Source organism: Bos indicus x Bos taurus, chromosome 9, assembly GCF_003369695.1.
Source record: "Bos indicus x Bos taurus breed Angus x Brahman F1 hybrid chromosome 9, Bos_hybrid_MaternalHap_v2.0, whole genome shotgun sequence".
In the NCBI taxonomy this organism is placed as follows: Eukaryota; Metazoa; Chordata; class Mammalia; order Artiodactyla; family Bovidae; genus Bos; species Bos indicus x Bos taurus.
This window is the reverse complement of record NC_040084.1, coordinates 63,451,821-63,595,999: the sequence shown is the minus strand read 5'-3', so window position 1 is coordinate 63,595,999 and position 144,179 is coordinate 63,451,821.

Below are 144,179 nucleotides of genomic sequence, written 5' to 3'. Positions count from 1 at the left end.
GGAAGGAAAAAAGGAATGAATTAAGTGGTAGAAAAAAGTTTTAGTGCGGAAAAGATCACCCCTCTTTTATTTTATTTTTTTACCCCAGGAACAGTTCTGGAGAACAATGTAGGATAGGCAGACAGCAGCCCAATGGAACTAGGTCCCAATATTTAGAAAGACCTGTAATTTCCCAGTGGCTGGAAATATTTTAATTGGGAGACAGATTCAATGCAAGTGGGCTGCAGCACCCAGCTGTGCCTGAATGGTTTTGATAGATGCTTGTGTTGTTAGTTAATGCTCTGCTGTATGTGCAAGGAATTAGCTTTATTCATTATTTCTTTTAATGGCTAAAATTGCTGGAAATTGTTGTGTTCTACTGTTTTGTTGTTATTGTTCTTAATCATATTTTGATTTAGGTTGGTAATGAAAACCAAGGAAATGTGCTATTATGCAATTTTTGATTCAGATTTAATATGTCCATATTATTTGGCCCATTATGTTTTTGTTTGTAGACCATGGGGTAGGCTCTTCAAATGATTAACATTTCCACCAGAAATCCAAGACATTTTTCATCTGGAAAACATGCTAATGAGTGCAGGAAATAATTGGAAATATCCATCGTTGTTGTCAGAAGAGAAATAAGCAGCAATTGACGCTTTTACCATGAAGTTAATGTAGGATTAATTATACTCCCATCAGGAATACAGGTGTTTCCAAAAGCAAATGGCTTCTTTGATTCAATCTACTTTGCTGATTCTCTTAAATGGAAGCAGAAGGAGCAGTAGCTGTGTAGATAGAGCAGAGCAAGCAGAATGGTTACGTACACTCACTCCCAGGCAGACTGCCTCAGTTTTAGTCCCAGCTCTGGACTGCATAGTACACACTAACTGCAATCCTGAGAAAGCTGTTTAATCCTGCAGCTCTCAGTTTTCTTATCTGTAAAATGAGTAACGAAAGTAATACCGCATAGGTGATTAGAACACTTAGTTACATGCTGTGCTCTTAAAGGGTACCCAGCATTTTACATGCACACAGTAGCTTTCAGGCATATAACAGTAATACAAAAGTGGAATACAGGAACTAGATTCTTGTATGTACCACAAAATCAGTGTAACTCCAGGTGAATGGCTACATAAGAAAATAGAGTAATACATTTAAAATAAAAATAATAATAATAAATGATAAATTTAATAGTAAATTTAACTTCTTTTATTGTGATAACACATAATACAGGTCTTTCTAAATATTACAGTTTTTTTTCTGAATATTGAGACCTGGTTCCAGTAGGCTGCTCTCTGCCTACGCTACATTATTCTCCAGGACTCTTCCTAGAGTTTAAAAAAAAAAAAAAAAGAGGGGTTGATCTTTTCAGCGCTAAAACCTGTTAGATAGATAAACAGATAAATCTAACTGTTTATATATATAACAGATCAATGTTTAGTTAACTTTCTGTTATCTGCAAAACGTTCAGCTACCTGGATTATACTCAGCAAATGCTCAATTAGCAAGTGACTTTGAATTCCTGTTCATTCCTTCTCTAGGCCACTGCTAAAACCAATTACAAAGTGTAGTAAAAAAATCTCTTTAAAAGGATCATAAATATATTGGTTCTCATTCCTGGCTATGCATTGAAGTTACTGGATAGTATTAAAAATTAGCCTCAGAGAATATGATTTAATTGGCACAGAGTGCTTGTAAATTACGTCCAGGGTTGGGAATCAGTGATACAATGCATCAGAAAGACAAATCTGTAAGTCCAGGTTATCTCCAATGTCTGCTCATAGGTGAAAACAGCTGACGGCTTTATCTCAAGGGCTCTTTTTAACCTATATTTTCGGGCATTTCTTCTTCAAGTTGGCATTGCCGCCGCCGCCGCCGCCGCCGCTGCTGCTAAGTCGCTTCAGTCGTGTCCAACTCTGTGTGACCCCATAGACGGCAGCCCACCAGGCTTCCCCGTCCCTGGGATTCTCCAGGCAAGAACACTGGAGTGGGTTGCCATTTCCTTCTCCAATGCATGAAAGTGAAAAGTCAAAGTGGAGTCACTCAGTCGTGTCTGACTCTTAGCGACCCCATGGGCTGCAGCCTACCAGGCTCCTCCGTCCATGGGATTTTCCAGGCAAAAGTACTGGAGTGGGGTGCCATTGCCTTCTCCGGAAGTTGGCATAGGCATTGCTATTACTATATGGATAAAGGTTTTTAGTTTTCATATTTTGAAGGCTTTTCTTTTTTGGTGTGTATTGAAAACATACCACTAGTTTTCAGACATATGGATGGACACTATTGCTTAGAAGCTGACTTAATGAGTTGATTTAAAGAAAGTATTAAGTGATTAATGACATGGGAGGTTGTACTGTGTAGGATATTGTTTCCCTCCTCCTCCTCCTAATTGATGTCCTTTCCAGAATCTCAGAAAGTGATCTCATTTGGAAATAAGGTCTTTGCATATATAACAAGTTGGGCTTCCTCAGTGGTTCAGGGGTAAAGAATCTGCCTGCAAAGCAGGAGACACAGGAGGCATGGGTTTGATCCTTGGGTCTGGAAGTTCTCCTGGAGGAGGGCATGGCAACTGACTCTGGTATTCTTGCCTGAACAATCCCATAGACAGAGGAGTCTGGCAGGCTACAATCCATAGGGTTGCAAAGAGTCAGACATGACTTAAGTGACTGAGAATGCATTCATGCATATATAATATTAAGATGAGGTCTTACTAGAGTAGGGTGAGTCTTTAGCTCAAGAAGGGTTTAATCCAATATTTTCTTATAAGAAGAAAAGACACAGAAACAGATACACAGAGAGAATGCCATGTAATAATGGAGGCAGAGACTGGAATGCTTTGTCTATAAGCCAAGGTTCACCAAAGATTATTAACCACCAAAACCTAAGAGGCAAGGTAGTATTCTTCCTAGAGTCTTCAGAGGGACCATCACCCTGCTGATAGCTTTCTGACTTCTAGCCTTCAGAACTATAAGAAAATAAATTTCTATTGTTTTAAGCCACCAAGTTGTGGATCTTTGTTAAGGGAACCCTAGGAACCTAATACAGGGACAGGGCAAAATAATGAATTCAGCAGGTAAGTGAATGAAATTGTGGAACTGTGCCTTAGGATGAAATTCAAAGTTTTCTGTGTGGCTTTAAAGTGTCTTTAGCATTTGCTCCTGATGTCTTTACTAGTTACCTTTCTTGCCTTTTGTAAGTTATGCTTCAACTGTATGGAGATTTTCTCAGTTTCTGAGTTTCTCTTATTTCAGGTAGATGGCAGGTAGCATACCCTCTTGCTTTTTTACTGACCAGCTCTTTTCATCTCATATCTATTTTGGTCACCACCAGTTCTTCAATAACAAATACAATATCTCATATATAGGAGATACAAATATGTCATACAAGTATTTAAAATTTCATATAAATCCTGGGAAAGAAATATTTTCCATTCCCTTCATTGTATATAATTCATCTATATGTATTTTATATACAACCAGATCTGAAATGGAAATGCTATTGCCACACTTAAAAATTAATTTGTTTTAACTGGAAGATAATTACTTTACAATATTGTGATGGTTTTTGCCATATATTGACACAAATCAGCCACATTGCCACACTTTTTACTACTTTTTATGTCTTTAGGTATCCCTCTCAGTCACGTCCAACTCTTTGTGACCTCATGGACAGCAGCCCACCAGGCTCCTTTGTCTATGGGATTCTCCAGGCAAGAATACTGGAGTGGGTTGCCAGTTCCTTCTCCAGGGGATCTTCCCAACCCAGGGACTGAACCCAGGTTTCCCACATTGCAGGCAGATTCTTTACTATCTGAGCCACCAGGGAAGCCCCAGTAGATATCCTTGGGGGAGATAAAAAGAGGACTAGACTGAAAGTCAGACAATATGATTTCTCTTCTTGGTTCTACCATTAATTAACTGTGACATCAAGCAAAATAACATCATCTCTGGTTCACAGTTAACAAAAAGAGATGGACTGGTGATTATTAAAATCCTTTCTATATCTAAGACCACATTTGAAAGTGAGACCCTAGATAGACCTTAGAATACTAATGACTGTTTCAACCAGCATAGCACCATTGTGGATTTTGAAAACTGGCACTTAATAACCATTTCATCCTCGCTCTTGTGTGCCTCCTGACCTGCAGAGGCTGGAAAGCCAGAAGATACATTATACAGACTCCCTTGCAGCTACTGTAATGAATGTGATTTGGATTTGGCTGATTAGATGAGATTTGGACAGCAGAAGTGAGGTTGAGGCTCTACCTCTGATGCTTCTAGAGTGTTTCTACTGCCAAGCTCAGCTGTGAAGAATTTTGTTTTTCTGAGGTGGCGTCCCGTCACCAGCTGTGTGGGTGTCATAATGCAGGACATGACAGCTTTTCTGCATCCATGGATCACAGTGGGCACAGTTGATTCAGGAATAGGCAGCATTTGCAGTGTATCTTTTGATGATAATGATTTTGTGATCATCAAAGCCAGAGTGTGGTTTTGAAGCCAGAGGTTTCTTGATTACAGAAGAGGCAGCAGCTCTTTGGTGGACCTGTTTTGTGGTGTGGTTTTGAGTGTGACTTTTCAATCTAAAATCTGTTTCTTCAGCCTTCCCACAGATGCCACAGATGTGTAAGCAATTTAGTGCTCAATTCTGAACTCCTTCCTGCTTAAACTGTTACTTAAGTGGGTTTTGTTTTCTGCAACTGAATCTTGACTGATTTAAAGGTGGACATTTATAGAGAACTTAGTCGAGAACAAAGTAATTTCAATAAGGCTTTATAATTTAATAAGGTTATTTTCCATTTCACTCTGATTCCAGCATTAAGTTCAGGATAGAGACTTTGTCTGTAAATGGTTCATGTTAAGAGTCATTATGAATTCCAAGTATCTAGCTTCCTAAGATTGCTTCGCCTTATTACTATGGCACTGATCCTCTCAGACAAAATGGTCTCATCCTTTTTGTTCTGTTTATATTATAGCTCATTTGACAGATTCCAATATGAATAAACCAAGGTCTGTTACCTGTGCTGAGAGAAACATTGGAGAATTCTATTCTTATGCATTGTAAAGTAAGCAAAAAGTCATTTTTAATATTCTTCCTGGACTGAGGAAGTCAAGGTTATCAACCCCATTCCAAAGAATCTCAGTCAACAACACACACTGTCACTAGGTAGTTACTTGCCCGAAAACATTGAGTAGCTCAGGCGGAGGGTTTGATACACTCATAAGGGTACAAATCTTACATTTGTGTCAACCCTGGGTGATTTTTTTCAAGGTAAATAAGGCAACTGTTAAGAGGTTCAGAGGGTCAGGAGAAAAGCTCTTCAAAAATACAGAGAACAGTTTATTCTTCTCATTGACAGTGAATTTCTGGTCAGAAATTGCATTTTATGAACGCCTTTCTGACCCAGTTAATATCTCACATGGGTGTGTTTTTGTTTTTTGCTTTCTCAGGACAAGTGTCTGGCTCTAGAGGAAAAATCTCATTAAACTAAGAGTCAAGTTTTTATCTAATATGAGATCAAATCACTGGGTTTTGAAACTACTGTGTTTACCTAGCCCTGTGCATTTCCTAACAAAGATAGGGACTGGGGCTGGGGAGAAACTTTGTTTAAAATATTTGCAAATCATACATCTCATAAGGTGCTGCTGCTGTCACTTCAGTCGTGTCCGACTCTGTGCGACCCCATAGACGGCAGCCTACCAGGCTCCCCCATCCCTGGGATTCTCCAGGCAAGAACACTGGAGTGGGTTGCCATTTCTTTCTCCAGTGCATGAAAGTAAAAAGTGAAAGTAAAGTCACTCAGTCATGTCTGACTCTTAGCAACCCCACAGACTGTAGCCCACCAGGCTCCTCCATCCATGGGATTTTCCAGGCAAAGTGGGGTGCCATTGCCTTCTCCGCATAAGGTGCTAATATCTGAAATTAATAATAAAAAATGTATACAACTCAAAACAAAACAACAAAAACCAGTCTGATAAAAGAATAGTGAGATCTAAGTAGATATATGTTCCATAGAAGACATAGAGATGGCCAAAAGAAACACAGAAGGATATTCTACCTTATTAATCAGCAGAGAGGTGCAAATCAAAACCACAGTGAACTATCACCTCACACCTGTTACAATGGTTATTATCAAAAAGACAAGAAATAACAAGTGTTCACAAGAATGTGGAGTAAAGAGAACCTTTATGCCCTGTTGGTGGGAATGTAAATTGGTGTAGCCACTTTAGAAGATCCTTCAAAAAATGAAAAATAGAACTATCATATAATCTAGCAATTCCACTCCTAGATATTAATTGGAAGAAAAGGAAAACATATGCACCCTCATGTTATTGCAGCAGTATTTACAATAGCTGATATGGAAACAACCTAAGTATCCATTGATGGACACATCGATAGAGAAATTGTGTAATATATACAGTGGAATACTATTCAGTCATATAGAAGTAGGAAATATTGCCGTTTGCCACAGCATGTGTAGACTCAAGGGTATCATGCTAAGTGAAGTTAAGTCAGACTGAGAAAGACAAATGATGGTTCCAATATGTGGAATATAAACTAAGTTCACGGATACAGAGAACAGATTGGTGGTTGCTAGATGTGATGGTGGTGGTGTGGGTGGGAGAAATGGGTGAAATTTTTTAAAAAGTTGAAATAAGTTGAGTAAAAAGTCATTTTTATGGTGCCTAGTTGAAGAGATGGGCTTCCCTGGTGGCTCAGTGGCAAAGAATCTACCTGCTATGCAAGAGACATGGGTTCAATCCCTGGGTCAGGAAGATCCCCTGGAGAAGGAAATGGAATCCACTCCAGTATTCCTGCCTGGAGAATGCCATGGACAGAGGAACCTGGTGGGCTACAGACCATGGGGGTGGCAAGAGTTGAACATGACTTAGTGACTAAACCACCACCAGGTGAAGAGACAAACTATAATGTCTTTTTTTGTTTTGTACCGCTTGAGAAATGATTGGATTATCTAAGGTCTAGCTACCATGGTATATACGTTGATATTGCATTTTGGCCAGTGACCTGGATGGTATGATTTTCCTACTGTACTGATGAGAGAGGTGAAGTAATGAGATGCTAACAGAAGTTGCTGATGTCACATCACTGAGGAGCAGATCTTCTGACTTTGACCTAGGGCTCTTTCTGCTGCTGCCTGTGATTGTTACACTGTATTCCACAGGGATGCCTCAGGCAGTCATGAGAGGCTGTGTGTTGTGTGGTGACAGGGAAAAGAAAAGGGAGTGTTTGAAGTGGGGGTTGAGAAGATGAGTTCCCCACCACTTTCAGATCAGAGCAATACTGCCTTGATTCATTTTAGGTACCAGGATTCTGCCAGGATTTCATTTGAAAAGATTTCAGATCTAAAAATGTCTGGGCTATAAATGCTTTCTCAATATTTCCTGTCTATCCTTCCTCACTATCTCTCTCCTCTTGCCTTAAATTTTCTTATTTCTTTTCTCTTTTTGGAGAGAAAGAGTGGCAAAGGAATCATGGTGGTATGTGAATGGCCCCAGGCATGTGAGTTCCATTCCATTCAGTTCAATAAACATCTTTGGATTGCTTATTCCTTCAGCATTCTTCTATTCAGCAGATCTTCTTTGAGCTGGGGATACAAATGGCATGTGGTGTCTGCCATTACCAATGAATGTCTGACTTTGGAGTGGAAGTGAGGAAGAAAACTTGAGACCAAGGAAACACAGATATTTAGAAATAAGAATGTTTGCTAACCCCACAGTGATGTGTGTGTGTGCTCAGTCATGTCTGACTCTTTGTGATCTGATGGACTATAGCCAGCCAGGCTCCTCTGTCCATGGGATCTCCCAGGTGAGACTACTGGAGTGGGTTGCCATTTCCTCCTCCAAAGGATCTTCCTGACCCAGGGATTGAACTCGCATCTCCTGAATTGGCAGATAATTATTACCCACTGGACCACCAGGGACAAGAACTAGGTCAAGTCTGGCTGCTGACTCTCCAGTCCTGCGTCTGTGTCTTCACTTCTGACACAGGGGAGGCTGAAGGACATCCTCTTAGGACAGGTCTGAACAGAAAAACCAGAAAATCCAAGAGGGTTGTAGTGCCCTCCTGTTCTCACTCGAGTGTTGCCAAGAGAACGCAGTTGAAGCTACAAGTTGGTTGTAAGATTCCAATCTTATGTATTTTTAGTCACACTACACCTCTTTCACAAGCTGGATTGTATCATACATTTTTTTTTTTTTAAGGCTAGTAAACTATCAACAACCAATCTGGATTCAATTTGATTGATAAATGGTCCATCATATTCTGATAGTCTCAGGAGATGTCACAGAACCACTGAAAAAACCCACAGAATTCATGAAACATTCATACAGTAAAATCATATACTTTCCTTTAAGATGCTATTGTCATAGCATTACAAGACAGTTTCCTGAATTTTAGAGACAACTTGACTGACAACCATTAACAAATGCGCATTTTATGTTCTAAAGTTAATTAAATTTATCCTGCAATGTCACTGTTAGAGATATTTATGCTCATTCCTCAGGATATAAGGACAGTTTTAGCTGGGCTTCTAGTGACATAGTAGAGACCTTCCTTGAAATTACTTAGACAGTTCTGCAATTACTGGTAGCAATCCTGTTAGTATGAGTAGAGAACTTTTCATTAGCATAATGGACCCTACTTACAAGTCAAGTCTTTGACTCAGGATTTGACCTGCCTATAGGGTTTAGGCTTGCTAATGGCTAAGCCATAAACCTCCAACTACTTGTTATCAGGTCTATCTTATAATGTGTTTTTTAGTTTGCCAGGGTTTACATAACAATGTACCATAGACTGGGTGACTTAAATAACAGAAGTTAATTTTCTCATAGTTCTGGAACCTGGAAGCCCAAGATCAAGACATTGGCAGGTTCATCCAGGAAATTGTTAAATGAATGCTGCTGTGTACTCTTCTTTCCTGTTTTCTGACATGTAGGTAAGTGGTCAAGGGTCTTTAGGCTGGTGTGTAGAGCCAGTCTGAGGCCTGAGGTAGAGATGAGTGGCTGGTCCTTCAAGCAGTTTCTTATAAACTTCCAAGAGGAGAGCTAGGGCAGGCAAGATTTGGAGCTCATCTGGATGGGAGGCTGCCAGGCTAGGAAGTCAGGACAAGACGTGGATCATGAAGCCAAAGGAGCATTCAGAAACCAGAGAGCAGGTTCATGTAGATTATAGTGCTTGTGAGCATAAGCTTCTGAGCAGGAATTGAATCCAGCACCACCTGGACTGTGTGAACTTGGCCAAGTCACTTAGTGTGCCTAAGGAGGCTTGGGTTTGCGTACCTGTCAAATAAGGTTAATAACAGCACCCACAAAGTCTTATTGTGAAGACTTAGGAAATGAAATCTTGCACATGGAACATACGATGAATGTTCTATTTTTTTAAAATAGAATTTTAAAGGTTACTTTCCATTGACAGTTATTATGAAATATTGGTTATTCCCCATCTTTGAGTTCATCTTATAACCAAGAGTTTGTCCTTCCCACCCCCTAACCCTTATATCACCACTCTCTCCTGCCCACTGATAACACTAGTTTGTTCTTTATATTTGTGAGTGTGCTTCTCTTTTGCACTACTCACTAGTTTGTTGTGTGTTTCAGATTCCACATATATAAGCGATAGCATACAGTATTTGTCTTTCCCTTTCTGACTAATTTCACTTAGCCTAATGCCTTCCAAGTCCCATGTTTCTGCAAACGGCAAAAACGTGAACATTCTGTAACACCGTATACAAAAATAAACTCAAAATGGATTAAAGACCTAAATGTAAAATAGGATACTATAGAACTCCTAGAGGAGTTTTAGGCAGAATGCTCTTTGACATAAATCACAGCAATTTTTTTTTTTTTTGATGATCTCCCAAAGTAAAGGTAATAAAAGCAAAAATAAACAAATGTTAGTTCTTATTCATAAGCCAGCTGTGTGTGCTCAGTCACTTCAGTCATGTCTGACTCTTTGTGATCTCATGGATGATAGCCTGCCAGGCTCCTCTGTCCATGACAAGAATTCCAGACAAGAATACTGGAGTGGGCTGCCATTTCCTCCTCCAGGGGATCTTCCTAATACGGGGATCTAACCCAAGACTCTTATGTCTACTGCCTTGGCAGGCACGTTCTTTACCACTAGCACCACCCGGGAAGCCAGTGGGTCAGAAAGGCAGGGTAGAACTAGTTGGAGAAGCAAGCCTTGTGATTTGTGCACTCACAGAATGAATCTAATGAGCAGTTAGATCTCTGCTTGTTCATAGTGGAGAACCTTCAATTTCACCCTTGATCTAGGGCTCAAACCAGAAGTGGCAGAAGCCACAGAATCTTGTAGCTGTGAGAGCTCAGGAGAAGCCAGGGAGTCCCACACAAGCAGGACAGGCTCAAAATGCTGGATAACTGACAGGTCCAGAAGCACAGAAGAAGAACTAGGAGACAGCCCTGTGCTGAGACCCCTTTAAGCAGAGGGAGGGAAAAGGAAGCCTTACATTTCTGACTCCAGGAGTGAGCCCAGCAGTCAGCTTATCCCAGATCAGAAGGCTCTCCTCTCCATGACAGTCTCCTGTGCTGACCCTCCAGCTACATGCTCCTCTGGACTTGATGGATGAGGCCGGTGCTACTCTGACGAGCTCTAGGTTTGCGTATGTGGGTCTGTGACAAGCACAGCCTTTTAAGTCTGCTCTTTGACAATTTTATTTAAGAGTCCATTTAAGTAAATATCAGCTTCTCTTTTTTCTATAGCCAGAGAAAACCTATCCTGTTAAATTTAATGGCAACACTTCAAATTAATGAGCCATCATTCCTCTGATGTGAACTCACTGTAATATGCCACTGGACCTTCCTAGGAGCTTGCACTCAGAACTGCAGAACCAATCTCTCCTCACTAAAATATATGCAGGTTCTGCACTGGGGAACGAAGGCAGTGGAATGGATTAAGCGGTATCTGAAGGCTGCTGGAGATTTAGAGAGCAAACACAACATGTGTCCTGGTGTCCCTTTTCTTCAGGTAAAGTTGCAAGCTTGTCTGAAAAATTGAAATTGCTTCTGTAGGTTACATAATTAAAAGTAAGCTGGGGATAACAAAGTTTGCCTTGAAAGAGCTAGAAAAACCCATAGAATAAAAGGCTGGTAACTGATAGGAAGTATGAAATCACCCCGAGAGTCCAACTAATGAAAAGGAAAGAGGTTTTTTAGATTGGAGCCAGGTTCTAAAACTTGGATTCAAAGCCACTATTCAACTGAAATGTGGCCATCTAACTGTGGACCAACCATTTCTCCCTCCAGCGTCTTATTCTGGAAAATTGGGAAGGGCCAGGTTTGATCTTCCCTGGGTCGGGAAGATCCCCTGGAGAAGGGATGGCTATCCACTCCAGTATTCTTTCCTGGAGAACTCTGTGGACAGAGGCTACAGTCCATGGAGTCGCAAAAAGTTGGATAAGACTGAGTGAATAACATACATTTTAAGGACTAGAACAGATGATTGCCAAGATCCCCTTCAATGCCAACACTCTGGAAAATGACCTCTTTTAGTATGTGCATGAGTGTGTGTGTGTGTAAATGAGTGCACACACACATATGATACACACACACACACACCCTATAATGAACTGGTCCTAGGCTTCTATCTTAAATGATGGACTAGATGCTGAGATGGGGAGGGCTGCCATGAGGAATATCATGCTTTTATTTATTTATACTAATTTTTATTGCAGTATAGTTGCTTTACAATGTTGTTAGTTTCTACTGTACAACAAAGTGAATCAGCCATACTTATACATATATTCCCTCTTTTTTGGGTTTCCTTCCTATTTAGGTCATCACAGAACACTGAGTAGGGTTCTCTGACCTATACAGTTCCTCTCATTAGTTGTCTATTTTATACATAGTATCAATAGTGTATGTATGTTAATCCCAATCTCTCAATTCATTCCACCTCTCCACCTTCCCCCAATGGTGTCTATATGTGTATTTTCTATGTCTGTGTCTCTATTTCTGTTTTGCAAATAAGATCATCTATACCATTTTTCATACTGCTCATACTGTTCATGGGGTTCTCAAGGCAAGAATACTGAAGTGGTTTGCCATTCCCTTCTCCAGTGGACCACATTCTGTTAGACCTCTCCACCATGACCGTCTGTCTTGGGTGGCCCCACAAGGCAGGGTTTAGTTTCATTGAGTTAGACAAGGCAGAGGAACCAGAGACCAATTTGCCAACATCTGCTAGATCATCAAAAAAGCAAGAGAGTTCCAGAAAAAAACAGCTATTTCTGCTTTATTGACTATGCCAAAGCCTTTGACTGTGTGGATCACAATAAATTGTGGAAAACTCTGAAAGACATGGGAATACCAGACCACCTGACCTGCCTCCTGAGAAATCTGTATTCAGGTCAGGAAACAACAGTTAGAACTGGACATGGAACAACAAACTGGTTCCAAATAGGAAAAGGAGTACATCAAGGCTGTATATTGTCACCCTACTTATTTAACTTATATGCAGAGTACATCATGGGAAACGCTGGGCTGGAAGAAGCACAAGTTGGAATCAAGATTGCCAGGAGAAATATCAATAACCTCAGATATGCAGATGACACAACCCATATGGCAGAAAGTGAAGAATTAAAGAGCTTCATGATGAAAGTGAAAGAGGAGAGTGAAAAAGTTGGCTTAAAGCTCAACATTCAGAAAATGAAGATCATGGCATCTGGTCCCATCAGTTCATGGCAAATAGATGGGGAAATAGTGGAAACAGTGGCTGACTTTATTTTTCTGGGCTCCAAAATCACTGCAGATGGTGATTGCATCCATGAAATTAAAAGATGCTTGCTCCTTGGAAGGAAAGTTATGACCAACCTAGATAGCATATTAAAAAAGCAGAGACATTACTTTGCCAACAAAGGTCCATCTAGTCAAGGCTATGGTTTTTCCAGTGGTCATGTATGGATGTGAAAGTTGGACTGTGAAGAAAGCTGAGTGCTGAAGAATTGATGCTTTTGAACTGTGGTGTTGGAGAAGACTTTTGAGAGTCCCTTGGACTGCAAGGAGATCCAACCAGTCCATCCTAAAGGAGATCAGTCCTGGGTGTTCATTGGAAGGAATGATGTTGAAGCTGAAACTCCAATGCTTTGGCCACCTGATGGGAAGAGACTCATTGCAAAAGACCCTGATGCTGGGAAGGATAGAGTGCAGGTGGAGAAGGGGATGACAGAGGATGAGATGTTGGGTGGCATCACCGACTCAATGGACATCAGTTTGGGTGGACTCCGGGAGTTGGTGATGGACAGGGAGGCCTGGCGTGCTGCGGTTCATGGGGTCGCAAAGAGTCAAACACAACTGAGTGACTGAACTGAACTGGTACCATTTTTCTAGGTTCCATGTATATATGTTAATATATAGTATTTGTTTTTCTCTTTCTGTGTTACTTCACCCTGCCTGACACTCTCTAGATTCATCCAAGTCTCTACAAATGACCCAGTTTCCTTCCTCTTTATGGCTGAGCAATATTCCATTGTATATATGTACTACATTGTCTTTATCCATTCATCTGTTGATGGACATTTAGGTTGTTTCTACATCCTGGTTTTTGTAAATAGTGCTGCATTGAACATAACAAACATATATACACTATTGATACTATGTATAAAGTAGATAACTGATGAGAACCTATTATATGACTCAGGGAACCCTACTCAGTGCTCTGTGGTGACCTAACTAGGAAGGGAATGAAAATGTGTCTTTGTTAAGTTTGAGATGCCTGAAAGTAGGTGCCTACCATATAGGTAAATTGAACACAAATCTAGAACTCAGAAGTGAATTTGAGATAGAAATTTTGCTAGTCAGCAGTATATCAGTTCAGTTCAGTTCAGTCGCTTAGTCTTGTCTGACTCTTTGCGTCCCCATGAATTGCAACACGCCAGGCCTCCCTGTCCATCACCATCTCCTGGAGTTCACCCAAACTCACATCCATCGAGTCGGTGATGCCATCCAGCCATCTCACCCTCTGTCGTCCCCTTCTCCTCCTGCCCCCAATCCCTCCCTGCATCAGAGTGTTTTCCAATGAGTCAGGTCTTTGCATGAGGTGGCCAAAGTACTGGAGTTTCAGCTTTAGCATCATTCCTTCCAAAGAAATCCCAGGGCTGATCTCCTTCAGAATCGACTGGTTGGATCTCCTTGCAGTCCAAGGGACTCTCAAGAGTCTTCTCCAGCACCACAGTTCAAAAGCATCAGTTCTTTGGCACTCAGCCTTCTTCACAGTCCAACTCTCACATCCATACATGACCACTGGAAAAACCATAGCCTTAACTAGACAGACCTTTGTTGGCAAAGTAATGTCTCTGCTTTTCAATATGCTATCTAGGTTGGTCATAACTTTCCTTCCAAGGAGTAAGCGTCTTTTAATTTCATGGCTGCAGTCACCATCTGCAGTGATCTTGGAGCCCAAAAAAATAAAGTTAGCCACTGTTTCCACCGTTTCCCCATCTGTTTGCCATGAACTGATGGGACTGGATGCCATGATCTTCGTTTTCTGAATGTTGAGCTTTAAGCCAACTTTTGCGCTCTCCTCTTTCACCTTCATCAAGAGGCTTTTTAGTTCCTCTTCATTTTCTGCCATAAGGGTAGTGTCATCTGCATATCTGAGGTTATTGATATTTCTCCCAGAAATCTTGATTCCAGCTTGTGTTTCTTCCAGTCCAGCATTTCTCATGATGTACTCTGCATATAAGTTAAAGCAGAGGGACAATATACGGCCTTGATGGACTCCTTTTCCTATTTGGAACCAGTCTGTTGTTCCGTGTCCAGTTCTAACTGTTGCTTCCTGACCTGCATACAAATTTCTCAAGAGGTAGGTCAGGTGGTCTGGTATTCCCATCTCTTTCAGAATTTTCCACAGTTTATTGTGATCCACACATCAAAGGCTTTGGCATAGTCAATAAAGCAGAAATAGATGTTTTTCTGGAACTCTCTTGCTTTTTCGATGATCCAGCAGATGTTGGCAATTTGATCTCTGGTTCCTCTGCCTTTTCTAAAACCAGCTTGAACATCAGGAAGTTCACGGTTCATGTATTACTGAAGCCTGGCTTGGAGAATTTTAAACATTACTTTACTAGCATGTGAGATGAGTGCAATTGTGTGGTAGTTTGAGCATTCTTTGGCATTGCCTTTCTTTGGGATTGGAATGAAAACTGACCTTTTCCAGTCCTGTGGCCACTGATGAGTTTTCCAAATTTGCTGGCATATTGAGTGCAGCACTTTCACAGCATCATCTTTCAGGATTTGAAAGAGCTCAACTGGAATTCCATCACCTCCACTAGCTTTGTTCGTAGTGATGCTTTCTAAGGCCCACTTGACTTCACATTCTAGGATGTCTGGGTCTAGATGAGTGATCACACCATCGTGATTATCTGGGTCATGAAGATCTTTCTTGTACAGTTCTTCTGTGTATTCTTGCCACCTCTTCTTAATATCTTCTGCTTCTGTTAGGTCTATACCATTTCTGTCCTTTATCGAGCCCATCTTTGCATGAAATGTTCCCTTGGTGTTTCTAATTTTCTTGAAGAGATCTTTAGTCTTTCCCATTCTGTTGTTTTCCTCTATTTCTTTGCATTGATCACTGAGGAAGGCTTTCTTATCTCTTCTTGCTATTCTTCGGAACTCTGCATTCAGATGCTTATATCTTTCCTTTTAAATCTCAGAGCATAGCAGGGAAAAAGAGTAGAGGTCCCTGGATAAAGCAAGCCCTGAAGTGCCCCTTGTGTCTAGACTTGAACTGGTAGCCAGTACATTTCCCTTTAGTCTAAGCAACTTTATATTGGAATTTTGGTATTTGTGGCTGAAAGTAGCCTTTATGACACACAGTCTTGCTAAATTCTAATTTGGTTATAGGTAGAAACCTGCAAATTGCCAAATGTTTGGCTCAATATATCTTGTCTCCAGACATTTTTATTCTTATTCTTTTTTTTTTTTTGAATTTTAAATAAAGGTTGGAGTCACTGCAGAAGTGAAAAAAGAAAGAACCTGTCTTTTCAAGGGTCTTATATTAAAAATGCTCACTTTCATATTTAGCTCTCACTAGCAGCCTTCTTTGATGGCTGAGATTCAGGTTCCAGAATCAGGTCCTCAGTGCCCTTTGATCTTACTGTGAATGCTAACTCTGCCCTAGGATCACAAGTCCTGAGCGGAGGTGTTAGGAGTGAGAAGGTGAGAGTGAGAATGAGGAATAGGGATCAAGGGTCGACAACCTGTGAAACAAATCTTGTGAAGTTTGCTCAGGATGTCAGAAATGAGAGAGGTTAATAGTTCTAATCTTCCTTATCAATGAAAGTGAAAGTGAAAGTGAAAATGAAGCCGCTCAGTCATGTCCGACTCTTAGCGACCCCATGGACTGCAGCCTACCAGGCTCCTCTGTCCATGGGATTTTCCAGGCAAGAGTACTGGAGTGGGGTGCCATTGCCTTCTCCCAATGAAAGTGAAGTGGAAGTGTTAGTCGCTGAGTCATGTCTGATTCTTTGTGATCTCTTGGACTGTAGTCTACCAGGCTCCTCTGTCCAAGGAATTCTCCAGGCAAGAATACTGGAGTGGGTTGCCATTCCCTTCTTCAGGGGAACTTCTTAACCCAGAGAGCAAACCTGCATTTAATCCTCCTGCATTGCAGGGGGATTCTTTAATATCTGAGCCACCAGGGAGGCCTCAATAACAGTTGCAAAAAAGAGAAAAGGAAACCAAGATGTATTAAGTAGCTACAATTTTAGTGACATTCTGCTAGGAGCTAGGATCCTTTGTGCCTGTGGAGTGGTAGAGACAGGACATAAGGTTTATGTCTTTCCTTGGTTGCGTGTTGGGAGGCATAATATTGTATTTACTTCTCAAGTTATTTGCAGTGTTATTATTGCTGTTTATAGAAAGAACAATAATAACAGAGGCACAGAGAAGCGGAGTAACTTCTGGTTTAAATTCACACAGAGAATTGAATCAAATCAGATTTCTTTCAATTCAAAGCCACTCTTTTCACTATGTTATTCACACTTCCTCCATCATTCCCATTCTCACCCTGATGGCTCTCTTGGGTAGTGTCTCAAGTCAGTTTGTCTTATTTTATTATTTTATTGGCTGCACCAGGTCTTAGTTGTGGCACTTGGGATCCTAGAATTTGTTGCAGTTTATGAACCCTTAGGAACCACATGTGGGATCTAGTTCCCTGACGAGGGATCGAACCCAGGCCCACTGCAAAAAGTGCAGAGGCTTAGCCACTGGACCATCAGGGAAGTCCAAAGTCAGCTGTCTTAGAATAGGGACAAGGAGTAGCTCTGGGTGATACTTTGCCAGCCACAGTGACAGGCACCAAATCTAGAGAGAGAGTGGTTTATAAATAATCATTTCTTCTGGATTCCTTTGCCCAGCTTCACCCATGGTCTTGCTGGGCAGTTCATTTCTGGGCAGAAGTTTGTAATGTTTGTTTCCTGCTAGTCCTGCTCTTAGTTTTTCTGTTTCCTAGATACAGTTTTTCAATAGACTCCTTACACCGAAACATATTTTATCAGTTCATCAGTTTAGTGAGGATAAAACGTAGGGAGGATCAAGAACAATTTTTCAAGAACAATTACTACTTGCAAAATATACTTTTAGTATGCTACATAGCTTTTCTATCTTCTTCCCACCTGTGATTTTCACACATATTGCTTCCTGAGGAGAGAATCTACTTTCTCAACCTTTTGTTTGATTTGCCTTTCCTGGCATAGTGGTCTACAGATAAGAAGTGCTTGGTAGATACTTGTTAATTTTCAGTGTGATTATAGTAGATGAGTCTCAGTGATGATGACTGAGAGGTAATGCAATTAGGGAAGAAAAACAAAGCTTTATGTTGTGGGTGCAAAAATGACAAACAAGAAATGTCACATTTCTAATTCTTAATCTCAACATCATTTTGACTCAGTCTACATCTTAGTTATTATTGTGTCTTTCTTCCATTTTGCATATTGCACAAGAATTCTTGCTCTTAGTGAACCTTAAACTTCTCTGCTACCCTTTATATATGGATGCACATGTATGTATATCTATGTGACTGTGTATATGTCAAATTACTATATGTATATCACTGTATATAAAATTAGTATGCATAATATTAGTCCACAAAAAGAATGAAGAGTTGAATTTTTCTACTTTGTAATTTTTCTAGAAACGACTAGTTAGAGAAATTTTTGGTTGCCTTGTAAGAAGAGGAATGGTGCAAATGTTTAAAGATTATTCTAAGAGTTTTCTTGGAAAAGATGGGTTGATGAACTCTAAATGCTATGAGAACAGAGATTCTTGGCTCCTTTCAAAACCATTAATGGCATGTCCCTATATCTCCTCTGGCAATTGTTAATATATATATTTTCTTCTCCTTTGGGCCATAATAGATTAAATAAACAGTTGAAAAGCAGAGACTTGAATCAAACATTACACTGGAATGAACTATCCTCACTTGCCAAATCTTGAACTGAACCTTAACATTACTTTTGTATTCAGTCAGAAATGCTTGAGTTTTATTCCAAGGAAGTGAACTGGTTTGAACCAGAACTGAGCCTGTATATATATATTTCCCCCAAATAATTGAACTGGAAGAAAGCTGAACTGTCAGAATGTCCTCTGAACAAAATTTGAGCCAAACTCTTTCATTTGATTCGAATCTCTGATGAAAAGGGAATTGTCTCTCTATGTGTTTATTTTCATCTCTGGTTTTCCTTTATGTTTTTGGTGCAGAAAGCATGAGAATGTCTTGTTATTTTCTAGCTTTGACAACCATAATACTGAAAATGTTGTACAGAGTTCCAAGTAATATTATCAAAAAGACTCACTGTTATATGGGCACATATAGGACTGACAAGGGGACAACTGGAGGCCTCCCTGCCATCAGGGCACTAGGAAAAAGTAGTCATAATGCTGATTGGCCTTTCATCATTTTTTTTTTTAAAAGAACAATCCATTCATCTTGACTTCCTGCTGGTGTTCCCATTGTATTGAGGCTCTTTACCATAGGCCTTGAAGATCATTTTGAGTTGGTGTTACTGACTTTGTCTCTGAAATTAAATAGAAAGCCTGACTTAGGAGGCACAGTTGAGAAGGTGTTTCTACAGAGTACCAGCATGACCAGAACCAGCAGTTCTGCAGAAGGCTGGGTCTTATCCAGACAGATATCAGAGTCCTGCCTGCTTCTGGGTTGGATGGGGTTTTGGACTAGAGGTAGGAATAGGGGTGCCTATCAGAGTTACCTTGATAAGGAAACTTTGTCAGTATTGGGTTTCTTCTGAATCAACTCTTCTAAGTCAGACTCTAGATGGAATCCATCTTTCTACTCTATAAATTATGCTTTGCTGTAAAATCTACAGTTGAAGGTGAAGACCTTTAAAAGCATGCATTCTGTCCTTCTGATGGTGAAGGCTAGTTGTTTATAATACTTTCTTTGGGATTTTGTACCAACCTTTGAAAATAAGAAACCCAAACTACACTTGCATATAGAACAGCCATCCCCAGCCTTTCTGGCACCAGGGACTGATGCCTGATGTTTTCATGGAAGACAGTTTTTCCATGGCCTGGAGGCGGTGGGGGTGGTTTCGGGATGATATGATTCAAGCACATTACATTTATTGTACACTTTGTTTCTAATCTAATGCACTGTTGACCTGACAGAAGGTACCAGGCTGTGGCCTGGAGGCTGGGGGACCCCTGATGTAGAGTAGTTCTCAAGAGGGACCATTTTCTCATTGACTTCCCAATCAAACAAGCTTCTTGATTAAGTTTAAATTTCTTCATCAACTTTTCTTGATTCCATCCATTATTGTGCATTTTTGCCAGGTTATTACCACCTTCTTTGAAGTCGCTCAGTCGTCTTTGTGACCCCCATGGAGTGTAGCCTATCAGGCTCCTCAGTCCTTGGATATTTTCCAGGCAAAAGTACTGGAGTGGGTTGCCATTTCCTCCTCCAGGGAATCCTCCCGACCCAGGGATCGAACCCGGGTCTTGTGCATTGCAGGCAGACGCTTTACCATCTGAGCCACCAGGGAAACCCAACTTTTACCCATTTGTAGTCAAATATATCTTTCCTCAGTCCTGTTATTCATTTTACCAAGATTTCTTTCTTAAATATTTCTCCCGTGTCAGTTCACTGCACTTTAATTAGCTGTGATGTATTTAAAAAAAATTATGATAGCTGACTACATTTTGTATTTTGCAAATGCCTTTCTAAAAGTGTGTTTTGTATTTCTAACTCCTGATGATAGTGTTGCCCTTGTAATTGCGTAAGTAGAGAAAGCATTGGAATTGAATTTAGGAACATTTCATAGCAAACAGCAATTATGGAAACAGAGTAACAATTAATGTAGCAAATTACCTAGGTTCATGTGTGCTCTCTGAGGAGCACAGACTACAATAGATTTTAATGGAGATGTAAAGACAAAAGCAGAAGATTTATTACTGATCATTTGAAGATGATGACATTCTCTTTGTTATTGATTTTCAGCTTGCAAATCTCTTTTTTATACATAACCTCATTTTACCCTGATCAAAACCCCAGAACCAGGCCAAAAACGAACTGGTATTTGTAAACTTGCAGAGGATAGTTACTTAGTCCAAGGACAAGAGCTCAGAGTGGAAGAGTGCAACTGCTTCTTGATTCTCTCAACAATTAGCTTATCACCCCCTGCTGCTTCCTTAAGTTTTTGCAACACTTCTCTATTTCATTTTTTGCTTAGGTTTACAAAACAATAGTTTTTCTTGACTTTAATCTGGATGATCCTCTAGGTCCAAACAGTTTGAAAAATTCTGAGAAGCAATATTCAGACCAAATTTATCTTATCTTTGGAGTAAAAAAAGAAAAATCTCTTTTAGAACCTGATTCCCACTGAAATTCTCACTAAGCAACTTCATTTGTGTTCTAAGATGCTATTTAATTTCTTATGTCTACTAAGAATTACATGTAAAAGAAGTTTCAAAACTCCCGCTTTTGTTCATTAACCTACATTAAGTTTATGATATTGGAATAGTTAAGACAGGAAAGCATATTGTAGATAGCCCTGACTCGAGTGGGAGACCAGTGCCCTAGTCCAATACCTATCACTGCTTCCTTACGCCCATCTGAGCACCATTTTATCAATATATAATGTGAGAGAGTTAGACTTACTGATCTCTGCAGTAATCACTGCTAAATCTAAGATTCCAAGGTTCCTGAATGGAAAATTGTTGCTTTCTGAATAGGCTGGATTGTCCAGCCTGTCTTCTAGCATAGTGAGATCTATACTCTTCTAATTATATGATGGGAGCAACATTAGAGTTGTTGATGACAGAGACTGCCATGTGTCTGCCAAAACCCATTTCCTCTAGCTCCTGGTACACAGTAGGTGGCTAAGTTCTGACCTCTGGAATGTGAGTACTTCTAAGTCTTATTGCAAGACTCAGCCATCTTTCTCTACCTCTCACCTCTGACCAGAAGCTTGGGACTTTGCTGGTTTCAGGTGAAGGGTAGAGATACAAGATAAAGGAAACCTGAGTCCTTGAATCTCTGCAGGGAAGGATTCTGGTTCAACACATGATTAAGAATACATGTGAGTGAGAAATAAACTTCTGTGAGTACACTGAAATTTTCTTTTACAGGAGCTAGGACCAGAGTTGGATACTGACATAATACAAGCCATTAAAATATGTATCATTGGTTTGATGGTCAGGTGGTGGTATAATCACCTCGGAAGGCTGGAGAGGTCTATGGTGCTGTGGCAAAATGTTTGGTAAAAATATCACCTGTGACAATTCGGAAGGCATGGAGTTGTGTGACAACTCCTACGGGCCTAGCACCCTGTGACTCTGGCATAAATGAAAGTCATTGGCTGTCATTGGCTGTTTTGAGAAAAATATTATAATAAAGAGATGCAAGATTTGGCTAGTTCTCAAGCAAAGAATTAAGTGAATGAAGAAATTCTAAATATTTAGGTGTTTACAGGTTGCAAAAGGCAACTCCTTCTGGACTTTGAATAGTAAGCTTTAAGAGGAAATGGGCTTTACTGAAAAAGATCAGTAAGACTTTTCAGTTCAACAAAATAACTCAGATCAACAGTATTATATTCCCAGTAAATTGAATTATTTCAGATAGTGTCAATGTAATCATCATCAAATTAAGAGAGAGAGACAGGCAGATAGACATGGGTTCAGGGGAAGCTAAGAAACAAGACAGTGTTGAGAATTATGAGAAAGAATTTGGGGTGTGATGTTGATACTTAAAACTGACTGGAAGCAGCTCACGGCCTACAAAAATTTTTGAGGGAATCTACTCGAACTGTAGTGTTGGAGAAAACTCTTAAGAGTCCCTTGGACTGCAAGGAGATCCAACCAGTCCATTCTGAAGGAGAACAGCCCTGGGATTTCTTTGGAAGGAATGATGCTGAGGCTGAAACTCCAGTACTTTGGCCACCTCATGTGAAGAGTTGACTCATTGGAAAAGACTCTGATGCTGGGAGGGATTGGGGGCAGGAGGAGAAGAGGACGCCAGAGGATGAGATGGCTGGATGGCATCACTGACTCAATGGACATGAGTCTGAGTGAACCCCGGGGGTTGGTGATGGACAGGGAGGCCTGGCGTGCTGTGATTCATGGGGTCGCAAACAGTCGGACACGACTGAGCGACTGAACTGAACTGAACTGCCAAAAAAGCACAAACTTGTTCTAAGTTTGGGACTGATTAGGGTTCAGTCCCTGGGTTGGGAAGATCCCCTGGAGAAGTGAATGAATACCCACTCCAGTATTCTGACCTGGAGAATTCCATGGACAGAGGAGCCTGGTGGGCTACAGTCCATGGAGTTGCAAAGAGTCGGTCATGACTGAACGACTAACAGTTTCATTTTTCAATTCAGAGACCTTAAAACAACCTTGGGCAGAAAGAAGGCTGTGAAAGATTCAGAGCCTACAAATGTCCATTTCAGATGTGGCCTTGGAGGTTAATGAACAAAGAAAAATCTCAGAGGCTAGTGTCTGTGGCCACAGAAACTGATGGACAGAAGAGTACCTTCCAAGAGCAAAATCAGTGTGTAAATGATTTTTACACACTCCCAGAGTTGAGGGCTTTCACTATGGCAGCCCAGCAGGATTTATTCTTTTTTCATTGACCAGGAAATGCTATGTACTTTACATTCTTATCTATTTTGAATGGGACATTTTATTACAATTATCCTGTCCTCACTTGACCATTGGATGTAGGATGTTGGTGCAGGAGTGAACAGGCAACTTGGTATTTAGTTCTTAAGTCACTGTTTTCTTTTTAAAGAAAAATGCTTAACTTTATTTACAAAATATCCTAAATATTTTAAATGATAAAATATTATCAAATAGTCTAAGAAACACAAAATGTCATAAAAGAAAGTATAAGTTGAATATCAAACCAATTAAAATATGACCAGATTTTGAATAATTGATGGCATACAGATGAAGACTCTGCATACAGGAACTGAACTCTTCAAGTGGCAAAGGATTAACAATATAAAACTGTACCCCCTTTCCCAGAGGTCCAATCACAATTTATGGCTCAGAAGTCACTAATTATTTTTTAATTTAATTTTATTTAAATTTACAATATTGTATTGGTTTTGCCATATATCAAAATGAATCTGCCACAGGTATACATGTGTTCCCCATCCTGAACCCTCCTCCCTCCCCATACCATCCCTCTGGGTTGTCCCAGTGCACCAGCCCCAAGCATCCAGTATCGTGCATCGAACCTGGAACTGGCGACTCGTTTCATATATGATATTATACATATTTCAATGCCACTCTCCCAAATCATCCCACCCTCTCCCTCTCCCACAGAGTCCAAAAGACTGATCTATACATCAGTGTCTCTTTTGCTGTCTCGTATACAGGGTTATTGGAGAAGGCAGTGGTACCCCACTCCAGTACTCTTGCCTGGAAGGTCCCATGGGCAGAGGAGCCTGGTGGGCTGCAGTCCATGGGGTCACTAAGAATTGGACGCGGCTGGGCGACTTCACTTTCACTTTTCACTTTCATGCATTGGAGAAGGAAATGGCAACCCACTCCAGTGTTCTTGCCTGGAGAATCCCAGGGACAGAGGAGCCTGGTGGGCTGCCGTCTCTGGGGTCACACAGAGTCGGACATGACTGAAGCGACTTAGCAGCAGCAGCAGCAGCAGCAGCATACAGGGTTATTGTTACCATCTTTCTAAATTCCATATATATGCGTTAGTATACTGTATTGGTGTTTTTCTTTCTGGCTTCACTCTGTATAATAGGCTCCAGTTTCATCCACCTCGTTAGAACTGATTCAAATATATTCTTTTTAATGGCTGAGTAATACTCCATTGTGTATATGTACCACAGCTTTCTTATCCTTTCATCTGTTGATGGACATCTAGGTTGCTTCCATGTGCTGGCTATTGTAAACAGTGCTGCGATAAACATTCGGGTACACGTGTCTTTTTCAATTCTGGTTTCCTCAGGGTGTATGCCCAGCAGTGGGATTGCTGGATCATAAGGCAGTTCTATTTCCAGTTTTTAAAGGAATCTCCACACTGTTCTCCATAGTGGCTGTACTAGTTTGCATTCCCACCAACAGTGTAAGAGGGTTCCCTTTTCTCCACACCCTCTCCAGCATTTATTGCTTGTAGACTTTTGGATCTCAGCCATTCTGACTGGCGTGAAATGGTACCTCATAGTGGTTTTGATTTGCATTTCTCTGATAATGAGTAATGTTGAGCATCTTTTCATGTGTTTGTTAGCCATCTGTATGTCTTATTTGGAGAAATGTCTATTTAATTCTTTGGCCCATTTTTTGATTGGGTCATTTATTTTTCTGGAATTGAGCTGTAGGAGTTGCTTGTATATTTTTGAGATTAGTTGTTTGTCTGTTGCTTCATTTGCTATTATTTTGTCCCATTCTGAAGGCTGTCTTTTCACCTTGCTTATAGTTTCCTTTGTTGTGCAGAAGATTTTAAGTTTAATTAGGTCCCATTTGTTTATTTTTGCTTTTATTTCCAATATTCTGGGAGGTGGGTCATAGAGGATCCTGCTGTGATGTATGCCGGAGAGTGTTTTGCCTATGTTTTCCTCTAGGAGTTTTATAGTTTCTGGTCTTATGTTGAGATCTTTAATCCATTTTGAGTTTATTTTTCTGTATGGTGTTAGAAAGTGCTCTAGTTTCATTCTTTTACAAGTGGTTGACCAGTTTTCCCAGCACCACTTGTTAAAGAGATTGTCTTTAATCCACTGTATATTCTTGCCTCCTTTGTCAAAGATAAGGTGTCCATAGGTGTGTGGATTTATCTCTGGGCTTCCTATTTTGTTCCATTGATCAATATTTCTGTCTTTGTGCCAGTACCATACTGTCTTGATGACTGTGGCTTTGTAGTAGAGCCTGAGGTCAGGCAGGTTGATTCCTCCAGTTCCATTCTTCTTTCTCAAGATTGCTTTGGCTATTCGAGGTTTTTTGTATTTCCATACAAATTGTGAAATTATTTGTTCTAGCTCTGTGAAGAATACCGTTGGTAGCTTGATAGGGATTGCATTGAATCTATAAATTGCTTTGGGTAGTATACTCATTTTCACTGTATTGATTCTTCCAATGCATGAACATGGTATATTTCTCCATCTATTAGTGTCCTCTTTGATTTCTTTCACCAGTGTTTTATAGTTTTCTATATATAGGTCTTTAGTTTCTTTAGGTAGATATATTCCTAAGTATTTTATTCTTTCCTTTGCAATGGTGAATGGAATTGTTTCCTTAATTTCTCTTTCTATTTTCTCATTATTAGTGTATAGGAATGCAAGGGATTTCTGTGTGTTGGTTTTATATCCTGCAACTTTACTATATTCATTGATTAGTTCTAGTAATTTTCTGGTGGAGTCTTTAGGGTTTTCTATGTAGAGGATCATGTCATCTGTAAACAGTGAGAGTTTTACTTCTTCTTTTCCAATTTGGATTCCTTTTATTTCTTTTTCTGCTCTGATTGCTGTGGCCAAAACTTCCAAAACTATGTTGAATAGTAGTGTTGAAAGTGGGCACCCTTGTCTTGTTCCTGACTTTAGAGGAAATGCTTTCAGTTTTTCACCATTGAGGATAATGTTTGCTGTGGGTTTGTCATATATAGCTTTTATTATGTTGAGAAACTCCAGAACTTTGGCCACCTCATGCGAAGAGTTGACTCATTGGAAAAGACTCTGATGCTGGGAGGGATTGGGGGCAGGAGGAGAAGGGGACGACAGAGGATAAGATGGCTGGATGTCATCACTGACTCGATGGATGTGAGTCTCAGTGAACTCTGGGAGTTGGTGATGGACAGGGAGGCCTGGCGTGCTGTGATTCATGGGGTCGCAAAGAGTCGGACACGACTGAGCGACTGATCTGATCGGATCTGATGTTCCTTCTATTCCTGCTTTCTGGAGAGTTTTTATCATAAATGGATGTTGAATTTTGTCGAAGGCTTTCTCTGCATCTATTGAGATAACCATATGGTTTTTACTTTTGAATTTGTTAATGTGATGTATTACATTGATTGATTTGCGGATATTGAAGAATCCTTGCATCCCTGGGATAAAGCCCACTTGGTCATGGTGTACGATCTTTTTAACGTGTTGTTGGATTCTGATTGCTAGAATTTTGTTAAGGATTTTTGCATCTATGTTCATCAGTGATATTGGCCTGTAGTTTTCTTTTTTTGTGGCATCTTTCAGGTTTTGGTGTTAGGGTGATGGTGGCCTCATAGAATGAGTTTGGAAGTTTACCTTCCTCTGCAATTTTCTGGAAGAGTTTGAGTAGGATCGGTGTTAGCTCTTCTCTAAATTTTTGGTAGAATTCACCTGTGAAGCCGTCTGGACCTGGGCTTTTGTTTGCTGGAAGATTTCTGATTACAGTTTCAATTTCCGTGCTTGTGATGGGTCTGTTAAGATTTTCTATTTCTTCCTGGTCCAGTTTGGGAAAGTTGTACTTTTCTAAGAATTTTTCCATTTTCTTTCACGTTGTCCATTTTGTTGCCATATAATTGCTGATAGTAGTCTCTTATGATCCTTTGTATTTCTGTGTTGTCTGTTGTGATCTCTCCATTTTCATTTCTAATTTTATTGATTTGATTTTTCTCCCTTTGTTTCTTGATGAGTCTGGCTAATGGTTTGCCAATTTTATTTATCCTTTCAAGGAACTAGCTTTTGGCTTTGATGATTTTTGCTATGGTCTCTTTTGTTTCTTTTGCATTTATTTCTGCCCTAATTTTTAAGATTTCTTTCCTTCTCCTAACCCTGGCGTTCTTCATTTCTTCCTTTTCTAGTTGCTTTAGGTGTAGAGTTAGGTTATTTATTTGACTTTTTCCTTGTTTCTTGAGGTATGCCTGTATTGCTACGAACTTTCCCCTTAGGACTGCTTTTACAGTGTCCACAGGTTTTGGGTTGTTGTGTTTTCATTTTCATTTGTTTCTATGCAAATTTTGATTTCTTTTTTGATTTCTTCTGTGATTTGTTGGTTATTCAGCAGAGTGTTGTTCAGCCTCCATATGTTGGAATTTTTAATAGTTTTTCTCCTTAATTGAGATCTAATCTTACTGCATTGTGGTCAGAAAAGACACTTGGAATGATTTCAATTTTTCTGAATTTACCAAGGCTAGATTTATGGCCCAGGATGTGATCTATCCTGGAGAAGGTTCTGTGTGTGCTTGAGAAAAAGGTGAAATTCATTGTTTTGGGATGAAATGTCCTATAGATATTAATTAGGTATAACTGGTCTATTGTATCGTTTAAAGTTTGTTTCCTTGTTAATTTTCTGTTTAGTTGATCTATCCATAGGTGTGAGTGGGGTATTATAGTCTCCCACTATTATTGTGTTATTGTAAATTTCTCAATTTCATACTTGTTAGTATTTGTCTTACATATTGCAGTGCTCCTATGTTGGGTGCATATATATTTATAATTGTTATATCTTCTTGGATTGATCCTTTGATCATTATGTAGTGTCCTTCTTTGTCTCTTTTCACAGCCTTTGTTTTAAAGTCTATTTTATCTGATATGAGTATTGCTACTCCTGCTTTCTTTTGGTCCCTATTTGCATGGAAAATCTTTTTCCAGCCCTTCACTTTCAGTCTGTATGTGTCCCCTGTTTTGAGGTGGGTCTCTTGTAGACAACATATGTAGGGGTCTTGTTTTTATATCCATTCAGCCAGTCTTTGTCTTTGGGTTGGGGCATTCAACCCATTTACGTTTAAGGTAATTATTGATAAGTATGATCCCATTGCCATTTACTTTATTGTTTTGGGTTTGAGTTTATACACTGTTTTTGTGTCTCCTGTCTAGAGAATATCCTTTAGTATTTGTCGGAGAGCTGGTTTGGTGGTGCTGAATTCTCTCAGCTTTTGCTTGTCTGTAAAGCTTTTGATTTCTCCTTCATATTTGAATGAGATCCTTGCTGGGTACAATAATCTGGGCTGTAGGTTATTTCTTTCATCACTTTAAGTATGTCTTGCCATTCCCTCCTGGCCTGAAGAGTTTCTATTGAAAGATCAGCTGTTATCTTTATGGTAATTCCCTTGTGTGTTATTTGTTGTTTTTCCCTTGCTGCTTTTAATATTTGTTCTTTGTGTTTGATCTTTGTTAATTTGATTAATATGTGTCTTGGGGTGTTTCTCCTTGGGTTTATCCTGTTTGGGACTCTCTGGGTTTCTTGGACTTGGGTGATTATTTCCTTCCCCATTTTAGGGAAGTTTTCAACTATTATCTCCTCAAGTATTTTCTCGTGGTCTTTCTTTTTGTCTTCTTCTTCTGGGACCCCTATGATTCGAATGCTGTAGCGTTTAATATTGTCCTGGAGGTCTCTGAGATTGTCTTCATTTCTTTTAATTCGTTTTTCTTTTTTCCTCTCTGATTCATTTATTTCTACCATTCTATCTTCTAATTCACTAATCCTATCTTCTGCCTCTGTTATTCTACTATTTGTTGCCTCCAGAGTGTTTTTGATCTCATTTATTGCATTATTCATTATATATTGACTCTTTTTTATTTCTTCTAGGTCCTTGTTAAACCTTTCTTGCACCTTCTCAATCCTTGTCTCCAGGCTATTTATCTGTGATTCCATTTTAATTTCAAGATTTTGGATCAATTTCACTATCATTATTTGGAATTCTTTATCAAGTAGATTCCCTATCTCTTCCCCTTTTTTCTTGGTTTTGTGGGCATTTATCCTGTTCCTTTACCTGCTGGGTATTCCTCTGTCTCTTCATCTTGTTTAAATTGCTGAGTTTGGGGTGTCCTTTCTGTTTTCTGGCAGTTTGTGGAGTTCTCTTTATTTTGGCATTTCCTCACTGTGTGTGGGTTTGTACAGGTGGCTTGTCAAGGTTTCTTGGTTAGGGAAGCTTGTGTCAGTGTTCTGGTGGATGGAGCTGGATTTCTTCTCTCTGGAGTGCAATGAAGTATCCAGTAATGTATTGTGAGATGTCTATGGCTTTGGGGTGACTTTGGACAGCCTGTATATTGGAGCTCAGGGCTGTGTTCCTGTGTTGCTGGAGAATTTGCTTGGTATGGCTTGCCCTGGAACTTGTTGGTCCTTGTGTGGTGCTTGGTTTCAGTGTAGGTATGGAGGCATTTGATGAGCTCCTGTCAATTAATGTTCCCTGGAGTCAGGGTTTGGACTTAAGCCTCCTGCTTCCAATTATCTGTCTTATTTTTACAGTAGTCTCAAAACTTCTCCTTCTATACAGCACCACTGATAAAACATCACCTTTCAAAGACAATGGGCTGCTTTTCTGGGTGCCTGATATCCTCTGCCGGCATTCAGAAGTTGTTTTGTGGAATTTACTCAGCGTTTAAATGTTCTTTTGATGAATTTATAGGGCAGAAAGTGTTCTCCCTGTCCTATTCCTCTGCCATCTTAGCTCCTCCCCTCAGAAGTCACTAATTTTTATAAAATCACAACAGAAGTTACTAATTTTTATAAAATCACAATATTGTTATAGAAATAGTACCTTTGAATGCCTAACAAGCACCAATGGTGTCATAAGCATCACTTTTGTGTTGTCATTCTTTTTTTTAATGTCATAGCTGCTAGGCTACAAGGAGTCACCAGATAGAACTGAAGGATCAAGGGGAGAGTCTGTCATTTTCTTTCTTGGAGTGTAGTTGCATTTTTTGTGCCAGTTATATATAATGAAATTTTACTCAGCCATAAAAAGAATGAAATACTGCCCTTTGCAGCAGTGTAGATGGACCTAGAGAATATTATGCTTAGTGAAATAAGTCTGACAGAGAAAGACAAGTACCATGTGATAGACGTGGAATCTGAAAAATGCCCACAAGTGAATATATATGCAAAACAGAAATAGACTCACAGACATAGAAAACAAACTTGTGTTTACCAAAGGGGAGAAGGACAGGGGGAAGGACAAATTTGGAGTGTGGAGAAGGAAACGGCAACTCACTCCAGTATTATTGCCTGGAGAATCCTATGGACAGAGGAGCCTGGCAGGCTACAGTCCATGGGGTCACAAATAGTAGGTCATGACTGAAGCGACTTAGCATTAACAGATATAAATGACTATATATAAAATAGATAAGCAACAAGGATACACTGCACAGCACAAGGAATTATACTCATTATCTTGTATATATAATGGATATAGAACTATAATAGAATGTAGTCTATAAAAAATAAAATAACCTATTGTTATTATTATGATATAATCATTATACTATTCATTTTTATTTGATAGCCTTTCACTTCTATGTGTGTTTTCCAACAGTTTGATATTATATACACAGTCTTAAGCCTTGTTTTCTATATATAAAATTCATTTATAAATTCAATCTCTTCACTGAAAAAATTAGAAAACACCTATTCCACACCTTACTTATATTAGTGATTACTACCTACATTGGGATGCTAGAATTTCATGATCATGCCCAGTATTGTATTCTTCCTTAAAACATGTAATGGGGAATTTGAAGAGTGATTTTGCTATAGAGGTCTGCTGAATGTTAGTCTGACTCAGAGTAAAGCCCTGTTCTATTCTCCTCCTGAAGCAGGAGTGGAATTCTTGACAGCCATTTTTCATGCTTGAATGGAGAGGCAAACAGTAAGAGGTGATTATTCCTAAACACAGCAAAGAAATTTTCCATTTATTTTTCTCTCTCACAATAACCTATCTCTGACAAATCCCAGGATTCCTTTCCCTGGCCAGTGCATGACCAGGCAGGCTCTGAATTAATTACAATGGGTGTATTTTGCAGGTAGCCATGGCCAAGACTCTGGGTGACTTTTGTAGCTTGATCAGCATCTTCCTTGGCAGTGTGAGTGATCAGAGGTTACTGTCAAGGATCACTGTCTCCTTCATACTCATTTGAAAAGCTTTTCATCAGCATAAGACCCCTCAAACCTTGAGCTTGACCCAAAATGAATTTTTCAGGGATTCCAATGCCAGCTTTACACTGTCCTAATGTGTATAGACGTTGGAAATATACAAAGAAGATTTGTGAGTATGCATTATCAGAAAGTGAAGTTGGCTGAACTTTGGATCAACTTTCAATGTAACTGAAGGCACAATCTTATAGTTACAGAGGCCTTGAACATTGAGGAATTGGTTAACTTCAATTCCAGAGAAGATGCTAGGAAAAACCACTCAGAGTAGATCTGCAATCATTTGGAGCAGCTGTAATTGGCGTTGCTCAGATTATGCTTAGAGAACTGTGTTCAGCTTTGATTTTAACACTTGAAAATAATGTGGAATAGGGCCAGAGAAGAAAATCCTGACATTTTCTGGCATTTTTAAGTTGTTACTTTTACTATTTTAGTTAAAATAAATTCCCCCCAAATCAACTCAGCAACAAAGAGCATGAATTTTTGGTCTGACAGACTGCAGTTTGGATATAGGCAATGTCTCTTTTAGCTGTGTGAAATTAGAAATTAAAAAAAAATAATATGAATTATATTAAAATATTTATAGTTAACATATATGATGGCATGAAACAGCAATAAAATGAACATTTTTAGTTCTGCTATAGGAAGGGTTGTATGCAGACAGAATATCTGTCTGCTGTCCTATCAGAAATGGAAATTGGGTCATTAAAAGCACTTCCCCAAGTCTTTTTTTTTAATGCATAAAACAGGGATAATGATCTCTGATTTACAGAACTTCTGTAATGATGAGAAGAGTTGACTGTGTGAAAAGGAGAGCAAGGTGGTCCCACCCACTACTGTCTCTATTCCCGCAGCCCATTCACATCTCCAGTCATCACACCCTGGCCTCTGCCTAGCTCACCTCTGAACCAAAGGTCATCAAGAGTAGCAACAGAGCCTCTTGGGCAGTCGCTGATTTCAGGGAAGTCTTTGTCTCTTTTCTCCACTCGCTCTTCATTTTTTAAAAAAATCCATTTTACTATTTATTTGGCTGCAGCAGTTCTTAGTTGTAGAATGCAGGATTGTCAACATTTGTTGTGCCATGAGAGACTGTGGCATGTGACCTCTTAGTTGTGGCATATGGGTTCTAGTTCCCTCCTGGGATTGAACCCGGGACTTGACTTGTAATAGGGAGGTAGGAGTCTTAGCCACTGGACCACAAGGGAAGTCCCTCTACTTGCCCATCTTGAAGACTCATCCACTGTTTGTGCAATGCTACTTGCTCTCCATTTTCCTTCTACTGTTCTGATTAGTCTTGCCCATTCTCCTTCTCAGGCTCCTCTTTTCTTGTTTATCCCTTAAATGCCAGTGTCTCTCCAGGCATCTATCCTTAGCCTCCTTTTTTCTATACATAGTCTTCTTGAGTGATTTATTGGCTCAGTTTTTAAACTACTGTGTGAGGCTGGTAATACATATCTCTATTGCCAGCCAAGTATTTCTTTCTGAGCTTCAAATGTATCAGTCAATTTCCTATTGGTCTCCTGCTCTTAGATAATCTGGCCTCCCAGATGGAGAAGTGGTAAAGAATCTGCCTGCCAATGCAGGAGACACAAGAGATGTGAGTTGAACCCTGGATTGGGAAGATCCCCTGGAATAGGAAATAACAATCCACTCCAGTATTCTTGACTGGAGAATTTCATGGGCAGAGAAGCCTGGCAGGCTACAGTCCATGGGGTCGCAAAGAGTCGAACATGACTGAGCACTTAAATGATCCACAGCATCTCCCAAATGAAAGCTGCCATTGTGCATCTATGCTATATATATATATATATATATGCTTGCTTGTTTATTTTTGTTTCATATATATTGATTGGATGCCTGAGATGTGCCAAGCCTTGTCTATTTCTTCAGCCTCACGTTCAGTCTATTCCTCAGCTGGCACCCTGCCTTATAGTCAAATAGCACTACAGACTGCCCCAAATCCATCATGCTCCTTATGTCTCCAAGCATAGAAAGAAGGAAACAGGCCACCTGAACTTGAACCTTATTGAATCTTTATTGCCAAATTCAGATTAAGTTGAAGAAAGTGGGGAAAACCACTAGACCATTCAGGTATGACCTAAATCAAATCCCTTATGACTATACAGTGAAAGTGAGAAATAGATTTAAGGGACTAGATCTGATAGACAGAGTGCCTGATGAACTATGGACTGAAGTTCATGACATTGTACAGGAGACAGGGATCAAGACCATCCCCATGGAAAAGAAATGAAAAAAGCAAAATGGCTGTCTGAGGAGGCCTTACAAATAGCTGTGAAAAGAAGAGAAGTGAAAAGCAAAGGAGAAAAGGAAAGATATACCCATTTGAATGCAGAGTTTCAAAGAATAGCAAGGAGAGATAAGAAAGCCTTCCTCAGCGATCAATGCAAAGAAATAGAGGAAAACAACAGAATGGGAAAGACTAGAGGTCTCTTCAAGAAAATTAGAGATACCAAGGGAACATTTCATGCAAAGATGGGCTCAATAAAGGACAGAAATAGTATGGACCTAACAGAAACAGAAGATATTAAGAAGAGGTGGTAAGAATACACAGAAGAACTGTACAAAAAAGATCTTCACGACCCAGATAATCACGAAGGTGTGATCACTCACACTCACCTAGAGCCAGACATCCTGGAATGTGAAGTCAAGTGGGCCTTAGGAAGCATCACTACAAACAAACCTAGTGGAGGTGATGGAATTCCGGTTGAGCTATTTCAAATCCTAAAAGATGATGCTGTGAAAGTGTTGCACTCAATATGCCAGCAAATTTGGAAAACTCAGCAGTGGCCACAGGACTGGAAAAGGTCAGTTTTCATTCTAATCCCAGAGAAAGGAAATGTCAAAAAATGCTCAAACTACCACACAATTGCACTCATCTCACATACTAGCACAGTAATGCTCAAAATTCTCCAAGCCAGGCTTCAACAATATGTGAACCATGAACTTCCAGATATTCAAGCTGGTTTTAGAAAAGGCAGAGGAACCAGAGATCAAATTGCCAACATCTGCTGGATCATGGAAAAAGCAAGAGAGTTCCAGAAAAACACCTACTTCTGCTTTATTGACTATGCCAAAGCCTTTGACTGTGTGGATCACAACAAGCTGTGGAAAATTCTGAAAGAGATGGGCATACCAGGCCTCTTGAGAAACCTGTATGCAGGTCAGGAAGCAACAGTTAGAACTGGACATGAAACAACGACCGGTTCCAAATAGGAAAAGGAGTATGTCAAGGTTGTATATTGTCACCCTGCTTATTTAACTTATATGCATAGTACATCATGAGAAATGCTGGGCTGGAAGAAGCCCAAGCTGGAATCAAGATTGCCGGGAGAAATATCAATAACCTCAGATATGCAGATGATACCACCCTTATGGCAGAAAGCTAAGAAGAACTAAAGAGCCTCTTGATGAAAGTGAGAGGAGAGTGAAAAAGTTGGCTTAAAGCTTAACATTCAGAAAACAAAGATCATGGCATCTGGTCCCATCACTTCATGGCAAATAGATGGGGAAACAGTGGAAACAGTGTCAGACTTTATTATTTTTTTTTTTTTTTTGGCTCCAAAATCACTGCAGATGGTGATTGCAGCCATGAAGTTAAAAGACGCTTACTCCTTGGAAGGAAAGTTATGATCAACCTAGATAGCATATTCAAAAGCAGAGACATTACTTTGCCAACAAAGGTCCATCTAGTCAAGGCTATGGTTTTTCCAGTGGTCATGTATGGATGTGAAAGTTGGACTGTGAAGAAAGCTGAGCACTGAAGAATTGATGCTTCTGAACTGTGGTGTTGGAGAAGACTCTTGAGAGTCCCTTGGACTGCAAGGAGATCCAACCAGTCTATCTGAAAGGAGATCAGTCCTGGGTGTTCACTGAAACTCCAATACTTTGGCCACCTGATGAGAAGAGCTGACTCACTTGAAAAGAGACTGATTCTGGGAAAGATTGAGGGCAGGAGAATAAGGGGACGACAGAGGATGCGATGGTTGGATGGCATCACCGACTCAATGGACATGGGTTTGGGTAGACTCTGGCAGTTGGTGATGGACTGGGAGGCCTGTCATGCTGCAGTTCATGGGGTCACAAAGAGTGGGACACGACTGAGCGACTGAACTGAACTGAACTTGAACCAACATATAAAATTTCTTGAGATCTTGATTTTCCATATTTCTGATTCCAGTCCTCATGAGACCCATCTTTGTCCTACTGCTTCTTGACTTTTGTGAGATAAATCTACCTGTTATTCCTCCAATAAAATTTCCTTTCAGGTTGGGTTAATTTGAATGAACTTATTCTTTAAGATCAAGGAGATCTGAGCTAAATGATTTTTTCATGGAGGGAGCTTTGGAGGTGTTGTTTTTCCCATGAGCTAATCTGCTCCCTTAAAAAATGAAACCAAGAGTTCATACAGATTGGCAAGGTTGCAGATTGCTTTCCTTCAGGGTAATTTATTTTCTAAGTATGACTTATCTCTGTTTCATTTCCCTCCTAACACCAGCCTCATGCAAAACAGAGCGTTTGCACTCACCATAAAAAAAATTTAGCAATGGTGATTTCCTAGGGGATAGTAGGGGAGGTACATGGCTATATTTCAGTTGAACATCTTTATGGGATAATCTCCTCTCCCAAGTTTCTCTTTCAGGGGCCATCTTCCAAGTCTCACTTGTCTCCACATCTTTCCTTCATCTCTCACATCTCCCTGTGTGTCTTTTAACCTTCTTGTTCCTTTCTTAGGTGGAGGACTGTACTTGCTTTATCCAAAGTGTGGAAAGATGTGTTGGCACTAACCAATGAGATTTTTTTCCTGGTGATTTCTCTTCCTTATCCCCACCATTTACAGGAAGCTCGGGCTTTGGCACACTTTCCTCAGGGTAGGATTTGTGTAATGGGTGTCCAAGAAGAAAAGGAATTCAGACTTTGGAGTTTCTAAATAGACTTTTGAACAAACCAAGCCATTAAGTAGAAGGAAAATCCTTTTAAGCTGCAAAAATCAAAGTTTATGTTTTAAACAATGTATTTGGGAAGATGTATGAAGATTCCCAAGTCAGTTTCTTGCTCTAAGAGTCACAGGCTAATGAGAAGAGAGAAAGAAAGAGGAGATCAAGAAGAATAAAGTGCTAGTGACTATCCTGTGCCCTCCCTCTCCACGTCCAACCCTGGGCAATCCAACGTGAATTTAGTGATCTGAAGCTAGTGGACCAGAGCTTGATTTCTAGGTAAAGACCTAAAAACAAACAAGGCCCAGAGACCCCTGCACAGTATCAGCAGTATGAGATGCCCCCTGGAATGTCTAGACACAGAAGGTTGGAGGCAGCCCGCAGTCTGCCATAGCTCCCAAGTAACTGGAAAGCATCTAAGGGGACACGGAAGAGCATGAACAAGATCTGGCAAAACTAGAGGGACTTGGCAGTCCAGGTTAGAGGACCTGGATGACAAGGAATGATGACCCAGACTAAGATCATCAGTGTTGAAGGGGGGATGGTGGTTAAGAACTGCGTGCTCCTCTTGATGCCACGTGATGACACAAGGGAGGCAGGAGAAGGGAGGGGAGGAAGGGATGGGGTAGTGAGAGGCTGTACCCTGAGGGCGGCCCCTCAAGTAGCAGTTATGGGATACTTTTTTGTTGTTCTCATCTAAGCCAAAATCAGCACTGAGATTGTGTCTTAGGTTGCAAATGGAGAAAATGAAGACTGAGTTGTATTGGGGAGGGGAGATTAAAAAACATATATATAAGGGGCTATTTGGAGAAGGCTGAGCAGTGAGTGGAGGAGCTGGCAGAGGAGCAGGACGAGCAATCTGGAGCCAAATGCCTGACGGGGTGCAAAGAGACTTGGGGAAAGTGCAGATGGGGGGCCCTGGGAAGGCATGCACATTGTCTGAGGATTCCCAGAAGTACCTAGAGAAAGAGATTTCTTGATAAACCAGGTTTGGGAAATTAAACCTTAAGCATGGGTGATTCAAAAGTCATTAGAATTTTCCCATTAAAGGAAAAGAGACTCCCTGCTAACACTTGAAATAAAATAATAAAATTAGGTTTTCTCCAAGTCCCCTTTCCTAAAATGCTCATTTTAGTGCCTGCCCCCCATCATTTTTTGTTTGAATATGAACAATAAAGAACTGTGACCAATTGGAGTCTTATGAGGTTGTTACTTTTTATGCCACAGAAACGTGGACTCCAAGTCTGGCTACACAGCTCAAAGCTGAGGGAGCTTAAAAAAATACTGAGGCCTGGGCATAGTATTCTGCCTGAGCAGAGAGCTGATTTAGTTGGCAGGAGACGTTGTCTTCAAAAGCTCCCCAGTGGTTCTAATGTATGACCAAGGCTATGAACTACTATAGTGATGACTTTAGATTATTTATCTTGCAGTTTTTAGGAAACTCTCTATGTCCCTTTAAATGGGACAGAATCTGTTGAACAAGATTCCAAAATCATCAATAATCAAAGGAAGAGAAAGGAGGGGATGTTAAAGAAAATTAATGCTGGTCTTACCTGTCAGTCTGTCTAAGTCTAATCATTCAGCTCATGAATAACCCAATCGCTTTCTGTCTTGTTTGTTTTCCCCTTGGTGGTCTGCCTTCAGGATGTTTCATTTTCTTCAGTTCCTTTAGAAGATGGATAAAGAGCCTACTTTGTTGTTTGTTTGATTAAAATGTTTTGGTGAACAAAATAGAAAACTGTTAATTTAAGATTAGGGGACAGAGAATAAATTGTATAATCTATACTATAGATTTCCCTGGTGGCTCAGATGGTAAACAATCTGCCTGCAATGCAGGAGACCTGGGTTCAATCCTTGGGTTGGGAAGATCCCCTGGAGAAGGGCATGGCAACCCACTCCAGTATTCTCTCCTGGAGAATCCCATGGACAGAGGAGCCTGGCGGGCTACTGTCCATGGGGTCACAAAAGAGTCTGACTGACTAAGCACAGCACAGCATACTATGAACAAACATGAGGGATGTGAAAGCTTTTTTATGCTTTCTTAATTTCTACATTTTTCATTTAATTTAAAATTGAAGACAAAAAGTGGCAACTCATAACCTTTTTAGAGTTAAAAAGTAACCAACAGATATTTGTGTAATATCATTACTTGTCTGTCCCACTGCTATGGACTCAATGATGTGATGTGGCACAGATTTAATGAAAGGTAAATAATAAAAAAGGAACTCTCCTGGAGAGCTTACTGAACACTGTTGGCACCAGTGACTGAGATATTTGCTGTTGTTCATGTCTGGCACCATCTTCCTCACTATTTGGGCAGAAAGCCTGGCTTCTGCTCTTGTACATTTCCCCTTAATGTGCAGCTTTTGTCTACCTGACTACTTCGAGTGCAAAAGGTTTTGATGTTTCTATATTCTTACCATGGGAAGGTGTATCTAGAGTGAAAGGCATTCTATTACTCTTTTATGACAGTTAACTGCCAACTAGTGTGAGTTTTTGTTCTGGAGAAAAATGAGAGATTATCTACATTCCATTAGAAATAAAGAATAAAGTGGCAATGTTCTTTACCATTCACTTTTCAGTTGTTATTTCAGGCAGTTCATATGTTATTCTGTAAACCAGCGGAACATCGTCATGACTTTACAGATGTAATCTTAAAAACATAACCTTTGGATACAGGTAAATGTTTGTGCGTAATCTTATGAGTATCCAATTTTTCACCAGGCACCCATGCAAGAGAGTGTTAAGAGAGTATAAAGCACTAGTTTATAAGGAGGATAATGTGGTAATTTTTCTTGAACCACTTACTTTAAGTTGTAGATGTATCTTTATTAGCTTTCTACCTCGGGGAGTTAAAATTAAATTCCCACCAGTGTAATCCCATTCAGATTTACATTTTTTGAAAAATAATTTTATTTATTTATTTTTGGCTGTGCTGGATCTTCTTTAGTTCCAGTGAGCAGGCTCTCTTGCTGTGGAGCACGGGCTCCAGGATGCAGACCAGATAGTTGTGGTGCATGGGCTTAGTCGCTCTGCAGCATGTGGGATCTTCCTCGACTGGGGATCAAACCCATGTTTCCTGCATTGGCAGGCAGATTCTGTACCACTGAGCCACCAGGGAAGTTCCACATTCAGATTTACTCTTGTTTGCTTTATCTAATTTTGGCATATAAAGGTTGGTGTTATTATATATGAAAACGAGGTCCAAAGGTAGCTTGTGTTTTTTCTATTCTTTGGGTTTTACTTCTAGTCATAAGAAAATATAATATTATGGGCTCCCAAAGCAATAAGGGCAAGAAGTATTCGCAGGCATACTGGGGGTGCACCAGTGTCAATTTACAATGTATATCTTTTAGAAAGCAATGGATATCGATATCTTTAAATTGCTTATGCTATTTGATGCAGTGATTCTACTTTTAAGGATTTATATAAAAGAAATTACCCTAAGTAATAATTGAAAAGAATGTCCCACATGCGTTGTCATCATGTGCTGTGCTGTGCTCAGTCCCTCAGTCCTGTTGGACCCTTTGCGACCGCAGGGACTGCAGTCTGCCTGGCTCCTCTGTCCATGGAATTCTCCAGGTAAGAATACTGGAGTGGGTTACCATGCCCTCCTCCGGGGGATCTTCCCATCCCCGGGATTGAAGCCAGTTTCCACATTGCAGGTGGGTTCTTTACTGACTGAGACTCCAGGGATGCCCAAGAATACTGGAGTGGGTAGCCTATCCCTTTTCCAGAGGATTGTCCCAACCCAGGAATTAAACCAGGGCCAGGAATCAAACTGGGCATTTTCATCATGATAAATGTAAGAAAGTTACAAGAAATCTTCTTTTCTGTTTTTTTTTTTTTGGCTGTGCTGTGAGGCCTGTGGGATCTAAGTTTCCTAAGCAGGGATTGAACCCAGGTCACAGCAGTGAAAGCACCGAGTTCTAAACATTAGACCATCAGGGAACTCCCAGAAGCAAACTTGATGTGCATCTATATGGGAACAACTGAGTAAACCATAGGACACCCAGTGCATGAAATATTATACCGCCATTTAAAAAGGAATACAGGAACACAGAAAAATGTTTATGACATTATATGAAAACAGATCAGTAAAACAATTGTATAAGTTGTGCAAGCACAGCTTGGTTAAAAAATAAAACCAAAATCTATGCACAAATCCCTGTAAAAAACATTGTATTGTTTACGTCCAGATGATAAGATCAAGAACAACCTTAAAATGTTTTCTTTATATATATTTTTAAAATTTTCTAGGAAAAGATAGATTTAAAAGATTGAATATAAATAAATAAAGTGATAGAGTAACTGATTTATGGGCTTTGAGCTTAACAGCTGCATAGAAATTGAGGAAGGAGGGAGTCGTCCTTTCCTTGTGGGTGAAGGATTGTCAGGAGAGATCACCAGGGTGAATACACAGGTTGTTTTGCAAATAATAAAGCACCCAGATATTTCTCAGTTTTCAGTCTTTGTGTCTTTGGGTTGTTCAATTGTGATGTTAAAATTTAACTAGACACTTTTTCTTTAGAAGAAATGTCATACAGAAGCAGAGTTACTTTGACTGGGGAGGCGGGCATGAGGGCTGGGCTCTGTTTACCCTACATCCTTCCCAGATCTCTTGCTGACTAGAGAGAGGATGCTGGGGAACCCCTAAACTACTCAGTATGTTGAAGAAACCTCAGTAAATATATTTTTTGAGTGACTTTAAAGTATAACCCCTTATATATGCGTGTTCTCTTTATTACTTGCAGAAAAACTGAGTTAGGCATTACTAGGCCCAATTTACAGATGGGAGAACTGAGCCTTATAGGAGGGAGCTGAGGTGTTAGAGGTTACACATCTTAATGCCTGGAATTTGAGCCAGTTCCAGTCTGATTCCAAAATCTATGTTTTTTGCCACTATGTCATGCTGCTTTCATGGGCTTATGGACCAACACAGGAACTATATGTTCACAATACTGTAGCCTCAGAAATTGCAGAAATCAGAAAGAAATTTGACCGCTGACTAGATGTACCTGACTTCCTTCTTTATCTCCCTACTGCAATGAAAGAAACATGAGAAAATCTAGCTGTGATGGAGACTGAGTATGTGATTGATCATCTATTGGCCTTGAGCAGTACTTCCACCACCTGAAGCAGAACTGGGGTGTTGTGGTAGAAGTCATGGAAATGGTAGGGTATTCCTATTCTTGGTATTCCTACCTCAAAGATACAGTGTCTCCATAAGCTAAAGGAAGGAAGTTACCCCTTCCTACAAATGAGTTGCTTTTTAAATTCCAGAACCATTCTGCACTGCCCCCTCCCTGCTTTCCTCTGCTTGTCCTACATTTCTTTGGAAACCTCAGCCTAATACTGCAATTTGGTCAACAGGGAAGCAGAAATCCTCGCAGTTGGGATGAAGGCCAGCACTAGGCAGAGATGAGGATTGAAACACTCTGGGGGCTCTTTATCTTGCACTGCTTGTACAGAAGGAAATGAGAGCCGCTTCTGGAGTTCTACCAACAAGCAGGTGGTGGGCACCAAGGGCAAGCTTCCCACCTGTTGTTAGCAAACATCTGGCTCTGGGAGGTCTCTTCTTGTTTAAGGCTGAAAAAACTAGATCTCTCTCCTTTATTCCCCAGTTATCCCCAAAGAAACCCAAATGGGAGTTAAAAAGGTATCATTTATATTTTATATCACTTGAAGATGAACATAAATAAGGAAATTGTGGTTCTTATGGCAAAAGATAAAGCTAAAATATAATAAGAAAAATAAAATTAGCTCATATAATTAATATCAGATGATTAATTTTGACAATTGGTGTGAATGAATTAAAACCCCCATCAAAAATATAAAAACTCTCAGATTGGGGAAAAACACAAAATGAAGCTATACTCTATAGAAATTTGAAAAGAAATGTGACCATTATGAGTAGGGGCTGCCAAGAAGACCCTGTTTTCTGGGTTCTCGGAAGACCTCAAACATGTAGGCTAAGAAGTTGGTGACGGACAGGGAGGCCTGGCGTGCTGCAATTCATGGGGTTGCAAAGAGTCGGACACGACTGAGCGACTGAACTGAACTAAACTGAAGAAACTCCTAAATGTACTATTTCTTGCATCTCACTTCTAACCAGAAGAGTCTGCTTCATGTGAACAAAGCTCTTCAGGTTTAACCCATACCCTTTCTCCCTTCCATAGCTAACATTTACTGAGGGGTACCTGTAGCTAGGGGATTCCCAGATGGCACAGTGGTAAATAGTCTGCTTGTAATACCAGAGATGTAGGTTTGATCCCTGGGTCGAGAAGAACCTCTGGAAAAGAAAATGACAATGCACTCCAGTATTCATGCCTGGGAAATCCCTTGGACAGGGGAACTGGTGGGCATGGAGTCACAACAAGTTGTATATGACTGAGAACACACCCACAGGCACTTACAACCAGACTTATGTGTATTTACTCCATTCAATCCTCAAACCCCTCCACGAAGTAGGTTTGATGAGTGTCTCTGTTTTACAGATGGGAAGCAAAGTAACACAACCTTTTGTGTTGAGTTACCCAAAGTCACACAGTGACCAGGTAGCTGGCAGACAGCTTGGTGATAATGAAATCAGAGCAGGTGGAGTTAGTTAAATGGTTCCAATGTTTAATGGCTTCAGGGTCTCAAAGCCTTGTGTTGTCCATCAGCAAAGCAGACATCCTGTAGTTGACCTGCCTAGGCCTTGCTGTCTAGACCAAGATGGATTGGACTTTGAATACTGTCACCTTTTCCCCCAATCACTTGTGACTGACATGTTCTTAAGACAAGATAGTACCTTCAATTAGGTTTTGGACAAATCATACAGGCTTGGGTGCATGGCTTGTTTTTTAAGGTGGCTTTGCTATCCCTGCTCTGCATGTAGGTATTGATTAATGGCTTAGCTGTCAAAGAGCAATCTCATTTCTCTCATTTTAGTCTGTTAATTAACAGGCCTACGTTGACCTGGAGGGCAGTCTCTAAAAATGCCTCAGAGGGCTCTGTTCTTGACCAAATAGTAGGTGGAGTTTTTGAATGAATGACTTCAATGAGAATGTAGAGAGAATATTGATCAGATCTGTGGATGACATAATTTGGAATAAAAGATAATATCAATATATTGGCTACTAAAATTAGAATCCCAAAAAATCTTAGTAGCATGGGACAGTGGAACAGATCTATTTATTCAATCATTTGTTTTCTTTAAAAAATGTATTAGGTGTTTATTATATGCCAAGAATTAAAGGGGAATTCAGTAGTCAGTTAGGCAGACAGGGACACTAACTTTACAGATTTATGGGTATTTCAGAAAAGATGAAAGTTAATAAGAATAAACATAAAAGCTTTTATTTAGGTCTAAGAAGGAATAAGTCTTCCCAGGTGGTGCTAGTAGTAAAGAACCTGCCTGCCAATGCAGGAGACGTAAGAGACACGAGTACGATCCCTGGGTTGGGAAGATTCCCTAGCAGAGGGCATTGTAACCCACTCCAGTATTCTTGCCTGGAGAATCCCAAGGAGAGAGGAGCCTCTAGGGTGTGCTATATAGTCCATGGGGTTGCAGAGAGCTGGACATGACTGAAGCTACTTAACACGCTCACAGCAAAGAATAAAGCAGAACAAATCCATGCCTTACCTGCCTCCAATAGCACAAAAGCTTATGGTGGATATTTGACTTAAAAGCTATAAGAATAAGAATTGGCATAAGAGTTTTAGTTGAAATTAAGCTTTATATAAGTCAATAGTGGGAGATGGCAAAAAGATGCTAAAGTACTCTAATTAGAATAATAGAAATATGATGCCTCAAGCACATGAGATTTTATTGTCATTATAGCCCTCGATGACCAGATCAAGCCTGAAGCATTGCCTTAACTTCTTTTGTAACACACTTTAACACTGACACATTTAACAAGGCCCTGAAGACAGAAAAAAAAAATGGTGAAGGAAGTCTAGAGCATTCTACAAAAAGAAACTGGCAGGTTCATACAGGAGAAGAGACCTCCGCAGGCTACACAATGGTGATTTTCAAATATGTGAAAGGCTGGAGGACAAAGTAGATTTACTCTGAATGACTGTGTGGTTCTCCATGGAGAAGGAGTAGGTTATTGGGCAGCCAAGGGACAGTGTCTATTGAACAGGATAAGGACCTGTGGTGGCCAAATCCCTTCTCTTCAGGCTTGTATGGGGAGAAGAAATACAAACCACAGGAAACCATGTTTTCCTGGCATTTTTGGAGAGTATATTGAAAAGAATAGCTTGATAGTAATGTTCATCTTGTTTCCAGACTAGTAAATTGCAGACCATACAGTTTGGATTTACTGTGGAGCAGCTGGATTTCTATGTGATAAACTGCTATATAATATGCAGACTTCCATTTTGATTGGCTCACTTGAACAAGTTATATTTCCCTATGGTGTAATGACAAGTTGGGCATCTGACAGTTGCTTCCTCTTGGTATGCCATAAAAATTGGGCGTTAGGATCTTTCATTTTGGCTTTCAAAAATGAGACTCACAATGAGGAGGGATGGCTTGAGAGAACATTTTGTGCTTTCAGCCTAGAATTAAATGCCAATTAGGGTGATCTCAGAAGAACTGCTGTGCTAACTGTGGAAGTAAAATGATCCTACAGAAATGGAGCAATTAATCGTTCAACATTTGGCTCTTTATGCATGACGTTATCTACCAAATAAGACTGTAATCTGGTAAAAATAAATATTATGAGTGACAGACAAAAATGTTCTCTTTTTGCTCTTTCCTTTAAAATATAAGGAGAGACTACCTCTTAGTCTTTACCAAATAAACTTGAATATATGAAAAGAGATAGTGAGTACAGGGAAGCCTGGCATGCTGCAGTCCATGGGGTTGAACGACTTAGCTATTGAACAACCATATGAAAAGAGAAATTGTGCTGTGTCCATCTCCTACAGAAATTCAGTTGTAAAAAATCTCCTACATATTAAGACTTTATAAAAACAATTTCTTTAAATGTCACACAGTTCTTCAATTGGGTAAGAATTAAGAACTTAAATTATTTAGGGTGTGTTGGTCAACATGAAACTTTTATTCACTTACTATTATTTTCATTTCTAATGTTGTTGTTCAGTTGCTAAGTTGTATCTGACACTTTGTGACCCCATGGACTGCAGCACACCAGGCTACTCGGTCCTCCACAATCAAATTCATGTCTATTGAATCAGCGATGCTATATAACGATCTCATCCTCTTCTAATAACAGATAATATTTCTAGATGATATGATTATACTTTAGAAATGTAATCTGGCCAGGAATATTCCTAAAACTGGCAATACTGAATAAATTTATTATAATACTGAATAAAATTATTATAAACTCAATTGTAACAATATCAATAATAATTATTTATGCTATTCAGGGGTAGATAATGGTGACATATTTATATGGGGTTTCTTACTTTCCAAAACTTATCTCTTCTGATCCTATAAGCGCTGCCCTTTGAGATTTGCTTTTTATTGTTATTTTCTGCACTTTACTCATGAAGAAACTGATTCAGAGAGCTTATACAATATGTTCAAATTTGACTTAGAAACTTGCACAGGTAGAATTTAATTCAGAGCTCCAAATTCTAAGTTTATTCTCTTTTGCCAGGCTGCAAGGAAACACATCTTGAATGAGGAGTTCAGATTGCTGAGGCTCCTGGTCTCACAGGGAAAAATTCCATAAAAAGGAATCAAGAACATAATGTATGTCATAGAGCATAGAACACCCTGACGATAGTGATCTGAACTGGAAGATTCTATTTTCATCACTAACTACAGAAAGGAAGGCAGCATTCTCTTGTTAATTTCATAAACTGCACTTTTAGGGAGAGTCTGAGACTGCAGATTGTGAAACTGTGAAAAACATTGGGATATTGTTAAACTCTGAATGACTGGCCCAAATAATATTAGGAGGAGGAGTGTCCATTTGATTGCCGAGTTTGGAAGGAAAAACTAGATGAATGAATCTTCTTTCTAGACTCTTCTTCTCTTCTTTTTTCCTTGGGAGCTGGCCTCCTCACAAAGCTATGTCCTGATCTGCTCCTCCAGACTGCAAGTTTTACTGATGTGGGCACCACTCGTGGAGACTTACAGATGCCTACATCATACCTGGGCTCTACAGAGGCAGGTACCATGCATGGAGTTTTATGGATGCAGGCACCATACTTAGAGACTGCTGGTGACAGGTGTGCAGTTCTGCTTAATTCCAAGTCTTGCCCTACAGGTGGAAGCCACATTCTTCAATATCACTATACCAGTAATAAAGGTAATGTCTTATCTCTCTTCACATCTGCCTTATACTTTCATTTTATATCCCAATTGGTGAAAAACTTAGGAACTGGAGCTGATATTTATTGGAAACTTTCAAATTCCTATACTTAGGTTAGATATCAAGGGGGGGAGTTCCCTGAGCTTTGCTCTCTTGTGTTTATGGTGTTCTCTACCACAGTTAGAAATTATTTTATGAAGTGCTGTATTTCAGTATTTAAGAGCACGGACTCTGGAGCCAGTTTATGTTTCCAATGATCTGGAAAAAGGGAGGGATAATAGCGCTTGTCTCAAAGGATTGGCACGTGTAACTTAATGCATGTAAAGCACTTAGACCAATACTTGGAACGTAGTAAGCACACAACAAATGTTAACAATCGTTTGAGAAATCCATATCAGTGCCAAGAGATGGACTGGGTGGAAGTAATGAGCTTGTGGTGAAGGCACTTTTAATTTTTGGAGAAACACCCCAAGGCACAACAATGTCAGAAGCTTTGGATATTAACAATGTGGTTAAGATAAATTGTGTTTCAAATCAATCATTATTCATGTTTCATGTTCTTTTTGTTGTTGTTGTTTTTTGATTCTAAACCAAGCATTTCTCTCTCTCTCTCTTTTTTTTTTTTGCCATTTCAAATGAGTTGGTTTAATTCCAGGTGGTACAGAACTCAGTCTAGAGCAAAGACTTAAGAACACACTTTGACAGGATTCTGGACTGAGTTTATGGAGATCTCATAGCTATGGTAGAGATGGCTGAAAAGAACCTAAGATGAGGCAGTATATATATATATTTTTTTTTTTTTTTTTTGCAAAATTTATTCTTAAATGTATAGTAGATTCCAAGACAACACTTCATTCTAGCTATAGGTACAGATGTAATAGCAAGGAATCCAGGTGTTTAAACAAGAATGGAATGAAGGATCATTTTTGCCTCAGGCACAAGGAATAGCTTACATTTTGCCAGATTTCTTAATTCCACATATGGCTAGGGGGTGTTTGCTTTTTATTTCTTGAGTTTCTTCTGCTTCTCCTTCTGTTTCTGCTTGAATGTCTTATCTTCCTTATCCATCTCCTAGTAAGCCAAGTATTTCTTATTTTCAAATACTAACTTAATACATGGTCAAATGCTTACAGCTTATCTCTCAAATACTTCTAACTACACCTTGCATGTACTAAAAGGGAAATCTGTAGGTAAAGCTTTTTGTGGAATTGCAAAGGAAAAACGACAAATTAAAGAGCTGTTCATATGCTGTTCAAGGGGACTTATGAATCTTCATTGACAGAAATTTAAGATTTTGAGAAAAAGAATGTTCATTATTATTACTCAGTTACAAAAGAATAGTGAAATGAAAAGCTACATAAATTAACAAAGTTCAGGAGACATTATTTTTCTTTATAAAACATATGACAGCTGACAGCAAAGACACAAATCCTTCCTGTCAGACATTTGAGATTATCTAAAATGAGAGAAATGAAGCAGTTAAATATGCTACTTAAGGGCACATAGGACCTCAGTGGTGGACTAAGAGAGGACAAGTTTTGACTGGAGATTGCCCTGGGCAACCTGACTCCAGAGAAAGGAAGAAATTGCATTCTTTAAGAAGTCAGGCTTCAGATTAACCACTCATTCTCCAGAGTGGTTAATGAATACAGGTGAGACAGAAATTAGAAAGTAGTTTTGGGAACTCTGAACTCTTTAACTTTTCCTGGCTCACAGAAACAAATGGAGGGATGGACTCAGGTGGCTCAGAGGTAAAGACTCTGCCTGCCAATGCAGGAGACACAGAAGATGTGAGTTCAATCCCGGGCTTGGGAAGACCTCCTGGAGGAGGAAATAGCAACCCACTCCAGTATTCTTGCCTGGAAAATTCCTGTGGATAGAGGAGCATGGAGGGCTATAGCTCATGGGGTCACAAAAGCGTTGGACCTGACTGAGCGCAAACACACACACACACACACACACACACACACACACACATTTTAAAGATAAAAACAGTGAAACCAATTGTTATGCCTTACCCTTGATCTTGTCTGTTTGAAATTTATCTCTAAGAATTTTTTTTTTGATGTGAGCCATTTTTAAAGTTTTTATTGAATTTGTTACATATTGCTTCTGTTTTACATTCTGATTTTTCTGGCAACATGGCATGAGTGATCTTAGCTCCCCAACTAGGAATCCAATCTGTACCCCCTGCATTGGAAGGTGAAGTGTTAACCACTGGCTCTCCAGGGAAGTCCTGAAATTTATCTCTTCAAGAAGAAACCATCATACAGTTTAGAAAGATGTGCAGGCAGCTCATGTTACTAATTTACCCATCACTCATTCTTAATCTTGAGGTTGAAAACAGTAGCAGGACGATAGTACCTAGGAGTTTATTTCTGTTTATTTTATCTTTGCCTCTTGATCCAGTTTCTAGTTTTCTGACTGCATATTCTGTGCATCAAATCTATGAGTAGAATAAATTAAGATTATTGAAAACTCACCAAATAATTCAGCCTAATGAAGAATTAAGAAGTCTGAATAGTTTGGCATGACAGTGTGAGGAGTTGTACTGACCCATTCTCCAGTGTGAAACAGGTGAAAGTAACTTTTAAAAGCCTACTCATTTAAAGTCCTTGAAAATATCCTTAATAGCATGCAGCAAGTAAAAAAAATTATTAAAGAAAATCTGCTAGACTTGATAAGACTAGTGAAAATCTGTAGTACTTAAATCAAGACTCTCGCCCATCTCCCCTTTCTTGCTCAGGGAGACAGAAACTCCACTCCAAACTGATGCAGCTGAGAATGCAGAGCTCCTGCCTCAAAGCTCCGGCTTCTCTTTGGAAGGACAGGAGTTCAGCATTTGCCATCTTGTCCTTATCTACCTGTTTCGAATAAGTTCTGGGTGACTACAGTAAGTCCCCTACATATGAGTTCCATTCCGAGTTCAAGTTTATAAGTTCAGTTTGTTCATAAGTTCAACAAAATTAGCCTAAGCACCCAACTAACACAATCGGCTATTTAGTACTGTGCTGTAATAGGTTTATAATACTTTTCACACAAATAATACATAAAAACAAACACTAAAAATAAAGAAAACTTTTTTTTAAATTTTATTTTATTTTTAAACTTTAAAATATTGTATTAGTTTTGCCAAATATCGAAATGAATCCGCCACAGGTATACATGTGTTCCCCATCCTGAACCCTCCTCCCTCCTCCCTCCCCATACCATCCTTCTGGGTCGTCCCAGTGCACCAGCCCCAAGCATCCAGCATCATGCGTTGAACCTGGACTGGCGACTCGTTTCATACATGATATTATACATGTTTCAATGCCATTCTCCCAAATCTTCCCACCCTCTCCCTCTCCCACAGAGTCCATAAGACTGATCTATACATCAGTGTCTCTTTTGCTGTCTCGTACACAGGGTTATTGTTACCATCTTTCTAAATTCCATATATATGCGTTAGTATACTGTATTGGTGTTTTTCTTTCTGGCTTAGTTCACTCTGTATAATAGGCTCCAGTTTTATCCACCTCATTAGAACTGATTCGAGCAACTAACACTTTCACCTTGGAAAATGCAGTAGTACAGCACAACAGCTGGCATATAGGGCACATTCGCATCTTTGAAATTTCGAAACTTGAAGATTTGTTTGACTTACTGTATTGCCAAGAGTTGCTGACTCCCTTTTTCCCACTGCACTGGTGAAATGGAGGGTCTACCTTGAGCAAGACACTGCTAAAAACGGTGGGGGTTTGACTCCATTGTCCCATATTTGACTGAACAGTCCATGGAATAATTTATGCCCCAGGGCACTGTTGAAAACAGTAGAACAACCAGCCAGCAATGACTGGAAAGAGACAAAGGGAACCCCATAAAGCCATTGTCATCCGAGGGGGACTGTGAGCATACCCAGTGCTGTACCCTGTGAAAATCAACATCAGAGTCTTCATTCTGTGAAAGGAAACGTACTTCACTTAAGTAACCCAGCCAGTCACTAAACAAGTAAATAAGAAAGTAACAACAAGTCCTGGAAGGTAGAAAAAGTACCCAGAGTTGGTACAACATATTATCTAAAATGACCAGTTTCCAATAAAAGTTATGAGACATGCAAGGAAACTGGAAATTTGACTCATACACTAGAAAAAAGCTGGCAACCAAAACTACCTGTAAGAACTACCAGATGCTGATTTAAGAAAAGACTGCAAAATAACCACTATAAGTATATGCAAAGAATGAAAGGAAACCATGATTTAAAAAGTAAAGGAAGGTATGAAGGCAATGCCACATCCAATAGAGAATATCAATGAAGAGAAATAATTACAAGAAAGAACAAAATGCAAATGCTAGAAATTCTGATTTATTCCACTCAGATTTTATCTTTGGGGTTTACAGATAGTAGGAGATCAATGTAAATGAATTTATTCACTGCTTTGCTAATGCATATGCTCTAATCACTAATACCCATATGGATGGCTTCTCTTAGACATGGTGACACTAAGTAATGTTGATGTCTTCCTAGATACAAATGTTGCAGATCCAACTGGAACAATATATTTTACCTGTGATTATGCCTCATGGTTCCAGACATTATCGACTAAACTACCCTTCTGACACATAATACGAGTTTAATCACCATTTCCTCTTTTCCTTTCTCCTTCCCTGTTAATGAAGACTAAAAAGGCACACGCTGTCTTTTTGCATAATCTTGAAAAATAGCAAGTAATATATATTTATGGTAGAAAAATAGGAAAAGAGGGCTTTCAGAATTTGATAAGTTGAGTTTCTGGCTTTCTCTTCAAAATGTGCACCAGAGAAACTAGAGGAGTGAGACAGAAGCAGAGATCCAAAGAACTAAGCAGAAAGGCAGAGAAACCCTGTGGTGGAGTAAGAGTGGGGCCAGTCTGGGGTTAAGGGCAGCTGCAATAGCAGCGGGAGCCAGGTGGGAGATAGATGACTTCATGCTTCTGCCCTGGGAGAGTTGTTATCTCCCTAGGGCCACTGCAGTCAGAATTGACAGCAGCAACACAGACTGCCCAGGGGCTACTGATGAATAATCCAAGGCATGAAAAAGTCTTGCTAATGGCAAGAGGCTGATAGAAATGGTGTGGGTGCCTGGCTATCCTTGGGCATCAGTTCTTTACCCACTCACTTCCCCTACAAATCTGCAGGGCTGGTGAGTAACAGATGAAGAAGCCTGTTTCCTCCAAGTGGAATTTCTTTCAAAGAATTAAAGTGAATTCCTGAATAGAGCAGTCTGATGGGGAGTGATGCAAATAAGAGGGTTCATTCTTTCTCTGTCTTTATACTTATTAGAAGGGACCTAAACAAACATCTCATCTTTGCCTTCCCTGTAGAATATGACCAGATAGAGGAATTGATACCTTTTAAGAACTGCAATCTTCCCAGCCCGTGTAACCAGATACCCACAGGGGTCTAAACAATGAAAACAAACCTAATATCCTCAGAGAGATATGGAGAAACATCGATAATGAGAAGCAAGATCAGGAAGAAGTCATTAAAAAGTCCCAGTAATGTTGCAGAAACCAGTACTCAAGAAACCAAGCACCACACTTGGAGATTTGGAGAACTCAGGTTTATTAAGCCAGCGGGCCCAGAGGAGTTAACACTCCAAGCTCTGAGCCCCAAACAAAGGGATTACAGGGTTTTTATAGACAGGCTGTAATGGGCAACATTAGCTGTTAACAGGCTGGTTTAAACTAAGGGGTTTTGCACGTGTGGGAACAGCAGTCAAGATGGGGAGGGGGATGCCTGGCCTGGACAGGCATGATTAAGCAGGTTTGCAGGGGCTGGGCAATTGCAAAGAGCAGGACAAGGGTGAGTGAGATAAACTCCAGTTCCTAGTATTGCAAGTCCCCACTTTCTGGGACTACGTGACCTACGTGATCTAGACTTTGCAAGAGGCAAGCTGAGTTACAGAGGCAGAAGGAGAAAGAGGTTATGTAAAATTTTAACTTTTCCTCTTCAGTAAGAGTGAAAAATGGAAGAGTTGAAGAACACAAGAGTAAGTAGCAGGATAAATACAAATAAGGAAGAAATTAGTAACCTGGAAGGTGTGATTGAGGAATTTATTCTGAAGAGAACAGGAAAGGGTAAAGAGATAAAAAAAATAAGTAATAATAACAAAAAACAAGAAGGAAAGAAGTAGAAATGCCAACATGTGGAACATAGTCCAAGAAGAAAAGAAAATATGGAGGAGAGGAAATATTTGAGAAAAGAATGACAATAAATTTCTCAAAAAAATTCAGATTGAATGTGCCTAATGAATAGGGAAGGGAAAAATCTACACCTTTTGACTTTAAAGTGAAATTTGATAAATCACAGATTATAGGAGAATTCTGAGTGTTTCCATGTAGAAAGTGGAGAGTAGCTATTCAAGAAAAAATAAGACTACAAGTGACTCAGGGAGAGAGAAAATAAGGCAATGAGCAGTAGAGATTCACTTACTGTATAGCAGAGACTTACACAACATTGTAAAGAAATTATATTCCAAAAAGAAAAAAATAAATAAACCATAATGGAAAAGAATATGAAAAAGAATATATATATATATATATATATATATATATATATATATATGAATAACTGAGTCACTTTTATATACAGCAGAAATCAGCACAAATTTGTAAATCAGGACTTCCTTGGTGGTGCAGTGAGTGGGACTCCATTTGCTAACGCAGGGGATAGAGGTCAATCCTTGGTCCTGGAAGATTCCGTATGCCCCAGAGCAACTAAGATTGTGTGCCACAACTACTGATTCCGTGCTCTAGAGCCTGGAAGGCGCAACTACTGAGCCTCTGTGGTGTAACTGCTGAAGCCCATGTGCCCTAGAGCCTGTGCTCCGCAACAAGAGAAGCCACCACAATGAGACGCCCACACACCACAGTGAAGAGCAGCCCCTGCTCACCGCAACTAGAGAATGCCCTCCCAGAAATGAAGATCCAGTGGAACCAAAAACATAATAAAAAAATGAAGCAACATTTAAAAACTTTGTAAGTCAACTATACTTAGAAAAACTTAAAAAAGGAGGAACACGTTCTGAGCTCCAAGCAATGTGAGGCTGGGAACCCCGTGCTGAAGCTGCTGGGACTGGTCTCAGGAATATCAAGATAATTGCTGTTGGAGGGCATTTAATGATTTATTAGGCTTGGAAAAAAGCTGAGTGCTGGAGAATTGATGCTTTTGAACTGTGGGTGTTGGAAAAGACTCTTGAGAGTTCTTTGGACTGCAAGGAGATCAAAGCAGTCAATCCTAAAGGAAATCAGCCCTGAATAGTCATTGGAAAGACTGATGCTGAAGCTGAAGCTCAAATACTTTGGCCACCTGATGTGAAGAACTGATTTCTTAGAAAAGACCCTGATGCTGGGAAAGGTTGAAGGCAAAAGGAAAAGGGGACAACAAAGATGAGATGGTTGGATGGCATCACCAACTTGATGGACATGAGTCTGAGCAAGCTTTGGGAGTGGGTGATGGACAGGGAAGCATGGTATGCTGCAGTTCATGGGGTTGCAAAGAGTCGGACATGACTGAGTAGCTGAACAACAACTGATTATCGGAGCACATAGAACAATGTTACTTTTTAAGATGACCGTTGAACATATATTCACAACTGCAGTTTTTGGCTGGCTTTGGGCATTTTATAAGCTTTAACTAAATTTCCTTAATCTCTTCTTCCTGTTTTTGAGAGACTATAGTTGTAAAACCAAAAACTCCAAATTTTAATTTCTCTCAAGAAACCTCTAAACTTTTTCAATATGATTGTACCATTCTACATTTTACTTAGTGAATTAGTCTAGGTTGTCCACAGCACAAGAATAGATAGGATATGTGTCTGCGTATGTGTGTGTGTGTGTGTGTGTATGTTTAGAGATTCATCATAAGATATTGGCTCTCATGCTTATGAAGGCTGAGAAATCCTGAGATATGCTGTGGGCAAGCTGGAGACCCAGGAGAACTGTATAAGGTTCCAGTCCAACACCGAAGGCCTGAGAACCAGGAGAATCAAATGTGTCAGTAGGAACTGACAAAACCAGGAAACTTGAAACCCCAGAAGAGCTGATGTTTCAGTTTGAGTCCAAGGGCAGGAGAAGCCCAATGTCTCAGATCAGTCAGGCAGGCCTTATTCAAGGAGGATCAGCTCTTTTTGTTCAATTCATGCCTTCAACTGATTGAATGAGGGCCACCCACATTAGGGAGGGCAATCTTACACAGTCTACCAATTCAAATGTTAACTCATCTAAAACACCTGCATCACAGACACACTCAGATTTGTTTGGACCAAATCTCTGGGCACCCTGTGGCCCAGTCACACTGACACATAAAATCAATCATCATATCTAGTATCAACAATCTACGAGAGTTCCAGCTGCTTTACTCTAACACTTGGCAATATCAGTACTTTTACTTTTAGTCATTCTGGTGGGTATGTGCTGCTATCTCCTTGGGTTTTCATTAGCACTTTTCCTGGGAACCACTGATGTTGAGCATTAGCCATTCATATACTTTCATTTGTGAAGTATCTGTTCAAGTCTTTTGTTCATTTTCATTAGGTTTCATTAAGGTGCAAGGGTTCTTTATATTTTCTGAATGTAAGACCTTTGTCAGATACGCACATTCTGAACATTTTCTTGTCATACCTATATATGTGTCTGTGTGTATATGTTTCTTAATATTCGTGTGTATGTATATCTATGAGTGTATGCATATCTGTGTTTATATAGCTCTTTTCCTATCATTTTAGTGGCATTTTGGGAGGTGGCAGTGAATAAATGCATATGTTATTTGACATATCTTGTTCCAATCTGTAATTGATTCTTTATCTCTGCTCTTTAGTGCTTATCACACTCTATGTAGAGCATATGTCACATTACATTACTGTGATTTACGTGTTTACTGGGCTCTGGGCTCGTAAAGGGTAAGACTGGATCTTTATCTTTGTATTCCCAGTGACTAGCATAGACCTTGGCAGTTATTCTGCAACTTAGTAAATTGAAACATGGACACCCCTTATCTTGGGAGAAGATGGGATTTTGATGGTGCACTCTAGGACCCTTTTTCTTTCCCTTTGTCATTGAATTAGAATATATATTTTTTGGAAACTTTAATTGGAAATATAAAGTGTGAAAAGTCTGAGTGTATTTTGCAAAGCCTTCTCTAATTAAACAGAAATGAGCTTCCAATTACAGTAGCAGTCTGCAAACTCTCTGTAAAGGGGTGGAGGATAAATATTTTCAGCTTCTTGCTCAAGCAGTCTCTGTCACAACTCTGCGACTCTGCTGTCATAGTGTGCGGGCAGTCACAGATGATACAGAAATGAAGGAATGGGTGAGGCTGTGTTTGAATAAAACCTTATTTGTAAAACAGGCAGCATATTGAGTCTGGCCCACAGTCTGTAGTTTCAGTCAGTTCAGTTCAGCCTCTCAGTTGTGTCCTACTCATTGCGACCCCATGAACTGCAGCATGCCAGGCCTCCCTGTCCATCACCAACTCCCAGAGTCCACCCAAACCCATGTCCATTGTGTCAGTGATGCCATCCAACCAAATCATCCTCTGTCGTCCCTTCTCTTCCTGCCCTCAATCTTTCCCAGCATCAGGGTCTTTTCCAACGAGTTGGCTCTTTGCATCAGGTGGCCAAAGTATTGGAGCCTCAGCTTCAACATCAGTCCCTCCAATGAACACCCAGGACTGATCTCCTTTGGATCTCCTCGTAGTCCAAGGGACTCTCAAGAGTCTTCTCCAACACCACAGTTCAAAAGTATCAATTCTTCTGCGTTTAGCCCTCTTTATAGCCCAACTCTCACATTAATACATGACTACTGGAAAAACCATAGCCTTGACTAGACAGACCTTTGTTGGCAAAGTAATGTCTCTGCTTTTTAATTTGCTGTCTAGGTTGATCATAACTTTCCTTCCAAGGAGCAAGCATCTTTTAATTTCATGGCTGCAGTCACCATCTGCTCCACCATCTGGAGCCCCCAAAAATAAAGTCTGACACCGTTTCAACTGTTTCCCCCTCTATTTCCCATGAAGTGATGGGACTGGATGCCATGATCTTAGTTTTCTGAATGTTGAGCTTTAAGCCAACTTTTTCACCCTCCTCTTTCACTTTCATCAAGAGGCTATTTAGTTCTTCTTCACTTTCTGCCATAAGTGTGGTGTCATCTGCATATCTGAGGTTATTAATATTTCTCCCTGAAATCTTGATTCCAGCTTGTGCTTCTTCCAGCCCAGTTTCTCATGATGTACTCTGCATATAAGTTAAATAAGCAGGGTGACAATATACAGCCTTGACGTACTCCTTTTCCTACATGGAACCAGTCTGTTGTTCCATGTCCAGTTCTAACTGTTGCTTCCTGACCTGTATACAGGTTTCTCAAGAGGCAGATTAGGTTGTCTGGTATTCCCATCTCTTTCAGAATTTTCCAGTTTATTGTGATCCATATACAGTCTGTAGTTTACTGACCCCCAAACCAGAGGAACATTGGGTGAACCTTAACATTCAGGCATGAATGATCCTTGAGGTGTTCATACCTCCAATAGGTACTTAGTTTAACTACTTCTCCAATCCTTTTTCCAGTGGTAGAATATATTTTCCCTGTATATTTTGCAATTTTTGTCTGGTCATGAAAATGTGCCTCTTAGATCTCCAGAGAGTGTTATCAACCAGTGGCCCTAGATGCCACCTTCTGATATCCACTCCCATGTTGTTTGCAATGGGCTAATCCCAGACAGAGACTGAGCACAGCAGAGGTAGTGGGACAAGCTCATACCCTGGAAATACAGGACTCTATTGACTGGTGAACGAAGAACTTCTCTGACAGCCCAGCTGAACTTCCTTAACTGTCACTGCCTTGTAAGATTTTTCCAACCAAACTTCTTTCCAACCATTCCCCTTCACCTCCATTGCAGTTCAATGACTCTGCCCCCCATTTCCAGCTCTGTCTCTGTTTCATCTCACAGGTATGTTCCTGAATTTGGTTTCTTCATTTTCAAGCACCCCTGACCAAATTAAACTGTTTATTTTGTGCTTTGCAGACTCAATTATCACAGAATGGGTTGATATTTGCTACAATGTCATAAAGAGAATTTGAAAGAAAGAAAGGGTGGAGAAGGAATGTAAAAAAAATATTTAAAGATGAAAAGTGGACAGTGAGATGTCAATTGACTGGGTAGACCGGGGCATTAGGAGGGCATTTCCTCCTAAATGTCTACAGATAGGGTTCGTGAAGATAAGCAAGTTAACACTTTGCACAGACTCTGAGAAAGACTGAGACTCAGGGGTGAGTGGAAGGCAAGATTGAAGTTAAAATTCAAGGAAATAATACCCCAGAGTCTCTGGCCACAGGAACTCCCAGGCACAGTGGAGGGTGGGTGTCAAGTGATGAATTCAAGGTTGTCCAGGGAGGGTGTACACTGAGTGGTGAGACTTCCAGCCTCCTCTTTGTTTTGCTCCCAGACCACCAGCTGCCAAGCATTAACCTGCAGACTAGATAAAGCTAGAGAATTCTCTTAGTCCTGGAAGGATACTGATATTTTCAGGTTATTCAACTGAAGTCTGAGTTGGTGCCCTTCACTCCAGAGACATTCAAAAGGTCTGTCCATGCACCTAGAGTTTCTGACCCACTTTTTCATTCCTTATTTGGACATAAGACTTGACAGACAAAGACCATTCAACATTTTGGGAAAGCTTCCTACAAGAAAGGCAAAGACAAAGGCAACTAATTATATAACTAAACAGAAGACTTCATAGGAAACCAAGAAATAAGAGAGTAGAAGAGACTTTATAAAAGGGAACATATTGCTTCTGTGAAACAAGAACAAGATGATACAGGAAAAGAATAATCAGAACATAAGAGAGAGACTTTGAGATTTAATAATATGATCTTCCACCTTCAAAACAACAAATAAAAAATCAAAAAGAGGAGTGGCAGGTAATAATAAGGAAATTATCCAGAAAATAAAATGAAAAATTAAATGAAAGATGATCAGGTGTTTGAGTATCTAACTAAGTGGAATTTTGGAAAGAAAGAGCCAGTAAAACTATGGATAGAAAATTATCTAAAAAATGATATAAGACATTTCCAATAATGGAAAGCCCGAGTCTAGCATCAAGAGTAAAAAAGACACTGAGATATCTATCATGAAATTTCAGAACACCAAGGATGAAGAAAAGATCCATCAGGTGCCCCAAAGAGAGAAACTAGATCACCATCAATGGGTTGGAACTCACATGAGACTGGAATTTGCAACTGTGTTTGCTTGAAGAGAGTGGAACAATGTTCCAGGAAGGCATTTTGCCAAAATAAACCTCCAAACACTTAAAATTGATTATGAAACCCTTGCTAAAGTTTTTCAATTATTTCCCATCACAAGGGGTCAGAGTCTATGATCCTGGGAAGGGTGTATCAGATCATCTAGAATCTGAATCCAGGTGTCTTCCACATGTTTCTCATTACCTGTTAAACACAGGAAACTGAGGTTATTACAGAAGACAAGTTATTTGTCCAACATTTCCCTGAATATCTTGTTCATGTCCATATCTGTTGGTGTTGTTGTTCAGTTGCTCTGTCATGCCCAGTTCTTTGATACCCCATGGATTGTAGTACGCCAGGCTTCCCTGTCCTTCGCCATCTCCTGGAGCTTGCTCAAACTCAAGGCCTTTGAATCGGTAATGCCATCCAACATCTCGTCCTTTGTCATCCCCTTCTTTTCCTGCCTTCAATCTTTCCCAGCATCAGAGTCTTTTCTAATGAGTCAGCTCTTCACATCAAGTGGCCAAAGGATTGGAGCTTCAGCTTCAGCATCAGTCCTTCCAATCAATAGTGAAAAAAGTGAAAGTGAAAGTTGTTCAGTCATGCCCTACTCTTTGCGACCCCATGGACTATACAGCCCATGGAATTCTCCAGGCCGGAATACTGGTGTGGGTATCCTTTCCCTTCTTCAGCAGATCTTCCCAACCTAGGGATTGAACCCAGGTCTCCTACATTGCAGACAGATTCTTTACCAGCTGAGCCACAAGGGAAGCACAAGCATACTTGGGGGGTAGCCTATCCCTTTTCCAGCAGATCTTCCTGACCCAGGAACTGAACCAGGGTCTCCTGCATTGCAGGTGGATTCTTTACCAACTGAGATATCAAGGAAGCCTACCAATGAATAATACTCAGGACTTATTTCCTTTAGGATTGATTCCTTTTGATCTCCTTGCAGTCCAAGGGACTCTCAAGAGTTTTCTACAGCACCACAATTCAAAGGCATCAATTCTTTGAAGCTTAGCTTTCTTTATAGTCCAACTCTCACACCCATACACGACTGCTGGGAAAACCACAGCTTTGACTATACAAACCTTTGTCAGCAAAGCATCCATATCCATATCTTTAGGTCCATATCTTTTTTTTTTTTTTTTAAACTTTACATAATTGTATTAGTTTTGCCAAATATCGAAATGAATCCGCCACAGGTATACATGTGTTCCCCATCCTGAACCCTCCTCCCTCCCCCCTCCCCATACCATCCCTCTGGGTCGTCCCAGTGCACTAGCCCCAAGCATCCAGTATCGTGCATCGACCCTGGACTGGCAACTCCTTTCTTACATGATATTTTACATGTTTCAATGTCATTCTCCCAAATCTTCCCACCCTCTCCCTCTCCCACAGAGTCCATAAGACTGTTCTATACATCAGTGTCTCGTACACTTTTGCTGTCTCGTACACCGGGTTATTGTTACCATCTTTCTAAATTCCATATATATGTCTTAGTATACTGTATTTATGTCTTTCCTTCTGGCTTACTTCACTCTGTATAATAGGCTCCAGTTTCATCCACCTCATTAGAACTGATTCAAATGTATTCTTTTTAATGGCTGAGTAATACTCCATTGTGTATATGTACCATAGCTTTCTTATCCATTCATCTGCTGATGGGCATCTAGGTTGCTTCCATGTCCTGGCTATTATAAACAGTGCTGTGATGAACATTGGGGTACATGTGTCTCTTTCCCTTCTGGTTTCCTCACTGTGTATGCCCAGCAGTGGGATTGCTGGATCATAAGGCAGTTCTACTTCCAGTTTTTTAACTGTTCTCCATAGTGGCTGTACTAGTTTGCATTCCCACCAACAGTGTAAGAGGGTTCCCTTTTCTCCACACCCTCTCCAGCATTTATTATTTGTAGACTTTTGGATCGCAGCCATTCTGACTGGTGTGAAATGGTACCTCATAGTGGTTTTGATTTGCATTTCTCTGATAATGAGTGATGTTGAGCATCTTTTCATGTGTTTGTTAGCCATCTGTATGTCTTCTTTGGAGAAATGTCTATTTAGTTCTTTGGCGCATTTTTTGATTGGGTCGTTTATTTTTCTGGAGTGGAGCTGTAGGAGTTGCTTGTATATTTTTGAGATTAGTTGTTTGTCGGTTGCTTCATTTGCTATTATTTTCTCCCATTCTGAAGGCTGTCTTTTCACCTTGCTAATAGTTTCCTTTGATGTGCAGAAGCTTAAAATGAACTGAACCCACAACACCCACAACAAAACCAAGAAAGTCCTAGATATATTTTTATTATTTTTATGATCATTCTTCCTTTTTTTTTAATTAAAAAAAATTTTAAGTCCTCTATTGTTCCTTTAATTTTCACTTTTATAACCTATTACTTTGCCCAAAAAAAGACCCTATTTTTTTCTTCTTCAGCAAACTTCATATATATATATTTTATAATTTTTTGACCTTGTTTTTTTTTTTCTTCTTTTCTTTAACATTGTATTTTTGAAATTCCAAACTCTACTCTAGATTTTTAATTTTCGCTTTTTGGTATTGTTATCAACTTTGTACCTATAGTTTTTTTTATATAATTTCTGTGACTTTTTTTTTTTCTTCTTCTCTGTTTCTTTCTCTTCTTCTTTTATATAACATTGTATATCTGAAATTCCAAACTCTACTCTAGATTTTTAATTTATGCTTTTTGGTATTTGATATCAATTTTGTACCTGTATTTTCTTTATAATTTTTGTGACATTGTTTGTTTTTGTTTATTTGTTTTCTCTCTTTATTTTTCTTCTTCTTTTTTTTTAACATTGTATTTTTGAAATTCCAAACTCTACTCTAGATTTTTAATTTATGCTTTTTGGTATTTGATATCAATTTTGTACCTGTATTTTCTTTATTTTTGTGACATTGTTTGTTTTTGTTTGTTTGTTTTCTCTCTTTATTTTTCTTCTTCTCCTTTTTTTTTTTTAACATTGTATTTTTGAAATTCCAAACTCTACTCTAGATTTTTAATTTTTGCTTTTTGGTATTAGTTATCAATTTTGTACCTGTACTTTCTTTATAATTTTTGCGACCTTGTTTGTTTTTGTTTGTTCGTTTTTTCTCTCTTTCTTTTCCTTCTTTTCTTTAACATCATATTTTTGAAATTCCAAACTCTACTCTAGATTTTTAATTTTTGCTTTTATGTATTTGTTACCAATTTTGTACCTTTAAGAACCCAATCTTCAGGACCCATTTTTCACTAGGGAGTGAGATTACTGGCTTGACTGCTCTCTCTCCCTTTGGACTCTCCTTTTTCTCCACCAGGTCGCCTGTGTCTCCTCCCTAACCCCTCTCTACTCTACCCAACTCTGTGAATTTCTGTGTGTTCCAGACGGTGGAGAACACTTAGGGAACTGATTACTGGCTAGATCTGTCTCCCTCCTTTTCATTCCCCCCTTTTATCCTTCTGGCCACCTCTGTCACCTTCCTCCTTCTTCTCTTCTCTGTATAACTCCGTGAACATCTCTCAGTGGTCCAGTTGTGGAGTGCACATAAGGAAGTGACTACTGGCTAGCCCACTCTCTCCACTATTGATTCACCTCATCTCATTTGGGTCACCTCTAACTCCCTCCTCCCTCTTCTCTTCTCCATGTAACCCTGTGAACCTCTCTGAGTGACCCTCACCATAGAGAAACTTTTCATCTTTAATGTAGATATTTTATCAATGGTGCTGTATAGAAGGAGAAGTTTTGAAACTACTGTAAAAATAGGTCCATATCTTTATCCTTTTTTTAAGCCTGAGGAAAGGCTTGGAGTGTTGTAGACCTTTTCTTGTTGTCTAATGCCCAGTTCAAATGTCACCACCTCTTTCTTGAAGCTTTCCCTTCACATTCAGTAACAGAAAAAGGGTATATGGATGAAATCAATTAGATGAAAATAGAATTAGCTTGTGGAATTTGTGCCCCTCTTCCTATCCAAATTAGGCAGAATTAATCACTCTGCCATGCTTCCATTGTGTGAAAAATCAGATCAGATCAGTCACTCAGTCGTGTCCGACTCTTTGCGACACCATGAATCGCAGCACGCCAGGCCTCCCTGTCCATCACCAACTCCCGGAGTTCACTCAGACTCACATCCAAGGAGTCAGTGATGCCATCCAGCCATCTCATCCTCTGTCGTCCCCTTCTCCTCCTGCCCCCAATCCTTCCCAGCATCAGAGTCTTTTCCAATGAGTCAACTCTTCGCATGAAGTGGCCAAAGTACTGGAGTTTCAGCTTTAGCATCATTCCTTCCAAAGAAATCCCAAGGCTGATCTCCTTCAGAATGGACTGGTTGGATCTCCTTGCAGTCCAATGGACTCTCAAGAGTCTTCTCCAACACCACAGTTCAAAAGCATCAATTCTTTGGTGCTCAGCCTTCTTCACACTCCAACTCTCACATCCATACATGACCACAGGAAAAACCATAGCCTTGACTAGACGGACCTTTGTTGGCAAAGTAATGTCTCTGCTTTTGAATATGCTATCTAGGTTGGTCATAACTTTCCTTCCAAGGAGTAAGCGTCTTTTAATTTCATGGCTGCAGTCACCATCTGTAGTTATTTTGGAGCCTGGAAAAATAAAGTCTGACACTGTTTCCACTGTTTCCCCATCTATTTCCCATGAAGTGGTGGGACCGGATGCCATGATCTTCGTTTTCTGAACGTTAAGCTTTAAGCCAACTTTTTCACTCTCCACTTTCACTTTTATCAAGAGGCTTTTGAGTTCCTCTTCACTTTCTGCCATAAGGGTGATGTCATCTGCATATCTGAGGCTATTGATATTTCTCCCGGCAATCTTGATTCCAGCTTGTGTTTCTTCCAGTCCAGCGTTTCTCATGATGTACTCTGCATATAAGTTAAATAAACAGGGTGACAATATACAGCCTTGACGTACTCCTTTTCCTATTTGGAACCAGTCTGTTGTTCCATGTCCAGTTCTAACTGTTGCTTCCTGACCTGCATATAGGTTTCTTAAGAGGCAGATCAGGTGGTCTGGTATTCCCATCCCTTGAAGAATTTTCCATAGTTTATTGTGAACCTAATGTCTAATATCATCACAGTATAGTAATTTGGAGCCTGATGGGCTGCCGTATCTGGGTCATACAGAGTCAGACACGACTGAAGTGACTTAGCAATAGTAATTTGAATATGATTTTTATCTTCCTCACACCATTTTAAACTCCTTGAAGGCACGGTCCATGTTTAGTCAGTTTTGCATCACAATCCCTAGCTTTGTGCGTGCATGAATTGGTACTCAGTAAATATTACTTAAATTGTAATGAACTCGTAAGCATCTAAAGTGAAAAACAGAACAAAACAGCCACAGTAGGGCTTATAGGTCGTCTCTGAAATCTTTCCCAGTATGGTCACTGGTACACGGTTGCTTGGGCTTCCCAAGGGGCACAGTGGTAAAGAATCTGCCTGCCAATGAAAGAGACACAGGAGATGCAGTTTCCATTCTTGGGTGGGGAAGATTCCCTGAAGTAGGAAATGACAATCTGCTCCAGTAATTTTGCTTGGAGAATCTCATGGACAGAGGAGCCTGGTGGGCTACAGTCCATGGGGTCACAAGGAGTCAGACTCGACTGAGTGACTAAGCATGCACACAGGTAGTTGGTTGGTAGATTGATGTGGAAATTCTCTGATCCGTGAACACTAACTGTTCCTTGTGTATATGTGTTAGTCACTTGTGTCCAACTCTTTGTGACCCCAGGGTCTGTCCATGGAATTCTCTAGGCAAGAATACTGGAGAGGGTTGCCATTTCCTTCTCCAACATGTCCTTTATTTATTAACCAATGTGCTACATCAACTAACCAGGATGAGGTGAAGGGATCTACAAACCTTTCAAAAGATGTGCATGTATTCCCTTCAATACAGAGTGCTAGAGATGGATCACATTTTCCCCTTGTGCTTATCCTACCAAAAGTGTTGCTGTAGGAAGGAAAATGTTCAGTATGAGAACAAGGGTATAAGCATGAGATCAGTTAAATGAAAACGTGGTCAACTTATGGAATTTTATAAATATTATGTATCTTTATAAAAACAGTATAATTTCCTCCTGCTTGGCATAGTTATAATTCAAGCATCACAGATATCAAAGAATTTACAAAACAACAGGTACATTTATTTTGGGGGCAGTTGCTCTGAAATTTCAAATGATAGGGAACGTGCCAACTTCTAACAAGAATAAACTTTGATAAAATGCAAATGAAAAATGAATTCCGTTTTCTAAATACAGATTTTTTTTTTTTTAAACATGGGCTATTTTCTTCAACTGTTGAACAGCACCATGTTTGAGAAAAGACAGTTAATTTAAAACATAAAGGGAAAATTGATAGAATTGTTAATGGAAAATGGAAGATTATAGCTTTCAGTGACATGTTAGACAAGCGTATTTAAACAATTTCAAAGTACTTTTCCCCCCACAGGATCGCTCATGTCTCATTCCTGAGTCATCAGTATGTTTAATTCATTCCAGAGGCTTCTGATTAGTTGTTCATCTTTTTGCAGCCACGTAGCTTTATTGTGATAAGTGAAATGTATCTTTTCTAATGACATGAAAAACAGCTCTCAGTAACGCCCATATGATGATGTATATCACAGTGATTAATCTAAGCTACATTTCAGGAGATGAGAGTCTGACCGAGTAGCCAGGACACCAGGGATGAGCTTTTCAAATAGCCAAGCATTAGTGTCTATGTCTGTATCACTTCAGTTCAGTTCAGTTGCTCAGTTGTGTCCAACTCTTTGTGATTCCATGGACTGCAGCATACCAGGCCTCCCTGTCCCTCACCATCTCCTGGAACTTACTCAAACTCATATCCATTGAGTTGGTAATGCCATCCAACCACCTCATCCTCTGTTGTCCCCTTCTCTTCCTGCCTTCAATCTTTCCCAGCATCAGGGTCTTTTCACATGAGTCAGTTCTTTCAAATGAGTCAGTTCTTCACATCAGGTTGTCAAAGTATTGGAGTTTCAGCTTCAGCATCAATCCTTCCAATAACACTCAGGACTGCTTTCCTTTAGGATGGACTGGTTGGATCTCCTTGCAGTCCAAGGCACTCTCAAGAGTCTTCTCCAACACCACAGTTCAAAAGCATCAATTCTTCCGCGCTCAGCCTTCTTCACAGTCCAACTCTCACATCCATACATGACCACAGGAAAAACCATAGCCTTGACTAGACGGACTTTTGTTGGCAAAGTAATGTCTCTGCTTTTGAATATGCTGTCTAGCTTGGTCATAACTTTCCTTCCAAGGAGCAAGTGTCTTTTAATTTCAAGGCTGCAGTCACCATCTGCAGTGATTTTGGAGCCCCCCCAAAATACAGTTTGACACTGTTTCCACTATTTCACCATCTATTTGCTATGAAGTGATGGGACCAGATGCCATGATCTTAGTTTTCTGAATGTTGAGCTTTAAGCCAACCTTTTCACTCTCCTCTTTAAAGAGGCTCTTTAGTTCTTTGCTTTCTGCCATAAGGGTGGTGTCATCTGAATATCTGAGGTTATTGATATTTCTCCTGGCAATCTTGATTCCAGCTTGTGCTTCATCCAGCCCAGCGTTTCTCATGATGTACTCTGAATATAAGTTAAATAAGCAGAATGACAATATATAACCTTGATATACTCCTTTCCCGATTTGGAATCAGTCTGTTGTTCCATGGCCAGTTCTAACTGTTGCTTCCTGACCTGCATACAGATTTCTCAGGAGGCAGGTCAGGTGGTGTGGTATGCCCATATCTTTCAGAATTTTCTACAGTTTATTGTGATCCACACAGTCAAAGGCTTTGGCATAGTCAACAAAGCAGAAATAGATATTTTTCTGGAACTCTCTTGCTTTTTCAATAATTCAGCAGATGTTGGCAATTAGATCTCTGGTTCCTTTGCCTTTTCTAAATCCATCTTGAGCATCTGGAAGTTCATGGTTCACGTATTATTCAAGCCTGGCTTGGAGAATTTTGAGCATTACTTTCCTAGCGTGTGAGATGAATGCAATTGTGCAGTAGTTTGAGCATTCTTTGGCATTGCCTTTCTTTGGGATTGGAATGAAAACTGACCTTTTCCAGTCCTGTGTGAAAACCACTGCTGAATTTTCCAAATTTGCTGGTATATTGAGTGCAGCACTTTCACAGCATCATCTTTTAGGATTTGAAATAGCCTACTGGAATTCTATCACCTCCACTAGCTTTGTTCTTAGTGATGCTTGCTACGGCCCACTTGACTTCATATTCCAGGATGTCTAGCTCTAGGTGAGTGATCACACCATCATGGTTATCTGGGTCAGGAATATCCATTTTGTATAGTTCTTCTGTGTATTCTTGCCACTTCTTCTTAATACCTTCTGCTTCTGTTAGGTCCACACCCTTTCTGTCCTTTATTGTGCCCATCTTTGCATTAAATGTTCCCTTGGTATCTCTAATTTTCTTGAAGATATCTCTGGTCTTTCCCATTCTATTGTTTTCCTCTATTTCTTTGCACCAATCACTGCAATATGTATATACTTGTGTTTTAAAGCAGGGAATATGTGCCCTATAATATATAAAACATACCTTGTTTTACACAAGTACCATGTCCCTCCAATGAGTGAAGAATTGCACCAAGTGGCTGGAGTAGACCCAGGCAAGGCATCTAAGTGGCAGGGATACTTATCAGTTAGAAATAACTTGCTGAAGGCAGTGAGAATTTCTGCTTTGAGGACCCAAGGGTTGTGCTGTGTGAGTTCTAGGGTTTTACTGGATGAGTTTGTCAGTATCATCTTTACAGGATCCTTCCTTTAGGAGGTCAACAGGTGGCTTCCAGGAGGTGGTTGACTTCCTGCACTGTACCACATGGAATTTTAGAGGAAGGTTGGATTGCCTCTGGAGAAGAAAGGTGGATCCAGGAGTGATTCCCAAAGCTGGTGGGAGTACCAAAAGCAACATCAAATCCTCTGAAATTGATCCAAATCATTGTCCCAGTCTGTCCATCTTTAGTGCTGCTGTCCTAGCCAAAAACTGTCCCTTCACATCCGAATAATCAAAAACAGCCTCTCGATCACGTTTCTATACTTCCTTTCTGGATTCCTTATGATCTTTTCTCCTCAGAGTAACCAGAGTGATAGTCTTAAAAATAAATAAAATGAATGATACTTAAAAATAGATAAAAGCACTTCCTTACTTAAAATCTCCCAGTGCCTTCCCATTTCACCAATAATAAAATCCAAATGCCTTGTGATGGCCTTCAAGACCCCAAGGGTTCTGGCCTCTTGTACCTCTCAACATCATCTGTGACACTATTCTGTGACCACAGGGACTTTCCTGTGGGTCCTCCCCAGGGCTTCATGACGTGTTGTTCCCTTTGACTGGAATGTGCTTCTTGCAGGCTTGCCTTATATTCAAGTCCTTCCTCCTTCCTGTTATTTAGGGTTTAGCTCATATATCTTTCTTATTGTTGTTTATTTATTTTTGGCTGTGTTGGGTCTCTGTTGCTGCTGGATTTTTCTCTAGTTGCAGTCCACAGGCTTCTCATGGCTGTGGCTTCTCTTGTTATGCAGCACAGACTCTACGGCACTTGGGCTTCAATAGTTTCAGCTCCCAGGCTCTAGAGCACAGGCTCAATAGTTGTGGCGCATGGGTTCAGTTGCTCCTTGGCATGTGGGATCTTCCCAGATCAGGGATTGAAACTGTGTCTCCTACATTGGCAGGTAAATTCTTTACCACTGAGTCACCAGGGAAGCCCTAGCCCAGATATCTTGATCTAATCTAAATCACAACCCCACCCCCCACCAACACTCCCTCCATCACATCACCTTTCTAATTTTTTTCAAATATTTGCTATTACATTGTCTATCTATCTTAGTTGCTATTTATTTAGTTCAAGTTCAAGTGAAAGTTTCAAGTTTCAAGTGAAACTTGAACTCAAGAGTGTTTGACTTCCTGAGCCCATATTTTGCCCCCTGTGTCCTGCCTCAGATTTCTGGGATAGAGAGCAGCTGAAAGGTTTTGGCAAAATGTGCAGTCTTTATCCTTTGCTAAGACTTCCTGTGTATAATTTCTATCTACTCACCTGTCATAATGAGGTGAGCAAGGGAATGAATGCCCTTCAGGAATATTCTTTTCTCTTTTCTTTACAGTCTAGGAAAGAGCTGGCTTAAGTAGTCCATGATGCATCCTTTTACAAGGACTATAATCTGACCCAACTCAATCATTAAAGCTGAGAGGATCTTCCAAATGAGAGGCTTAGCCCAGCTTTTTTGTACTGTGCTGGTGAAAGAAAATGGATAGGCTGGTTACGGGAGCTGGGAAGGAGTTTTTAAGGCTTTGCTCTTTCTAACAAAGGCTCCCTCCATCTGTCAGGTGGCCTGAACACGTTCCACTAGGAATTCCCTCGTGTCCTTGGTGCACACTGGGACCCTCCTTCTGGGGAGATAGGAAGGAGAACAGGAAAGGCACCTGTGCATATAAAAGGAGCTGAGATGCAGGCGTAGACTACGGACACCAAGGGGGGAAAAGGGAGTGGGATGTGTTGGGAAATTGGAATTAATGTATATTCACTATTGATACTATGTATAAAATAGATGGGCTTCCCAGGTGGCTCGGTAGTAAAGAATCCACCTGTTTCTGTTGTAAGTTCATTGGTGTCTTATTTTAGATTCCACATATAAGTGGTATCATGTGTTATTTGTCTTTCTCTTTCTAACTTATTCCGCTTAGTATGGTCATCTAGGTCCATCCATGTTGCTGCAAAGGGCATTATTTCATTCTTTTTTTTTTTAATGGCTGAGTAACATTCCATTCCATTGTATATATGTACCACATCTTCTTCATACATTCATCTGTCAGTAGACATGTAAGTTGCTTCCCTGTCTTGGCTATTGTAAATAGTGCTGCTATGGACATTGGAGTGTATGTATGTTCTCAAACTAGATTTTTGGAATGATTTGTTATGCCGCTACAGTAGACAGTGGAAAAAGCTGTACCTGACAAGCAGTTTGATTCTGGCCAGTATCAAGATATCATATCAGCCTACCAGTAAACCATAGGCATCATTCCTCCTCAGTCAGCTGTCACAGGAAATAAGGGGACCTACATGTCATTTGAGAAAAGAATGTTATGGAAACAGAGGTAGTCACATGTGAGTCTGGGTCAACTGCTAATGCTAGTCACCTGTGCTTTCTGAGCCCACCTGGACCTGATCTCAAATATATCCTCTAAGTGAACAACACCTAGCTCAAAATTATACCTGCTCACATCTGAACCAGTGGTTCAGATGTTCAGAATCTACTGTGAAACTGTTTCGTAACAGTTCTTTGTCCCCAAGGAAATGGCATTGTTCCAGAACCTTAGAGTCTACTCAGAAACTGACCTATTGCAGTTTTCAGAGGTTCCACATAGCAGCTCCTTGTCAGCTGTGGTCACCCTCTAGGAAGCTGGAATCTGCTGGGTCACACTGTCTGAGAGTGAAGCTTGGGCCTGTTGCCAATCTCTCTTCAGCTCTGGGCACTACTTGAAACTGACAGCTTTTCAAGTCACCCATTAATGAACTGGAGAGTAATCCCAAATGAAGTATATATTGCCTCTGAAATCCAAAGAAGTGCACCAAGTTATAAGCGTCAAAATTAGTAGGAGAAGATGTAAGGTCCAACAGCTTGTTCTTTCAGTTTTGAGATGTCCTGGCTTGTCCCAGACCACTGAACTTCTCCAAACGTCACCACTGTGGCACATCTTAGACATTTGGGAGGTTTACGTCTTATACTATGGAATGTATGTGTTTTGCCGGGGAATCCAAGGCACTCTCCACTTCCTGCTCCTGCTTAGGTCTGATTGGCATGATCACCCATCTATGGGTCAGTGGGACTTCCTGTGGCATGCCTAGATGACCTGAGCATCTGTAGATTTTATTACAAACAGAGCAGGAGAGGTCAACATAGCCTGTGGCAAGACAGTGAATGTGTTCAAACTCCTGGTTTCAATTGACAGAGTTGGTATAATATGTTTTAGAGACATTGTCATCAACATGGCCAACATTTTAATGATGGTACTCAGTTTCAATGTTGTGAGAAATTCACACACTATGTGGAATGTCTTATTTTCTAATGAAGTCAGCTATATAAAATGTATAAGTAAATTTATTGATGAATTTTTATCTTTTATAAGTGGAATAGTCCATGGAACATACTGTTTCAAGAACTGTGCCTTGAAACATTTTCCAAAGATAAATAGTTTACATAAATACTTAAATGTTTTAAATATATTTATTTCCAAAGATAAACAGCTTTGATATAAATGTATTTTCAGGTTAAGGGAGAACAAAACCTCAGAAGATGGCTGAAACACGTGTTTATCAGATAAGAACCATATAAATTCTCCACAAAAGTAGTATAAATTCTTGCTATGGTTTTGGTATAGCTGAGAGGAAGGACACACAGGTATTTCTCCCACCTTAAAGAAGATGAAATTGAGGCTATGATTAGCTTAGCCAGCTTAGTAAGGCAGTGACAAAATCCAGATCAGAAATGGGATCCTTATTTAATGCTCTTAATGAATGTTAAACAGAAAAACAAAATAATGCAATCTTGGTCCTAGACTTGTCACAAGGAAAATCTAAATTTGACCTTTGAGTACAGGCACCTAGACTGTTGATAATTAGATGCCTGGTAGCTGACATGGGTTGACTGGCAGGTGTAACAGTCTTATATTTCTTTATTCAATTTCACCTCTAACTCCAAGAGCTTTCATTTGGAAATAGCTTGGCTGGTCAATGAGATGAGGATGGATTGGATTGCAAATCAGGCAGTACAGCCTCTGGATTTAAAAATACTGCTCTAAAGATCATCTTTGTGAGGCTTCTTTCCTGAGGCAGTGGTAGAGATTTCAATTCTAGGCAGTGCCTTGTGGAACCCACAGAGCATTTTGGGGATGAATTTGACCTTGTCCCTGGGGAAGCCATCGTCACATAGGAGGCAATCCTCTAATTCAGTCGTAGCTGCTTGCAAAGCACCGGCATCGACCGGTTAGATAGCTTGAGTGTTTGTGCTTGTGCTAAGAAGGGCTTTGCCTTAAGGTCATTGGTCTTTTTTTTTTTTTTTTAAGGGAAAGCTAGACAAAAATTGCATTATGTTTAAATACATCACTCAGTCTAGAGAAAGTAAATGACAGAAAGGAAAAAGCTTAATGACTAAGGAACTAGATCTGAATCCAGAGGCCCTTGCCTAGGCTTCAATTCATGCTCTGCCAGTTTTCGGCTGAATGACTCCGAGCTCTCTGGTTCTCTAAACTCGGTTTCCTCATCAGTAAATCAGGGATAATAACAGCATCCATCGGACAGTGCTGCTTTGGGAACCGAGCAAGATCACCCATGGAAGAGCAAAGCTGGTTACTCGACTGCTTTAAGAGCTCGGCAAGCATTTATTAGGCACAAACTGTGTTCTAAGCACGGGGTTCACAGACAGATAAATGAAAATCAGTATCTAGAAGAAAATGTGGGCAAATGAGTAGAAGGTGTGGCAATTATAGTGGGTGGTTTCTTGGGCCCCATGAAGCCTCACTGCCTCTGGAAGGATGAGCAGAGTTTCCTAGATGAAGGAGGTAGAGAAAGACATTTGGGGCGGAGAAACATTAAATGGCTCACATAATTTTTAAGGGGAATAAAACTCACCCTAAGTGTTGCTCTTCTACTTTAAAAACATTAATTTAACCAAAATCAATCAACCCACAATCTAGCTATGCTGTGTCCTGAGAATGAGGGGTGAGTGGAGAGAAAAGCTTCAGTGAGAAAAGACCTCATTCCACTAGACCAGGGTCTGGTTCAGTTCAGTTCAGTTCAGTTCAGTCACTCAGTCGTGTCCAACTCTTTGCGACCCCATGAATCGCAGCACGCCAGGACTCCCTGTACATCAACAACTCCCGGAGTTTACTCAGACTCACGTCCAAGGAGTCAGTGATGCCATCCAGCTATCTCATCCTCTGTCGTTCCCTTCTCCTCCTGCCCCCAATCCCTCCCAGCATCAGAGTCTTTTCCAATGAGTCAACTCTTCACATGAGGTGGCCAAAGTACTGGAGTTTCAGCTTCAGCATCATTCCCTCCAAAGAAATCCCAGGGCTGATCTCCTTCAGAATGGACTGGTTGGATCTCCTTGCAGTCCAAGGAACTCTCAAGAGTCTTCCCCAGCACTACAGTTCAAAAGCATCAATTCTTTGGTGCTCAGCTTTCTTCACAGTCCAACTCTCACATCCATACATGACCACTGGAAAAACCATAGCCTTGACTAGACGAACCTTTGTTGACAAAGTAATGTCTCTGCTTTTGAATATGCTATCTAGGTTGGTCATAACTTTCCTTCTAAGGATAAAGAATCTTTTAATTTCATGGCTGCAGTCACCATCTGCAGTGATTTTGAAGCCCAGAAAAATAAAGTCTCTCACACTGTTTCCACTGTTTCCCCATCTATTTCCCATGAAGTGATGGGACCAGATGCCATGATCTTCGTTTTCTGAATGTTGAGCTTTAAGCCAACTTTTTCACTCTCCACTTTCGCTTTCATCAAGAGGCTTTTTAGTTCCTCTTCACTTTCTGCCATAAGGGTGGTGTCATCTGCATATCTGGGCTTATTGATATTTCTCCCAGCAATCTTGATTCCAGCTTGTGCTTCATCCAGCCCAGTTTCTCATGATGTACTCTGCATAGAAGTTAAATAAACTAGGTGACAATATACAGCCTTGATGGACTCCTTTTCCTATTTGGAACCAGTCTGTTGTTCCGTGTCCAGTTCTAACTGTTGCTTCCTGACCTGCATATAGGTTTCTCAAGAGGCAGGTCAGGTGGTCTGGTATTGCCATCTCTTTCAGAATTTTCCACAGTTTATTGTGATCCACACAGTCAAAGGCTTTGGCATTGTCAAGAAAGCAGAAATAGATGTTTTTCTGGAACTCTCTTGCTTTTTCCATGATCCAGCAGATGTTGGCAATTTGATCTCTGGTTCCTCTCCTTTTCTAAAACTAGCTTGAACATCAGGAAGTTCACGGTTCACATATTGCTGAAGCCTGGCTTGGAGAATTTTGAGCATTACTTTACTAGCGTGTGAGATGAGTGCAATTGTGTGGTAGTTTGAGCATTCTTTGGCATTGCCTTTCTTTGGGATTGGAATGAAAACTGACCTTTTCCAGTCCTGTGGCCACTGCTGAGTTTTCCGAATTTGCTGGCATGTTGAGTGCAGCACTTTCACAGCATCATCTTTCAGGATTTGAAATAGCTCAACTGGAATTCCATCACCTCCACTAGCTTTGTTTGTAGTGATGCTTTCTAAGGCCCACTTGACTTCACATTCCAGGATGTCTGGCTTTAGGTCAGTGATCATCGTGATTATCTTTGTCATGAAGATCTTTTTTGTACTGTTCCATGTATTCTTGCCACCTCTTCTTAATATCTTCTGCTTCTGTTAGGTCCATACCATTTCTGTCCTTTATCGAGCCCATTTTTCTTGAAATATTCCCTTGGTATCTCTAATTTTCTTGAAGAGATCTCTAGTCTTTCCCATCCTGTTGTTTTCCTCTATTTCTTTGCATTGATCGCTAAAGAAGGCTTTCTTATCTTTTCTTGCTATTCTTTGGAACTCTGCATTCAGATGTTTATATCTTTCCTTTTCTCCTTTGCTTTTCACTTCTCTTCTTTTCACAGCTATTTGTAAGGCCGCCCCAGACAGCCATTTTGCTTTTTTGCATTTCTTTTCCATGGGGATGGTCTTGATCCCTATCTCCTGTACAATGTCACGAACCTCAGTCCATAGTTCATCAGGCACTCTATCTATCAGATCTAGTCCCTTAAATCTATTTCTCACTTCCACTGTATAATCATAAGGGATTTGATTTAGGTCATACCTGAATGGTCTAGTGGTTTTCCCTACTTTCTTCAATTTAATTCTGAATTTGGTAATAAGGAGTTCATGATCTGAGCCACAGTCAGCTCCCGGTCTTGTTTTTGTTGACTGTATAGAGCTTCTCCATCTTTGGCTGCAAAGAATATAATCAATCTGATTTCAGTGTTGACCATCTGGTGATGTCCATGTGTAGAGTCTTCTCTTGTGTTGTTGGAAGAGGGTATTTGCTATGACCAGTGCATTTTCTTGGCAAAAGTCTATTAGTCTTTGCCCTGCTTCATTCCATATTCCAAGGCCAAATTTGCCTGTTACTCCAGGTGTTTCTTGACTTCTTACTTTTTCATTCCAGTCCCCTATAATGAAAAGGACATCTTTTTTGGGTGTTAGTTCTAAAAGGTCTTGTAGGTCTTCATAGAACCGTTCAACTTCAGCTTCTTCAGTGTTACTGGTTGGGGCATAGACTTGGATTATTACTGTGATATTGAATGGTTTTGCTTGGAAAGGAACAGAGATCATTCTGTCATTTTTGAGATTGCATCCAAGTACTGCATTTCGGACTCTTTAGTTGACCATGATGGCTACTCCATTTCTTCTAAGGGATTCCTGAGGGGTGGTTCAACTGTCTTCATTCAGCATCCTCCCCTCTGTGGAAACTGATGTGATCTTTATAGCATCCTTTCTGCTTTCTTCTGCAAGCTTCTGCCCACCCCTCTGATGTTCTGTCCCCTTGGGTGCATCCCTGCTTCTAGTTTAGTCTCTCCCATCTCACCCCTATTCTTTCCTCTGGTCTAATCTACATCCTTCGTCATTAATGTTGGCTCATCTCTAATGACTTTAATCTCATTTCCAGCCATTTGTCAGATTTCCTTTAAGTTGTCACTTGAAATGATGCTATCTACAACTTTGATTCTGGGAAGAATTCAATAACCTAAAAAGTGTGTTTGGAAGGTAATCCTGGAAGCCCTGAGTGGAGGGAGCAAGTGCCATAGGGAAGGGAAGGAAAGGAAGCCAGGGAAGGAAGCAGACGGAGCAGTGGCCACTGGGTGACTCAGGCTTGACCCCACTAGGACCTCTGGAGACAGTGTGGAACAGGTTTCAGGGTGTTTCCTGAGGAGTGAGGAAACTTTTTGCAGGTTCTTTTTGCACCAAATCCAGCCTGGCATTGCTTGGGGCCACATACAGAGTCTTAACTCCCCAGGACCTGTGGCCACTGGAAGGAGCCCTCAGGCAGCAAAGGGCAGGTGCCATCACAAAGAAGCTATCCATGCCCAGTGCACGGAGAGGTGAGTCCTAAGGACACTGACAGCACCTGTTGCACTAAACTTTGCTCATCTGGCCTTTCTTCTTGCCTCTAATAGCTTCCCTTCCTCACACTCAACCTACTTTTGTTGCAGCCACCACATCAATCCATGTAATCACAAATGCATGTACAAATAGGAGCTGATGGTTTAATATAGTAAGTCCCCTACATATGAACAAGTTCTGTTCTGAGAGCACGTTCATAAGTCCGAAAGTTAGCCTCGGTACCCAATTAAGACAATCAGTTATATAGTACTGTACTGTAAAAGGTTTATAATGGTTTTCACACAAATGATACATTAAAAACAAATGACAAAAAATAAACATTTGTAATCTTACAGTACAGTACCTTGAGAAGTACAGGAGCACAGTATAACCGCTGGCATACAGGGGCTGACATAAGTGAATGGGCAAGAAGTTACTGACCAGAGAAGGGAGACGAGGTGGGAGATGGTAGAAGTGAAAGCTCATCAGCAATAGGAGATTGAGGGCAAGCCACAATTTCACTCAGGCCTGATGTTGATGGAAGGTGGCTTTGCCTCTTTGGAAGTTCGAAACTTCAAGGTTTGTATGTAGGGGATTTACTTTACCTGGATTTCACCTTTGCAATGTCTCATGCACCACTCCCCTTGGCTCTTCCCTTCTCGATTCAACTTCATCACCTCTTTCTGGTCCACAGCTGTAGCCTATGAATTAGTCTCCCTGCTCCTGGTCTCTCTGTCTCTGCCTCATCTGCAACATTACTGTTGCCAGAGTAATGTTCTGAATGCAGAGTTAACACTAGTATTCCTGCTGCTCCTTTAGAAAAAAAAAATCTTCTGGAAGTATGGAATGACTGCTCAGCCTAGCATTTCAGATTCTTTAAAATATGAGCCATATTTATATTTACAGCTCTGCTTTTCTATTGGTGCCTTAAAAGTTATATGCATTCCCTACCACTCCCTGCTGCCAAATTTGCCCAGTATTTCCCCATCTGTGTGACTTTGTCCCCTTGAAATGCCTGCCCCACCTGCCACCGTCTGTTTGCTGAAATTGTAACCATTTTCATAGTTTAACCTGAAGGACAACTCCTCCATGGAGCTGTCCTGAGGTCTCCCTTCTTTGCCCCTTGTATTCAACCTGTGCCCCACGGGCCTTGCCCAATTTTGCCAGATAACTGTTGTCATTCTCTCACTGTGTTGTAAGGCCCCTGAGGAAGAGAGTAACTAAAACACAGCACTTTGCACATGGACAATATTTCTTGGAAATAATACATGTATATAAACTCTGTTGCTGGAGGGTATGTTTTCAAGTGGGCTTCCCTGGGTGGCTCAGCAGTAAAGAATCCACTTGCAATGCAGCAGACATGGTTTTGATCTGAGTTGGGAAGATCCCCTGGAGGAGGGCATGGCAACCCACTCCAGTATTCTTGTCTGGAACATTCCATGGACAGAGGAGCCTGGCAGGTTACAGTCCACGCGGTTGCAAAGAGTCAGACACAACTGACGTGACTTAGCACACACATATGCATACTTAAAAGTATAGCTTCACCTTATCAATAAATTTTAAATGCACACACATGAAATATATTTTGCCCAAATATAAATGGGATTGTCTAACTTGTCTTACTTGGATGACAGACACTCACACAATGGGTGTTATTGTAAAGCACTAAGCAGGAGTCATAACATTATCAAATATGCTACAGATTCCAGGTGCTGTATCAAATGTGTCACAGACAGGATTAGCTCAGGGATAGGTAAAGGCTAATTTTCTTCTTCTGAGTATAATTGCAGGAATGAAAATACAGAACATCTGGTACATACAAACCCTTCTCCCTCACCCACAGTGATCACAACCTTTAGCTGCCAGCTGGAATCATATCCCCAAGAAAGAGCTATCTTACTTCAAGGACCTGGCCAGGGGCAGCCCTAGGAGGTGAGCTGGGTATGCCTCGGGCACCCATGCCCTTTTATGACTGCTATGTGGGCATCCTTCTCCCCCACCAGGCTTGTTTTCTGGTGTCCCATCCCACATGACTGGTCCTCATTGACTGATGCTCTGTTTCTCACCAACAACTTGACTGCCCAGGTGCTTATCACTGCAAGCTGCCTCCCTTCCCCAAGAATGGTAAATTAAGAAGGTGTTTGATATCTCTTGAGCAAAAAGAGCTACCTCCTGTTCAACATTCCTTATACGATGAGTTTCTTTCTTTCTTTCTGTGCTGGGTCTTCGTTGCTTTGTGTGGGCTTCTCATCACAGTGGCTTCTTTGTTGCGGGGCACAGGTCCTAGGTCCATGGGCTCAGTAGTGGCAGCTCACAGGCTCTGGAGCACAGTCTCAATAGTTGTGACATATGGGCTCAGTTGCTCCACAGCATGTGGAATCTTCCCAGACCAGGGATCGAACCTGTGTCCCCCTGCATTGGAAGGAGGATTCTTATCCCCTGCACCACCAGCGAAGTGCCTTATATGCATTTCTTAATGTGTAGTGCACGGACCACCAACATCAAAATCACTTTATTTGGAGGAGTACTCATTAAATATTCAGCTTCCAAGCCTCTACTACCATGACTATGAAATAAAAATCTTTGGTGGTAGAATCCTTTTTTTTTTTGCAGATATTTATGCACACTAAAATTAGAAAACCCTTGCTTTAAAATGTCTTACTTTGGGAATGGGAAAAGTATATGCCTGTTTCTTTCCTGGCTGGTTGAACTCCTACATGTGACTGTGAGCAAGGTCTGTGATAAGTATATCGTCACTTTAAGAAAATCTTGCAGACATTTATAAAGGAATTTTGACCACCTACATGATTATATAGGTTCAGAATGGAAACAAAATAACTAATACTTGAAATAGTAAATATTAAATTGGAGGTATCTGGGGGAGAAGTTAAAAGGAGCAAAAAATAAAAGTAGACAGGTCAACAATAAAAAGCCTACCATTTTCTTTTTTTTTGTTCTAATTGTTTTATTTTTTTTTAATTTAATTTTATTTTATTTTTAAACTTTACATAATTGTATTAGCTTTGCCAAATATCAAAATGAATCCGCCACAGGTATACATGTGTTCCCCATCCTGAACCCTCCTCCCTCCTCCATCCCCATACCATCCCTCTGGGTTGTCCCACTGCACTAGCCCCAGGCATCCAGTATCATGCATCGAACCTGGACTGGCATCTCGTTTCTTACATGATATTTTACATGTTTCAATGTCATTCTCCCAAATCTTCCCACCCTCTCCCTCTCCCACAGAGTCCATAAGACTGTACTATACATCAGTGTCTCTTTTGTTGTCTCGTACACCGGGTTATTGTTACCATTTTCTAAATTCCATATATATGCGTTAGTATACTGTATTTATGTTTTTCCTTCTGGGAAGCCTACCATTTTCAATGGTCTCAGGGTATGTCCATTGACCAATCTGGGGATCCATTAATTCATATTACTGGGGGCTTCCTTGATGGATCAGTAGGAGGCATGGATTCCATCTCTGGATCTGGAAGATCCTGGAGAAGGAAATGGCAACCCACTCCAGTATTCTTGTCTAGAAAATGTCATGGACAGAAGGAGTCTGGCAGACTATAGTTTATGGGATTGCAAAAGAGTTGGACATGACTTAGCAACTAAACAACAATTCATAATATTAGCTTGAACTCACAGGCAGCCTCTTATCACCATTTGAGTTACATATGCTCTTTTATGTAAATGGCCTCGCCTTACAAATCATAAGCTGTGTTTTTATCAGCCTTTGAAGAGACCCTTGTTAGCCACTGATGCTCAGAAACCAGAGCTATTGTTGGCTGACAGCTCTACCGCCTTCTGCCTCCGTAAGCTTCCTTGTCCTGGCTCCCACACAGATTCTGCAGACCCTTGCAGAGCCCTTCTCATCTGATACTGCCTCTGTCCTTTGTACATGGTAGGACTGGTCACTATGATTCTTGTATTGTAGAGCCTGATTCTTGTATATTTCACCCCTTATCATAAAGCATAGTCCCTTAGAAACTGCTAGAGGTTCTAGCTTTTTGTTTTTATTGAAACTCTTCCTTTCTTCTACTATCTTTCATCCCTGTGTCTTACTAGAGGTAATCTGGGAATAAAGGCATTGCGGGATCAGGAAGGTGAGTTGGGGGAAATGATTTTGGTTTTAGAGCTTGGCTAAGGAAAATGCATCATCTGCACACCTAGCTTATGTTAGAACATGTGGTTCTAGAAAAACAACCATCAATACTTGGAGAGCATCTATATATAGTTTAGACTGGCCACAGAATATGTCATTCTTCCTGTGGGAAATACAGTCTAGGTTCTAGAGCAATGCGTCTCGGAATTTAACATGTACATATTGATTAGATGTGCGCTGTGCCAAGTCACTTCAGTCGTGTCTGACTCTTTGCAACACCATGGACTGTGGCCCACCAGGCTCTTCTGTCCATGGGATTTTCCAGGCAAGAACAATGGAGTGGGTTGCCCTGCCCTTCTCCAGAGGATCTTCCTGATCCAGGGATAAAACCCATGTCTCTCACATTGCAGGCATATTCTTTACCGTTGAGCCACCTGGGAAGATCAATTGACCAAGGGATCTTGCTAAATATAGATCTTGATTCAGTCATTCTGGAGAAGAACCTGAGATTCTGGAGTGTTAACAACCTTTCATGCTAGTAAGTGAAGTTCTAGATAAGACATATAAAAAACCTTTACAGTAATTTGGTCACCAAAATATTTTTGTGACTAGTAGTCTTTTCTTGGGCTTCCCAGGTGGCTCAGTGGTAAAGAATTTGGCTGCCAATGCAGGAGCTGCAGGAGAGGCAGATTTGATCCCTGGAGGAGGAAATGGCAACCCACTCCAGTATTCTTGCTGGGATAATCCTATGTACAGAGGAGCCTAGTGGGCTACATTGCATGGGGTTGCAAAGAATCAGACACGACTGAGTGACTGAGCATGATCTATCTGTACTTCTCAGACCACTCATTTGAAATCTGCTTTTAGCATCTTCTTAGAGAATACCCTTAAATGTTGGCCTTTTATGGGGTTCTGTTTCAGACATTTTTCCAGTCATATACACCCTAACCACCAAAGCAGAGGCTCTGTCCTCCTGACAACCTCTTGAATGTAGCATCATGCACAGGCCTCTCCCTAGATGTCCCACACAGATCCTCAAAACCAAGGCATTCAGAAGTGAACTCATGTTTCTTTCCTTCTAAAACATAAAATAATTTTTAAAAGAACCTCCAAGCTTCCTATCACCCATTGAGTCATCCTGGCCAGATGATTTCTGGAACCTCCACTCTCATATCTTGTGAGTGGCCAAGATGAATTCTATCTCCTAAATATCTCATCCACACATGTTTTCTTCTTCATCTCCACTGTCACCACCTGTGATAGCAGAAGGGTTAAAGAGTCGTTCAGTCATAGGCTGGAACTTGGTTATTCTAGAGATTCTCGAGATAATAGGAAGACAGAGGACACAGGGGAAGTTCTTTGATAAATCAGTGGCAGAATAAAAGTGAACGTTTTGGGAAATACATTGACAGTCTGGAAGAGTGTGCTAAAGCAGGTAGGGTAAATGTTACTAAATAATGTTACCTGTCTGTAATGGGCCATACTCTGTTCTGGGATATTTCATGTATTCTATTCTGTTTCTTAAAGTAATCCTGGGAAAAAAGGATAATGTTCCTATTTTACAGAAAGTTTTATAGACGTTACAGCAGTAACTTCTCCCAGATCAAATGCTTAGAAAATGACCAAGCTGGGGTTTTGCTCAGTTTTCTAATTTATATCCAGAGGTCTTTCCACTAGAGAAAAGAAGGAAAACTGAGTTATGACTCTTAGTAACAAGTGTATGAAATGAACTCTTTCTCCACTTTTCTAACATGTAAATTGTTTGGCTTAATTGCAGGTCATCTACTTTTCCCAGTATTTCATGGTACAAAAATAGTCATTATATCTGCTACTCAATCCATCCAGCGTATGCTAACCATCAAATGTTTGCCAAATAGATGGATGAATGAATGAATGTTCTCAATGACATAGAAGACATTCTTCCTTTGGGCACTTAACTTAGTTAAGAGGATATCTGAAGGGCTAGGAATAATCATAAAATACTGAAGAGGACATACCCCTAGGTCTGTAATATCCCTCAGGGGTTCCTCCTTGACAAGAAGGATAAAACTTACTGTGACAGAAAGCAAAGACTTTATCATTATATAAAAATACTTCTCTTCAATTTATATGTAGCAGTATGCATGCTAGTGTATAATTGCTAGTGTAATTAGTGTTTCTTGTATAGCAGGTCTAGTTGTTCAGTTGCTAAGTTGTCTCTATTCTATTTAACTCTTTGCAACCTCATGGACTGCAGCATGCCACACTTCCCTGTCCTTCACTGTCTCCTGGAATTTGCTCAAACTCATGTCCACTGGGTCGGTGATGCCATCCATACATCTCATCCTCTGTCAGTGAGCTCAGTCTTTTGGTCTCTTCTTGTCTGAGAAATGAAATGGATGAGTGAACAAGCCATTCCAATATCTAGGCTGCACCCAAGAATGTTGTGATCTCTGTTGAGAAGTAAAACCCATTGAATAGTAGTCTCCAGGCCTCCCATTTCAGAGCCCGCATATCTTTACCCAAGTGAAACTCAAGCCCCTGCTATTATGGCTTCTGAATCCCAGTCACCAGCAGAGCAGGTTTCTATGTTTTTGGAGCTGCTTAACGGTCTCCACGTGTCTCCTCCTATTAATCCCTTCTTGCCCCTCCATTGAGTCTCCAGTAAGTCGTCCATTAGACCTCAAATAAGTCAAAAAGACCTGAGACTTTCTTTTCAGGAAGGAAGAATCAAGCACTGGATATAACATGTTCTGAGCTGGGTTTAAACCATCTTGGTAAGCAAATTATTCAAGAAGCTTCTGAGAAGCTAGAGGTATTCTCTAGCTGAGTAACCCCTGTTTAAAATAAATACTCTTCAAAAAAACAAAACAACAACAACAAAATTATTTGTTGGAAGGATCAAATACTATACCTTTTTTTTTTTTTTTTAGTGTTTTTCACTTTATGGGAGCAATGTCTTCTTTTTTTTTAAGAGCAGTGTCTTTTGTAGGATCATTTTGCTATTTCACATTGTGAACATTTATTTAGAAATGTTCTAGATAGAGCCTGCACAACCCAATGGAATTCTATGGCTCATGAGAACTTTGTTCTAATCAACATCTTTCATCAGCTTCACATAAACAGAGGAAAAAGATAATTCATCAGATTCTGACTATATGTCCATGTACAATTCATAAAGGAGCTTGGATATTGCCATGGTTCTTACGGCTCAGACTTGTCCTAAGAGTTGCACAGACTGGATGATAGACAGTTAGGCTGTATAGTCTCTAAGAGCCTTCCATCTCTGAACTTGAGCCTTTTCTGCTCTATTATGGCTTACCTTTCCATGCTCAGACACACTCATGCACAAAGCTTGAACACCAGCTTGTCTGATTGCTAAAACACTTTCAATGAAGTAAATGAGAAAAAAGGACATAAGATGCAAAGACCCAGGACTCTCAGAACACGGGATATGGAACTTTTTCATTTTTGCTGGTGTGGAAAGTTTAGAAACTGGAGGGCACTTAGTCTCTGATGAAACAGGAAGAGTAAAGGGACACCCCTGGAAAAGAAATGAGGAAAGTGGGGAGCCTCACAACTCTGAGTCCAGCTGTTTATCCTCCTTTGTGCCGAATGGGCTGTGTGGCCAGAAAGGGGCTGCTTTGGTCTCATGATTCAAGACTTCAACAGTACGTGAAACGTGAACTTCCAGATGCTCAAGCTTGTTTTAGAAAAGGCAGCGGAACCAGAGATCAAACTGCCAGCCTCTGCTGGATCATCAAAAAAGCAAGAGAGTTCCAGAAAAACATCTATTTCTGTTTTACTGACTATGCCAAAGCCTTTGACTGTGTGGATCACAACAAACTGTGGAAAATTCTGAAAGAGATGGGAATACCAGACCACCTGACCTGCCTCTTGAGAAATCTATATGCAGGTCAGGAAGCAACAGTTAGAACTGGACATGGAACAACAGACTGATTCCAAATCGGGAAAGGAGTAGGTCAAGGCTATATATTGTCACCCTGTTATTTAACTTATATGCATAGTACATCATGAGAAACGCTGGGCTGGATGAAGCACAAGCTGGAATCAAGACTGCCGGGAGAAATATCAGTAAGCTCAGATATGCAGATGACACCACCCTTATGGCAGAAAGTGAAGAGGAACTAAAGAGCCTCTTGATGAAAGTGAAAGAGGAGAGTGAAAAAGTTGACTTAAAACTCAACATTCAGAAAACTAAGATCATGGCATCTGGTCCCATCACTTCATGGAAATAGATGGGGAAACAGTGGAAACAGTATCAGACTTTATTTTTTTTTGGCTCCAAAATCACTGCAGATGGTGATTGCAGCCATGAAATTAAAAGAAGCTTATTCCTTGGAAGGAAAGTTATGACCAACCTACACAGATATTAAAAAGCAGAGACATTACTTTGTCACCAAAGGTCCATCTAGTCAAGGCTATGGTTTTTCCAGTGGTCATGTATGGATGTGAGAATTGGACTATAAAGAAAGGTGAGTGCCGAAGAATTGATGCTTTTGAACTGTGGTGTTGGACACTCTTGAGAGTCCCTTGGACTGCAAGGAGATCCAACCAGTCCATCCTAAAGGAGATTAATCCTGAGTGTTAATTGGAAAGACTGATGTTGAAGCTGAAACTCCAATACTTTGGCCACCTGATGCAAAGAACTGACCCATTGGAAAAGACCCTGATGCTGGGAAAGATTGAGGGCAGGAAAAGGGGATGACAGAGGATGAGATGGTTGGATGGCATCACTGACTCAATGGACATGAATTTGAGTATGCTCTGGGAGTTGGTGATGGACAGGGAGGCCTGGCACACTGCAGTCCATTGGGTTGCAAAGAGTTGGACACGACTGAGTGACTGAACTGGACTGAACTGCAGGATGGTCTGACTGCAATTGGACCTAAGTGAGAACCCTGACAGTCCAGTTTTGTAGGTCTTTTCTTCACTAATTGTTATTTCTGGGGTGGATTTGGAGCTTATAGCGTTTCCATCAATTGAGCAATAGATCAAGCATTTATTCCTTTTTAAAATATTATTACACAACGTTTTAAGCATATGAAGTGAAGTGAAAGTTGCTCAGTTGTGTCCAATTCTTTGCTACCCCATGGAGGGTAGTCTGCCAGGCTCCTCTGTCCATGGAATTCTCTAGTCAAGTTGTCCACTACCTACTGGAGTGGATAGCCTATCCCTTCTCCAGGGGAGCTTCCCAACCTAGGGATTGAATCCAGGTCTCCCACACTGCAGGTGGATTCTTTAGCATCTGAGCTATCAGGGAAGCCATATGGCATCTATATCTATATCTATATCTATATCTATATCTATATCTTTTTTTCAGTGTTCCAGTGATTAAGAACCTGCCTGCCAGTGCAGAGGACACAATTTCAAGCCGTGGTTGGGGAAGATCCGACATGCCGTGGAGCTACTAAGCCTGTGCCACACAACTACTGAAGCCCTTGGGGCTACAGCGCATGCTCCACAACAGGAGAAGCCACCACAGTGAGAAGCCCACGCACCGCAACTAGAGGGTGGCCTCTGCTCACCAGAGCTGGGGAAAGCCTGTGAGCAGCAATGAAGACCCAGCGGAGCTGAGATAATTAAAGAAAATGTAAAAGGTTTACAGTGAGTATTGTTATACCTATCTCCTGGATTTCACTGTTAACACATGAACTCATTAACTTATGAGAGAGTTATTCCTGGCTGCCAGAACCTGGGACCTACTGGCCAGCCAACTGTGGTGCTAGTGGTAAAGAACCTGTCTGCCAATGCAGGAGACATAAGAGATGAAAGTTCTATCCTTGGGTGCCGGGAGCCGGCATATTGCATATTGAGTGCAGCACTTTCCACAGCATCATCTTTCAGGATCTGGAATAGCTCAACTGGAATTCTATCCCTGCCGGGAGCCAGCGTGAGGAACTCCACCCATGACAAAGGTCATGAGGAAGGAGGCTCAGCATACACAAAGGCGGGATCGAGCCTCAGGAGTCCCCCTGGAAATTCTCGAGCATCTACCCCCAAAACCAGAGTCTGCCTACTTTCTGCTTTGTGCTTTCACCTACACCTCAGACTTTACGGGGGGCTGTCCCCCACTACCTCTCTCTGAAAAAAGAGTTAGCTTACAGCTCCAGTTAATAATTCCTGGGTGTGACAGTGTTTCAACCTACAAACTCCTTTGGAAATCCTCTAGCCTGCCTGAATAGGTTTTTCCGGCCACATGTGATTGCTCAGAGCCTCCCAACTGTGAGAGGCAGGAGATGTTCTAAACTGTCTAAATACAGATTCCTTTGAGCAGTTAAAAGATTGATTAGAAATTGTATTGGTGAAGGGATTTTCACTTATTGGGCCAATGTTTGCTGCTAAGTTTCCATATCCCTTACCTGCTGTGTCCCTGGCAGTGTATTGATTAATATAATTGGTGTAAGTAGTAGCTTTAATGTTTGTAACCTGGGATCCTTGAGTTAATTCTTTTTCTTGTTATAGCCCACCACACCTTTGCTCTGTAGAAATGCAACTTTATCTAATGCTTTTGGAGGGTGGCTCCTGACCAATCACCTTTAGAGAAAAATAAGTTTTCTGAAGAAAGGGTCTTAAAATGTTAACAGGCCTCCGGGCCAGAAGATGATGCAAATCACCTAAGCTTTTGCATATGATAAGTTTGCAGGAAGAAAGCCTGGCTTACTGCATGACTCTACCCCTTCCCCCGTTATCCTCTATGCATAACTTAAGGTATAAAAACTACTTTGGAAAATAAAGTGTGGGCCTTGTTCACCGAAACTTGGTCTCCCCATGTCGTTCTTTCTCTCACCTTCTTGCTGAATTATTCAGCCTCTTTTCTTCACTGAATTTTCCTACTGAGCTATCCTTATTCTATTACTCTTTATATCCTTAATTAACGTTTAATTAAGCAGTTGTTTCCTGATCCTCGCCAACGCCGTCCCCGCTTCGAATTCCCTGGATCCACCGGGGCTGGACCCCGGCGCCTGGGTAGGGAAGATCTTCTGGAGAAGGAAATGGCAACCCACTCCAGTATTCCTGCCTGGGAAATCCCATGGACAGAGGAGCCTGGCAAGGCTACAGTCCATGGGGTTGCAAAGAACTGGACCTGACTGAAGCAACTTCGCACCACACAACACCAAACCTGGGACCTACTAGCCAGCCAACTAGTTCTCTTTTTCTTTCTGCAGAGGTTTCTCTTTCTCACCACGGAACTGACAATGTATGTTACATGCAGGGAATCTGAATATAGCCAGAGTGGGAGGGAGGAGAGCTCACTGAGTCACACTAATAGAGTCCAAGCTTTAAAAAGAACATATAGAGATATTTGAATGCCCAGAAAGGAACCAGTCTGACTTTTATGAGGGCGGGAGAGCTATCTGTTCTCAACAGTGGGGGGGAGATGACATGAGAAGCAGCAAGGTTTTTTCTGAGCTTCAAAACGTGTTTTGCTTTTTCTATTAAAACCGTTTATCTTCTCAGGATAAAACCTTAATAAAAACTTATTTCCAGAGAAAAAAGTTTCCAAAATGGGTGAAAAATCTGATTCAAACTAGCCAGATATCTTAAATAAAGCACTACTGCCATTCCTTAGTGGGCTTTGTATTAGTAAGTCAATTCAGAAGTAAAAACTTCTCACTATATTGCAATCCGGTCTGTAAATCACAAGATTAGTTTGGGATAGTGATATATGTCATGTATGTATTATCATATTAACCTTGCTGTGTGTGTGTGAGTGTTCATTGCCCATTGAGACCTGCTGGTTGAGATGGCCCCCTTCTGCACACATAGCTTAGCAGAGACCAGCACAGGACCCAGTGGTTTCTTCCACAGGGTGTCCAAGTATGGCTCAGCCTGCCAGTGGTAGGAGGAGGGTGACAAAGCAATGACCACTCCCAGGATAACAAAGGGTGTTCTGAGTTTATTAATGTTTACTTGCCAGCTGAGAAAACAAGGCCTACTAAACGTTCACTGCAGCATTATTTACAATAGTCAGAAAATGGAAGCAACCTAAATGTCCATCGATAGAGGAATGGATAAAGAAGATGTAGTACATATATACAGTAGAATATTACTCAGCCATAAAAACGAACAAAATAATGCCATTTGTAGTGTTGTGGATGGACCTAGATATTGTCATACTAAGTGAAGTAAATCAGACAGAGAAAGACATATATCGTAATATTGCTTATATGTGAAGTAAAAAAAAATTGTATAAATGAACCTATTTACAAAACAGAAATAGAGTCATGGATGTAGAAAACAAACATGTGGCTACCAAGGGGGAAAAGATGGAGGGATAAATTGGGAGATTGGTATTGGTGTATACACACTACTATGTATAAAATAGATTACTAATAAGAACCTACTGTATAGCACAGGGAGCTCTATTCAATGCTTTGTAATAGCCTATTTGGGAATAGAATCTAAAAAAGAGTGGATATATGCATATGTATAATTGATTCACTTTGTTGTATAGTGGAAACTAACACAACATTGTAAATCAACTATACTCCAATATAGAGACACAGATGTATAGAACAGATGGTGGACACAGCGGGGAAGGGAAGGGTGAGATGAACTGGGAGAGTGACGTTGACATGTATATACTACCATATGTAAAATAGAAAGCTAGTGGGAAGCTGCTGCACAGCACAGGGAGCTCGGCTTGCTCTGTGATGACCTAGAAGGGCAGACTGGGAGGGTGGGAGAGAGGCTTAAGAGGGAGGGGATGTATATACATATACAGCTGATTCACTTGGTTGTACAGCAGAAACTAACACAACATTATAAAGCAATAATACTCCAATAAAAATTGTTTTAAAAAATTGAAGAACTGTACTCCAATAGAAGAAAATTTTAAAAACAACAAAAAGAATTTTCTGAGTTTTTTACTGAGAGGGAACAAACAGGACAATTTGCAAGCTAGAAAATGATCGAAAGTTTACACTTTGGACAGGGCAGAATGAGTCCTAGAGTCTGTACATGACTGATTCAATGAGGTCCATTCCAATCTGGTAAAACTCTTCACTGGGATCCAGGAAGATTCGGCATATTCAAAGGGCATTCAAAGCTCTTAATCATTTATCAGCTTAGGCCAGTGAATGGCTCAAAGTTTTTGGTTGTTTTAACAACTCTAGCTGTCGTGAAACAAAGCATTCCATTTTGTTATTGCCTGGACAAGTTCTGGGCTTCCCTGGTGGCTCAGCAGTGAAGAATCTGCCAGAAATGCAGGATTCACAGGAGATACGGGATTGATTCCTGGATCAGAAAGATCCCCTGGAGGAGGGCATGGAAACTCCAGCATTCTTGCCTGGAGAATCCCCATGGACAGAGGAGCTTGATGGACTACAGTCCAGGGGGGTCCAAAGAGTCAGACGTGACTGAGCATGCATGGGCAAGTTCTGCTTTAAGTGGAAAGTTTTTCTTTTAAAAGTGTATAACCGGTCTAATGATTCTTGATCTGACTTACCAATTTACTTTCCCCAAACTCCCTTGAATGTATCAATCCAAAAATGTTCTTTACTTTCAACACCACCTCTCCCTATCCTTCCTACTGACTGAGCACATGGCTGCAGCCAGTATCCTTGATCTTAGAAAGAACAATTAAGGCTGGAGTGGCTCTGTCTGGTCTTTGAGCCAAAACAAAGTTCACGTGTGGCTGTTTGGGATCTACACGAAGGCCTCCGCTTCTTCCTATGAGCCCACAGGCTGCCACCTGACCTGCCTCTCTTCTTTCCCGCTGCCATTACCTTATTCTATTTTCTGAATGTCTCCTCTACCCAGCCTTGCTACAAAAGTGAACTCTTTTCACTCTTCCCTGCTGTTTCTGAAATAAGCAAAGAAACCCCATTTTGACAATGAGCATTCTTACTGCTGGTCACATCAGGGAAGCCAATAGGGTTAGCTAAAATGACAAACATTGATGGTGAGGGTTTGCAATATTTACAAATTCTGAAATCGTTTCAGTATTCCTCTGAGATTTAAAGATCCTGAAAAAATAGTTTTGCCTTCTTTCCTAAGAAATCATCTCATTTCTTTTCTTATATCACATAACCATTTCTACATTTTTAATTATATTTTAAAAGCATTTAAAATTATTCATGTATATGCTCTTTCTAGAGGAATACCTTTCAGACTCTCTGCCTCAGAAATTAGCCCACTTGATCCCATTTGGTTTATCTTGGTCTATGAGAAATGCTGGGCTGGAAGAAGCACAGGCTAGAATCAAGATTGCCGGGAGAAATATCAATAACCTCAGATATGCAGATGGTACCACCCTTATGGCAGAAAGTGAAGAGAAACTAAAAAGCCTCTTGATGAAGGTGAGAGAAGAGAGTGAAAAAGTTGGCTTAAAACTCAACATTCAGAAAATGAAGATCATGGCATCCGGTCCCACCACTTCATGGGAAATAGATGGGGAAACAGTGGAAACAGTGTCAGACTTTATTTTTGGGGGCTCCAAAATCACTGCAGATGGTGATTGCAGCCATGAAATTAAAAGATGCTTACTCCTTGGAAGGAAAGTTATGACAAACCTAGATAGCATATTCAAAAGCAGAGACATTACTTTGCCAACAAAGGTCCATCTAGTCACGGCTATGGTTTTTCCAGTGGTCATGTATGGATGTGAGAGTTGGACTGTGAAGAAGGCTGAGCGCCAAAGAATTGATGCTTTTGAACTGTGGTGTTAGAGAAGACTCTTGAGAGTCCCTTGGGCTGCAAGAAGATCCAACCAGTCCATTCTGAAGATCAGCCCTGGGATTTCTTTGGAAGGAATGATGCTAAAGCTGAAACTCCAGTACTTTGGCCACCTCATGCGAAGAGTTGACTCATTGGAAAAGTCTCTGATGCTGGGAGGGATTGGGGGCAGGAGGAAAAGGGGAAGACAGAGGATGAGATGGCTGGATGGCATCACTGACTCGATGGATGTGAGTCTGAGTGAACTCTGGGAGTTGGTGATGGACAGGGAGGCCTGGCGTGCTGCGATTCATGGCGTCGCAAAGAGTTGGACACGACTGAGCGACTGAACTGAACTGAAGTGACTTAGTCCTTAGACCAAAGTAGGCTTTTGCTATGACCACTTTCTTTGTGTGTATGTGTGTGTTTTCTGGTTCCCTTTCAGAATCTACTTCCCCATACCCTGTGATGACTTGGCTGTGAAAGGCTCGCCCTCATCTGACCTCCTACAGTCTTTTCTGGGGCATCAGGTCTGGGTGTCCACCTCACAGTCCGTGTTGCCTGTCCTGTCTACCTCTGTCCCTTTGTTCCTCTTTCTCTGTTTCTCTCATGAAGTGAACAGTTACCACTTTGAGTGTCAAGGTGACCTGCAATGACCAAGTATAGCTTTCTTTCTCATTCATGATAGTTTCTAGCATGTGAAGACCCTGACTCTTATCCTTGGTTTATGTTGATTCTTCTTTTGTTTTTGCTGATAGCCAGGATCCAGTTTCAAAGCTATCTTTTTTTTTTTTTTTTTATCTTCTGTTTTTCCACATGTTATTCTAGTAATTTTTTGTGTGCTTCTTCTGATGTCCCTTTAATATCATTTTAGTGTCTGCTTTTATGTAAATGACTCTGCCATGTGTTCATCTACCCCTCTTTCTGTTTCTTCTTTCTTTCTCCTCTTTGAGAGCCTCCATATTCCCTATTACTCTCACCTTCCCACCCACTGCTGGGGACCCAGGAGTCTCAGGACAGAGGGATACCTGGGGTCTCTAAATGACTGCAGAGAAAAGACTTCCCCTCTTCACCCCACTGACCACCCACTGGGGACTGTAATGTGAGAAATAAACTGTTATTTTGTAAACTACTGAGTTTGTTGTTTTAGCTGTTAGACTGATTAACACAGCCTCCAGGAACTCCAGCCAGCTTCTACCTCTCCCCCTGCTTTCCAGTAAGTGCCCACTGGTGTTAGTTGCTCAGTTGTGTCTGACTCTTTGCAACCCCATGGAGTGTAGCCCACCAGGCTCCTCTGTCCATGGAATTTTCCAGGCAAGAATCCTGAAGTGGGTAGCCATTCCCTTCTCCAGGGGATCTTCCCGACCCAGGGATTGAACTTGGGTCTCCTGCATTGCAGGCAGATTCTTTACCCACTGAGTCACCAGGGAAGCCCGCTGGTGAGTCTCTAACAAATTCCTGTTTCTGCTCTGGGTGAGTGCTCTAGCTCTCAGCTTTTCTGGAGCAGAGGTGGTGGCCCACCAATCGCAGGGAGACAAGCATGTGCCAGCTCCACCACTTCCTGGCTTGGTTTCTCTGTTACCACTGCAGACTCTCCAGTTTAGTCCTGCCTCCCCAGCTTTCCATCTCCCTGGACTCATCCTTCACAGAGCCTAGCTGCCATGATAGCAGAGGAAACACTAATGCCACGACTTCTAAACAGAGAAGCAGGCACTGGTTCTTATTCTTTTATCCACACTGAGAGAAATTTTAGCTTTTCCCCAGCTCTTCACTATCAGTCCTTAACAAGTCTATTCTATTTTTTAAATACAATTTTTTATTAATTTTTGGTCACACTTTGTGGCATGTGAGATCTTCATTCCCTAACCAGGGATTGAACCCATGTCCCCTGCAATGGAAACAGGGAGTCCTAATCACTGGACTACCAGGGAAGTGCCAACAAGTCGATTCTTTGTCCTCCTTTACATCCTAATGGTTCCTTCAGCGCCATAAGTGACTTTCATGTGACAAGTACTATTCCTGATTTTCATTATCCTAGTTTGTTCTCCCAACAATCTGGACATGTCAATATATCTATCTTGATTTTATAAAGAGTTAAGTAACTTGCCTAAAGTCACACAGCCTGCAAGCGATAAAACCGAAGTTACACCCTGGAAGGAGCCAGATCTTTTGCTCCATTTTCAACACTGTATTGTTTATTGTTCATTTTACCATTTACTTTATGACATTGTACAGGAGACAAGGATCAAGACCATCCCCATGGAAAAGAAATGCAAAAAAGCAAAATGGCTGTCTGGGGAGGCCTTACAAATAGCTGTGAAAAGAAGAGAAGCGAAAAGCAAAGGAGAAAAGGAAAGATATAAGCATCTGAATGCAGAGTTCCAAAGAATAGCAAGGAGAGATAAGAAAGCCTTCTTCAGCGATCAATGCAAAGAAATAGAGGAAAACAACAGGATGGGAATGACTAGAGATCTCTTCAAGAAAATTAGAGATACCAAGGGAACATTTCATGCAAAGATGGGCTCGATAAAGGACAGAAATGGTATGGACCTAACAGAAGCAGAAGATATTAAGAAGAAGTGGCAGGAATACACAGAAGAACTGTACAAAAAAGATCTTCACAACCCAGATAATCACAATGGTATGATCACTGACCTAGAGCCAGACATCCTGGAATGTGAAGTCAAGTGGGCCTGAGAAAGCATCACTACAAACAAAGCTAGTGGAGGTGATGGAATTCCAGTGGAGCTCTTTCAAATCCTGAAAGATGATGCTGTGAAAGTGCTGCACTCAATATGCCAGCAAATTTGGAAAACTCAGCAGTGGCCACAGGACTGGAAAAGGTCAGTTTTCATTCCAATCCCAAAGAAAGGCAATGCCAAAGAATGCTCAAACTACCACACAATTGCACTCATCTCACATGCTAGTAAAGTAATGCTCAAAATTCTCCAAGCCAGGCTCCAGCAATACATGAACCATGAACTTCCAGATGTTCAAGCTGGTTTTAGAAAAGGCAGAGGAACCAGAGATCAAATTGCCAACATCTGCTGGATCATGGAAAAAGCAAGAGAGTTCCAGAAAAACATCTATTTCTGCTTTATTGACTATGCCAAAGCCTTTGACTGTGTGGATAACAATAAACTGTGGAAAATTCTGAAAGAGATGAGAATACCAGACCACCTGACCTGCCTCTTGAGAAACCTATATGCAGGTCAGGAAGCAACAGTTAGAACTGGACATGGAACAACAGACTGGTTCCAAATAGGAAAAGGAGTCCGTCAAGGCTGTATATTGTCACCCTGCTTAAATAACTTCTATGCAGAGTACATCATGAGAAACGCTGGGCTGGATGAAACACAAGCTGGAATCAAGATTTCCAGGAGAAATATCAATAACCTCAGATATGCAGATAACACCACCCTTATGGCAGAAAGTGAAGAGGAACTAAATAGCCTCTTGATGAAGGTGAAAGAGGAGAGTGAAAAAGTTGGCTTAAAGCTTAACATTCAGAAAACGAAGATCATGGCATCTTGTCCCATCACCTCATGGAAATAGATGGGAAAACGGTGGAAACAGTGTCAGACTTTATTTTTTTGGGCTCCAAAATCACTGCAGATGGTGATTGCAGCCATGAAATTAAAAGATGCTTACTCCTTGGAAGGAAAGTTATGACCAACCTAGATAGCATATTCAAAAGCAGAGACATTACTTTGCCAACAAAGGTCTGTCTAGTCAAGGCTATGGTTTTTCCAGTGGTCATGTATGGGTGTGAGAGTTGGACTGTGAAGAAAGCTGAGCACCGAAGAATTGATGCTTTTGAACTGTGGTGTTGGAGAAGAGTCTTGAGAGTCCCTTGGACTGCAAGGAGATCCAACCAGTCCATTCTAAAGGAGGTCAGCCCTGGATGTTCTTTGGAAGGAATGATTCTAAAGCTGAAAGTCCAGTATTTTGGCCACCTCATGCGAAGAGTTGACTCATTGGAAAAGACTCTGATGCTGGGGGGATTGGGGGCAGGAGGAGAAGGGGACGACAGAGGATGAGATGGCTAGATGGCATCACCGACTCAATGGACGTGAGTTTGAGTGAACTCCGGGAGATGGTGATGGACAGGGAGGCCTGGTGTGCTGCGATTCATGGGGTCACAGAGTCGGACATGACTGAGAGACTGAACTGAACTGAACTGAACTCTGCTGGCATTGGAGTCTTTTTATTTGTGTAGTCTCTAACAGCCACTAGGGATAAAAAGCCTAACAGAGATGAAACAAAACAAAAAAAAAGTTTGGTATCAATAACTCTCTAAAGCTCTTAAAAAGCAATGTATAAACAGAAAAAAAAATTGGCTATATATTTAAGCTAATAGTTTTCAAAATTGAGAATGGCTTAGTTAATATATGTGTATACAACTTGTTATCATGTCCCACTTGAATTTTTTGCTGCAAGATTGGTTCTGAAAGATCTCTCTAAAGTGTAATTTTTAAGAAAAAATGATATTTTTTTTCTTAAAAATTACGTTTTATTGAATTTAGAAAGATGGTAATGATAACCGTGTATGCGAGACAGCAAAAGAGACACAGATGTATAGAACAGTCTTTTGGACTCTGTGGGAGAGGGAGAGGATGGGATGATTTGGGAGAATGGAATTGAAACATGTATAATATCATATAAGAAACGAATCGCCAGTCTAGGTTTGATGCAGGATACAGGAAGCTTGGGGCTGGTGCACTGGGATGACCCAGAGGGATGGTATGGGGAGGGGGGTGGGAGGGGGGTTCAGGATTGGGAACACGTGTACACCCATGGTTGATTCATGTTGATATATGGCAAAACCAATACAATATTGTAAAGTAATTAGCCTCTAATTAAAATAAATAAATTTAAATTAAAAAAATAAAAATAAACAGAAAAAAAAGAAAAAATGATTTTAGATTAATAAGCTGTTAGGTAGAGTTTCAGTAGGCTTTGTTTAATGGCCTGACTGAGCCAAAAAAGGGCACCATTTTATCACTTTTGGCTAGACCATAAGGTCTTCAGTTTGGGGATCAGTAGTGGCTAGAAGATGAGCATATTTCAGCAAGAAAAGCTTACTCACTGCTAGAAATAACTGAATTCATGCTCTACTTTCTTGTAGTTTATGGCTGTCAAAAACTCAAAGGCACAAATACCAGTTCAGAAACAGAATCCTCTGGCATAAGTAATAATCATTCTTGTTTAGTCAACATAATCTTACATATACATGCTGTGCTGTGCTTAGTCATTCAGTTGTGTCTGACTCTTTGTGACCCATGGACTATAGCCCACCAGGCTCCTCTGTACATGGGGATTCTCCAGGCAAGAATACTGGAATGGGTTGCCATGCCCTCCTCCAGGGGATCTTCCCAACCCAGTAATTGAACCCAGTTCTCTCACACTGCAGGCAGATTTTTTACCACCTGAGCCACCTGGGAAGCCCCTATATATACAAATATATAACATATTTTTTATCCATTCATCAGTTGATGGGCATATAGGTTGTTTCCATATCTTGGCTATTGTAAACAGTGCTATGATGAAGATAATGGTACATCTATCTTTTCAAACTAGTGTTTTCATATTCTTTGGATACATACCCTGAAATGGAATAGCTAAATTATATGGTAGTTTTGTTCTAAATTTTTTGAGAAACTTACACTGTTTTCCATATCAGTTGCACCAATTTACATTCCCACCAATAGAGTATGAGAATTTCGTTTTCTCCACATTCTGTCCAACATTTTTTATTTCTGGCCTTTTTGATAATAGCCATTCTAACAATGTGAACCATTCCATCTCATTGTGGCTTTGATTTGCATTTCACCAATAATCAGTGATGCAGATCTTTTCATATGCCTATTGGGCATCCATATGTCTTCTTTTGAACTATCTCACATCATATACAAAAATCAACTCAAAATAGATTAAAGATTTCAATGCAAGACCTGAAACCACAAAGCTCCTAAAAAGAACGTTAGGCGGTGTGTTCTTTGATGTTGGCCAATATATATCATTCTGAATATGTCTCCTCAGGCAAGGGAAACAAAGCAAACAAATATGATCACGCCAAACTAAAAAGGAAATATCAGCAAAACAAAAAGACAACCTACAGAATGGGAGAAGAAATTTGTGAATTTGGTTAATATCCAAAATATATAGTAAACACATACAACTCAACAACAAAGAATCCCAAACAACCTGATTTAAAAGTTTGCACAGGGGGATTCCCAGGTGGCTCAGTGGTAAAGAATCTGCAGGTTCCATCCCTGGTCTGGGAGGATCCCACATCCACGACTACTGAGCCCACGTGCTGAAACTACTGAAACCTGTGCACTCTTGAGCCCATGCTCCACAGTAAAGAGAAGCCACCCCACTCAGAAGCCCATACACCCCAGCTAGGAGGTAGCCCCAATTGCTGCAACTAGAGAATAGCCCAAGCAGCAAAACAGGCCCAGCACAGCCAAAAATTAATAACTAAAATTATTTTTTAAAACGGCAGAGGAACTGAACAGATATTTCCCCAAACCACATTGCTGATCTTTATTACTTGTATGCCTCAGCTAAGTCTAAACAGGAATAGTTGTCATAAATCAAAGACATGAATTCCATGAGTAATTTAGCAGTAATAACTCCTATTCTTAAAGATAGGGTGATGTCTTTAATGATTAGAAACCTAGTAATGCTCATCTGCCCCTACCTTCAATCTTCCTTTCCTGGGCATCCTTATGTCAGACTGGAAATTTGTCTTAGTCTTACTAGTGACAAATGATCAGTATACACATTACAAAATACAGCTGAAGCAAAGACTGGCCTTTTGCCAGAGGATGTCAGGTAATCAATCCAACTGTTCACATGACAGTGTAGGGCTTTGATTGTGGCGCCTGATGTTTAATATCTGGGCAAAGTCTGTTTGAGGTAAGTTCAGAAGAATCCTTCAAAATTGGTATGGATTCCTGACTGAACTATCTTTCACCTCTACTTTTAGTGAAACAAAGTGCTGGGGGAAGCATATGCAGAGCTATTAGACCATCAGTTATAACTCCTGGCTAGTACTTCTTGGGGGAAGAGTCCCAGGTGGGCTTTGAACTAAGATGGCAGCCCAGACTTCACAGAAAAAAGAAACTAAATCAATTTGATGCTTTGTGAAAAGCTAGAATTCTTTGAGCAGTTTCTTTTTTAAAAATTTTATTTTTAATTGAAGGATAATTGCTTTACAATATTGTGTTGGTTTCTGCCATACATCAACATGAATCAGCCATAGGTATACATATATCCCTTCGCTCTGGAACCTCCCTCCCACCTCATTCCACCCCTCTAGATTGTCACACAGCACCGGTTTGAGCTCCCTGAGTCATACAGCAAATTTCCACTGGCTATCTATCTTACATGTGAAATGAAAGTGTGGTTGCTCAGTTGTGTCTGACTCTTTGCGACCCCACTGACTGTACTTCTGTCCATGGAATTCTCCAGGCCAGAATACTGGAGTGGGTTGCTATTCCCTTCTCCAGGGGATCTTCCTGACTCAGGGACTGATCCTGGGTCTCCCACATTACAGGCAGATTCTTTTCCATCTGAGCCACCAGGTGATCCCTATCTATTTTGCAAATGGTAGTGTATATGTTTCCATGCTCCTTTCTCTCAGTTCATCCATTCTCTCCTTCCCCTCTGTGTCCATAAGTCTGTTCTCTATGTCTGTGTTTGTTTCCACTGCTGCCCTATAAATAGGTTCATAAGTACCATCTACCTAGATTCTTTTTATATGTGTTAATATATATGATATTTGTTTTTCTGTTTCTGACTTACTTCACTCTGTATAATAGGTTCTAGGTTCATCCACCTCATTAGAACTGACTCAAATGTGTTCCTTTTTATGGCCAAGTAACATTCCATTGCATATATGTACCACAGCTTCTTTATCCATTCATCTGTTGATGGACATCTAGGTTTCTTCCATATCCTAGCTATTGTAAATAGTGCTACAGTGAACATTGGGGTACATGTGTCTTTTTCAATTATGGTTTTCTCAGGGTATATGCCCACTAGTGGGGTTGTTGGGTCATATGCGAGTTTTATTCCTAGTTTTTAAAAGAAACTCCATACTGTCCTCCATAGTGGTTATATAAATTTACATTCCCATCCCTTGAGTAGTTTCTTTATTGTCTATCTTCTCTGAATCAACTGTAAGGCATCAGCCAGTCTTGATGTTTACACATCTATTGCATAATTTTATCAGGTTGAGGAAATCTTTTACAGGGAAGCTTCCCAGCAAAGACATTTCAAATAAACCTAAATCTCCAGTGGGAAACTGTTCAGGACATCAACTTTGATACTGCACTTCAAAGTTTGAAGATAAGTATTTAGAGACGGTCGATGGACAAAGATGACATTAGTGAGGTGTAAGTGTTCTTCCAGTGGTCATGTATGGATGTGAGAGTTGGACTGTGAAGAAGGCTGAGCACCAAAGAATTGATGCTTTTGAACTGTGGTGTTGGAGAAGACTCTTGAGAGTCCCTTGGACTGCAAGGAGATCCAACCAGTCCATTCTGAAGGAGATCAGCCCTGGGATTTCTTCGGAAGGAATGATGCTAAAGTTGAAACTCCAGTACTTTGGCCACCTCATGAGAAGAGTTGACTCATTGAAAAAGACTCTGATGCTGGGAGGGATTGGGGGCAGGAGGAGAAGGGGACGACAGAGGATGAGATGGCTGGATGGCATCACTGACTGGATGGACATGAGTCTGAGTGAACTCCGGGAGTTGGTGATGGACAGGGAGGCCTGGCATGCTGCGATTCATGGGGTCGCAAAGAGTCGGACACGACTGAGCGACTGAACTGAACTGAACTGAACTGTTCTTCAGAAATGGTACTCACCTTGTAATTAGCTTGGGTACTGGCTTTCTACTGCAATGGATGGGGCAGAAAGTATTATCAATTTCTCTGTCTTTTTGTATCATTCCAATCAATGCAGAAATAATATTAATTTTCCATTAAAAACCAAATTGACATAGTTTTCCTTGACCTCATCTTTGCTGATTGATTTCCCCATTTCTCTGCTCCCTTTAATAGGTAAGTTTATCTTGTGAATCGACTGTACATACTATCTCTATATCCTCACTTGCAATTTATTTAAATTTTTTATAACTTGAAAAATTATTCATGTACATAATTTCACAATAATTTAGAGTAGAAGGACTTATACTAATAAAAAAGCATCTTTATTTTGTCTTCCCACTCCTTTCCTACCCCATTCTTTTTAACTTTCTCTAGCTTGAATTATTTTGATACTTGTATTTATATCACTACATACTGACTTCCTGGAATTATGGTTGATGATTTAATTCACTTATAACATCATCTCATCCTTCTCTTCTTCCAACATAGTTGTATTACTACATTTAATTACTTAATTACTTACTTTTGTAACTTCACATAATAAAGTACATATTATCTCTTATTCCATCAATTATAATTAATTACAGACTATGTCTTTTGACTAACTTCCTAATTAAAGGGTGTGTGGGAGATAACTGCATCTTTGCATATCTGGGTATGTCTTTACTCTTTCTTCTCATTTCCTTTTTGTCTTTATTTTCACATTCAATATATTCATAAAATTATTGGGAAATGACTTTTAGGTTGTAAATCCTGTCTCTCAGACTTTTGAAGATACTGTTCTCTTCTAGCATTAAATGTTGTGGAGGAGAAGATGCCATTTTCATTTCACAGATTGTTTTTCATTTATTTTGCTGTTTCCACATACAAAAGCAGGAGTTTGTTGTTTGTCCTTGGTGGTGGTCCCCCAAATACCATCATGTGGGAAATTCTCACAGTGGTGCTGACACCCACAAAAGCTGTTCTGATTTTCCTTTAAAATTGTGTTCAATTTTTATATAGAATATCCTTACTTTTCCCCCCATGATGGAGTAGAAATACCTGCCTTTTGGCATTTTGTGTCATAGGTGTAGAGTGATGTTGAGTGGGTTTATATGGCATTGTATATTGACTTCTAACTAATTGATTTGTTTTCCAGCCATGTTTCTTACTCAATCTCCATTGCATTTATTTTCCCCAAGTTTTGGGTTTCCTCTTTCTTTTTCTTTTTGCCTTTATAGTCACCACTTCTTCATGCTTTCATACAGATCCTCTTTCACTCTACTTTTCTTAATCCACCAAAATTTATTGATACCTCTTGTATCCTGGAGGACCCTCTCCTATTCTTTTCATTCCCTAAAGTGAATTATTATGTTCTTAAGAGTTAAAACTCAAGCACAACTAAGAAAAGTCAGTTGCTTCCTGGAAGGAAAAATCACTTGGAGTTAGTGGAAATAAGGAAATATTAATTGAAAGAAATTCTAGGGATTCCCACACCCTACCCCCCACTGGAAACCCAAATCAAAAATAGAGCAAAAAACAGGAATTTGAAGAAAAATGTACTAAATTACTGGTAACAATTTTTGTGCAAATGGGTAACTTCACATTTTCTTCTGTTCATTTTCTCAAAGTTTTACATCAGGTCATTTGGCTGCTTATCCAGCATCTAAAACAAAAACAAAACTCATTGAATCAAAGAGTTTATGGTCTTTGTAGAGTATTTGGAAGATGCATAACAGTGCCAAGTTAACAAAAATTGAGCACACATCATCCGTGTGAACATTTTGGCAAATTTTCTTCAATTTAAGTACATTTATAGGTATATCTCTATTAGCCTTTGCTCTGCTTCATTCCGTATTCCAAGGCCAAATTTGCCTGTTACTCCAGGTGTTTCTTGACTTCCTACTTTTGCATTCCAGTCCCCTATAATGAAAAGGACATCTCGTTTGGGTGTTAGTTCTAAAAGGTCTTGTAGGTCTTCATAGAACCATTCAACTTCAGCTTCTTCAGCGCTACTGGTTGGGGCATAGGCTTGGATCACCATGATACTGAATGGTTTGCCTTGGAAATGAACAGAGATCATTTTGTCGTTTTTGAGATTGCATCCAAGTACTGCATTTTGGACTCTTTTGTTGACCATGATGGCTACTCCATTTCTTCTAAGGGATTCCTGCCCACAGTAGTAGATATACTGGTCATCTGAGTTAAATTCACCCATTCTATTTCATTTTAGTTTGCTGATTCCTAGAATGTCGATGTTCACTCTTGCCATCTCCTGTTTGACCACTTCCAATTTGCCTTGATTCATGGACCTAACATTCCAGGTTCCTATGCAATATTGCTCTTTACAGCATCAAACCTTGCTTCTATCACCAGTCCCACACACAACTGGGTATTGTTTTTGCTTTGGCTCCATCCCTTCATTCTTTCTGGAGTTATTTCTCCACTGATCTGTAGCATATTGGGCACCTACTGACCTGGGGAGTTCCTCTTTCAGTATCCTATCATTTTGCCTTTTCACACTGTTCATGGGGTTCTCAAGACAAGAATACTGAAGTGGTTTGCCATTCCCTTCTCCAGTGGACCACATTCTGTCAGACCTCTCCACCATAACCCATCCGTCTTGGGTGGCCCCACACGGCATGGCTTGGTTTCACTGAGTTAGACAAGGCAGTGGTCCATGTGATCAGACTGGCTAGTATTCTGTGATTATGGTTTCAGTGTGTCTGCCCTCTGACGCTCTCTTGCAACACCTACCGTCTTACTTGGGTTTCTCTTACCTTGGACGTGGGGTATCTCTTCATGGCTGCTCCAGCAAAGAGCAGCCACTGCTCCTACCTTGGACAAGGTTGCCCCTCCTGACCTTGAACGTGGAGTAGCTCTTCTTGGCCCTCCTGCGCCCACGCAGCTACCACTCCTTGAATGTAGGGTTGCTCCTCTCGGCCGCTGCCCCTGACCTTGGACGTGGATCATCGAAAAAGCAAGTGAGTTCCAGAAAAACATCTATTTCTGCTTTATTGACTATGCCAAAGCCTTTGACTCTGGGGATCACAATAAACTATGGAAAATTATGAAAGAGATGGTAATACCAGACCACCTGACCTGCCTCCTGAGAAACCTATATGCAGGTCAGGAAGCAACAGTTAGAACTGGACATGGAACCACAGACTGGTTCCAAATCAGGAAAAGAGTACGTGAAGGCTGTATATTGTCACCCCGCTTATTTAACTTATATGTAGAGTACATCATGAGAAACGCTGGGCTGGAAGAAGTACAAACTGGAATCAAGATTGCCAGGAGAAATATCAATAACCTCAGATATGCAGATGACACCACTCTTATGGCAGAAAGGGAAGAGGAACTAAAAAACCTCTTGATGAAAGTGAAAGAGGAGAGTGAAAAAGTTGGCTTAAAGCTCAACATTCAGAAAACGAAGATCATGGCATCCGGTCCCATCACTTCATGGGAAATAGATGGAGAAACAGTGGAAACAGTGTCAGACTTTATTTTTCTGGGCTCCAAATCACTGCAGATGGTGATTGCAGCCATGAAATTAAAGGACTCTTGCTCCTTGGCAGAAAAGCTATGACCAACCTAGACAGCATATTAAAAAGAAGAAACATTACTTGGCTGACAAAAGTTTGCCTAGTCAAAGCCATGGTTTTTCCAGTAGTCATGTATGGATGTGAGAGTTGGACCATAAAGAAAGCTGCAAGTGAAAATCGCTCAGTCCTGTCTGACTCTTTGTGACCCCATGGACTGTATTTATAGTCCATGGAATTCTCCAGGCCAGAATACTGGAGAGGGTAGCCTTTCCGTTCCACAGGGGATCTTCCTAACCCAGGGATTGAACCCAGGTCTCCCAGATTGCAGGTGGATTCTTTACTAGCTGAGCCACAAGGAAGCCCAAGAAGACAGGAGTGAGAAGCCTATCCCTTCTCCAGCAGATCTTCCCCACCCAGGATTCAAACTGGGGTCTCCTGCATTGCAAGCGGATTCCTTAACCAACTGAGCTATCAGGGAAGCTGAAAGAAAGCTGAGCACCGAAAATTGATGCTTTTGAACTGCAGTGTTGGAGAAGACTCTTGAGAGTCAATTGGACTGCAAAGAGATCAAAGCAGTCAATCCTAAAGGAAATCAGTCCTGAATATTCATTGGCAGGACTGATGCTGAAGCTGAGGCTCCAATCCTTTGGCCACCTAATGTGAAGAACTGACTCATTTGAAAAGACCCTGATGCTGGGAAACATTGAAGGCAGGAGGAGAAGGGGATGACTGAGGATGAGATGATTGGATGGCATCACCGACTGTATGGACATGAATTTGAGTAAGCTCTGGGAGTTGGTGATGGACAGGGAAGCCTGGCGTGCCGCAGTCCATGGAGTCGCAAAGAGTGAGACATGACTGAGTGATTGAACTGAACTGAACTGAACTGAACCGATAGGTATGTTTCCCTGGTGGCTCAGATGGCAAAGAATCTGCCTGCAATGCAGGAGATCCAGTTTCTATCCCTGGGTCACAAAGATCCCCTGGATAAAGAATGGCAACCCACTCCAGCATTCTTCTCTGAAGAACTCCATGGACAGAGGAACCTGGCAGACTACAGTCCATGGGTCGCAAGGAGTCATACATGACTAAGCAGCTAACTCTTTCACAATGTGCTGTGCTTAGTTTCTCAGTCGTGTCTGACTCTTTGTGACTGCATGGACTGCAGCACACCACGCTTTTCTGTCCTGGGATTCTCTAGGCAAGAATACTGCAGTGGGTTGCTATGCCCTCTTGCAGGGGATCTTTCCAACCCAGAGACTGAACCCAGGTCTCCCACACTGCAGGCGGATTCTTTACCATCTGAGCCATCAGGGAAGGCCACTTTCACCATCAGTTCAGTTCAGTTCAGTCACTCAGTCTTGTCTGACTCTTTGAGACCCCATGAATCGCAGCATGCCAGGCCTCCCTGTCCATCACCAGCTCCCGGAGTTCACTCAGACTCATGTCCATCGAGTCAGTGATGCCATCCAGCCATCTCATCCTCTTTCTTCCCCTTCTCCTCCTGCCCCCAATCCCTCCCAGCATCAGAGTCTTTTCCAATGAGTCAACTCTTTGTATCAGGTGGCCAAAGTATTGGAGTTTCAGCTTCAGCCATCATAGGTATGTTTATTTTAAATTACATATTTTAATTTCATATTGCAATTTTGCCTTCTATTTTTAATTAGAATTATGTATTTAGCATTTTGACATTATTAATTAATTTTACAAGTCATAATTTTTAATAGCTGTATAATAGTCCACAATGTGGATAAATGACAATTTGTTTCACTTATTCTCTATTATTGGACATAAAGAAATGTCTAGGTTTTCTGTATCAAAATAGTGTTTCAACAAAACTAATTGCTATTTGTCTATATCTTGTTATACTAATTATGATGATTTTCAAGAACTTAATTTAGTTGGTCACAGACTGTAAACTTATATCAGACCCCTAATGTGTGTGGAAAAAATTTTCTAGTAGCACTTCACAAATTATGAGAATTTCTGACTCATCACACTCCTCCCAAGTCTAGTATGAGTTTTTAAAACATTAATCAGTTTTATAAGTGCAAAGTAATATTCCACTTTTAATGCCTTTAATATTAGAATGTCTCATAAATAATTTATAGTTGAGTATTACATTTTTATTCTTTTATTGAAGGAGCTAAGTCTCTTTTTAAAAATTGTCGTACATTTAGCATTTCTTTGTTTTCTTCTTTGTGTTTTTTTTTTTTTTTTACTTTAACTTTTGTTTTCTTTCTTGGAGATTTGAAACTTTTAAATTTATTTTTGAAAAAAAAAATTTATTTTTGGACTTCCCTGGTGGCTCAGACAGTAAAGCATCCGCCTACAGTGCGGGAGACCTGGGTTCAATCCCTGGGTCAGAAAGATCCTCTGGAGAAGGAAATGACCTTTAACTTTATCACTAGATTACCTTGATAATGTTTTAAAAGTATATTTATTTACATCTTTAGTACTCAAAAAATGAAGGATAAACATTTGAACTCCTCTTTCTTACCTTTGTAGGATGAGGAATTTAGTGTATTTTCCTTAGCCTAATTTCTCCTTATCCTTGTCATTTTAGCTTTTGTTAATATCCTGGAGTTTTTTCCTTTAAAATGATAATTGAAAATTACTATTTTTACACTACCTATCTTCTCTTTCAGGAATCATTTCAGCATATGAATTTAATTTTTATTGTCATTGTTACAACAGGCAGTTAGATTTAACTTTATGTTTTCAGTGTTTCTTGGTGGGCTTATTATTTATTTATACTTTAGACAGAAGTATAGTTGACTTAAAATATTATAGTTTCAGGTGTATAACATAGTAACTTGATATTTTTATAAATTATACTTCATGCAAAGTTGTTTTTGAATATTGAGTATATCCTTATGCTGTATATAACATTCTTATATTCTTAACCTTCTTTGCCTAGTTTGCCTCTCCTCTTTTCCACTATTGTCTTCTAGTAACCACTAGTTTGTTTTCTGTATCTGAGTCTGTTTCTGTTTTGTTATATTCATTTGCTTTATTTTTTAGATTCTATGTATAAGTGAAAACATATATATTTGTCTTTTTCTGACTTATTTCACTATATTTAATACCCTCCACGACTAACTGTGTTAAGTAAATGGCAAAATTTCATTCTTTTTAATGGTTGAGTAATATTCCATTGTCTATGTGTATCACATCTTCTAAGATAAGATGTTCTAAGATGTGATGTGTCCTAAGTTGATGGACACTTAGGTTGTCTTGATTATTGTATATAAAGTTTCTATGAACATTGGGGTACATATATCTTTTCAAATTAATATTTTTGTTTTCCTTGGATCTATACCAGAAGTGGGACTGCTGGATAGAATGTGGAAGGCTTATTAAAAGTATAATTTCTATATTGGGTTCTTAATTTTTAATCCATACCTTAGCTGGAAAATAACTTCAAGTAATTAAAGAAAAGTCCTGTCAGTGGTTTATATTTTGTGGCTGTGCACATATGAGAAAGACTTTGCTGTCTTTATGTATATGAATAACAAATTATTTGGGATTTGTTATAAGGGCTCTTTAAAAAAGGTTTTTAAAAAAGCCTCTTTAAAAAAGCGTTTTCACCTAAAACCTCTGTTTATATTGCTTCACAGTTCTCTGACATTTAGCAGTAGAGAGAACACTCTGATGCGTTTTGTATAAAAGTTGTAGAAATTTTCCCTATATCTTTTCAATTCGATAGTATCGTTGGAGACATTTTGTGGATGTCTTCCAATATCTTGCCTGGTACTTTGATCTTGCCTGTTGTAGTGATTTATTATGTAGGTATATGTATAATTCTCATGTGCGATTTACCTTCTCTTTTATTTCTTTCTTCCTTATCATAATTTGAATACCTTTGTCTTTCCTCCTTACATTCTTGGCAAGCTTTTCAGGTCTGCCCTTCATAATCAAAGATCGTGCTTTCATCCAGTGCTAACCCTTTCTTTTTACCTTCAGTGCAGATTTTAATTCTGCTATCGCCTTTTGGCTTTCTTGCAATCTTTTCCCTCTCACAACCAGTCTTAATCTCGTGACATTTAAAAATCTCATTATTTCAATTTTTTTCTCCACAGAGGCACTTCTGCTTGTTCATTTCTCATTTCTGGTGAATACAGAGGGAACTCTTGCCCCAGTATAATTTGCAGGAGCATGTTTTTCCTGGTGGGATACCAGGAGCTTCTTCAGGTGAATTTTAGTTGCATGTTTCGAAATTACTGGTTTGAATCTTATTTTGATCACTTTGAACAAGATCATTATCACCTTTGACCCCTGTTCTGAAACAGCATTTCTCAATCTTGGTACTCTGAACGTTTGGACAGGATAATTCTTTGTGGCAGGGGCTGTCCTATGTCTTGAAAGAGATTTAGCAGTGCCCTGGGGCCCCACTCACCAGATGCCAGTATGCCAGTAGCATGTCCTGGACCACTCCCTGATGCTTCCCTCCTCCCACCCCCAGCATATCTCCAGACATTATCACATGTCCCCTTGTACCTGATGAGAACCACTGCTTTAAAGGAAATTTACAAAGTTAAACTCAGTTCTAGAAAGACAAAAGAAAGTTGTTAAGTAGGTCAGAGGTCAAAATAAGTCGAGAAGTCATGAAAAGATACACTTAAAATGACTTTAAAGCAGCACTTATATTCATAGAAACAATTTTTTGTTTTCTACAATGGCAGTAGACCATGAATGCTCAAAGTAGTGACTTGTTTTGTGAATACTGCCATTAGTCAGATAATAACATGACAGTAAATACAGCAAGAGCTATGAAGTGACAGCCACACCACTGTTTCCATCTTCACTATGGGAATGACATGGACCCAAAACCAAATGGTCAACCTTCCAATAGATAAATCAATATTCTATCCCAGAACATCAGTTTCAAGAGTAAGATAGCACATTTTAGTGTCTCTAGATGGAGAAGGAAATGGCAACCCACTCCAGTGTTCTTGCCTGGAGAATCCCAGAGATGGGGGAGCCTGGTGGGCTGCCGTCTATGGGGTCGCACAGAGTTGGACACGACTGAAGCAACTTAGCAGCAGCAGCAGATGAGGCTCAGTAGTAAAGAATCTGCCTGCAATGCAGGAGACCTGGGTTCTATCTCTGGCATGGGATGATCCCCTGGAGTAGGAAATGGCTGCTGCTACTGCTGCTAAGTCTCTTCAATTGTATCCGACTCTGTGCAACCCCATAGACGGAAGCCCACCAGGCTCCCCCATCCCTGGGATTCTCCAGGAAAGAACACTGGAGTGGGTTGCCATTTCCATGGCAACCCACTCCAATATTCTTGCTTGGGAAATCCCATGGACAGAGGATCCTGGTGGACTACACTCTATGGGGTCGCAAAGAATCAGATATGACTCAGCAACTGAACACACACACACACACACACACACACACACACACACACACACAGAGTAATGCAAAGTGATGTGAGTCATTTAATAGTCTGATACAAGTTGATATTTTTTCTAGGCAGCAGTTTTATGTCCTTGTAGCAATGTAATCTGAAGTTCATCCCATTTGAAATAGTTTTCATTGTCTGGAAAAATGTTCATTGTTTTAATTCAACCAGACATACTATATGGCACAAGTAATATGATTATATAATTTTTTTGGCAAGTATCTTATATTTTCTCCTTTTAAATTTAAAGGCAATAATCCACACCAACTTAATTATACTGTCATTTAAATGAATTTATATCTGTTTTGGAATCAGTTCAATGACTATGAGATTCATTTTGCCACTTTTTTTTTTTTACTGTTCTGCTTCAGAAGGAAAATGACTAATGTCTTCTGCTAATAGCAATTACAGGAAAATATGTAGCAACAGAACCCTTCATGAGCAACATTCAACTTTTTATGCCAGAACCTTTTTTCCTTCCAAAGTCTGTGTTGCTTGAATAGTTTAATTGTGCGTAAAATGTTGTCCAAATCTTAGATTTCAGGGAAAATAATCAAAACACTGCACACTGGCTGCTATTTTGATAAGTGCCTATGTACTCATCATCAGCCAAAATGTATCTGGGAATGCAAAGAAACCATGACTTAAAAGGCTAAAAGTGAGTTGAGAGAAAACTTTTTCCCCCATGTGAAACTGTATGTTGCATAATGTAACCTATCAACACTCTCAGAGTGAACAAAAGCCTTTGCATTTGGGGCAGGCTGTAAGATACAGGCCATGAACCTGAGGAAGAATTCTCTGGCTTCCCTCTTCCACTTCCATCCCTCAGGATGCAAAGCCAGGTAGTGCAGAATCCAGGCATCCACCATGAAGGTTCTTTTGGCCTCTGCTTTCTGCAAAGTATTCTGGGCTTTGACAAAAGGTACATTAAATAGCAGTTTTCCCCTCCCCAGTCCTCTGGGCAGGAGTTGGCCAGCAGACAAAAACTCTCCAGTGTACAGTCAATTTCTAGCCTGTATGTTCTCTTCTACCCAAGTCCTCATGGAAGAGCCCACAGCCCTCTGCATACCTGGGGAGAGGTAAGGAGATCTATCAACAGTGAATGCTTTAGTTTGAAAGATTAAATAAATTTAAAAAAATCAACAAACAAAAATAGAGAATGCTTCCTCCCATGTACCTTTGGCTTTTCAAAAGCTCTACAATGACCGGGTTTGCATGGTTGAAAGGCCATCTTAATTTCTTATCATTGGGAGATTCTTTTCTCAGAAGAGCTAGATTCCTATTGCAAAGACAAAGATTTTCTTCTGTCTTGGTTTCTTCAGTCGCCAAACAGAAGAATTATTCATAAGTGAAAAGTAGTCATTCATGAAACCTCGGAAGATTCCAGGAGAAGAGAACAGAAAGTGAGGTGGGAGGAGTGTCCTTTCCTTTTTCACGAAGGACTCCCACAGGTGGATAGTAAAACCAGTGACTGAAGCCTTTGACTAAACCATTACCTTTTAGGCTTTTCTGAAACTATTACAACTATGAAAACACTCTTTATTGATTTTACAGTCCTTTTAACATTTAAAAGAATCAAAGCTATACAAATACATAGTTTAAAAAGCTGATTAGTTCTATGAGGTTTATAATGAAAATCAACATTTTCTTCCCTACCATTTATCATTCCCAATTCAATAATTTTAACCATTCTTAGCTTCTTTTAAATGCTCATCCACATTTTCAGAGACAAGATTATATTTTCTGATGTTGAAAATGGACTTGGTAGATTTTTTCCCCTTCTGTTTGGCTTGATTGCTTTTGTATATTATCCAGAAGTTGAAAAACCCATAGAAGAAGCTGATAATTTTTACTAACTAATAATTTTTACTAACACCTGGAAAAGTGCTAAACCAAAAAGTTACAGGTCAATACATTGTCACAAAGTGACCATGTAAGCAGCATCAGAAATAGAAAGTTGTATCTCAAAAACTCCCTTAATGGTCCTCTCAATTATTATCCCCATCTGCATTTTTAAGTGTAGCCATAATTTTAGTTAAAATTAATTAAGAAGTAAAGGAGTAGTTGGAAGAAAAGTTATGACCAAACTAGACAGCATATTAAAAAGCAGAGACATTACTTTGCCAACAAAGGTCTGTCTAGTCAAAGCTATAGTTTTTCCAGTGGTCACGTATGGATGTGAGAGCTGGACTATAAAGAAAGCTGAGCACTGAAGAATTGATGCTTTTGTACTGTGGTGTTGGAGAAGATTCTTGAGAGTCCCTTGGACTGCAAGACCCAACCAGTCAATCCTAAAGGAAATCAGTCCTGAATATTCATTGAAAGGCTCATAGTGAAGCTGAAACTCCAATACTCTGGCCACCTGATGCTAAGAACTGACTCATTTGAAAAGACCCTGATGCTGGGAAAGATTGAAGATGGGAGGAGGTGACAACAGAAGGTTAGAGAGTTGGATGGCAATACCAACTCTATGGACATGAGTTTGAGTAAGCTCCAGAAGTTGGTGATGGACAAGGAAGCCTGGCATGCTGAAGTCCATGGGGTTGCAAAGAGTTGGACATGACTGAATGACTGAACTGAACTGAACTGAAGAGGTACAGATTTTTATTCATGATTTTCTTGATTAAAAAATATTTTTGCTCTTTGATCAAGCATTCCAAAACACCACTGATTTACCATCTCTCTCTCTCTTTTTTTTTCACTGTATTGCATGCATGTGGGATTTTAGTTCCCCACCCAAGGATCTAACCCACATCCCCCAGCATGGGAAGGCAAAGTCTTAACCACTGGACCTCCAGGGAAGTCCCAGGAATTTTTAATATATTGTGTATATGGATATAGATATAGATATAGAGGGTGTCCATATATATTGCAAGTTTTCTTCCAGTCTATGACTGGCCTTCTAAGAAATCATACCTCTTCATAATGTTCTTGTCAAGTTTTTCAATATGGGGAGGGAGGAGGGAGGAGGGTTTGGGATGGGGAACACATGTATACCTGTGGCGGATTCATTTTGATATTTGGCAAAACTAATACAATTATGTAAAGTTTAAAAATAAAATTAAAAAAAATAATACACTCAGAAAAAAATTGAGAAATATTAGCAGTTAAAAGTTGATTTTAACTGCTATCCAACATTAGATGGAATCTGGCCTTATTAATTTTAGTTAAACTTCCCCCTTTTTCATATATTATATTTCATCCAGATGACTTATGGAGGGTCTTTTGGGATATATTATGACTATTGTTATACTTTCAACATAGATTCACTATGTGATTAATTAACCAAAAACTCTTGCCATATTTGAAGACATCTAAACCTACTAATATAAAAGGATCTGCCCTTTAGAGCCCTATGGAGATTGCACCATAAACAAAGCACTTCACATGAATGTTCAATGACAAATGATATGATAATGACATGAAAAATAATCAGTCAAGAAGGTAATGAGGTTATGAAGCAAGGGAGAAAAATTTTTGATTGGAACATGATGCCAAATCATTTTTTTAATTTATTTTTAATTGGAGGTTAATTTCTGTACTATATTGTGTTCGTTTCTGCCATATATTATGAATCATCCATAGGTATACATATGTCCTCTCCCTCTTGAACCTCTCTCCCACCTCCCACTCCATCACACCCCTCTAGGTTGTCACAGAGCACCAGGTTTGAGCTCCCACATCATATAGTAAATTCTCACTGGCTAGTACATATGATAATGTGTATGATTCAATGCTACTCTCTCAGTTCGTCCCACCTGCTCATTTTTAAGCTTGTTAGAAACATCCTTATTACAAGTCTTCTTAAACACTTCACTCTATGCACTACAGAATGGGTATCACCTCCATTCACTGAATGAACAGTACATTGAATGCAGCTTTTAAGTGGCTTGTAAAAGTGGAAACTATTACAACCATGTATTACAAAATGGATATCACTTTCATTCACTTAAAGAAATCTGTACAAAACACAGCTTGCAAATAGGTTGTTAGAAACTAATTTATTACAAGGCTGGTGAAACACTTCACTCCATGCATTATGGAAGGAGTATCACTTCCACCCACTGAAAGCGCACTGTGCTGAACGCAGCTTGCAAGTAGCTTTTCAGAAACACCTTTTAACAAGTCTCCTTAAAGCCCTGTCATTTTATTTTTTTTTAATTTAATTTTATTTTTAAACTTTACAATATTGTATTAGTTTTGCCAAATATAGAAATGAATCTGCCACAGGTATACCTGTGTCCCCTATCCTGAACCCTCTTCCCTCCTCCCTCCCCATACCCTCCCTCTGGGTCGTCCCAGTGCACCAGCCCCAAGCATCCAGTATCGTGCATCGAACCTGGACTGGCGACTCGTTTCATACATGATATTATACATGTTTCAATGCTATTCTCCCAAATCTCCCCACCCTCTCCCTCTCCCACAGAGTCCATAAGACTGATCTATACATCAGTGTCTCTTTTGCTGTCTTGTACACAGGGTTATTGTTACCATCTTTCTAAATTCCATATATATGCATTAGTATACTATATTGGTGTTTTTCTTTCTGGCTTACTTCACTCTGTATAATAGGTTCCAGTTTCATCCACCTCATTAGAACTGATTCAAATGTATTCTTTTTAATGGCTGAATAATACTCCATTGTGTATATGTACCATAGCTTTCTTATCCATTCATCTGCTGATGGGCATCTAGGTTGCTTCCGTGTCCTGGCTATTATAAACAGTGCTGCGATGAACATTGGGGTACATGTGTCTCTTTCTCTTCTGGTTTCCTCAGTGTGTATGCCCAGCAGTGGGATTGCTGGATCATAAGGCAGTTCTATTTCCAGTTTTTTAAGGCGTCTCCACATTGTTCTCCATAGTGGCTGTACTAGTTTGCATTCCCACCAACAGTGTAAGAGGGTTCCCTTTTCTCCACACCCTCTCCAGCATTTATTGCTTGTAGACTTTTGGATCGAAGCCATTCTGACTGGTGTGAAATGGTACCTCATTGTGGTTTTGATTTGCATTTCTCTGATAATGAGTGATGTTGAGCATCTTTTCATGTGTTTGTTAGCCATCTGTATGTCTTCTTTGGTGTGATTTTCAATCAGTAAAGAAGTTTTGGGCTACCTCAAAGGAACCCTCTTACACTGTTGGTTGGAATGCAAACTAGTACAGCCACTATGGAGAACAGTGTGGAGACGCCTTAAAAAACTGGAAATAAAACTGCCTTATGATCCAGCAATCCCACTGCTGGGCATACACACTGAGGAAACCAGAAGGGAAAGAGACACGTGTACCCCAATGTTCATTGCAGCACTGTTTATAATAGCCAGGACATGGAAGCAACCTAGATGCCCATCAGCAGATGAATGGATAAGAAAGCTATGGTACATATACACAATGGAGTATTACTCAGCCATTAAAATGAATACATTTGAATCAGTTCTAATGAGGTGGATGAAACTGGAGCCTATTATACAGAGTGAAGTAAGCCAGAAAGAAAACCACCAATACAGTATACTAATGCATATATATGGAATTTAGAAAGATGGTAACAATAACCCTGTGTACAAGACGGCAAAAGAGACACTGATGTATAGATCAGTCTTATGGACTCTGTGGGAGAGGGAGAGGGTGGGGAGATTCGGGAGAATGGCATTGAAACATGTATAATATCATGTATGAAACGAGTCGCCAGTCCAGGTTCGATGCACGATATTGGATGCTTGGGGTTGGTGCACTGGGATGACCCAGAGGGAGGGTATAGGGAGGGAGGAGGGAAGAGGGTTCAGGATAGGGAACACAGGTATACCTGTGGCAGATTCATCTCGATATTTGGCAAAACTAATACAATATTGTAAAGTTTAAAAATAAAATTAAATTAAAAAAAAAGAATATTATTACAAACAACAACAACAACAAAATAGTAAATAAATAAATGCCATTTAGGTTTTTTCATTTAACTTTGTAGTGTTTGTCATTAATTAGCCATATTAATTTTTTAAGGGAAAGCATATTTCAGGTAATATTAATTTGCCATTAGCTGGGTGCTTTATTTTAGGCTTCTCTTTCATTTATAATGGAAACACCAATGGGTTTGGGAATCCTTATTTTTAAAATACAAAGTAAAATCAGTAAAAAAAAAAAAAAAAGAAAATGATTGATTTCTTTCTTTGTGGAATTGTTGTGAAGAGTCGCTCCCTCTTTCCAATCAGGACAATAACTACCTTTCTTTCACACTCTCTTTTTTTGTTCTTTCTTGAAATTTGACACAACCAATTTCTCTGGGCACTCTACTGAAAGGGATTCCTTTTATTCAATTTGTCCAACATGAAACTGAGTCGAGAGCTTTCTAGGAAATGACAAAGATGTGATTCATGTTTCAAAGTTATTTTTTTCCATGTGGACACCTTAAACCAAAAAAAGGATAAAACTTTGTCAGTTGGATTAAGGTGTACTGAATTCTTCAGGCATTTGGTGGGGATTCTCAGGAAGACACTGAAAAGCCTGAGAGTTGTAAAACCAGAAAGACAATAGTGCTACATGAAGAAAGCAGGAAAGGTTATAACATCACTGACAGGGTCAAAATTCTCAGCAACTATCTCATGACCAAAGACAAACAATCTTCTTCTCTCAATATCTGCTCGTGTTTTTGTGACCCCATCTTTCTGAATGACATCATTTTCCTCCCCATCACTTGGGCAGAAAGCCCCCGATGTTTACCAAGAGCTGTAATTTCCACCTCTGAAATGTCTCTGACTTTCATCACTTCCCCTTAATTTCCATGACTACTGCTCTAGCATTTCAAGGTTGAATAACCTCATCCCTGAACTATAGCTTCTAACTTGAAATCTATCCATATTAATCACCCCCAACTAGGGTGTCTTTGGCCTCTCCTTATGCCAATACATCTTCCATGCTACCACTATATTGTATTTCTTATTGCTATTGTATTCTGCTCAAAAACTTCCAAGGTCTCACTTATTGCCAACAGAATAAAGTAAAAACTCCTTAGCAAATGGTCAAGGCCCTTTGTAAACTGACTGCAACTGAAATGTGTTCCTTTTTAATTTCAGGAACAGTCTACTTCCCTGCCCTAGACTACTGTCAATGCTTTAACTTCCCCCAACAAAGAAATTTTTTATTTCTGTAGAAATCATACACATCTCATGTTTAGCTCAAATGATACCTTCTCTATCTAACTCTTTAACTTCTCTAGTTAAACTTTGTCATTCTCTCCATGGTTCTCTCAAAGCTCTATTAGAAATGTTTCTCAGACTTTATCAAGTCTCCTAGAGGTCTTGTTAAAATGTGGATTCTGACTCAGTAGCTCTGGAATGGAGCTGAGATTCTGAATCTCTAATAACCTCCCACTGGACACCTGTGCTGCTGGACTTCGGGTCTACTTTGAGGAGCAGAGTCCCAGTATTTATCAAGAAGCAGTGTTTTGCCACTATTCTGCCTAGTATTAGAGTCTGCTGGAAACACAGCTTCCTTCTCAGAAAGAGTGCACTCCTTCAGAGCAGATTCTTGATTATACCTGTATCTTACGCATTCCTAGTCTGGTGCCCTGCTGGTAATTTTGGTGAAAGATTCAGCCAATGAAACAAAATTCCATATTAAAATCTAGATTGTGGCTTATGTCAGAATTTATTTCCCATTATCCTTGATGGCAGAGAATTTTATAATAGTTCAGAGAGCCTATGCCTTGCTGGGAAGGCACTCTTCTTCATTATCTGATTTATTACTCTGTCACTCAAAAGGATATGTGAAGGAGTTCCTTTGTTTTACAGTGCCATGGCTTGATTCCCCTGAAGAATGTCCTGTACTCGTCCGATGCCCTCTGATAATATTTCCATTCGTCTCTACATTAAATGCCCCAGGTAGCAATATCATTCGTAATTGAAGCAATCTCTGCTATTTCAGTTGTCACCACTGAACATTGTCTGGGATATCAACTTTTAGCATCCCCTTTCTACCTATCATCTTTAATGTGTTACCTCTTGTAACTAGAACTGAGCTTTTCTTGGGAAACCCACCGAGTATGCCTGGACCTACTAACCTGCTTGTAACAAATGAAATATAACAAAAGTAATGGAATGTCACTCCTGAGTACCTTAAAAAGGACTATGACTTCCATCTTGCTTTCATTCTCTCTCTTTCTTTGACTTTTCTTACTGGCACACTTTGGTGAGTAAATTGCTGTGTTGAAGAAGGCTAATTGCAAGGAACGGAGGTTGGTTCCTTGATTCATCTCTTACCAAAAGCCAGTGGAAAGCTGAGTCCTACAGTCCAACAACCCATGAGGAATTGAATCATGACAACAGCCACATGAGTGAGTTGGGAAGTAGATCTCTACCCAAGCTATGAGATGACGTCATCCCTGTTTGTCACCTTGACTAGAGTCTTGTTAGACACCTGGAGCCAGAGGACTCAGCTAAGATGCATCCTCAGAAACTGTGATGTAGTAAATGTTTGCTGTTAAGCCACTAAGGGTTTTTTATTTTTTGGCCTGTTATAAGGCCTGTGGGATTATTATCTTAGTTGCCTGACCAGGGACTGAACCTGGGCCTCTGGCAGTGGAAGTGCCAACTCCTAACCACCAGACCACCAGGGAATTCCCAAAGCCACTGAATGTTGAGATGGTTGGTTATTCAACAATAATTAGCTAATCCAGTGGGTCTCCGTCTTCATGCATTTATAATGTATCTTTTTATCAACATAATTTTCACTGTTCTTTTCACATTAATGGTCACATTTTTTACCTAGGAAGCCCTTAATAATAATAAAATAAATTTGAAAAAGCTATTAAGCTACACATGGTTAATTGAAAAGTAAAATGGATATATATAGACTAAATGTTTAGAAAAATTTCTACTTTCTAGTCTCTGTAAAGCCAAAGTTATATAAAAGAAACAAAGAGGATGGGTCATTGGTGTTTCTGATGCGTATGTGTTATGGACAAATAGGCTGATGATGTGAGAAAGGAAAGGCTGAGATGAATGATATTTTTCATAAGATACATTCATAGCAAGGCTGATATTTTAAATTGATATATGAATTACCAACTCTTGCCTCCCCACCTAAGATTGCATTTTTGTTAAATAAACTATTGCTTTTTGGAACACTATAATGACCATTCAGTAGAGCTGAGAACAAATTTTCTTGAAATTTCTATTAAAATGCAAACTATTGCTAATACAGTGAAGACTTCTGAGCAATATTATTCAACAGAAGTCCTTTCATATCAAATGTGAATCCAGTCAGAATTTGACAGCTGGCTCTGTCCTAAGGAAATCTTATTCAAGATTTATTAAATAGGAATAGAAGTTACTTTCATATTGGAACTGAATACATAGTGTGTCATGAAATGTTAATTTCCTACCATTTTTGTATTCTAGGAAAATTTAAGCAGTTGACAGAATAGCATTTAAACAAATAATCATTGTCATGCTTTAGTTCAAGAGTCTAAAAATGCTGAAATGGTATTAACATTTTGTTAGATGTGAATAAAAAGGCAATAGAGGTATCCTTAGGGTCTTTAGGTCTGCAAACTACAAAGTGACCCAGTTGTTGATAAAAACTGAAAACCAGTGTTTATAAGACTAATATCTCAGGCTCTCAGAGACCATCTTCTCAACTTGGGATATTGGGTTACATATAGAATCTCTGTGTCTCCTTTATTACTTATTTGTTGGCCACTCATGAAATTTACTGTTCAATTTGGACTTGCTTAGAAAAGCTCTTGTAAGCCTTGATTTAAGTATAGTTCTCACATCCTACTGCAATACTATGTTCCCTTTCTCTGGCTTTTATTTGATTGGAAGAAACCATTGTCAGAATCTATAAATGTGGGTCACACCCAGCACTGATGTATGCTTCTGATCATGGACTTTTTCATCTTTGACAATAGTGGCCAAGCTTTGGAATGAAAACTAGAATAAAAAGTCTGTAGAGACTAGCATAACTAAAGAGAAGAGGTATCTCATCAATCACAGGGCAAGGTCCAAGTCTTGAAAGAAATGCAGATGCTGTAATAAAATCAAAACTGATACATATGGCAAATAGATGGGGAAACGGTGGAAACGATGTCAGACTTTATTTTTGGGGGCTTCAAAATCACTGTAGATGGTGACTGCAGCCATGAAATTAAAGGCGCATACTCTTGGAAGGAAAGTTATGACCAACCTAGATAGCATATTCAAAAGCAGAGACATTACTTTGCCAACAAAGGTCTGTCTAGTCAAGGCTATGGTTTTTCCAGTGGTCATGTATGGATGTGAGAGTTGGACTGTGAAGAAGGCTGAGCGCCAAAGAATTGATGCTTTTGAACTGTGGTGTTGGAGAAGACTCTTGAGAGTCCCTTGGACTGCAAGGAGATCCAACCAGTTCATTCTGAAGGAGATCAGCCCTGGGATTTCTTTGGAAGGAATGATGCTAAAGCTGAAACTCCAGTACTTTGGCCACCTCGTGGGAGGAGTTGACTCATTGGAAAAGACTCTGATGCTGGGAGGGATTGGGGGCAGGAGGAAAAGGGGACGACAGAGGATGAGATGGCTGGATGGCATCACTGACTTGATGAACATGAGTCTGAGTGAACTCCGGAGTTGGTGATGGACAGGGAGGCCTGGCATGCTGCGATTCATGGGGTCACAAAGAGTCGGACACGACTGAGTGACTGAACTGAACTGATATATATATATATATATATATATATATATATATACACACACTATTGATACTATGTATAATGTAGATAACTAATGCAAACCAACTGTATAGCACAGGAAACTCTATTCAGTGCTCTGTGGTGACCTAAATGGGAAGGAAATACCCCAAAAGAGGGGATATATGTATACATATAGCTGATTCACTTTGTTGTACAGTAGAAACTAATACAAACATTGTAAAGGATTTATGCTGGCATGCCTGCTAAGTTGTTTCAGTCATGTCCGACTCTTTGCAACCCTATGGACTGTAGCCCACCAGGCTCCTCTGTCCATGGGATTTTCCAGGCAAGAGTACTGGAGTGGGTTGCCATGCCCTCCTCCGGGGGATCTCCTCCACCCAAGGATTGAACCTGAGTCTCCTGTGGCTCCTGCACTGTGGGCAGATTCTTTACCACTAGTGCCACCTGGGAAGCCCCAAAGCAATTATATTCCAATAGAAATTAATACAGAGAAGGCAATGACACCCCACTCCAGTACTCTTGCCTGGAAAATCCCATGGACAGAGGAGCCTGGTAGGCTGCAGTCCATGAGGTCACTAAGAATCGGACACGACTGAGCAACTTCACTTTCACTTTTCACTTTCATGCATTGGGGAAGGAAATGGCAACCCAATCCAGTGTTCTTGCCTGGAGAATCCCAGGGACAGAGGAGCCTGTTAGGAGACCGTCTATGGGGTCGCACAGAGTCGGACACGACTGAAGTAACTTAGCAGCAGCAGCAGTAGCAGCAGCAGAAATTAATATTAAAAATGTTTTTTTAAAAAAGACCCAGCCCTCCTTTCTTGCCTTTAGAAGCTTACATATTTCCTAGAACCCAATGTTTGTGTGGATAAATGATCTAAAAGCAGTCCTGGTTCCAAATTCTAATCAATCAATGCTGCATATCTTAAATATGGAATTGTTTTATATTTTGGGAGTATGGGAGTAAGTTCAGTCCAGTTCAGTTGTTCAGTAGTGTCTGACTCTTTGTGACCCCATGAACCACAGCACACCAGGCTTTCCTGTCCATGACCAACTCCCAGAGTCTACCCAAACCCATGTCTATTGAGTCGGTGATGCCATCCAACCATCTCATCCTCTGTTATCCCGTTCCTCTCCTGCCCTCAATCTTTCCCAGCATCAGGGTCTTTTCAAATGAGTCAGCTCTTTGCATCAGGTGGCCAAACTATTGGAATTTCAGCTTCAACATCAGTCCTTCCAATGAACACCCAGGACAGATCTCCTTTAGGATAGACTGGTTGGATCTCCTTGCAGTCCAAGGCACTCTCAAGAGTCTTCTCCAACACCACAGTTCAAAAGCATCAGTTCTTTGGTGCTCACCTTTCTTTATAGTCCAACTCTCACATCCATACAAGACCACTGGAAAAACCATAGCCTTGACTAGATGGACCTTTGTTGACAAAGTAATGTCTCTGCTTTTTAATATGCTGTCTAGGTTGGTCATAACTTTCCTTCCAAGGAATGGGAGTAAGAGTACATCATAATAGTAGAATGCTAAGTGTATCACTCTGTCTTTGCAACCTATTTCACAATGGTGACCTCACCATAATCCTGTGGCTAAGGTAACTCACCAACCTTATCCTCAGTCTCATAAAGGATAAAACTAGCTGCAATTATGTGAAAAAATTACAACCAACCAAGACAAGCTGATAACCAGGGCTCCTCACATTGTGCTCCAGGTTGGTTTTATAGGCTATTCTCACAATACGTGCTACTGCTTTCTACGCCTTAAAGTAGGAGCTGAGAGATGGGAGGTTTAATCCTGTAAGGAACACTTCTTGTAAGACATGACAAAAGCCACATGAACTTTAAAAATATAGGACTGCATGTCAGGTGTACTGGCCTTTCAGGGTTTTACTGCCTGTAGCCCGGGTGGTCTCAAGCTGGTCATTCATATTCCCTGAGTCTGAAACGTGGTTTGGGTAACCTTAAGCTTTCATACTGTTCACGGGGTTTTCAAGGCAAGAATACTGAAGTGGTTTGCCATTACCTTCTCCAGTGGACCACATTCTGTCAGACCTCTCCGCCATGACCCGTCCGACTTGGGTGGCCCCAACGGCATGGCTTGGTTTCATTGAGTCAGACAAGGCTGTGGTCTGTGAGATCACATTGGCTAGTTGTCTGTGATTGTGGTTTCAGTCTGTCTTCCCTCTGATGCTCTTCCTCAGTGCCTGCCATCTTACTTGGGTTTCTCTTACCTTAGAAGTGGGGTATCTCTTCTGGCTGCTCCAGCAAAGCGCAGCTGATGCTCCTTACCTTGGAAGTGGGGTAGCTCCTCTCAGGCCGTGGAAGCACAGCGGCTGCGCGGCACAGAATAATCACGATGGTGTGATCACTCACCTAGAGCCAGACATCCTGGAATGTGAAGTCAAGTGGGCCTTAGAAAGCATCACTACGAACAAAGCTAGTGGAGGTGATGGAATTCCAGTTGAGCTCTTTCAAATCCTGAAAGATGATGCTGTGAAAGTGTTGCACTCAATATGCCAGCAAATTTGGAAAACTCAGCAGTGGCCACAGGACTGGAAAAGGTCAGTTTTCATTCCAATCCTAAAGAAAGGCAATGCCAAAGAATGCTCAAACTGCCACACAATTGCACTCATCTCACACGCTAGCAAAGTAATACTCAAAATTCTCCAAGCCAGGCTTCAGCAATACGTGAACCGTGAACTCCCAGATGTTCAAGCTGGTTTTAGAAAAGGCAGAGGAACCAGAGATCAAACTGCCAACATCCACTGGATCATCAAAAAAGCAAGAGTTCCAGAAAAACATCTATTTTTGCTTTATTGACTATGCCAAAGCCTTTGACTGTGTGGATCACAATAAACTGTGGAAAATTCTGAAAGAGATGGGAATACCAGACCACCTGACCTGCCTTTTGAGAAATCTGTATGCAGGTCAGGAAGCAACAGTTAGAACTGGACATCGAACAACAGACTGGTTCCAAATAGGAAAAGGAGTATGTCAAGGCTGTATGTTGTCACCCTGTTTATTTAACTTTATTTACAGAGTACATCATGAGAAACGCTGGGCTGGAAGAAACACAAGCTGGAATCAAGATTGCCGGGAGAAATATCAATAACCTCAGATAGGCAGATGACACAACCCTTATGGCAGAAAGTGAAGAAGGACTAAGGAGCCTCTTGAAAATGAAAGAGGAGAGTAAAAAAGTTGCTTAAAACTCAACATTCAAAAAACTAAGATCATGGCCTCTAGTCCCATCACTTCATAGCAAATAGATGGGGAAACAGTGGAAACAGTGGCTGGCTTTATTTTTCTGGGTACCAAATCACTGCAGATGGTGATTGCAGCCATGAAATTATTCTTTGCCAACAAAGGTCCATCTAGTCAAGGCTATGGTTTTTCCAGTAGTCATGTATGGATGTGAGATTTGGACTATAAAGAGGGCTGAGCACCTAAGAATTGATGCTTTTGAACTGTGGTGTTGGAGAAGACTCTTGAGAGTCCCTTGGACTGCAAGGAGATCCAACCAGTCCATCCTAAAGGAGATCAGTCCTGGCTGTTCATTGGAGGGACTGATGTTGAAGCTGACACTCCAATAGTTTGGCCACCTGATGTGAAGAGCTGACTCATTTGAAAAGACCCTGATGCTGGGAAAGATTGAGGGCAGGAGGAGAAGAGGACGACAGGATGAGACAGTTGGATGGCATCACTGACTCCATGGACATGGGTTTGGGTGGACTCCGGGAGTTGGTGATAGACAGGGAGGCCTGGCATGCTGCGGTTCATGGGGTCACAAAGAGTCGGATATTACTGAGTGACTGAACTGAACTGAACCTTAAGCTTTTTTCCAGCTCTAAAGAAAACCTCTGAAGTTTTGGAAAGCTTGTCTGCATCCTAAATAGCATTAGTATTCTGGAAAGTGTGAACAAATCATAAACATTTATCTCAGGGAAGAAGAATTGATGGATTTTACTTTCTGGGAACACAGAAAAGCCTGGAGGAGACAGCACACACCTGAAATGTCAGTGGATACCTGATCACAAACTCATTAACATTAGTGCCATTCTTGTTGCTGCTGGCCTGGCAGCCTGAAGGTATCTTTCTGTGCACTAGAGAAAATGGACCAGTATAACCATGAAAGGATGCTCCACGCCAATGCTACTTTCCAAAAGAGAAAATTAATTGAACCCTTATTGAAAGCAAATTAGCCTCTGGACTTAATTACAAAATGAAAATGGTATTTACTAATTTCTGGTCACATATACACACTTGTCATTCACTTGCTCAGTCAGGTCTGACTCTTTGTGACCCCATGGACTGTAGTACACCAAGATTCCCTGCCCTTCACTGTCTCCCATAGTTGGCTCAGACTCATCTCCATTAAATCTGTGGTGCCATCCAACCATCTCATCCTTTGTCACCCCTTCTCCTCCTGCCCCCAATCTTTCCCAGCATTAGGATCTTTTTCAGTGCACACCTGAGTGAGAAAAAAAAATCAGTAGGCATGTAGAAAGTAAGTTTTCAGGCTCTTTGGCTGTGGGAAGCTGCAGGGGAGAACAAATTAGTAACTTTTGTTTTTCAAGTTTGGGCACATACAGTGGGATAGAGAAATGCCTCAGAGGTCTTTATAATGAGGTGTGATCTCTAAGTTACCAATCATACTCCCTTTCTATCTTTCAGGGAGCATTATTCTAACTTTAGACTTCTCCCCATTTTTGAGTGAGCTCTCAGACATCAGGGCCCAATCAGGAAAACATTTAACTGGTTCCTGTGGGTGGAAGTTGGGGGAAATGTAAGGAGAAAGCACTAAATAATTAAAATGAAGATGACCATTTCTACAAGACATACCAATAAAAAGCCATAAGATGGAGGGACTGAGACAAATATTTAATCGCTAAGTTGTGTCTGATTCTTTGCAAGCCCATGAACTGTAGTCCTCCAGGCTCCTCTGTCCGTTGGATTTTCCAGGCAAGAATACTGGAATGGATGACCATTTCCTTTTCCAAGGGATCTTCACAATCCAGGGACTGAACCCACATCTCTTGCATTGCCAGATGGATTCTTTACCTCTGAGCCACCAGGGCTGAGAGAATACATTTTATGAAATTGGGACCAGTTTTGTCATCTTCTAAAATTGATGCTGCTGCTGCTGCTAAGTCGCTTCAGTCGTGTCTGACTCTGTGCAACCCCAGAGACGGCAGCCCACCAGGCTCCCCCGTCCCTGGGATTCTCCAGGCAAGAAACTGGAGTGGATTGCCATTTCCTTCTCCAATGCATGAAAGTGAAAAGTGAAAGTGAAGTCGCTCAATCGTGTCCGACTCTTCTCGACCCCATGGACTGCAGCCTACTAGGCTCCTCCGTCCATGGGATTTTCCAGGCAAGAGTACTGGAGTGGGTTGCCATTGCCTTCTCCGTCTAAAATTGGTACTTTGGGGTAAAATGGTGAAACAATGAATCACATAGTCCAAAGCAAATTTCCTTCATGGTTGCTACATGACTTGTGTCCCAGGCTGGTAGGTAAGAAATTGGCAGCTTCCCTTTGCTTTGATGAGATTGGGCCAGTGTCTATGAACCAGATGAGTGTAGAGCTGTGTTGAGGGGAAGGTCATGGTGATGAGTCTGCACAAGGATTGGTTTACTTGGGTCTTTTTTTCATATGGCACCCAGAAACCTCTTATGAAGAATTCAAACTAAGGGAAGTAGAGTTGATACACACCAATCTGGTTCAAGCAAGAACACTGAAGTGGTTTGCCATTCCCTTCTCCAGTGGACCACATTCTGTAAGGCCTTTCCACCATGACCTGCATGTCTTGGATGGCCCCATGGGCATGGCTTAGTTTCATGGAGTTAGACAAGGCTGTGGTCCTAGTGTGGTTAGATTGACTAGTTTTCTGTGATTATGGTTTCAGTATGCCTGCCCTCTGATGCCCTCTTGCAACACCTACCATCTTACTTGGGTTTCTCTTACCTTGGGCATGGGGTATCTCTTCATGGCTGCTCCAGCAAAGCACAGCTGCTGCTCCTTACCTTGGATGAGGGGTATCTCCTCACCGCTGCCCCTCCTGACCTTGAACATGGAATAGCTCCTCTAGGCTCTCCTGCACCCGTGTAGCCACTGCTCCTTGGACGTGGGATTGCTCCTCCCGGCCGCCTCCCCTGGCCTCAGGCGTGGGCTAGCTCCTCCAGGCCGCCACCCCTGACCTCGGACACAGGGTAGCTAACGACCAAGATAATCACCATGGTGTGATCACTCACCTAGAGCCAGGCATCCTAGAATGTGAAGTCACCTGGGCCTTAGAAAGCATCACTAGGGACAAAGCTAGTGGAGGTGATGGAATTCCAGTGGAGCTATTTCAAATCCTGAAAGATGATGCTGTGAAAGTGCTGCACTCAATATGCCAGCAAATGTGGAAAACTCAGCAGTGGCCACAGGACTGGAAAAGGTCAGTTTTCATTCCAATCCCAAAGAAAGGCAATGCCAAAGAATGCTCAAACTGCCACACAGTTGCACTCATCTCACACGCTAGTAAAGTAATGCTCAAAATTCTCCAAGCCAGGCTTCAGCAATACATGAACCGTGAATTTCCAGATGTTCAAGCTGGTTTTAGAAAAGGCAGAGGAACCAGAGATCAAACTGCCAACATCCACTGGATCATGGAAAAAGCAAGAGAGTTCCAGAAAAATATCTATTTCTGCTTTCTTGACTATGCCAAAGCCTTTGACTGTGTGGATCACAATAAACTGTGGAAAATTCTGAAAGAGATGGCAATACCAGACCACTTGACCTGCCTCTTGAGAAACCTATATGCAGGTCAGGAAGCAACAGTTAGAAGTGGACATGGAACAACAGACTGGTTCCAAATAGGAAAAGGAGTACGTCAAGGCTATATATTGTCACCCTGCTTATTTAATTTATATGCAGAGTACATCATGAGAAACGCTGGGCTGGAAGAAGCACAAACTGGAATCAAGACTGCCAGGAGAAATATCAGTCACCTCAGATATGCAGATGACGCCACCCTTATGGCAGAAAGTGAAGAGGAACTCAAAAGCCTCTTGATGAAAGTGAAAGTGGAGAGTGAAAAAGTTGGCTTAAAGCTCAACATTCAGAAAACTAAGATCATGGCATCTGGCCCCATCACTTCATGGGAAATAGATGGGGAAACAGTGGCTGACTTTATTTTTTTTTGGCTCCAAAATCACTGCAGATGGTGATTGCAGCCATGAAATTAAAAGACTCTTACTCTTTGGAAGAAAAGTTATGACCAACCTAGACAGCATGTTGAAAAGCAGAGACAGGAGACACAGATTCTATTCTGGATCCAGGAAGATCCCACATGCCTCAGAGCAAGTAAGCTCATGTGGCACAACTGTTAAGCCTGTGCTCTAGTTCCCGGGAGCCGCAACTACTGAGCCCTTGCGCTGCAACTAATGAAGGCTACGTACCCTAGAGAGAAGCCGCACTTCTCTCTAGTGTTCTGTTGTGCCTTTCCACAACAGGAGAAGCCACCACAACGAGAAGCCCGTGCACTACAGCTGCAGAGTCGCCCCTGCTCACTCAACTAGAGAAAAGCTCATGCAGCAATGAAGACCCAGCATAACTAAAAATAAATAAAAATATTTTTTTAAAAGATAAAAAGAGTGCAATTGAACTATATTAAGTAGACTGATATGCAAATGGGATAATAAAGAGGTAAGGGAGGATGTACAGTTGGTGCTCCTTTGTGAGCTTCGTGGATCTCTTTGGTTTCAGCCAGAGGACTTTGGGAATCTACCTGGAAGGAAGAAAATGGTAACCATGCATGGAAACCCAAAGAACCACTTCTTAATTCCAGGAAAGATACTCTCTAGGGACCCCTAGAGGAATCTGAAAGGGCTGGACTCATAGATGTGCTTTTTGGGTTATGTGTAACAAAACCAGATTTTTACCCTCAACTGCTGTGGTTATATAAGCAAGGAGCAGACAATCTTTATGCAAGTTTATGATCTATTTTCTCCATAATGCCATAATCCTGTTGCTTTTTTCAACCAGGCAATAAAATAGTTTTAATGAAACCAATAAAAAATTATTCCCCCTGCAAACATCTGGTAATCCTCAGCTCATGACCCAAGGCCCCGCAGTTCTGGGTTACTGAGTAAGGGAATTCATTCGTGTTATGTTAAATGCAAAGGGGATTCCCCAGTGTACTCTGATGGCGACAGAAGCATATTAAGAACAAATAAAAATAGCAGCATAATTAAAACATAATGTAAAAGTTAAGAAGTTCAAACCTCAGCTTGTTCTGTTGTTTATCCTGAGGTCTCATGAGGGGAGAAGTGTCAAACATTTTGCTTTTTGAAGAAATCTCATTTTAATGTTTTAAATTAAATGCAGGCTATTTTTGTGGAATTAGTAAAATTTTGAAGTAATGAGAATTATGCTACTTCAATTTGCTTCTTCCCTGAAGATTTTTAAAAAATAATCTGGCATATCCACATTACATTACTGGTGCCAGGTCATTCACCCAGTGCCAGGGTTTGGGGTAATTGAAGGGGGCACAGAGGCCCCCATGTGTATCACATGAGGTGTTTTTGCAACCTATAGAGTGTCTACCATTCTGTGGACTCTGGTCAGGACTCTGGTTCAGGATTACCATGCAAATTTCATAGGGATTTACTAGCCTCAATATTAGAAGATCTTCATTATTTGCTTTTTTGTTTCACTTACTTTTTATCATCATTGCCACACACATAACTAACAGGGCAAGAGGAGGCAATCTTGATGCTTACCTGGTTCAGGAGATTTGTCTCGTTTGGTATATCATGATATACCAGTAAGTTCAGCATTCTGCATTTCTGCCCATGTTTTTTTAAACTGAGGCATAAAACACATAGAATGAGGCAAATTGAAGTGTATGTTTAAATGAGTGTGTGTATATGCATACACTTGTGTAAACACTACAGAGATTTAGTGTAGGGCATTTCCTGATGCCCCTTGCTGGTTAATGCTATCATCCCAGAAGTAACTATTTTCTGATTTCTCTACATACAGAATATATACCTTTGTATTTAACTTTCTTCTCTCAATACCAGGTTTGTGACATTTATCCAAGTTGTTTCATTCATGAACAGTTTGATTTTTTTAAATTTTCCATGCCATATTCCACTGGGTGAATCCACCACATTCGTTTATTCTCAGTTGATAGATTGCTTCCAGTTTATGACTTTATGAAAAAACCTACTCTGAAGACTCATGTATATATCTTTTAGTGGATGGACATAAGCATTCACTTCTCTTCAGTATTTAACCAAGACTAGGATTGCTAGGGTGTAGGTAGTTATAGGTTTAGTTTACTAATTAACATTTGCAAAGTGCAACTTTTAATTGGTCTTTGTTCTCGCTAATATTTAGTATTTTCCTTAAGTTACAGGAAGCTATAAAAATTGTACAGAGGGGTTCTGCCTATCCTTTAACCAGTTTCCCTTGGTATTTACATGTTATGTAACCATAGTACAATATCACAACCAGGAGACAGATGTTAGTTTCATATAGAGACAGATATATATTTTCATATAATTTTTAAAATTTTTATTTATTTATTTGGCTGCACTGGCTCTTAGTTGCAGCACACTGATCTTTCAGTTGAGGCCTGCAAACTCTTAGCTGTAGTATGTGAGATCTAGTTCCATGACCAGGGATGGAATCTGGGCCCCCTGCACTGGGAGTGTGGAGTCTCAGCCACTGAACTACTAGGGAAGTCCCCATATCATTTTAATTACATATGTATATTTGTGTAGCCAACACCCCAGTTAAGATGCAGAACTATTCCAACACCACAAAGATCTCCCTTCTGCTATTCCTTTACAGCCACAACCAACCCTTTTCCAATTCTCGGTACCCACTAGTCTGTCATCCATTTCTATAGTTTTGTCATTTTAAGAATGTAAGATGAATGGAATCCTACAGCAGTGACTTTTTAGATTGGCCTTTATCAGTCAGGATAACGTCCTTGAGATCCATCCAATTTACTGCGTGTATCTATGGTAGTTCCTTTTTACTGTGGAATAGCATTCTGGGACAGGACATGACCTCAGGTTCTAAGGTACTAGTCTAACAGAGGAGAGAGGCTGTAGTTGTAAATGGTAAATGTAATCTGACTTGGATAATTTTCATCAAAACTCATAGAAGTCATGAAAAATAAGCAAAAGATGATGGTGATGATGGCAATGACAATCAGAAACGTTCAACTGAAAAAAAATCTGTTACAAACCCCTACTGAGTTGTTACCAATGTCCACAGCAAAACCAATACAATATTGTAAAGTTAAAAAAAAAAGTCCCTTTAACCTATGTTCTTGACATTTCCTAGAGATAAAATTAAAGAATGAGAAATGGAGAGAGATTCTAAATGTAATGTCAGATTTGAGGATGCTCTCTAGCTTACATTAGATGGCTGGCAAGGTTTATTAAGTAAAAACAATATGGCAATGACAGATTTATTTATTGGTTTGATGAAACCTATTCTGTTACAAAGATGCTTTAGATATTTTATTTACCTTTTATCAATAAGCCAATTAGGAAGATGTTATGATTGTTGAAGCTTAAAAATGAGGAAATTGAAGCACCACAGGTTAAATAATTCACTCCAGGAACATAGTAAGTGGTGGTGTTAGATTATACTATACATGGTGTTAGCTGAGGCTATGATTATCTGGGCTTACTTACAGGTCCTCCAGTCTATGCCAGCTTTGACTAGGAGCTTTATGGGATTGTCAGTCAGGGTATCTCAATTTTCCTCCATATACTTGCTTCATGGGGCTTGAGATTCTAACAGCATGGTGCCAAATGAAATATTTCAAGCATGAATGCGAAAGATGCAGGTATATTAAGGTTCAGCCACTGAAATTAGATAGCATTACTTCCACTGCATTTCACTGGTGATAACTGCCACAGGGCCAACCGAGATTCAAAAGAAAGGCATACTGACAGTATAGACAAAGAATTTGTGCCTGCTTTTAGTCTACTCTAAGTATTGGCTAATTCAAACAAGAAAATGATCTGAGGCAACTGTTGCTTTAATAATTCAGGACTGTTTCTTAAAATATTTTTAAAATTTTTAAATTGGAGGAGAGTTGCTTGATAATGTTGTGTTGATTTCTGCTGTACAACAATGTCCATAAGCTATAATTACTGTATTGGATCCTTGCATCTGATCTGATATTTGCTATCACTTCATTTTATCTTAGCCAACCAAGTCTGATATTTAAAAATAGAGATTTAATTATTCAGTAGAATTTCATGAATAGAATTAAGATTTCAAAATACATTATTGTCTAAGGTGCAGATGGTGACTGCAGCCATGAAATTAAAAGATGCTTACTCCTTGGAAGAAAAGTTATGACCAACCTAGATAGCATATTGAAAAGCAGAGACATTACTTTGCCAACAAAGGTTCGTCTAGTCAAGGCTATGGTTTTTCCTGTGGTCATGTTTGGATGTGAGAGTTGGACTGTGAAGAAGGCTGAGCGCCAAAGAATTGATGCTTTTGAACTGTGGTATTGGAGAAGAGTCTTGAGAGTCCTTTGGACTTCGAGGAGATCCAACCAGTCCATTCTAAAGGAGATCAGCCCTGGGTGTTCTTTGGAAGGAATGATGCTAAAGCTGAAACTCCAGTACTTTGGCTACCTCATGCAAAGAGTTAACTCATTGGAAAAGACTCTGATGCTGGGAGGGATTGGGGGCAGGAGGAAAAGGGGATGACAGAGGATGAGATGGCTGGATGGCATCACCAACTCGATGGACGTGAATTTGAGTGACCTCCGGGTGTTGATGATGGACAGGGAGGCCTGGCGTGCTGTGATTCATGGGGTCGCAAAGAGTCGGACACGACTGAGTGACTGAACTGAACTGAACTGACCTGAAGGTGAATTTTAGAATAATCACAGCTTCACAACGGCATCAGATATGGACTTCTCATCAGTTAATCCTCTACTCCCTAATACCCCTAAAGGGACATGGGGGTCCTTGAAGGACCTTGTGATGTTTGAAGCAGGGCTACTAAGTATTGGAACTGATTTTTGAAAAACATAGTCAGAATTTAGTCATGCAAATAGTGCTGTTCCTATGTAAATAATTTTCTTGGAACTTCAAAATTATTCTAATAATACTGCCTTATTAAAAAAGAATTTCTGAAACAATTATTCTGGAATTGATATGAGAGTCTATAACACTCACTTTGAAAATCCTTGCCTGTTATTTTTTTTCTTTTTTCCTTTTGTGTGACTAATTTTTTAAGTGCTATGAGCCAAACAGACCTGTCTGATGAATGTGATGTGGGGTCAAACTAGGACTGCTGGTTTTGATGCTAAACAAACTAATGACAAACATTAGGAATGTCATGACATTTCTAATGACAAACTAATTAGGAATGATGTTCTTGTTGCTTATAAATTGGCTTCTGATAAGCAGTTCCAAGAAAAACATCAAACATGTTTTAAGTAGTATCTCCCTATTAAATTAGTGTGCCTTTCAGGGAGTCCATTTTGAAAAAAGCAGCACACATTTGGATGTGTAAATTCTGGTATACTTATTCAAAAAAGCAGATGGGTTACTTTATCTTTATCTTATGCCTATCCCCTCCAGTATTCTTGCCTGGAGAATTCCAAGATCAGAGGAACCTCGTGGTCTACAGATCACGGGGTTGAAAAGAGTCAGACATGACTGAGCAACTAACCCTTTCACTTTCTTATATCACTTACAGTCTGATATTATGTTTTTCTCATGTATATAATATCAAATTTTATACATATATAGTGATTTTAACTTTTAAAAAACTTTAAAATCTTCACAAGGAAGTCACAAACATATTATTTCATGACTATCTTATTCAGTTTAGAAATGAGGAAATCAAGTTACAGAGTATTTAAAAGCCTTTTTTTAAAAAAGAAGTAATAGATGATAAAGGCCAGAACCATAATAAAATCAGCATTTTTTCCTTCATATTGCAGCATTAGTTCTTTTTATGACATGGTATCTGAAACAGTGGAAGAAGGCAGCTATTTCATAAAGATGTTTGGATCTTAAAGAATAAATTAAAATAAATATTTTTTAAGAGAAGCATTAAAAAAGTATTTGCAAGGTTGATCTGAACCATTAACTAATTTTTCTCATAAGAATCTCAGTTAATTCAGTAAATTATTCCATTTCCATCACCTTAGGTTCAAAGGATTTTCTCCTTGTTTCTAATTAGAGTATTCTAAACAAGATGCTTTTGTGGCCCTTTAAAGGAGGGCATTGTGTTTTTCTAAGCACTACACCCAGGGTCAATGGTACCTGCACTCTATGTCAATCTGCAAATTCGCTGCTGTTCAATTAATGACTGTGAAAAAAGAAATCCACATGCCTGACAGAATCCCCAGGAACAAATCTCTTCCTCAGGAGGAGAAATGACCTGTGAGCATGAATGGCTGGGCCACTGTGTTTTACAGTCCCCTGACCTGTCCTAAGTACTTCAGCAACTTCCCACTGACCTCTGAATGTTTATCAGCAGAGTAGAAAACACAGTTCATTGTGATAAGCCCTAGGACAGAAGATGTTCCTACAATCATGAATGAAGCTCTTGTCCAGGCATTGCCTGCAATTCTGGTTTAAATAAAGGATGAAAGCTTCTGAAGAACATTAGCCTACAAGAACTGCAACCGGGGGTCTTCCCTAGTGGTCAAGTGGTTAAGAATCTACCTGCTAATGCAGGGACACAAGGTCCATCCCTGATCCCAGAAGATCCTACATGCTGCGGGGCAACAAACCCCTGTGCCACAGCTACTGAAGTCCATGTGCCTTAGAGTCCATGCTTGGTGACAAGAGAAGCCATCGCAATAAGAAGCCTGCACACTGCAACTAGAGAGTAACCTTCCTGATCACCGCAACTAGAGAAAGCCCATGTGCAGCAATGAAGACCCAGCACATTCAAAAAAACATATAAATAGATAACATAAACTAGAAAGATTTGCAACTGGAGAACTTCAAATCTTTTTTCTTCTCTCTTTAAGTGCATGTTCAGCTGTCTATCATCCTTATGGGTAATCCAAGACAGAGGCCTCAGAATTCTGCTAGACATTGCTCTTCCATATGGCATGACTGAATCATTTCTGTTGTCTATCCTGTCTTCCCAGATAGCAGCCTGTCTTCCTGTTCCATTCAGCAAGGTTTGAGTTTCAGGTGCAGTAAAGGAGGATAAAATGAAGCAGGTGGTCTTTTTCCTCCGTGAAAGTGTTCCAAAGATGGGAAATTTGGCAAAATTGCTCTCCTTTTTCTTTTTTAAATAGAGTGAAATTCTTATGACAAATTCTGGTTTCTAGATTGTAAACAATAGGAGGAAATGTCTCAGGTTGTCTGTTGGCAGAGACATGTGCAGGTTTCTTCTATATGAAGAAAAGAGCAGACAGGTTCCAAAAAAATAGAAAAAATGGCTTAGACTGTGCCAAACTGAGTTCCAAAATTCTGTTCCTAAGCCCCTTGAAAGGTCAGAGCTCTAAAATCTGTTGTTCAGTTAAATCAAGACTTGGAGGAGCCAGAAATTCTAATATGGAATTTGTGTAACATGTAGACCAGAGGGTATAGTCACTCCAAAAATGGAAACACATATCTACATGTGGGTATATCTAGGGCGTGTGGACAAGGATTCAGAAAGGCAGATTATCAAAATGCAACAATTTCTTCTAAGCCCTCAGTGGATCAGTTAAAGATTAGATTAGTGTGGGACTTAGGTATTATAAAAAACCAAACCACAAAATAAGTCCTATAATCCTGAAATCCAGGTGAATAAGAACTCTTTTCACATGTATGCAGGTTCTTTATCCAAACAAAATGTTGTTTTTAAGATAAACTTTCTTTTTAAATTTAAAAAAATTGGTTTTTGTTTTTTAATTTTTACAGTGTTGTGTTGGTTCTGCCATACAGCAACACAAATTGGCCATAATTATATATACATCCCTTCCCTCTTGAGCATCCTTCCCCTTCCCCCACCCCATCCCTCTAGGTCATCACAGAGCACCAGACTGGGCTCCCTGTGGAAGGCAGACAGTGGGACAAATGGAGAAAGGATCATCAAAATATATACACTATCGGGTGTAAGATGGATAGCTGGTGAGACACGTTTCTGTTTCTTAAGAAGTATGCTGAGAACAAAGTGGATAAATATGAGAACTGAGAAACAGAAGAGTGAGGACCCAAGCTTCTATGGTTGTATTAACTTTATTTTTCAAATAAAAAAAATTTTTTTTAAAAGGAGAGATTAAATTAGTGAGGAGTGGAACATTTACATGTATTAAGTAGGAGGAAGATAGGAGACAAGGAAAAGATAGGAAGAGGTCCTGCTCCTGTCACATACTCAGTGATAATTAGCCATTTTTCTGTACTAAGACCGCAGTCCTTTCCAAGCGGGAAACCATGGCCTCAGTAATTGCAAACATGCCTGTCACTGAAGCTGCTGATAAAAGTTCTTGGCATTCAGCAGCACAGAATTCTTTTACATTTATTTATTTATTTTTGGCTACACTGGGTCTTTGTTGCTGTGCAGGCTTTCTCTAGTTGTGGCAAATGGAGGCTACTCTTCATTGCGGTGCTTGGGCTGTTCATTGTGGTGGCTTCTCTCATCGTACAGCGCAGGCTTTAGGGTGCTTGGTCTTCAGCAGTTGCGGCTCCTGGGCCCTAAAGCACAAGCTCAGTAGCTGTGGTGCATGGGCTTAGTTGCTCCACGGCCTATGGGATCTTCCTGGATCAAGGAAGAATCTGTCTTCTGCATTGGCAGGAGGATTCTGTACCACTGAGCCACCAGGGAAGCCCCAGAGAATTCTTCTTCTTCTTCTTTTTTTTTTTTAGAAGAGCCAGTAATCAGGCTGGGCTAATTTTTCTAATTTAGTTCTCTTGTTTCTGTTGTTGTTTAGTCCCTAAGTCATGTCTGACTCTTTGTGACTCCATGGACTGCAGCCCGCCAGGCTCCTCTGTCCATAGAATTTCCTAAGCAGTAATATTGGAGTGGGTTGCCGTTTCCTTCCTGATGGAATCTTCTCCATCCAGGGGTTGAACCTGTGTCTCTTCCTCAGCAGGCAGATTATTTACCACTGAGCCACCCAGGAAGAAAATTTAGTTCTATTACATCATGCCTAACGAGAGAAAAAAAAGATGAGTAGGGCCATGGTATTTGTCCTTAAGGGACTCTTATGGCACCACACTTTACTTCATTTTTTAAAACTAGTTTTAAAATTTAGGTTTTTATATATGGCTCAAAAATTACAGAAACTTAGAGGAAAATACCATGAAATACTCTCTAAACACTGGGCAGTGGTGGAAGTGACGGTTGTCTTGGTCTCATTTTTTTCCTCCGCTTCATTCTTCCCTATTCTCATCCTTACTGGGGGAAGGATTTTTGGCGTAACACACTGCAGGATTTGCCTGATAACACCTCAAATGACTATGACTTGACATCTACAGACTGTGGGGCAACAAACCCTTGTTATAGGTCTGAGGTTCTCACTTCAGGCGGATACGTGGACCAGGGTATGTACGTAGGTGTGGAGAGATGCAAAGGATCCAAGAGGACAGCATGGCTTGCACAGCTGAAGCTCTGTGGTCATGTGGCCCATTGTACAACCCCGAGACTGATGGTGTGCATTTGGCTTCACTGGGGTGGTCTTCTGCACATTTCAGGCTAGACTCCGTGCCAAACTGTTCTAGTCTTATACATACATAAGCTCTGTTGTATATAGCTTTGGCCTTGAAGGGGACAAATTGAGCTTCCACAAGTCTGATTTGGTGTTCAGTCAAACCCATAGATCTTGCCTTCCAGAATTCCTTCTTTGTACTTTCAATAAATTAACCTTATGTGATTTAGCCAAGGTTCTGTGTCTGTCATCAATCTAATCCTGCTCCTGACAGTTGTCAATATGCTGATAACCTGTGCATCTGGATTTCTCTAAAATAGGCAACAAACACTAGCAAGAGAGAGGTGGCTTGTCTTTTTGGTACTCTGCTTTGAAGAATGTGGGGCTCCACATTCTTTTTTCAGGAAAAAGCCAGGACTACAGTGCCCTAGCCAGGGTCATATCAGGAAATAGGTCCCCTGGACTATAAAAATGAAGAGTAATATGGAGAAGAAACTCTGAAAGGAAGCTTGAGCTGTGAAATAGCAAAGGGATAGCAAGGTCAACAGCAGAGAATTCTAGGTTTCCAGCGGAGGCTGACTCTGTGAATTGAATTCATCCTGATGGAAATGGGAAGACAATATTTTGCATCATCCAGAAACCCCTAGACTTGTTCATGTCGAACTATAGGTTACCCTTCTAGTCACTGAGCCAATGTTTTCTTCAAGATATTGGAGAAAAAATTAAATTAGAAAACATGAATCAGTTCTGTGTATTCTATCTTTTATCTCATTTAGCAATTTTACTAGAATAAACTTTTCACTTTGTTGATCCTTATTTTCTATTTCATTAATTTCTGCTCATCTAGCATGTGGTTTTCCTCTTTATATACACACTTTTAGGTGGTTGTTTCCCTTTTCACATTATGACTTGTCCAGATCTCTGGGACTCATCCAGTCCTCTGGTACAAGGCAGTACCCAGCTCTAATTTGCCACATGCTCTTCAGTATGTTAAGGTATCCAACCCTTTTGTAGAAACACATGTTGCTGTCACTTGGAATGGTTCTCAATGAACAGATTCCACAAGGTTTTTGCTGGGATGATAGTACTGCTCAAAATACAGTATTTTTTGACAGTGCGCAAAATGTGGAGCCCAAAGACTGTCCTTCCATGATATGTTAGAATTATTTTTTTCATCAGAAGGGATATGGGGGTAGACTCTAATTAAAATAAATAAATTTAAATAAAAAAAAATAAAGTGTTACCACCAGTCTGACAAGTTTGGAGGATCTCTGCAGTGGAGGCAGCGAGTATTTCTTCTGAAGCTCGTACTTGAGGTGGTTCCCAGGGTACCACCTCCTCTCTCATCAGTTCAGTTCAGTTCAGTCACTCAGTCGTGTCTGATTCTTTGCAACCCCATGAATTGCAGCACACCAGGCCTCCCTGTCCATCACCAGCTCCCGGAGTTCACCCAAACTCATGTCCATCGAGTCAGTGATGCCATCCAGCCATCTCATCCTTTGTCATCCCCTTCTCCTCCTGCCCCCAATCCCTCCCAGCATCAGAGTCTTTTCCAATGAGTCAACTCTTCCCACAAGGTGGCCAAAGTACTGGAGTTTCAGCTTTAGCATCATTCCTTCCAAAGAACACCCAGGACTGATCTCCTTTATAATGGACTGGTTGGATCTCTTGCAGTCCAAGAGACTCTCAAGAGTCTTCTCCAACACCACAGTTCAAAAGCATCAATTCTTTGGCGCTCAGCTTTCTTCACAGTCCAACTCTCACATCCATACATGACCAGTGGAAAAACCATAGCCTTGACTAGACGGACCTTTGTTGGCAAAGTAATGTCTCTGCCTTTGAATATGCTGTCTAGGTTGGTCATAACTTTCCTTCCAAGGAGTAAGCGTCTTTTAATTTCAGGGCTGCAATCACCATCTGCAGTGATTTTGGAGCCCAGAAAAATAAAGTCTGACATCGTTTCCACTGTTTCCTCATCTATTTCCCATGAAGTGATGGGACGAGTTGCCATGATCTTAGTTTTCTGAATGTTGAGCTTTAATCCAACTTTTTCACTCTCCTCTTTCACTTTCATCAAGAGATTTTTTAGTTCCTCTTCATTTTCTGCCATAAGGGTGGTGTCCTCTGCATATCTAAAGTTATTGATATTTCTCCCAGCAATCTTGATTCCAGCTTGTGCTTCTTCCAGCCCAGTGTTTCTCATGATGTACTCTGCATAGAAGTTAAATAAGCAGGGTGAAAATATTTAGCCTTGACGTACTCCTTTTCCTATTTGGAACCAGTCTGTTCTTCCATGTCCACTTCTAACTGTTGCCTCCTGATCTGATATAGGTTTCTCAAGAGGCAGGTCAGGTCTCACATATACATACATTAAAGCTGCCTCCATGAAGTGATGAGGAAATTCTTGATTATTTCCAATTTTCTCATTGTTCTTCAGGCTATTTGTATCACTTTGGTATAAAATTCTCTGTGTTACTTTTGAGAGCAAGAAAGATAAACTAGTTGTAAATCCCCAGTTTCCCAGAGAGATGGACACCAAAGTCAATTCATTTTCTGTTATTACTATGTGCAATGCACAGAGGCCATGGGGTTATGAAAGAATAAGTACATATTATAAGCATATACTATCCTTAAAAACTCTTAGTCTGATGAGAAATAGTTATGTAGATGACATTAAAAGTGTCAAAAAACATAAACAAATTGCTGGGGGGAAACCTCCATGAATTGTGTGCATGTGTGTGTGCGTGTGTACACATATATGCATAACTGTACTCCTGTCCTGAGGGTAGGGCTATTGATATGACATGGCAGGGAAGGATTTAAGCTCTTCTGAAGGATGGGTATGCTTTTTAATATGTTGTCTAGGTTGGTCAAAGCTTTTCTTCCAAAGAGCAAGCGTTTTTTAATTTCATGGCTGTAGTCACCATCTGCAATGATTAGGAGCCCCCCAAAACTGGAATTCCAGTTGAGCTATTTCAAATCCTAAAAGATGATGCTGTGAAAGTGCTGCACTCAATATGCCAGCAAATTTGGAAAACTCAGCAGTGGCCACAGGACTGGAAAAGGTCAGTTTTCATTCCAGTCCCGAAGAAAGGCAATGCCAAAGTTCAAGTTGGCTTTAGAAAAGGCAGAGGAATCAGAGATCAAATTGCCTACATCTGTTAGGTCATAGAAAAAGTAAGAGAGTTCCAGGAAAAAAAAAAAAAAAAAAACCCGACTTCTGCTTTATTGACTATGCCAAAACCTTTGACTGTGTGGATCACAATAAACTGTGGAAAATTCTGAAAGAGATGGGAATACCAGACCACCTGACCTGCTTCCTGAAAAACCTATATGCAGGTCAAGAAGCAACAGTTAGAACTGGACATGGAACAACTGACTGGTTTCACCTAGGGAAAGGAGTATGTCAAGGTTGTATATTGTCACCCAGCTTATTTAACTTATATGCACACTATACCATGTGAAATGCTGGGCTGGATGAAGCACAAGCTGGAATCAGGATTGCCAGGAGAAATATCAATAACCTCAGATATACATATGACCCCACTCTTATGGCAGAAAGCAAAGAGCAACTAAAGGGCCTCTTGGTGAAAGTAAAAGAGGAAAATGAAAAAGCTGGCTTAAAATTCAACATTCAAAAAATTAAGATCATGGCATCCAGTCCCATCAGTTCATGGCAAATAGATGGGGAAACAATGTAAACAGTGACAGACTTTATTTTGGGGGGCTCCAAAATCACCGCAGATGGTGACTGCAGCCATGAAATTAAAAGTCGCTTGCTCCTTGGAAGGAAAGTTATGACCAACCTACACAGCATATTAAAAAACAGAGACATTACTTTGCCAACAAAGGTCCATCTAGTCAATGCTATGGTTTATCCAGTAGTCATGTATGGATGTGAGAGTTGGACTATAAAGAAAGCTGAGCACCGAAGAATCGATGCTTTTGAACTGTGGTGTTGGAGAAGACTCTTGAGAGTCCCTTGGACTTCAGGGAGATCCAACCAGTCAATCCTAAAGGAAATCCATCCTGAATGTTCATTGGAAGGACTGATGCTGAAGCTGAAACTCCAATACTTTGGCTACCTGATGTGAAGAACTGACTCATTGGAAAAGACCCTGATGCTGGAAAAGACTGAAGGCGGGAGGAGAAGGGGACAACAGAGGATAAGATGGTTGGATAGCATCGCCGACTGTATGGACATGAGTTGAGTAAATTCCAGGAGTTGTGATAGACAGGGAAGCCTGGGTGTGCTACAGTTCATGGGGTCATAAACAGTTGGACATGACTGAGTGATTGGCCTGAACTTAAGGATGGATAATATTCATCAGATGAAGCTGGAGGGATAGGGCTTTCCAGATGGAGAGTATAGGGAGCTAAAGCCAGGAATGGGAGAAATATGGTTCTAGAAACTGTATTTTGTTTATCCTCAAGATGTTCAGGGCTTCCCTGGTGGCTCAGATGTTAAAGCATCTGCCTGCAATGTGGGAGACCTGGGTTCAACCCCTGGGTCAGGAAGAGACCCTAGAGAAAAAAATGGCAACCCCCTCCAGTATTCTTGCCTGGAAAATTCCATGGACAGAGGATTCTGGTGAGTACAGTCCATGGGGTTGTAAAGAGTTGTACACGACTGAGCAACTAACACTTTCACTTCACTTTCAGGATGTTTAACATAACAGCCTGAGTATAGACTGCAACACAGATTAAACATACTCACCAAACACACATGAGAAAGCTGAGGAAGTGGAAATCAGTTCTTCCAATGCTTATGTTACCTTCCTATTCATTTTCTAAGGAAATGATGTGTGTGTTCTGTCACTACAAAAATCTGGAGGAGGTATTAAGCCCAAATACTGTGCTCTCTGGGACCAACTGTGGTCCAGAGTAAAGGAAAAAGAGAAATGAAGTAATACTTATGGAGCAGCTTTCCATTAGATCTAGATACTTGCTGACATACTTCTGTTTAATGAGCATAATGATTTATTTTATTGGCATCAGGGCTGTGATTCAAAGATTAACTTTAAAGATTTATTTATTTTTGGCTGCACTGGGTCTTTGATGTTACATAGGAGTTCTCTCTAGTTTCAATGAGTGGGGCTTACTCTTCACTGTGGTGTTCGGGTTTCTCATTGCTGTGGCTTCTCTCCTTGTGGAACATAGACTCTAGGGTACATGGGCTTCTGTAGTTGTGGCTCCTGGACTCTAGAGCACAAGCCCAATAGTTGTGGCTCATGAGCTTAGTCACTCCACTGAATGTGGAATCGTCCCAGACCAGGGATTAAACCCATTTCCCCTGTATTGGCAGGCACATCCTTTACCACTGAGCCACCAGGGAAACCTCCAAAATTAAATTTATGCTATGCTGGTCCCTACAAAAAATCCACCAAATAAAGATAAATAAGCTTAATTTTTTTCATTGCAGTTGAGCATTAAAGGGTCAAGTGGCTTCTCCTAGGCAAAGAGACAGGGAAAAAATGCTCAGGCCAAGGAAACTAACTGGAAGACACAATGTGACTGGAGAGGCATGATGAAGTCAGATAGCTAAGACCCTATCATTCATTCATTTATCAATTCATTCATTGCACAAGTATTTGTTGAGCTCTTACAATGTGTAAGACACATTGCCTTGTGGACTCAGGATATAAGAGGAACCAGATAAACCAGATTCTTCTACTTACACACCTTACATTGTGGGTGAGTGAGTGAATTCGCTCAGTCGTGTCCGACTCTTTGCGACCCCATGGACTGTAGCCTACCAGGCTCCTCCATCCGTAGGATTTTCCAGGCAAGAATACTGGAGTGGATTGCTATGCAAGCAAATCAAAAGCCAGTGAATAAGAAAGGAAAGTGTTACATAGTGGTGAAAAGTGCTGCACAGAACTATAAAAGACTAATCAGTAAAGCTAGATGGCTACTTTAGATTGCATTGAGTGATTGGATGATCAAGGAAGATAATACACATAAGCTGAGACTTGAAGGCAAAATCAAAACAAAATGCCAACATAAACAACCACAAACCTCTGGCTATGAGAAAGTCAGGATAAATAGAATTCTGGGTGCAATGTCCCTGAACTTAGACTCCTATTGATGTGCTCAAGGAACACAGAGAAGCTAGGGTGGTCGGAGCATAGTGGGAAAAGGGAGAATGATATGAACTGAGGCCAAGTGTGCAAGCAGGAGGCATACTATTTACAACTGCAAGAGAAGTTTCTATTTTAGTCTATGGGTAGTGGGAAATCACTGAAAAGACTTTAATTAGGATTGATTTCATATTACATTTTAAAAAATTAAAATAAATTTGAAACCTCTTTGTTGTGTAGAGAGTGAACCTAGAGAAGCTCAAGAATGACACGAGACCACTGGGAGATCACTGCATCATACGAGAGACAGAATAGTCTGAAAGGGATAAAGTTGCTTAAGTGCCTGTAAGAAGAGCATGGGTTCAGAACCGAATCATTCATGCCAGTGAAGACTTCTGTAAAAATGTACAAGACATGATGGTATAAAGAGTGCATGCATGCTCACTTGTGTCTGATTCTTTGTGATCCCATGGGCTGTAGCCCACCAGGCTTCTCTGTTCATGGGATTTTCCAGGCAAGAATACCACAGTGGGTTGCCATTTCCTATTCCAGGGGATCTTCCCAACCCAGGGATCAAACCCACGTCTCTTGCATCTCCTGCACTTGCAGGTGGATTCCTTACCATTGGCACCACGTGGGAAGTCTGGTATAAAGAGTGATGAGCTGCCAATCACTTGGAAGACAAGCTTTGTGCAGCAAGATGTTTCTTGCTTTCTGGCAAAGACCTTTTTACTCCCCACCTTTTAAAAGACATTGATAGCCTTTGAAGTTTCTGAAAAGTGCTCATAAAATTGAAAATTTTCTTGGGTGGTATCAATGGCAAATAATGATTGAAAACTAGGCCTTCATAGACAGAGCAGAGTTTCATCTGGATCCATGTGAAGAGAAATTGTGTAACAGCCAATTTCTCCATGACATGCCACAAAATGTTAGAAGAAATGTAAGCAACTATGAGATTTTTATGGACTTCACAATGTCACTTGACAGAGGCATAGCTCAATTTTCCTCTGCTGCTCTCACAAAGCCATGGAGCATTGGAATGACTGCAAGGCACATTCAGCAAGGAAGCAAATTGATGGAAAGCTAAACCTCATTTTATTTTCTTTTTTTGTCAAAATCTTTTAAGGTAATGTAAGCTTGATATAAATCAAGATGGCTATTATAACAACAACATACATTTTCCTTAATCACCATCAGTTAAAAGTAATGTTACACTTTAAAACCTGAAGGAGACAGGAATTGCATTTTACTTGTGTACAGTAGGATTTGATGTTGTCTCACAAACTTTTGCAGTGAAAGAATATCTAATTCAGACTTGCATAATATTTTATGAAGACATTTTTTTTAAGTTTCAAATAAGCTTCTAAAATATTTTCAAAGTCTTTATTGAATTTGTTACAGTATTGCTTCTGTTTTATGTTTTGACTTTTTGGCCACAGGATATGTGGAATCTTAGTTCCCCAACCAGGGATGGAGCCCACACCCCTTGTATTGGAAGGTGGCGGTCCAGTAGACAAGACTCCACACAGCCAATGCAGGGGACAAAGCGTTCAATCCCTGGTCAGGGAACTGAGATCCCACGTGCCACATGGCATGGCCAAAAAAAAAAAAAAAGGAAAAAATAGAGATGAAAGCCCAGTATGAAGAGACAAAACAATGAACAATCTAGACTTAGAGGTAATCTATCTATTGAAATTAAATTAAAAGAAGTATGATTAATATGTTAAATGCTCCAATATGGAAAAGGTAAAAACACGGTATAGCAGGTTGGGTTTTTAACCAAGAGATGGAAAGTATAAAAAAGAGTCAAATGCTAGAAATAAAAAGAATACAGAGATGTACAATGGCTTCAGCAGGCTTATCAATAGTTTCCATACAGCTGAAACAAGAATTAGTAAATTTGAAGAAATTGTGCAAACTGAAATTCAAATACAAGTGAAATGAAAACAAGCACAGCTCGAGATATTACAGTTTTGGTTCCAGACCGCTGCAATATGGTGAATATGGCAATAATGGGTGTCACAAGAATTTCCTGGTTTCTCAGTGCACCTAAGAGTTATGTTCATGCAAAAATAAACAAATGGGGTGCAATTAAACTTAAAAGTTTTTGCACAGTGAAGGAAACTATAAGGCAAGGTGAAAAGGCAGCCTTCAGAATGGGAGAAAATAATAGCAAATGAAACAACTGAC